This window comes from Oncorhynchus tshawytscha, linkage group LG19 (genome assembly GCF_018296145.1).
Source record: "Oncorhynchus tshawytscha isolate Ot180627B linkage group LG19, Otsh_v2.0, whole genome shotgun sequence".
Lineage (NCBI taxonomy): Eukaryota > Metazoa > Chordata > Actinopteri > Salmoniformes > Salmonidae > Oncorhynchus > Oncorhynchus tshawytscha.
The window spans coordinates 11,461,877-11,606,055 of NC_056447.1; the positions used below are offsets into that span (position 1 = coordinate 11,461,877).

At 42.6% G+C, this 144,179-nt stretch overlaps 1 protein-coding gene across 2 annotated transcripts; it reads left to right on the plus strand.

The window, feature by feature from the left end:
* Positions 1-26,602: 26,602 nt before the first annotated feature.
* Positions 26,603-93,442, plus strand: LOC112218371 (forkhead box protein O1-A). Of its 2 annotated transcripts, none has more exons than XM_042301361.1 (4): positions 26,603-27,478; positions 90,485-90,676; positions 90,961-92,432; positions 92,570-93,442. In XM_042301361.1, the coding sequence occupies exons 1-3, from the start codon at positions 26,882-26,884 to the stop codon at positions 92,395-92,397; spliced, it is 2,226 nt and encodes a 741-aa protein (XP_042157295.1). In that variant the 5' UTR covers positions 26,603-26,881; the 3' UTR covers positions 92,398-92,432; positions 92,570-93,442. The 2 variants fall into 2 exon arrangements, with proteins under 2 accessions (XP_042157295.1, XP_024234870.1); XM_024379102.2 differs by having other exon boundaries at positions 92,584-93,442.
* The last annotated feature ends 50,737 nt before the right edge of the window (positions 93,443-144,179 follow it).

Below are 144,179 nucleotides of genomic sequence, written 5' to 3' on the forward strand. Positions count from 1 at the left end.
AGCCAAAACATAAAAATATCCTAAACGTGAATCGATTCTCAATTGCGGTTCTACTATCATACCACATCAAAATAATTTCACAAATGCAAAATACACACTTAATTGCAGCCAACAATATTTTTGTGGCGTCTGTATTCTGTTTATACACTGGTGTTCAGAGACGCTTATAGCTAGCACAGGTCTTCCGTCTGTTTTATGTAAACAAGCGCTGTAACATGGAAATATGGCCTTGTGGGAGCCTAACCCTATAAATGTGTGTTCACCATGGAAGACAGACGCCAGAGACGTGTTGTCACTGAAAAATACTGTTGGCTGCAACTGTTTAAAACACTGTAGAGTAAGTGTGTAATTTGCATTTGTGAAATTATTTTGATGTGATATGACAGAGGGATTTATGTTAAGTTTGAGTTTTTTGACAATTTTTTCCCGCTGATAAAGATATGATCCTTATGCTTCCAAAACCGTACTGCAAGCATTGCGTGCTAATGTGGATTCATGGATTCATTGTTACAGCAGCTGACAGAGTCCTAGCCTAGCTTATTTTGTTGGTAGTGACTTATGTAGTCACATGTTACAAGGTTATATAATAGTATGCATTGTTACAGCAGCTGACAGAGTCCTAGCCTCGTTTATTTAGGTGGTAGTGACTTATGTAGTCACATGTTACAAGGTTACATAATAGGATGCATTGTTAGCATGGTGCTACACAGGAGACTGCAGAAGTGTAATTACAGAACATATTAGTAACATTTGGAACAACACATCTTGTAATTACATATACATAAATCATGAGTAATTACACATGGAATAACTCATGGAATGACAAGCTGAGTTGTAATTACATATCCTTGTTCCACTTATGTACTAACCTATATCGCTAAAACGTTTACAGCGTAATTACATTTAACTGCTATGTTATAAATACATATATTACTATTTAGTTACACATTAATGTACACTTAAGGTAAAGCGCTACCCATGAATGAAAAAGGTCCTCCATATTCACTAATCTGTTCAATTTAAAAAATATATATGTTTAAGGAAAGGATGGTCCCATAACCAAGGATAAATGTGACTGACCGGCAGTAATTTGAAATTGTGTTTTTTACAATGGATGAAAGTAGACTCAGAGCTATAAAATGGTATACCATGCACTGCAGTTGACCAACAACGAGAAAGTAATTCTGCTTTGAAAGTTGATCAACTTGTTACCCCTCTTTTGAGAAAATGTCCCTTTAATGTTTTGGTACACCTACTGGAGAGCTCTTCTTTGTCTACACCCATTCAGCATCGTTCATACCCTCTTAAGCCTGAGCCCCACCCATCTCACATGTGAGGCCATGTGCTAAACAGAGCGAGTAGTTTAGTAAATAACCAAAGATTTCAAGGCAAAGTGATGAAAGTTGTAGTAAGAGTACACTTTATCTAGAACTTGGCCTATATCCTAGTCTGACTTTGGTGCAGGTGTTCTTCACATTACCATCTCTGGTAAACACACTATATCAAATACAATCTATGATTATTTGTCACATGCACAGGGTACAGAAAGTGTAAACATTACAGTGAAATGGCAATATCAAAAATAGTAAGCGTCCAGATAAATATTGCATACATCTTATAATTATTAGATTATTCTTACACAGACACACTTGTCTAAATTGATGGGTCATGTAATCATCTGAAGTGGAGTATTTTGATTAGACATGTAGCTAGCTAGCTAACTAAACAATGAACCTAATGGTGCTTTCAAGACAGCTGGGAACTTGGAAAAATACGAGGTCAGAGATTTCAGTTCCCAGTTCCATGTTGTTTTGAACACGGTAATAATCCCAACCCATACTGATTGTCATAGCTAGCCACCATGCACAAATCTGCAGGTAGCTAAAGCTGACCAACTAGGTTCAATGTTAGCTAGGTTCAATGTTGCAAATGGCTTTCTGAGATACAAATAATCTTACTACACATATCATACATGTAACACTAGCTAGCTAACAGTAAGCTTTAATTTCCAATGAAAACGACTTTGACTAAATTAGAAACGTATAATATCGAAAATGTAGCTAGCCAGACTCTTACCCGTATCCATGGCTGAAAGCTTCTCCCTCTGTTATGGATGCCATGGTTGCCTTTAGTTTGACGATGTAATCCAGAGAGGTGTTTTATACAACAGCCTTTCTGTGTTCTCTATTCGACTCCCTCCACATATTTGAAATCAAACAGCAGAATTTTCTCCATCTCCTTAGCTATCATCCTCTGCTTCCACCGAGCATTACACTGATTTCAGAACTCTGTCAACTTCTTCCGCGACACCACTGTTGATCACCGTTTCTTCGCCATCACTGTGAACAGAAGTCTCTTCAATGTCTGGGTCAATGAAAATGTTTTTACCTAAATCAGGGATTTCCTCATCGTCGGACTCATTTTCAGCATGGCATGATCGTCCTCCAGAAAGTGGAGAGCAGTAGCAGCACCTTTGCAGTTCTACTACGTAATATCTTTTAAAAAAGCAGCATTAGAAAGGATTACCTACACATACTGATCAGCTCATAGTGTAGACAGAAGCAGCTACATGGCAGACTAATTCGAAGTAATTTCTCAGCATGTCCAGCCCACCCATTATCTCAGCCAATCATGGCTAGTGGGTTCCTGTCTTTTTCCATGGCTAAACCATTAAGGTTCGTAATTTAACTATTTTATTTGTTTTTACAGATGGCATACAAGTTTGTTATTAAGACACATGAAATTTCACATGTTCCAGAAGGCATTTCTGCCCCCAAAAAACCTCATTTAGATAAAAAATGTAATGTTGACGTTCAAATGCCTCTCCTAATAAGTAGTGATGTGTGACATACTCTTAATTTCCTGAAACAGGTCACAAATGGCTTCTACTTAGTTCAATCAAACCTTTTTACTTATCAAGCATCAGCCCATCTGCTGGTTTTTACACCAAAACACAGGTCACATGGAAGTATGCCAGTGAAACAAACTGATTGTGAGATAAATCCCATTGTTGAAAATCCAGTACACTTCAGTTGGTATGTCTGGTGCTCCTCCTACAAAGGAACACCAGACACTGTATCCACCTGTTTCCAGGTGGATATAGACAGGCCTTCATGGTAACCGTAGTATACCAGGTGGCAAAGCCGCCCACCATGCTTTGCCCTGTCTGGCAATTCCCATACGTAACCTGTTTCCGGCTCCAAAATCTTGGACGAGGGGTTGGGTTTTTGAAAGGCTTGCAATGTTATTGCTGCTTAACACTGTTTGGCAATGCAATGATAGAAGATATATAAAAAGACAAACTACATTACTGAGGGAAAATGACTGACTTATTACACCTGTGATACGTGATTGTCTCACCTAGCTATCTTAAGATGAATGCACTAATTGTAAGTCACTCTGGATAAGACTGTCTGCTATATTTTGATTTCCTATTATGAATGATAAGAAGCCATCTGTGCTCTTTTAAGGTCCTTACTACTAAATAGTGTCTGTTACAGGTGCATAGGAGTCCAAATAGGAATACTGGAAAAGATTGAGAGCAGCACTGTCGAAAAAAAGAAAAAAGGAATAAATCCGAAACTGAGGCTTGAATGCAAAATAAAGATGCTTATTAAAATAGCACCGTGCCAAAACAAATCAGGTGAAAACAAAACAAACGTTTTGGGCCTCAGGCCATCATCAGTGTAAATCGTTGGCACAAACACCTGGCTTCTATTTCAAGGATAATTGCATATGTCACATGATCCAGCAAGACAATGCATCAGAAAATCTATAAATCAGGGCTTAGTACAACAGAATGCATGAGATGATATACAACATGTACAAATGTGGACAGAGAAATAACAAATTATTGCTTTAACATAGGGTATACCATGTCAACATTTCATCAGAAAATATAACACGGGATTGTAATAGAGTAGGTAGCTAGAGAGACCACTAGATGGGGGTATGCAACACCAGTGAGAGGCACGATACCAGTTACCAGTTACAGAATACACTTCAATAACAATGCCTGATGGGTGGAGAGTTTTTAAATGAACTCCTCTCAACTGCGTTTATTTTCAGAAAACTTAACATGTGTAAATATGTGTATGAACATAACAAGATTCAACAACTGAGACATAAACTGAACAAGTTCCACAGACATGTGACTAACAGAAATGGAATAATGTGTCCCTGTACAAAGGGGGGTCAAAATCAAAAGTAACAGTCAGTATCTGGTGTGGCATCTTCTCCTGATGGACTGCACCAGATTTACCAGTTTTTGCTGTGAGATGTTACCCCACTCTTCCACCAAGGCACCTGCAAGTTCCCGGACATTTCTGGGGGGAATGGCCCTAGCCCTCACCTTCCGATCCAACAGGTCCCAGACGTGCTCAATGGGATTGAGATCCGGGCTCTTCACTGGCCATGGCAGAACACTGACATTCCTGTCCTGCACTGGACAATCACGCACAGAACAAGCAGTATGGCTGGTGGCATTGTTTTGCTGGAGGGTCATGTCAGGATGAGCCAACAGGAAGGGTACCACATGAGGGAGGAGGATGACTTCCCTGTATCGAACAGAGGTGAGATTGCCTGCAATGACAACGAACTCAGTCCGGTGATGCTGTGACACACCGCTCCAGACCATGACGGACCCTCCACCTCCAAATCGATCCCGCACCAGAGTACAGGCCTCGGTGTAACGCTCATTCCTTCGACGATAAACGTGAATCCGACCATCACCGCCGGTGAGACAAAACCGCAACTCGTCAGTTAAGAGCACTTTTTGCCAGTACTGTCTGGTCCAGCGACGGTGGGTATGTGCCCATAGGTGACATTGTTGCCAGTGATGTCTGGTGAGGACCTGCCTTACAATAGCTATGGTTGAAAAGCATTTTTTGAAAATCTGAGATGACAGTGTTGTTAACAAAAGACTAAGCTTGTGAGCCAATATATTTATTTCATTTCATTTGCGATTTTCATGAATAGTTAACGTTGCATTATGGTAATGAGCTTGAGGCTATAATTACGCGCCCGGATTGCTCGTTGCAACAGGTTAATGGTTTATGGTTAATTGAACAAGCATGGGAAACAGTGTTTAAACCCTTTACAATGAAGATCTGTGAAGTTATTTGGATTTTTAGTAATTATCTTTGAAAGACAGGGTCCTGAAAAAGGCACATTACTTTTTTTGCTGAGTCTGGAACATGCACCTTCATTCTGTCTGGAGAAGACGTCTCCTCCATGTCCTTCTGTGCTATACAGCAGAACATTCTATCTGCTGTATAGCACAGAAGGACATGGAGGAGACGGGGTGACCGGCCTCTGAGAAATGATGTGCAATAGGGAATGTGGGGTAATTTCTCCTTACAGCTCTCTTGTGTCCAATAATATGCGTTCATATCTGTCTACTGGTTTTACCCTCATATTGCTTATTGCAAGGACAGGAGATACGGTCTATGAAGCTAGAACAGCTGTATGTGAGGAACTGTTTGCTAAATATGCTCCATTTTTTATAGGAATCCCTACATGTCGCATAACTACGGCAGGGGTACAAGCCAGTCACCTTGTCCAGTCTTCTGCCATTTATTTTCGGGGGGACACGAGTGTCAACCAGAGTAATTAAGTCCCTGACATTCCTGACCTTGTAATGTGAAAAGAGAGGAGTGTCAGAGAAAATATTTTGGCAAGCAGGATCAGCCATTCCAATGCTGCTTTATCACTCCCTTGATATCATCACTCAAAGGAAAATATATCGTGGTACAGACACATTCATGTTTTTGGATTTTTTACTTTTATCCTTTCAGGTTGACCTCTCATCAATGGTACATTCTTTACGGAGAGCATCATCAAGCCATTCTTTAGGGTATGAGCTTGCCTCAAAATATTTTCATAGTCTCATTTCAAAAGTCTGTTTTATGTGCTTCAGTCTCAGAAATTGTGTGTACGGTAATCCCTTCTTCAGAAATGCGGGATACACACTAGAGGTATGTAGGATACTGTTCTTGTCTGTAGGCTTTGTATACAAAGTAGTGGACAAGGACAAGAGATCAAGGAAGGTTCTCGCCCAGACTAATCTCGGCTGTGAACTCGATATATTGAACCATATCATTAAGGTAAGCAAAAAAAATCATCGAACACATTGAGGGTGTCACGCCCTGGTCAAAGTATTTTGTGTTTATCTTTATGTATTTGGTCAGGCCAGGGTGTGGCATGGGTTTTTGTAATTGTGGTGTGTTTGTCTTGGGGTTTTGGTGGTGGTATTGGGATTGTAGCTTAGTGGGTTGTCTAAAGGTCTATGGCTGTCTGGAGTGGTTCTCAATCAGAGGCAGGTGCTTATCGTTGTCTCTGATTGGGAACCATATTTAGGCAGCCATATTCTTTGAGTTTGTCGTGGGTGATTGTCCTTAGTGTCTTACTTGTACTCTCTGTTAGTTTGCACTAGATAGGCTGTTTTCGGTTTTCATTACGTTTATTGTTTTGTAGTGTTTAGTGTTTAGTCGTGTTTAGTGTTTAGTCGTGTTTACGTTTTGTTTAATAAATATGGATCGCAATCGACACGCTGCAGTTTGGTCCGACTCTCCTTCATCACCACTAGAAAACCGTTACAGAATCACCCACCACCAACGGACCAAGCAGCGTGTTAACAGGCAGGAACCACAGGAGAGGCAACAGAGGCAGCAGCAGCAGGAGCAGCAGCAGCTGCAGTGGGAGAGGCTGCACCACCTGGAGAAATGGACATGGGAGGAAGAACTGGACGGTAAAGGACCCTGGGCTCAGCCTGGAGAATATCGCCGCCCCCAAGGAAGAACTGGAGGCGGCGAAAGCTGAGAGGCGCAGATATGAGGAGGCAGCACGGCGTAGCGGATGGAAGCCCCAAAAATTTCTTGGGGGCTCAGGAGAGTGTGGCAGAGTCAGGAGTCAGACCTGAGCCAACTCTCCCTGTTTATCGTGAGGAGCCAAGGAGGAGACCAGAACCAGAGACTGTGAAGGAGTTAATGGGGAAATTGGAGGAGAGAGAAATGAGGGAGTTGCTGTGTTGGTGCTTTTTGCATGGAATTCGCCCGACGGAACGTGTTGGGGATTTGATGGCACCTGGGTTAGCGCTCCATACTCGTCCTGAGGTGCGTGTTAGTCGGCTGGTGAAGTTGGTGCCAGCCTCACGCACCAGGCCTCCTGTGCACATCCCTAGCCTTGCACATCCTGGTGTGCCAACACTGCTCTCAAGATCTCCAGTACGCCTTCACGGTCTAGCCCATCCTGTGCCACCTCCACACTCCAGTCCTCCGGTAGCAGCTCCCCGCTCCAGGCTTCCTGTGCGTGTCCTCGATCCAGTACCACCAGTTCCAGCACCACGCACCAGGCCTTCAGTGTGCCTCGCCTGTTCAGCGCAGCCAGCGCTTTTCTCCTCTCCTGCGCTGCTGGAGTCTCCCGCCTGTTTAGCGCAGCCAGAGCCTTTCTCCTCTACAGCGCTGCCGGATCCTCCCGCCTGTTCAGCGCAGCCAGAGCCTTCCTCCTCTACAGCGCTGCCGGAGCCTCCCGCCTGTTTAGCGCAGCCAGAGCCTTTCTCCTCTCCTACGCTGCCGGAGTCTCCCGCCTGTTCAGCGCAGCCAGAGCTGCCAGCCTGCATGGAGAAGCCAGAGCTGCCAGCCTGCATGGAGCAGCCAGAGCTGTCAGTCCGCATAGAGCAGCCAGAGCTGTCAGTCCGCATAGAGCAGCCAGAGCTGTCAGTCCGCATGGAGCAGCCAGAGCTGTCAGTCTGCATGGAGCAGCCAGAGCCGTCATTCTGCATGGAGCAGCCAGAGCTGTCAGTCTGCATGGAGCAGCCAGAGCTGTCAGTCTGCATGGAGCAGCCAGAGCTGCCAGTCTGCAAGGAGCAGCCAGAGCTGTCAGTCTGCATGGAGCAGCCAGAGCTGTCAGTCTGCATGGAGCAGCCAGAGCTGTCAGTCTGCATGGAGCAGCCAGAGCTGCCAGTCTGCATGAAGCAGCCAGTCTGCATGGAGCAGCCAGAGCTGCCAGTCTGCATGAAGCAGCCAGTCTGCATGGAGCAGCCAGAGCTGCCAGTCTGCATGAAGCAGCCAGAGCTGTCAGTCTGCATGGAGCAAGAGCTGCCAGTCTGCATGGAGCTGCCAGTCTGCAAGGAGCAGCCAGAGCTGTCAGTCTACATGAAGCAGCCCAAGCTGCCAGTCTGCATGAAGCAGCCAGTCTACATGGAGCAGCCAGAGCTGCCAGTCTGCATGAAGCAGCCAGAGCTGTCAGTCTGCATGGAGCAGTCAGAGCTGTCAGTCTACATGAAGCAGCCCGAGCTGCCAGTCTGCATGAAGCAGTCAGTCTACATGGAGCAGCCAGAGCTGTCAGTCCGCATGGAGCAGCCAGAGCTGTCAGTCTACATGAAGCAGCCCGAGCTGCCAGTCTGCATGAAGCAGCCAGTCTACATGGAGCAGCCAGAGATGTCAGTCTGCATGAAGCAGCCAGAGCTGTCAGTCTGCATAGAGCAGCCAGTCTGCATGGAGCTGCCAGTCTGCATGGAGCAGCCAGTCTGCATGGAGCTGCCAGTCTGCAAGGAGCTGTCAGTCTGCACGGAGCTGTCAGTCTGCACGGAGCTGTCAGTCTGTAAGGAGCTGCCAGTCTGCAAGGAGCTGCCAGTCAGCACGGAGCCGCCAGAGCGGTCAGTCTGTAAGAAGCCGCCAGAGCTGTCAGCCTATATGGAGCAGCTAGTGCCGCCAGTCTGCCCAGCGCCGCCAGTGCCCCCAGTCTGCCCAGCGTCGCCAGTCTGCCCAGCGCCGACAGTCTGCCCAGCATCGCCAGTCTGCCCAGCGTCGCCAGTCTGCCCAGCGTCGTCTGCCAGTCTGCCCAGCACCGCCAGTCTGCCCAGCGCCGCCAGTCTGCCCAGCGCCGCCAGTCTGCCCAGCATCGCCAGTCTGCCCAGCGCCGCTAGTCTGCCCAGCGCCGCCAGTCTGCCCAGCGCCGCCAGTCTGCCCAGCGCCGCCAGATCTGCCAGTCAGCCAGACTCTTCCAGATCTGCCAGTCAGCCAGACTCTTCCAGATCTGCCAGTCAGCCAGACTCTTCCAGATCTGCCAGTCAACCAGACTCTTCTAGATCTGCCAGTCAACCAGACTCTTCCAGATCTGCCAGTCAACCAGACTCTTCCAGATCTGCCAGTCAACCAGACTCTTCCAGATCTGCCAGTCAACCAGACTCTTCCAGATCTGCCAGTCAACCAGACTCTTCCAGATCTGCCAGTCAACCAGACTCTTCCAGATCTGCCAGTCAGCCAGGATCTGCCAGTCAGCCAGGATCTGCCAGTCAGCCAGGATCTGCTGAAACCACCAGCCAGCCAGGAGCTGGTAGATCTATCTACCTGCCTGAGCTTCCTCTCACTCCTGAGCTTCCTCTCACTCCTGAGCTTCCTCTCACTCCTGAGCTTCCTCTCACTCCTGAGCTTCCTCTCACTCCTGAGCTTCCTCTCACTCCTGAGCTTCCTCTCACTCCTGAGCTTCCTCTCACTCCTGAGCTTCCTCTCACTCCTGAGCTTTCTCTCACTCCCGAGCTGCCTCGGTCCCGAGCTGTCCTTCAGTCCCGATCTGCTCCTCAGTCCAGTGGGGTTCTGGGTGGGGACTACTAGGCCATGGTCGGCGGCGAGGGTGGACTATCCAGGGACGAAGGGAGAGGGGACTAAGACATTAAAGGAGTGGGGTCCACGTCCCGCGCCGGAGCCGCCACCATGGACAGACGCCCACCCGGACCCTCCCTATTGTTTTGAGGTGCGTTCGGGAGTCCGCACCTTAGGGGGGTTCTGTCACGCCCTGGTCAAAGTATTTTGTGTTTATCTTTATGTATTTGGTCAGGCCAGGGTGTGGCATGGGGTTTTTGTAATTGTGGTGTGTTTGTCTTGGGGTTTTGGTGGTGGTATTGGGATTGTAGCTTAGTGGGTTGTCTAGCAAGGTCTATGGCTGTCTGGAGTGGTTCTCAATCAGAGGCAGGTGCTTATCGTTGTCTCTGATTGGGAACCATATTTAGGCAGCCATATTCTTTGAGTTTGTCGTGGGTGATTGTCCTTAGTGTCTTACTTGTACTCTCTGTTAGTTTGCACTAGATAGGCTGTTTTCGGTTTTCATTACGTTTATTGTTTTGTAGTGTTTAGTGTTTAGTCGTGTTTAGTGTTTAGTCGTGTTTACGTTTTGTTTAATAAATATGGATCGCAATCGACACGCTGCAGTTTGGTCCGACTCTCCTTCATCACCACTAGAAAACCGTTACAGAGGACCATTCGAAATGAGAAACACCTTATCAATATATCTTTTGAGAAAGGGTTAGGGTTATTGTGCCAATCTGTTTTTATTAAAGGCACAGTCATTTTAGTGTATGTAAACGTCTGACCCACTAGAATTGTGATACAGTGGAATAAGTGATATAATCTGTTGGGAAAAATTCTATGTGATGCTCAAAGTAGATATCCTAATCGCCTTGCCAAAACTATAGTTTGTTAACAAGAAATTTGTGGAGTGGTTGAAAAATAAGTTTTAATGATTCCAATTTAAGTGTATGTAAACTTTTGACTTCAACTGTAAATAGCGGGTGTTGACAGTGTGTCATGTGGGAGAATTATTGGTGCCACTCCAGGGTTTTTAAAAGGGCGTGTGCCGTCTCAGGCCAGTTTCTAAACCTATTGCGCCCACTTGGGATTTGACTTTGGTTTTGGATGTGCTGTGTGAGGCCCTATTTGAATCAATAGACACTGCAACAGACACTGTGGATCCTCTCTTACAACATTGCACTGCTCGTAGCTTTGGTCTTGACTAAATGTATGATTGAGTTCAGGGCTTTGTGATGGCCACTCCAATACCTTGACTTTGTTGTCCTTAAGCCATTTTGCCGCAACTTTGGAAGTATGCTTGGGGTTATTGTCCATTTGGAAGACCCATTTGCGACCAAGCTTTAAGTTCCTGACTCATGTCTTGAGATGTTGCTTCAATATACCCACATCGTTTTCCAACCTCATGATGCCATCTATTTTGTGAAGCACACCAGTCCCTCCTGCAGCAAAGCACCCCCACAACACGATGCTGCCATCCCTGTGCTTCACGGTTGGGATGGTGTTCTTCGGCTTGTAAGCCTCCCCTTTTTTCCTCCAAACATAACGATGGTCATTATGGCCAAACAGTTCTAATTTTGTTACATCAGACCAGAGGACATTTCTCCAAAAAGTACGATCTTTGTCCCCAAGTGCAGTTGCAAACTGTGGTCTGGCTTTTTTTATGTCGGTTTTGGAGCAGTGGCTTCTTCCTTGCTGAGCGGCCTTTCAGGTTATGTCGATATTGGACTCGTTTTACTGTGGATATAGATACTTTTGTACCTGTTTCCTCCAGAATCTTCACAAGGTCCTTTGCTGTTGTTCTGGGATTGATTTGCACACTTCGCACCAAATTACATTAATCTCTAGGAGACAGAACGCGTCTCCTTACTGAGCGGTATGACGGCTGTGTGGTCCCATGGTGTTTATACTTGGGTACTATTGTTTGTACAGATGAACATGGTATCTTCAGGCATTTGAAAATTGCTCCCAAGGATGAACCAGGCTTGTGGAGGTCTACAATTCATTTTCTGAGGTCTTGGTTGATTTCTTTTGATTTTCCCATGATGTCAAGCAAAGAGGCACTGAATTTGAAGGTAGGACTTGAAATACATCCACAGGTACACTCCAATTGACTCAAATTATGTCAATTAGCCTATCAGAAGCTTCTAAAGCCATGACATAATTTTCTGGATTTTTCCAAGCTGTTTAAAGGCACAGTAAACTTAGTGTATTTAAACTTCTGACCCACTGGAATTCTGATGCAGTGAATTATAAGTGAAATAATCTGTCTGTAAACAATTGTTGGAAAAATGACTTGTGTCTAGTACAAGGTAGATGTCCTAACCGACTTGCCAAAGCTATAGTTTGTTAACAAGAAGTTTGTGGAGTGGTTGAAAAATGAGCTTTAATGACTCCAACCTAAGCGTATGTAAACTTCAGACTTCAAATGTACGTTTGATTTATTCTAAATGCAGAATATTACATTTAAAATGAACTGATACATGGGACACAATTATCAATCATAATGCTTGACTAGCGGATGTACGTTGCTTACACTTAATTGTTTTCTTATAGGGAATCTAAAGACATTTATGGGCAGCAAGTTGTGCTTCACATTGACATAAGTAGTCTGCAATGGCTTCAGAGACAGGTGATGACATCCTTGGGCTTGGAACAGGAATATACTGGGCTACTAGTCTAATGGATGATTATTGTTGGAATTGTTAGAATGTACTATCTAATACTAGCCTGGTCCAGTGGTTCCCAACCTTTTTTGGCCATTGTAGCCCCCCCCCCCAGAGTGCCCTCAGAACACACCCCTCATGTGCATTTTACATGTAGGCATATGAAATTAGTCTTTCTAAGTACCCACTTCAAATATTGGTTCCTGATTGGGAACCACTGTCCTAGTCTATCTACATAAGCCACGTTAGGCAATGGCTTTGTCTATCTGTTCCTTTCATCCCAATTGTCATTTCACTGGTGTAAACAAGGGATAGGGGATTTTTCACCATAATGCACCAGTCACTTTATTTAAGATTAATTAATGTGAATGATCAAGAGCACACTTCAGGCTTAAGGACATAGGCTTCATCCTGATTCTCTACCCTTTTTCAGAAGTGTGCACATGCACACTCCTTGTTATGGATTTAAAAGTATAGAAATGCTGTAACCATTGGCTAGGGGAAGTTTAAATTCATGGGAGAAGGTGTACTACTTTGGAAGAATCCTGGAGAATTAAGATGCAGAAAGAAAAAAGAGACACAGCTTAGCACGCAAAATAAGAAATTACACCATGTCAAAAATCTTAATTATATCGACTGTGTCACGACTTCCGCCAAAGTCGGCCCTTCTACTTGTTCGGGTGGTGTTCGGCGGTTGACGTCACTGGCTTTCTAGTCACCACCGATCCATGTTTCAGTTTCGTTTTGTTTTGTATTTCACACACCTGGTTTCAATTCCCATATCATGTTCCTTATTTAACCCTCTGGCATACATTTCTGTTCTGTCCGTGATTGTTGGTGTCTTTAGTGGTTGTTGATTGTGCTAGTATGTATGTATGTTCCTATTTGGAATTTGTGCTTGACTTTTTGAGTAAACTCAGTTGTGTTGCTCAAAACCTGTGTCCTGCGCCTGACTCCGCTACATCTCTGCACCCAATTGCTGAGACTGATTGGTTCTGTATGAGGTGACCTGAAGAGATATCCTTCAAGTTCTCAATGGTGTTGATGCTTTGCCTCCAGTCATTGCTGACATCTGCCAGGGAGTTCTGAATGTCCTTTATATCCCCCAGGGCCTTATGGAGCTGAATGAGGCCTGTACGTATGAGGCCTTGTCTAACTGGGAGTGGATGGCAGCCTGGAGAGTGGGGACAGATAATTGTAAACAGTTCAGATAGGGCTTTACATTAACCAAAGGCCAGTACATATTCACAGAATCCAATGCTTCTACTAAAACTTCAGATCTGAATGGGTGACCAATAAATCATTGGATTTATGTCAGTTGCTAGGTCTTAGCAAGTGAATGCCTGCTTTTCTCATGATTATGCTAGCTAGCAATGGCTCCATACCAGTGGAGGCTGGTGGGAGGAGTTATAGGAGGACGGGCTCATTGTAATGCCTGGAATTGAATAAATGGAAGATAGCATCAGGCTACAACGTTAGAGTTATACTTGTAGAAAACTCTTATTAACAGTGACTTGGACAATAGCTTCCAAAAACGTATAATAAATAAGAAAAAAGCTTGCTACCTAGCCAGAAAAGTAAGACATTTTAACTTACCCACCGCCATGGCAAATGGACTTCTTTGTTGGACATGCTCAATCAGGACATGCACAAGCAGATTGGCTGTCATCTCAGCTGTTTACAGCTAGCATTAGACAACCAGCTAGGAATCGTAGCTAAGACTTCAATGTCTCTCTGGTTGATAACGTTAACTAGCTGGGTCAAATAAATTTATAGCCAGATATGAGTATTTCTGGCATAGTTATAAATGGCTAGCTTGCTAAATAACTGGCTAGGTAGCTAAAGTCATAACTTTTAGGACCTAGATGTGATCGCTGACAGGAAAAGAAATGATTGGTAATGTCAGCTAACAGGATAGCCACTTCACTCCGGGAGACCTGTAACTTACATGTCAATTGTATATCCAAGGTGTACAGGTCTCCCGGAATGAAGAGGATACTAGCAGGGGGAATGCAACGCTAACAAGCAAGCCTGTAGCTATGGTGTAGCTAACGGTGTCCCGTTTCCGAATGTCGCAAGTCTGTAAATAGCTATTCAGATAGCGAGAACTTGGCTAGTTTGGTTTTCTGTGACATAATTTTAGCTAACTAGATACTTAGATAATTTGCTAGCTAAAGGCAGTCTCCTCTAATATTACAATGGCACCGTTCTATAACTTAATAACTTCAGGGGGAATTCCGAGTGGCTCCTGAGTGGCTCCCAAGTGGCTCCCAAGTGGCGCAGCTGTCTAAGGCACTGCATCTCAGTACTAGAGGCATCACTAAAGACCCTGGTTCAATCCTGGGCTGTATCATGATCAGGTGACCCCACAATTGGCCCAGCATTGTCTGTGCTAGGGGAGAGTTTGCCTGGGGTAGGCAATCATTGTAAAATAATAATTTGTTCTGAACTGACTTGCCTAGTTAAATAAAGGTTCAATTTTTTTAATTTTAAATAACCAGTTGAGCTGACAGCCGTTTTGCACTGTTTCGCTGTGACTTTAGACATCAATCTAGCAAGAGGGCTATTTTATTAATGTAGCAGTGTTTCCCCCCCTAGAAAGCTTGGCTTTCACCTGGAATTGTTTATTTATGTCTGAGAAGAAAAAAAACACTTTTCAAGCTATATGATCTAGTACCCAATAAAAGTATAATAAAATATATACTGTACAAATATGATGGCATGATAAAAAAATGTGAATGAATAAGCCTTTTCATACTTTATAATATGTCCATATACTGTTATAATCTGTTTTAGGAAAATCTACCCAAAATATTTCACCTTCTATATTACTTTACCAAACATATCATGGCATTAGTGATAGTTAAAAGCTGTTAAATTTGTGAACTTGTGAACATTTGGGCCATTTAAACATTGTGCGTCCCTCCTATAGACAAGGGGAGAAAAGTTCAAAGCTAGATTTTGTCATTCTGAGCATTTGCAATGTGTCTGCCTCTGACATTAAACAAATGTTTGACTTCCACACAAAATGACTTCTTTACTTATTTTAGGTTTAAGAAAGTATGTAGGTCACATTCTTTATCGTAAAGCTATGATAGTTATGCATTTAGATCTGCCTGCTCGAGACAAATTCAGTGATTGCTTTGCCATGTCTGTGCCATGTAGTAGTCGAGCTGGATACATATTTTAAGTATAGGCCCTTTGACGTAATGTTGCAGTGAAGTGATATTCATCAATGTAATGATGTACCTGATCGCCAGAGGGAGGCAAATACAAGTTTATTCAACAGAGAACTGGATTGCTGTCTTCTGACTTATAAAACGGTGGGAAATCAATAAAATAAGTAATGTAAACATATACACTACCGTTCAAAAGTTTGGGGTCACTTAGAAATGTTGTTGTTTTTGGAAGAAAAGCACATTTTTTGTCCATTAAAATAACATCAAATTGATCAGAAATACAGTGTAGAGATTGTTAATGTTGTAAATGACTATTGTAGCAGGAAACGGCTGACTTTGTATGGAATATCTACATAGGCCCATTATCAGCAACCATCACTCCTGTGTTCCAATGGCACGTTGTGTTAGCTAATGGCACATTGTGTGAGCTAGGCTAATTGATCATTAGAAAACCCTTTTGCAATTATGTTAGCACAGCTAAAAACTGTTGTGCTGATTAAAGAAGCAATAAAACTGGCCTTCTTTAGACTAGTTGAGTATCTGGAGCATTAGCATTTGTGGGTTCGATTGCAGGCTCAAAATGGCCAGAAACAAAGAACATTCTTCTGAAACTTGTCAGTCTATTCTTGCTATTCTTCTGATTATCACCTGAAACAATATATGTATCCTGTCTTTTAGAAGTCAAATGGACATCTTACAATGTATTCACCCTCCTAAGGTATTGTAATATAATTATGTTGTAGCACCATTAACATGTAAGTGTGGTAACAATAAGGTTTGGGGTATGACTTTTCTTTAGGAAGCAAAGCAACTCCCTTTCATTGAATCATGTGCCAAGTATTCTCATTCTTCCACCCATCTTACACAATGGAACTACAAAGTGTGTTTTAAAACAAGACTATAAGTAGGAATTTGCTTTCTTTGTTTTTTTTTTTCAATCTCCTTTTCATGTCAAAATGTTACATGTGAAAAATAATTTCACAATAATTATGCCATTCGGTTTCGGTCACTAAAGGTAATCTGTGAATTGCCTACAAGGTGGCAGTATTTTCCCTTTTGAAGTGACTGCTCTGCTCTCTGTCACCCACTGCTCAGTCACTACCGCACATTATCCCATTTCTACTTGTGCTCAATTTTCCATGAAAGACAGAGGCCCAGTCCCAAATGGGACCCTACACCCTAAACCAGATCTGGGCAATTATTTTCCATGGAGGGCCACATTAGAATATATTTTTGCCACCGTGGGCCAGAATCATATTACAGGATTATACATCATGTGTATGACTGTGTTGACAGATATATCTATTGTAAATCACATCCAGATGTGCTACTTTTTAAATTTTTTTAACATGCACAGAAATAAACCACATCCATGTTATCCTTTTGGTAGGTATTTTCATTATTAAACATGCAATGAACTACACAGAGGGAAGAGTATTCTGTGCATTCAGCACCACGGACAGAACTCTTGTTAACGGGTATGCACAAAAACACAAGAAAGAGAGAGCTCAACATTGCATTTAAAATATTCAATCAGTGTGAGGAGTGAAGTCTCTGATGGGCATTGACTAGAGCAGTGAAGTCAGGTATAGTTTCTGACGACGCTATGGGCAGGATTGCTGAGAGGTGAGAGTGAGTAAGAAATTATCTGTGCCTTGACTTGTTATATTTCATCACTGAAAATGTCTGTTCGCTTACATAGGTTGACCCAAACAGTACAAACAACTTCTGAGCATGACTCCTAATCTTTGGAAAGTTTTGTTCATTGAGAGATGCTTAGAACCTCGTCAGTGACATTGTTTTGAATAGTTCTCCAATCACAGCATCCGATTGAAGATCGATAAGCTCAAGTTGTAGGTCAATTGGAGCGCTATCCACATTGAAGGTGAAAGGAGAGGAAACCAACAGCATGTCATTTTCCAACACTTTGAAATCCTCATAACTACGAGACAACTTACCATTCAAAGCACGCAGCAGCGATGTATACTTCTCCCGCTGGTCATCTGATAGGGAACAGACTAGTAGTGTCGGAAGGTGGTTGAGATTGTTGGCTTCTACTGGTCAGGAGGAGTCATTTTCCCTTGAAGGCTTTGACAAGGCTGTACATCTGATTAGCAAAAAGGCCCTTCCCTTGTAGTTTGGAATTCAGTTAATTCATGAGGGACATGATGTCCACGGTGAAGGCAAAATCAGCCAACCATTCTTTATCTTGCAGTTGAGGGAAATCCACATATTTTCCTCATTTGCAAAAACTCAAAAATCTCAAAATTCAGGTGTGTGCGTACTGGCAGTGAAGTCAGGTGCAGGAGAGCAGAGAGTTGTGAACAGGCGCACACTTTATTGAGGCAGGAGAAACCAACAGACGGACGCAACTACGTCAAAACCTCAAGCCAATATACCAAAGTACAAAATGAGCAAAACAGTCACAATAATTTATGTTTAACAATAAACATCTTCGTGAACAACACGGTATAAGCAAACCAGTCTGGCGCGTCAACAATAAACACGTATTACAAACAATTTCACACAAAGACATCAGGGGGAACAGAGGAATAAATACATGCAGTGTGATTGGGGAATGTAAACCAGGTGTGCAGTGAACAAGACAAAATAAATGGAACAATGGAAAAATGGAGAGGCGATGGCTAGAAAGCCGGTGACGTCGAATGATCCCGCTAACGGGATGGGTGCCTCAAGAAGTTAAGGTTGCAGTGACACACCCATAACCTGAGTGGAAACCAGATTGCATACCAGAGAGAATACTATAGACATCACGAAAGCCAGTCAGTTGATTATTGACAAGTTTTTCCAACACTTTTGATAAACAGGGCAAAATAGAAATAGGCCTATAACAGTTAGGATCAGCTTGATCTCCCCCTTTAAATAAAGGACGAACCGTGGCTGCCTTCCAAGCAATGGGAACCTCCCCATAAAGGAGAGACAGGTTAAAAAGGTTGGAGATAGGCTTGGCGATGATAGGGGCAGCAACCTTAAAGAAGAAAGGGTGTAAACCATCTGACCCAGATGTTTTTTGGAGTCAAGTTTGAGGAGCTCCTTTAGCACCTCGGACTCAGTGGCTGGCTGCAGGGAGAAACTTTGCAGCGGGGCAGGGGAAAAAGAGGGAGGAGCATCAGGGCTAGTCACATTAGAAGGGGTGGGAGACGAGGAAATGTTGGACAGGCAAGGAGACATGGCTGAGTCAAATAGGAATGCTGACTTAATAAAGTGGTGATTGAAGAGGTCAGCCATGTGCTTCTTGTCAGTAACAATCACATCATCAACTTTAAGGGAGATGGGCAGCTGTGAGGAGGAGGGTTTATTCTCCAGATCTTTAACCGTTTTCCAGAACTTCTTGGGTTAGACCGACAGAGAGAGAACTACTCCTTAAAAAGAAGGTCCAAGCGTCTTCAACAGAGGGGGTCAAGCTGATTCTATACCATTTTACAGAGGCCAGTTCATGAAGGAAGGCTTGCTCATTTAAGTTTTTTAGCAAGAGTCTATGACAAATCAGGACAGGTCGTTTCACTGAGCAGCCATTACGAACACAGACTGTAAAACAGTGATCACTAAGATCTTTACAGAAAACACCAGACTGATACCTATCAGGGTTATTTGTGAGGATAACTTTCAGTAGAGTAGCTTTTTCTGGGTGTTTGGAGTCATACCTTGTGGAATTGGTAATAATCTGAGAAAGATTTAGGGAGTCCCATGGCTTTAGGACTTGGTCAGGTGGTTTAAGCATGTCCCAGTTTATGTCATCTAGCATGACAAATTCAGACTTAGTGTAAGGGGCCAGGAGAGAGCTTAGGGCATGGTAATGCCTCCAATACAGTAATAGTTCCATCTTGTTGTCTAGGCTAGGTTGAAGTTTCACTATATTGTTTATACTAATCACCTCCTCTCAGATCTCTACAAGTGCATAGGGTGTAGACTCTAGGGGTCCACTTGGGATTGGACCAAATACTGCACTGAGTGTACAAACTATTAGGAACACATGCTCTTTCCATGACATAGCCAGGGGCACCAGTTTGAGTGTGTCAAGAAATGAAACGCCACTGGGTTTTTCACGCTCAACAGTTTCCAATGTGTATCAAGAATGGTCTACCACCCAAAGGACATCCAGCCAACTTGACACAACTGTTGGAAGCATTGGAGTCAACATGGGCCAGCATCCCCGTGGAACACTTTCGACACCTTTTAGAATCCATGCCCTGAGGGCAAAAATGGGTGTTCCTAATGTTTTGTACACTGGTGTATGTGTGCAAGTTTAAGGACCAGAGGCAGATACAGGTTCAGATGTCCGACACAGGTTGCCTGTTTTAGCCAATGGTGTAATTGCCTGTGTGAGGGCAGTAGAAGTCACAAGGACGGACAGGTACCACTTGTATGGCAGGCTGTGTCCAAAATGGCAACTTATTCCCCACATAGTGCACTACTTTTGACCAGAGCCATAATCGGCCCTGATCAAAAGTAGTGTGGAATAGGGTGCCATTTGGGACCTAGAGTCTAGACAGGATAATGTGGTCAGACAGTGTACTCAGGTAATTGCTCTTTGGCAGTGGTAATGTTAGGCCCTATGAAAGATTTTATGCTTACTGAATTCTCTGAGTCAGTCCCCTGTATTCAAGCCTGAGTGCCAGTCTGTTTGCGCTATCATGCCAACGCCTTGTCACTCATTGTCATGCCAAAACAATTGTTTTGAGCAATGGAGTTTGCAAGAGCACAAACAGATCTGGAAACAGGCTAAATGTATTCCCTTTTTTTCACTTTCCTGTACTTCCTCCTGCTGTCTTACTGAAGACACCGTGCCTCCAGACTACTACGCTCTAAAAAATGCTGGGTTAAAAACAACCTCATTTGTTTAAATATTGGACAGAACACAAGTTGGGTTAATTTGACCCAGCCAGTTGGGTTACAAACATCTCATTACCATGCCCTGCGCAGATCAGAAGACTGGAGGCGTGGCTTATTAGGGGCGTGGCTGCAGGTCGTTTTTTTGGGGAGGACCAACCGTGATAGTAAATGTCATTCCGGTGAATCTGTTCAGTTGTAATGTCAACACATGCTGAGTTAGAGCACTGACACTCTCATAGCTTTAATAAGACTTACACAAAAGTATGAGTTCCTAAGTCCTCATCCCAAGCCTCCCCTTGGATTACCTAGAAATTAGTTAATTTAACCATTGGTATGGTATTTATTCAATTTCATGCAGGTTTGACCCTGCAGATGGGTATTATTATAATGTAATCCATCTCTTAAGGTCTGAGAGCATGAGTTTTTTTGATGTGCTTGATGTCAGAATGCACTCACTGTTTCAAAATGTGATTGTTACGCAACAGAACAGTTATCCTGCACTGCCCTCAAAACAAGGCATGCTGCCTGCTAATGATCTATAGGCTGTTTCAACTTACCAATTTAAAGTTGTTTTCAAACAACAGTTTTATTTTCAAACAATAGTTTGAAATGAGGATTTCTGCCTCCTCATTAATGCACATAAAAGTACCCCATTTTACTGGGGCAGCCGATTTCCTTTTGAGGCATGCTATGCTAATGTAAGGCCAGGATTAGCTAGATGAGCCGGGCAAACTACTTTCTTCGAGCCCAAGCAGTCCCCCAGTGTTTCCCCAGGTCAAGTATGCAGACACACCCCCAGTTAGAAGCTGCATGAACTTTTCCCCCTGGCGCATGTTCCAGCTGGTGCCCACATTGCCTTCATTGCTGTTTACCTTATTCAAAGACTTTGGACATGTGTGCATTCCTATCAAAGTATGTGATCTTATGTCGTAATAGTTTCTGTATATTGTGTTATATAGTTTCTACTGTAGCAAACCATATTTCTGTATGGAGGATAATGTATATGTGTGTATTCCTTTATAACCGCAGACAAATCAGGTACTGATTTCATAACCTTTACAGTGTTTAATTGTGCTTATGTAGGTAACTGGCACCGGAGGGGATGGCTGCAGTTGTACGGCCTCCTAACCAACTGTGCTATTTTGTTAGTTTTTTTGCGTTGTTCATAACTCAATTTGTACATAATGTTGTTGCTACCGTCTCTTATGACCAAAAAGAGCTTCTGGACATCGGAACAGCGAATACTCACTTCGCGAAGAATATACTGCTTTGTCAAGACAAGGCCCAAATCCCTGTCATCAGCGAGAAGAACAGACAGAGAATAAGGGGGATGAGGGCGGGGTGCCTTGTAAGAATTTGCAGATGAGTAGGTAAACCACCACTACCTTCCATATTATTGGCCAAAGTGCAATAATTGGAAAACAAACTGGACAATCTACAATTAACCTCTCTAGGGTATGTGGGAGCGTCCCACCTGGCCAACATCCAGTGACATTGCAGAGCGCCAAATTCAAATACAGAAATACTCATTATACAAATTCAGAAAAGATACAACTATTTTACATAGGTTGAAAGATTAACTTCTTGTGAATCCAACCACAGTGTCAGATTTTAAAAATGCTTTATGGCGAAAGCATACCATACGATTATTTGAGAACATACCCCCTGCAGACAAGTCATTACAAACAGTAACCAGCCAAGTAGAAGAGTTACACAAGTCAGAAATAGAGAGAGACTTAATCACTTACCTTTGATGAACTTCATATGGTTGCACTCAGAAGACCTTCATTTATTCAATAAATGTTCCTTTTGTTCGATAAAGTCTCTCTTTATATCCGAAAACCTCTGTTTTGTTCGCGTGTTTTCTTGAGTAATCCACAGGCTCAAACGCAGTCACAACAGACAGATGAAAAATCCAAATTGTAACCATAAAGTTCATAAAAACATGTCAAATTATGTTTATATTTAATCCTCAGGTTATTTTTTGCCTAAATAATTGATAATATTTCAACCGGAAAATAACGTTGTCAATATAAAAGGTAAACAAGAAAGGCACTCTCTCGGTAGCGTGCATGAAAAAGCTCTGTGACACGGCAGGGTCCACTCATTCACACTGCTCTTACTCTCTAATTTTTCAGAATACAAGCCTGAAACAATTTCTGTTGACATCTAGTGGAAGGCGTAAGAACTGCAATTTGAGTCCTAAGTCAAAGGATACTGTAATGGCATTGAATAGAAAATTACACCAAAAAAAATTCCTACTTCCTGAATGAATTTTTCTCAGGTTTTCACTTGCGAAATCACTTCTGTTATACTCACAGACATTAGTTTAACAGTTTTTGAAACTTTAGAGTGTTTTCTATCCAAATCTACTAATTACATGCATATCCTATCTTCTGGGCCTGAGTAGAAGGCCGTTTAATTTGGACACACTTTTCATCCAAAATTCCAAATGCTGCCCCCTACCCTAGAGAAGTTAAGACTATCCTACCAACGGGGCATTAAAAACTTGAATATCTTAAGTTTTCACTGAGACTTGGCTGAATGACAACACAGATAATATAGAGCTGGCTGGCTTCTCAGTGTTTTGGCAGGACAGAGTAGCTACATCTGGTAAGACGAGGGGCAGGGGTGTGTGTCTATCTGTCAATAACTGCTGGTGCGCAAATGTCTATTATTAAAGAAGTAAGAAAGTTCTCATCTATATTATTCGTAGTTGTCTATTTACCACCACAAACCGATGCTGGCACTAAGACCGCAATCAATGAGCTGTATAAGGTCATAAGCAAACAAGAAAATGCTATTCCAGAAGCAGCGTTCCTAGTGGCCAGGGACATTAACAAAGGAAAACTTATTAAATCTGTTTTACCTAATATCTACCAGCATGTCACGTGCAACCAGAGGAAAACAACTCTAGACCACCTTTACTCCACACACAAAGACTTATACAAAGCTCTCCCTCGCCCTCCATTTGGCAAATCTGACCATAATTCTCTCCTCCTGATTCTTGTTTACAAGCAAAAACTAAAGTACAAGTGACTCGCTCAATACATAAGTGGTCAGATGACGCAGATGCTACGCTACAGGACTGTTTTGCTAGCACAGACTGGAATATGTTCCGGGGTTCATCCAGTGGCATTGAGGAGTATACCACCTCAGTCATCAGCTTCATCAATAAGTGCATCGACGACGTCGTCCCCACAGTGACCGTATGTACATTTCCCAACCAGATACCATGGTTGGGAAACAACATCCTCACTGGTCTAAAGGCTAAAACTGCCACTTTCAAGGAGCGGGACACTAATCCGGACGCTTATAAGAAATCCCACTATGCCTTCAGACGAACCATCAAACAGGCAAAGCGTCAGTAGAGGACTAAGATTGAATCCTACTACACCGGCTCTGATGCTTGTCGGATGCGGCAGGGCTTGAAAACTATTAAGGAATACAAAGGGTAACCCAGCTGAGAGCTTCCCAGTGACGCGAGCCTACCAGACGAGCTAAATGCCTTTCGTGCTCGCTTCGAGGCCAGCAACACTGAAAAATGTATGAGAGCATCAGCTGTTCTGGATGACTGTGTGATCACGCTCTCCCTAGCTGATGTGAGCAAAACCTTTAAACTGTCAATATTCACAAAGCCGGATTACCAGGAGGTGTACTCAAGGCATGCGCGGACCAAGTGTCTTTACTGACATTTTCAACATCTCCCTGGCCAAGTCTGTAATACCAACATTTTTCAAACAGACCACCATAGTCCCTGTGCCCAAGAAAGAGAAAAGTTTGAAAGGTTGATCACACCATCATGCCAGAAACCCTAGACCCACTCCAATTCACATACCACGTTCATCTGTACAAACAATAGCACGCAAGTTTAAACACCATGGGACCACGCAGCCGTCATACCGCTCAGGAAGGAGACGCGTTCTGTCTCCTAGAGATGAACATACTTTGGTGCGAAAAGTGCAAATCAATCCCAGAACAACAGCAAAGGACCTTGTGAAGATTCTGGAAGAAACAGGTACAAAAGTATCTATATCCACAGTAAAAACGAGTCCTATATCGACATAACCTGAAAGGCCGCTCAGGAAGGAAGAAGCCACTGCTACAAAACTGCCATAAAAAAAAGCCAGACTACGGTTTGCAACTGCACATGAGGACAAACATCGTACTTTTTGGAGAAATGTCCTCTGGTCTGATGAAACAAAAATAGAACTGTTTGGCCATAATGACCATTGTTATGTTTGTAGGAAAATGGGTGAGGCTTGCAAGCCGAAGAACACCATCCCAACCGTGAATTACGGGGGTGCCAGCATCATGTTGTGGGGGTGCTTTGCTGCAGGAGGGACTGGTGCACTTCACAAAATAGATGGCACCACGAGGGAGCAAAATTATGTGGATATATTGAAGAAACATCTCAAGACATCAATCAGGAAATTAAAGCTTGGTCGTAAATGGGTCTTCCAAATGGACAATGACCCCAAGCATACTTCCAAAGTTGTGGCAAAATGGCTCAAGGACAACAAAGTCAAGGTATATTAGTGGCCATCACAAAGCCCTGACCTCAACCCTATAGAAAATGTATGGGCAGAACTGAAAATGCGTGTGCGAGCAAGGAGGCCTACAAATCGGACTCAGTTACACCAGCTCTGTCAGGAGGAATGGGCCAAAATTTCCCCAAGTTATTGTGGGAAGCTTGTAGAAGGCTACTCAAAACATTTGAGCTAAATTTAGCAAGTTACTCGAATACTAATTGAGTGTATGCAAACTTCTGATCCACTGCGAATGTGATGAAAGAAATACAAGCTGAAATAAATCATTTTCTCTACTATTTTTCTGACATTTCACATTCTTATAATAAAGTGGTGATCCTAACTGACCTAAGACAGGGAATGTTTACTAGGATTACATGTCAGGAATTGTGAAAAACTGAGTTTATATGTATTTGGCTAAGGTGTATGTAATCTTCTGATTTCAACTGTATATTCTGTATATAGGCTTTTTTTTTTTAAATGTGTACATTTCTCTTTTTTTATGAATATATCGAACAACAACAGATTATACACATTTTGGCCAAGCTATCCGTGGAATAAGTTTAGAGGGTGTTAAATAATATTACATTGTATTATATTTTATATATACAGTTTATGTTCTTAACCCATTAATGCACTGTAATATAAAGCTAAAATCCTGAGTTGCCTCATGAGTGTAGTTCAACTGTAGTACCCCATTAGAACCCAAATTGTAAGCTTGTAAATGTAAACAAACACTGTATAGGCTCAAAACATTGTTAAAAAATATAATTTTGCTATCGTGGGATGGTCAGTCGTTGCATCCATCGTTCTGTTTATGAATTTGAGAGTGTTTATAATCCTCCAGGCCCATCCCTCAGCTTTTTACTAAAACAGAGGCTTGTAAAATTTCAGGAAATTAGCTTGAAAATGGCAACACTTTCTCTCTTATGCCAAGAGGTGGTCTTTTAAAATCATCCTTTCCTGGTCCTAAGAACTGGTTCGTCCGGCCATGCACTGCCGAAGACATAGTAAAACTCCTTGTATGCGATTCCTATCTCACTCAAGTTAGAGGATCCCTGATAAATTTGCTATCACAAAATGGGTCCCCGGCCTCAAAAACTTTGAGAACCCCTGCCATAAGTCATTGCAAAATATGTAGAATTTCCGGAAATTAGCTTTAAAACGGCAAAAACGCCTCTCCACCCCACAGCAAAATGTGTAGAATTGCAGAATATGTGCTGTAAAATTGCCAATATTTCTCTCCACCCAAACCAAATCTCACTTAGGGACCCCAAAAAGGATAGAGCCAGCCATGCTATGTGTTATAACTGTTTATTATATATACCATTCTATAAAATGTTTATTACATTTATAAGCTATATATATAATAAAGAAAATATAACAGTTAATAGTATATAGACGTTATTCATTATTTTATAAATCCAAGGCTTGTCCACCATTATATAAAGTATCTTAGGCCTATACTTAACAATGACACGCCAGACAACTTTCCCCTAAGAAGTAGCCAAAAAATGTTTTGACAGACATAACTCGAAAACACATTGCTCTGACCCGCTTGCACTTCCGTCAACATTTTCCATGTTTAAACGTTTTAACTCATTGCTCTGGCCCCCGTTTTCAGGGTGGGAAATATGGTTCACGTTAGAATAAGAACAGAAACATGTATTATGTTAAAACCAAGTCCTGTTTACCTTATACACATACCATTGGTGGCCGCGGACTGTCACTCAAGGTCTTAGTGGGTGTTACCAGTTGACTTCGTAGGATTTACGAACGTAATAGATCTGTGATTGACAGTAGACAACGACAGTCAGGCGCGATAGACACTACGAACAGAACACAGATACACTTTGCCTGTAACCGCGCAGTTTTAGATAAAGGACATCCAGAGTGAGTTCTATTTTTTATTCCATCATCGCAAACAGCCGGTTTTCAACTAGTGCCCTCTATCAGAGTTCATGAAGAAGTGACGACGCGTTTTACACTTTTACATTTGGTGCCTGGACTGGACGATTCATTGAGTGTCTTTATGTGACAGTTGAGCTATTTGTCCGTTTACTTTAGAGATGGCAGATTTACCGCTGCCGCAACAGTTGGTTGACATAGACCCAGATTTCGAGCCACTCTCGAGGCCCCGGTCATGCACCTGGCCTCTGCCTCGACCAGAGTTCATCGAACCCGCCTGCTCAAACACATCTTCACCGGCGCCTTCAGTCAAACAGGAGCCTGTCGAATACATCAGTAACCTCAGTTTTTTAGAAGAGTCAGAGGACTACCCGGAGGATCAGAAACCGCTCGTTTTGTGCAATGATTTTCAGTGCCAGGGGAACTGCATACACCCGCAGCAGGAGAAACAACATCCACAGCAGTTACAGCATCATCAGCAGCACCCGTGTCCTCAGCTGCCGCACCAGCAACAGGTTCCCCCGGTCTCATCCCCCAACGGGTCGAATTCGGTGGCCGCCGCCGCAGCCGTGCAGAGGAAAAGCAGCTCGTCGCGTCGGAACGCGTGGGGGAATATGTCCTACGCGGACCTCATCACCAAGGCGATAGAGAGCTCACTGGAGAAGCGACTCACCTTGTCTCAGATCTATGACTGGATGGTGAAGAGCGTGCCATATTTTAAGGATAAAGGAGACAGTAATAGCTCAGCAGGTTGGAAGGTAAGCAATACTTATCAGTTCTTACGTGATATCTATATAACATTATGTAGGCCTATTTTATAACCAATTCGTTTTGTAATAAACCCTGTTTAATTTTTCAAGTCAATACAATTACGAGGTTTAATGCCAAGAATGTCCAACTTCATTAATTCACTGTGTTCACAATGTCCTGCAGTGCAGCGTCATGGATAGATAGACGTATCTGGGGATCACGGAGCAGTGATAAAAGACAATAACCAAATTGTGTATAATTATGAAGGACGTCTGATATTCCCCCCACCTGTTGCATGTACATGGTGCCGTGGTCTCACCCAGTGAGTACGGTGCGGTCGGTGGCTGGTTTGGCATTGTCTATTTTATCAAAGCCAGATTTACTCAAATAAACCTCGATGAAGCCCAAGTTCACCATACAACATATAACTCCAACAACCAGAGTGACATAGGCTATTCACCGAATTTGACAAACAGTTTTCACCAAATGTATATACCAAATGTAAATATCAAGCTATACAAGAAATAGCCTCTGATGGCGGCATACTTCATATCATCCAACAAAAGGACACACTGCTCAACTCAGCTCAGCCATAGAATAATGGAGCCAATACAGTGCATTCAGAAAATATTCAGACCCCTTGACTTTTTCCACATTTTGTTACGTTACAGCCTCATTCTAAAATGGATTAAATCGTTTTTTTTCATCGATCTACACACAATACCCCATGATGACATCACAATACCCCATAATGACAAAGCAAAAACAGGTCTTTAGAAATTTCTGCAAATGTATAAACCCCCGAAATAACACATTTACATACAGTACCCATCAAAAGTTGGGACACACCTACTAATTTATTTATTTTTCTATTTTTTTAAACTATTTTCTACATTGTATAATAATAGTGAAGACACCAAAACTATGAAATAACATATGGAATCATGTAGTAAGCAAAAAAGTGTTAAACAAATCACAATATATTTTATATTTGAGATTCTTCAAAGTAGCCACCCTTTGCCTTAATGACAGCTTTGCACACTCTTGGCATTCTCTCAACAAGCTTCACCTGGAATGCTTTTCCAACAGTCTTGACGGAGTTCCCACATATGCTGAGCACTTGTTGGCTGCTTTTCCTCCACTCTGCGGTCCAACTAATCCCAAACCATATCAATTGGGTTGAGGTCGGGTGATAGTGGAAGCCAGGTCATCTGATGCAGCACTCCATCACTCTCCTTTTTGGTCAAATAGCACTTACACAGCCTGGAAGTGTGTTTTGGGTCATTGTCCTGTTGAAAAACAAATGATAGTCCCACTAAGCGCAAACCAGATGGGATGGCGTATCGCTGCTGAATGCTGTGGGAGCCATGCTGCCTTGAATTCTAAACAAATCACCTGTATTTGGGGAGCTTCTCCCACTCTTCTCTGTAGATTCTCTCAAGCTCTGCCAGGTTGGATAGGGAGTGTTGCTGCACAGCAATTTTCTGGTCTCTCCAGAGATGTTCGATCGGTTTCAAGTCCGGGCTCTGGCTGGGCCACTCAACGACATTTAGAGACTTGTCCCAAAGCCACTCCTGCGTTGTCTTGTCTGTGTGCTTAGGGTCGTTGTCCTTTTGGAAGGTGAACTTTCACCCCAATCTAAGGCTCTGAGCGCTCTTGTGCAGGTTAGCTACATTCTTTGCTCCGTTCATCTTTACCTCGATCCTGATTAGTCTCCCAGTCCCTTCCACTGAAAAACATCCCCACAGCATGATGCTGCCACCACCATGCTTCATCGTAGGGATGGTGCCAGGTTTCCTCCAGACGTGACGCTTGGCATTCAGGCCAAGGTGTTCAATCTTGGCTTCATCAGACCAGACGATCTTGTTTCTCAAGGTCTGAGAGTGCTTTAGGTACCTTCTGGCAAACTCTAAGCAAGTTGTCATGTGCCTTTTACCCAGGAGTTGCTATCGTCTGGCCACTCTACCATAAAGGCCTGATTGGTGGAGTGCTGCAGAGATGGTTGTCTTTCTGGAAGGTTATCCCATCTCCACAGAGGAACTCTAGAGCTCTATCAAAGTGACCATCGGGTTCTTGGTCACCTCCCCGACCAAGGCCCTTCTCCCCCGATTGTTCAGGTTGGCTGGGAGGCCAGCTCTAGGAAGAGTCTTGGTGGTTCCAAACCTTTTACATTTAAAAATGATAGAGGCCACTGTGTTCTCGGAGACCTTCAATGCTGCAGAAATGTTTTGGTACCCTTCCCCAGATCTGTGCCTCGACACAATCCTGTCTCAGACCTCTAAGGGACAATGGAAACAGTATCCCCCTGAGCTCAATTCGAATCTCATAGCAAAGGGTCTGAATATTTATGTAAATAATTTATTTCTGTTTTTTATTTGTAATACATTTGCAAACATTCTAAAAACCTGTTTTCACTATGTCACTAAGTTGTTTTTCTTTGTCATCATGGGGTATTGTGTGTAGATTGATGAGGGAAAATATGAATTAAATCAATTTTAAAATAAGGTTGTAACGTAACCAAATGTGGAGAAAGTCAGGTGTCCGAATAATTTCTGAATGCACTGTGTATGGCACATTTCTTCTCACTAGTTTGCAATACAAACACCATAGACAGGTTGGTTGTTTAGCAACGAAACCAACGTGTGCGCAACTATGTTTTTGAAAGGGTTGGCTTAAATTGTTGACAACCTGTAAACTATGTTTCATCGCCGATGTTTATTGAAAACATAAATGCATTTACACAATTTGCACTTGTGTCTCTCAAATACATTGTAACTGTTAGCTATATGGCAAATTTGAGCCGTATTAGCAATGACATGAAATCAGTCAAAACACCTCAAAAGACATGGAATCAAGAACACAATAAAACTAGCTTAAACAAGTCACTTACAATTCCTCACATGGCATTTCTTGTCATTTTTGCTAACTATCTGGCCATCCAGAATCAAACCAACACACTGACTTTAAAACATTTAAAACGTCAAAGTGTCATCAAAACAAAATTCTAGCTTGATAAATCAAATGCATGAAAGCGATGTTGTCTATTCTCATGTTCATTCACAATTGAGAATAGTCTATGCTCAGGCTTAGGCTATATACCTTTTTTTCAACACCTTAGGATAGAATATTTGGGAAATAAGATACTGTTAATAACTTTAACTTTAATCTAAGATTTTATGATAGGCCTAGTAGGAGGATAGATTATTGGCCATTTAGTTTTCAACCTTGCGTGAAGGGATTTTCCTGGCCCGCATGGGTCATTATTAAGCCTAAACTTGATTAAACTTGTCATTAAATGTTTCTATAGGCTATTGATATGGTTTGTTCTCTCTCGTTATTAGTCCCATTGCTACCTTACGTTTTTAGGCTATTAAAACAACCTTTTGAGATAGAACTTTCACATTCACAGTCACATTCACAGTTTGATTGGGAGAAAGCCATGCATAAAACAATAAACAATAAACAATAAAACACTGATATTGTAAGAAACGACATTCCTCTCATCTCTGACCGGCTGCCTACTCCAGGTTGCTGTGTCTGTCAAGCTGAGTGTGGTGCCTGCGATCTGATGATATTCTGTCCATTCCTCTGATAAAGGTCAGGACGATACAGCTAATTAGTGACCTTCATTTATCAATCAAGTACAAGGGAGGAACAAAAATCCACAGACACTCAGCAGAATGACTTTGACACATGTACAAGTGTGTAGTGTATTTTTTTAACGTATCCTACTCCCCCAAATACACCCTCAGATAGTGGGGTCAAAACCAGGGACCAGCCATTATTGGCAGCAACCCTGGAGCAATTATGGTTAAATGCCTTGCTCAAGGGCAGATCAACAGACTTTTCATCTAGTCAGTTTAGGGATTCAATCTAGCAATCTTTCAGTTATGGGACCAACACTCTAACCGTTAGGCTACCAGGGTACACCAGCATGGAGACCTAAAGCAGCACCTAAAACTTTACCATGCCGTCACATTAATCTGAGCGAAGTCATCTGACCTCCCTGTAACGCAAGTCCTGCTAACATGCCCCGTACACTCACACTAGGCTGTGAGGTCACAGTTTGTCATGTGATTTAATGATCAGTTTGACGTATTAAGTCTTGTGGGGCCTCAGTGTGTCTGGTGACTGCTACTAGGAATCACAGATTCAGAGGTGCGGATTAGACCAGCCTGACCAGGGATCAATAGCATTCTTCCTGCTTTATAACTCTCTGGTTTACCATGATGGTTAGCTAGATGGTCATCTTTAGCTTAGTTGGTAAAGCACGGCGCTTGCAACAGCAAGAGAGTGGGTTTGATTTCCAGACCACCCATATGTAAAAATATGATGCATGCATGTAAGTCACTTTGGATAAAATAATCTGCTTAATGGCACATATGATAATTACATTGTAATTCTGAATTGAGTTGCAAATTGCTCTTTTTTTTCAGTTCTTGAATTTGAATTGGCCACACCCCACAGGAAACGTAATTAGAATTTGAATTAAAACCTCGTAAATGTAATTAAATGTAATTGAAAATGTAATCTACGTAATCCCCAAAATGAAATATTTATCATGAGAGGGCCATAAACAATAACTAGTAATCCTGCATGCTCCAAGAAAGGTTCAAAACTCACCTTTCTGGTAAAAATTGTTATAAATTGCTGAGGTATAGTCACTTTTGAGGACAAAAGCTCAAGTACAAATATGATACAAATATAATTTATTTCCTATTTAACAAAACTGTATGAATAAGGCTTGAAATGACTCATATCTTTTTAGTATATTGAATTTATAAAACAACTAACTTTAAGATTTCACCTTCTTTATAACTGTAAAATACATATTTGTATATTTAGCGTTAGAGAAAATGTGCATATTTTTTAAAGTTCTCCCTTGATCAAAACGTCTGCCCCCATTGCTGTCAACGTCTCACAGATATCTAAGTAATCTTTTTTAAAATATATATATTTTTTACCCCCTTTTTCTCCCCAATGTCGATCTTGTCTCATCGCTGCAACTCCCCAACTGGCTCGGGTGGCGAAGGTCGAGTCATGCGTCCTCCGAAACATGACCCGCCAAACTGCCCTTCTTAACACCTGCCCGCCTAATTCGGAAGCCAGGCGCACCAATGTGTCAGAGGAAACACCATTCAACTGACGACCGAGGTCAGCGTGCAGGCACCCAGCCCACCACAAGGAGTTGCTAGAGCACGATGAGCCAAGTAAAGCCCCCCCGGCCAAACCCTTCCCCAATGCTGGGCCAATTGTGCGCTGCCCCATGGGACTCCCGATCACTTCCGGTTGTGATACAGCCCTGGACCGAACCCGGGTCTGTAGTGACGCCTCTAGCACTGCAAAGCAGTGCCTTACACCGTTGCGCCACTCGGCCTGATCTCATCTTTCATTTCATATTAATCTCTTCCGTCTATGACAAACAGAAAGTTTTTTTTTTGTTTAAAATCAATGAATTATTTTAGATTACTGACATGAAATCCATCTCTGAATGAGCTACAGCGACGAAACCACTCTAGCCTGCTGCGCTACGGTGTACGGATTCCAGGCATATATGTTGTTAGTGGCTGTGTCGTAGATTTCATCCAGGAGTTGATGGGACAGTCGGAAGAGCGAATGAAATGGTACGAGAATCAAGGCTACCCCTCAATGTGATCGATTGCGAACTATGGTGTCCAAATATACATTTTAAAGTGAAAATCTCTATCGAAACCGGTACCAGAACCCAAAACAGGGGACTTTACATATAAGAGAAGTTACATTTTTTATTCAATTCAATTCAATGAAATTCAAATTACTTATCGCCATAGTAGTCATTCTCCTAAAACAATTTGAAATAATTAAAGTGGTCATGTTGAGGGTTCAGTTGTCTATAATAGTTGATAATTCCTTACTTATTTTGAAATATATACGTTACATATATATACGTTATTCTAAAATGGATTCAATACCCGATTATGACAAAGCGAAAACAGGTTTTCAGAAATGTTCGCAAATTTATTACAAATGAAAAACAGAAATATCTTATTTACATAAGTAAACAGACCTCTTGCGATGAGACTCGAAATTGAGCTCAGGTGCATCCTGTTTCCATTGATCATCCTTGAGATGATTCTACAACTTGATTGGAATCCACCTGTCTATATAAGGTCTCACAGTTGACAGTGCATGTCAGAGCAAAAACCGAGCCATGAGGTTAAAGGAATTGTCCGTAGAGCGCTGAGACAGGATTGTGTTCAGGCACAGATCTGGAGAAGGGTACCAAAACATTTCTGCAGCGTTGAAGGTCCCCAAGAACACAGTGGCACCTAAAGGACTAGTGGACCATCACAAACAAGATTCTCTGGTCTGATTAAACTATCAGACCAGAGAATGCCAAGAGTCACATCTGGATGAAACTTGGCCCCATCCCTATGGTGAAGCATGGTGGTGGCAGCATCATGCTGTGGGGATGTTTTTCAGCAGCAGGGACTGGGAGACTAGTCAGGTTCGAGGGAAAGATGAATGGAGCAAAGAATAGAGAGATCCTAGATGAAACCCGCTCCATAGTGCTCAGGACCTCAGACTGAGGCGAAGGTTCACCTTCCAACAGGACAACGACCTATGCACACAGCTAAGACAATGCAGGAGTGGCTTCGAGACAAGTCTCTGAATGTCCTTGAGTTGCCCAGCCAGATCCCGGACCTGAACCCGATCGAACATCTCTGGAGAGACCTGAAAATAGCTGTGCAGCGACGCCCTCCATCAAATCTGACAGAGCTTGAGATGATTTGCAGAGAAGAATGGGAGAAACTACCCCAAAAACAGGTGTGCCAAGCTTTTAGCATCAGACCCAAGAAGACTCAAAGCTGTAATCATTGTCAAAGGTGTTTCAACAAATTACTGAGTAAAGGGTCTGAATACTTATGTAAATATGATTTTAAGTTTAGGATTTTTTATACATTTGCAAAAATTTCTGAACCTGTTTTTGCTTCATCGTTGTGGGGTGTTGTGTGTGGATTGATGACGGGGAAAAAACGATTTAATCAATTTTAGCACAAGGTTGTAATTTAACACTGTGAAAAAAGTCAAGCGGTCTGAATACTTTCCGAATGCACTGTATTTAAAAATATCAGAATTCATTGGATCAAACATCTCATGACAAAGAAAAATACTGTTTGATATATTTGAGTTGTAAACAAACTAATATTTGAAATGGTATGTGTATTCTTTGCATTAATAAGTGGCATATATCCCTTCGATTAAATATTTGCCAAATTTATGAGATTTTCATGTTTTATTTTGAATTGGTTTGAATTGCTTGGAATTAAATTCTACTTCCCTGAATTCAAATTCAATTCAAATTCTGCTTACTGTGGTGTGGGATCAATTCATTGTTTTAATTGAATTAAATGTAGAAATTCCGAATTGACCCCAACATTGATAATTATGTGTCACGTCCGTTGAATGGATGAGACCAAGGCTCAACGTGATGAGAATACATCTTCTTTAATGAAACGAAGAAACAACAAACTTACCAAAACAACAAAACGAACGTGAAGCTATATATAAACAAGTGCAGACACAGGCAACTAACCGTAGACATACAAAACCCCTAGACAGGAACAAAAACACATACATCACCTATGTCACACCCTTACCTAACCAAAATAATAAAGAAGACAAAGAATACTAAGGCCAGGGTGTGACATTATGTTACTAGAAATAATGGTAGTCTTCAGGGGAACCTCAACGTAACAACAGCAGCAGTACAGCTTCAGAGAAGTTGACTCGTTTCTCAAAGCTGAAGTGTATTCTCAGGGATGTGAAACACTCTGATCACAGCAGATGGAAATAGATTGAATAGAGCCAAGACAATTCGCTATTATATCTAGTTGATTCTGTCTACACATTTGTCACAGCTGATCCTTTCGTGTGAAGAACACGTTTCTCCATTATAGGCGAACCAACTTGCTTATCATAAGTGCTTCACAGAGCATTCATTAACTATTCAAATGTACTACTTGGGTGCTTCACAAATCATTCAAAAAACGAATGGTAATAAAATGTACAATAAAGCCTTTATAAATGGTTGTTTGCTTAAAGCCGAATCTGTGGACAGGAATGGAGGCCTACTCACAGGCACAGGTGTGTTTAGAACTGCCTCTCATTCACTCCACTACAGAGCTGAAGTTTTTGCGTATCAGTCTCGAGCCCGTTATGTTACTTTTATGGACGCCAGGCACCCCTCCCTTCTTCAGGCTAAAAATAGAGGATTACCTGGAATTACCTGCGATACTCCAGAGGTGTGTTTCAAGACGTAACAGTTATTGCCATTTGCCCTCGTTCTCCTTGTTAAAGGTCAGTGTCAACGTTCCATGCGGTCATGGGATGTTTCTTTGGATCCACTTTTAAGCTTTAGCGGTGGGTATGTGTGTCAGAGAGAGAGAGAAGAAGAAATCGAGAGAGACAGAGAGAGAGAGAGAAGAAATAGGAAGAGAGACAGAAAGAGAATGAATAGACAGAGAGAGAGAGAGAAGAAAGTGAGACTAGCTAAGTCTTCTTCTCTCTGTCTCATGGCAAAATGTGTAGAATTGAAGGATATTAGCTTAAATTCTGCAACAACAAAATATGTCTCTGCCCTGTGACAAAATGTGTAGAATTGCATGAAATTAGCTTGAAAATTGCGAGAGAAAAAAAATCAGCCTTGCCCAGAAGCCGCTTTTAAAATGTTCCTTCCAGGGCCTGAGAATTGGTTCGTCCGTCCGTGCACTGACGAAGTTATAGTAAAACTATGAGTGGGTCCCTGATGAATTTGCTATCACAAAAGGGGTCCGCGGCCCTACAAAGTTTGAGAATCCCTGCTCGGAGGTTCCCCTCTAGTATAGAAAGGCTATTGTATTATGGTCTTCTTTTCAGTCCAGCATTTCGTTATGATGGACTCAGCTCAGCCAAGACTGAAGAATAGTTTCTCTCCATCATAATAGACTTGCTAAAGAAATGTCCCAAAGTCATTTACACCACCTATACTGTATGCACATTTTATTTCAGAGTATTGCATTTACTGTCCTTCTAAAGCAGAATAAATGCTATATTTTCTCACATAATCCTTTTTGACCCAATTTAACTATGCCTATAGACACAGTGTCCATGATGCTATGGTTTGTTTGTGTGTCAATCCTGAATGTTTGGTTCCTTTTAAACTCTAACACAAAAACACCTCTGTTTATATTAGTAATGTATTACTCTGTGTACTTGTCCATATTCCTCAACAGCACTGTTTATGTAGCAAAATACCCTGCTGCTGGTGGCTGTGCAAATGTTTAACAGTCAGCATTGATGTGGCTGGTTGCTGGATGAACCTTGGTACCCCAGCAACTTTTAAATTCCAGAGGAGTGAGGGAAGAGAGTGGAGAGATTCCCCCCTGTCCAGTGATACAGCACGTGCTTCGGCCTCCCTCCTCTCTGTCACTCATTTTAGTGACTTCTTTCGAAACAAACAAGTTCTAGAACCTCTGTCGGAAAACTAGAGAGAGACCTGTAGCAGACTTATCTAAAAGTAAACAAAACAAAACACACTATCGGTCGATGCACGCGATGATGTTGTAGGACAAGAGAAGCACAACAAACAGTGAGTGAGTGTGTGTGTTCAGAGTTGTTCACGGAAAGATTTGGCATGCACTGCAGGTTATTGGCACCCAAATGCACTGCATGACTCCCGTGGACACAATGACACGATTCCCTGTTGTTGTCAATTGTACAACGCTCTGAGTTTGTTGTGGTGTCTTACAGACATCCAGGCAATCAGAGAAAGCTTCACTTAGCTCTATTTCTCCACTTAGTGTTGGGTCACACGTGAACAGCAGACAGTGACACTGCACTAGACTAGACAGTTGTAAAAGTACCATAAGCCTCAGTGGAGCTGGTCTGGCACTAGGCCAGTTCAATAAGAGCTATCATAACGCTGGCACAGGAAGTTGTCTCCTTTACTACAGCACTGTGAGCTGAGAGCAGGCTTGGGCTCAGACTAGAGGCCACATGTATCAAGCATTTCAGAGTAGGAGTGCTGATCTAGAATTAGGTTCCCCCTGTCCGTATCATCTTATCCATTGTGATCTTAAAGGCAAAAATAATCCTAAATCAGCACTCTTACGCGGAGATAGGCTACACATAGCCCCTGGACTAGTGTGATTGACTGCTGTAAGTGTGTGGTTGGAAGAGTAGAGAGAGAAAGAGCAATGAGAGAGCCCAATGGATATTGCAGAATAACAAGAAGAGTATGCTTTGGTGATTCGTCATAGAAGTGTTCTCCTCCTTGACGTTCGCCAAAGACATTCCTTAACGGCTTGTTTGTGCTTTTTAAATAAAATGCCCCACCAAGGTTATTATAGTACACTAAAACTGCATCTAAAACTAATCATGAATAAACTATTTAGTAAATTGAAATAAAATAATTAAGAAACCTGTTTGAAAAACTTAAAGTATACTGAAGCTATTATCTTTGAATTAAAAAAAACCGAACTAAAATGAAATAAAAACCATATTGAATTACATTTCTCCTTTACCCAAATCCAGATATAGCTGATGTTCTGAAAGAGCTGCAAAATCTGGACCCCTACAAATCAATCCAGACAATCTGGATCCTCTCTTTCTAAAATTATCTGCCGAAATTGTTGCAACCCCTATTACTAGCCTGTTCAAACTCTCTTTCGTATCGTCTGAGATTCCCAAAGATTGGAAAGCTGCCGCGGTCATCCCCCTCTTCAAAGGGGGTGACACTCTAGAAACAAACTGCTACAGACCTATATCTATCCTACCCTGTCTTTCTAAGGTCTTCGAAAGCCAAGTTAACAAACAGTTTACTGACCATTTCGAATCCCACCATACCTTCTCCGCTATGCAATCTGGTTTCAGAGCTGGTCATGGGTGCACCTTAGCCACGCTCAAGGTTCTAAATGACATCATAACCGCCATCGATAAGAGACATTACTGTGCAGCCGTATTCATTGACCTGGCCAAGGCTTTCGACTCTGTCAATCACAACATTCTTATTGGCAGACTCGACAGCCTTGGTTTTCAAATGATTGCCTCGCCTGGTTTACCAACTACTTCTCTGATAGAGTTCAGTGTGTCAAATTGGAGGGCCTGTTGTCCAGACCTCAGGCAGTCTCTATGGGAGTGCCACAGGGTTCAATTCTTGGGCCGACTCTCTTATCTGTATACATCAATGATGTCACTCTTGCTGCTGGTGATTCTCTGATCCACCTCTACGCAGACGACACCATTCTGTATACTTCTGGCCCCTCCTTGGACACTGTGTTAACTAACCTCCAGACGAGCTTCAATGCCATACAACTCTCCTTCCGTGGCATCCAACAGCTCTTAAACGCAAGTAAAACTAAATGCATGCTATTCAATCGATCACTGCCCGCACCTGCTCGCCCGTCCCGCATCACTACTCAGGACGGCTCTGACAACTACAAATACCTGGGTGTCTGGTTAGACTGTAAACTCTCCTTCCAGACTCACATTAAGCATCTCCAATCCAAAATTAAACCTAGAATCGGCTTCCTATATCGCAACAAAGCATCCTTCACTCATGCTGCCAAACATACCCTCGTAAAACTGACCATCCTACCGATCCTCGACATCGGTGATGTCATCTATAAAATAGCCTCCAACACTCTACTCAACAAACTGGATGCAGTCTATCACAGTGCCATCCGTTTTGTCACCAAAGCCCCATACACTACCCACCATTGCGACCTGTACGCTCTCGTTGGTTGGCCCTCGCTTCATACTCGTCGCCAAACCCACTGGCTACAAGTCTCTGCTAGGTAAAGCCCTGCCTTATCTCAGCTCACTGGTCACCATAGCAGCACCCACTCGTAGCACGAGCTCCAGCAGGTATATCTCACTGGTCACCCCCAAAGCCAATTCATCCTTTGGTTGTCTTTCCTTCCAATTCTCTGCTGCCCATGACTGGAACGAATTGCAAAAATCTCTGAAGCTGGAGACTCATATCTCCCTCACTAGCTTTAAGCACCAGCTGTCAGAGCAGCTCACTGATCACTGCACCTGTACATAGCCCATCTGTAAACAGCCCATCTACAGTGGGGCAAAAAAGTATTTAGTCAGCCACCAATTGTGCAAGTACTCCCACTTAAAAAGATGAGAGAGGCCTGTAATTTTCATCATAGGTACACTTCAACTATGACAGACAAAATCACATTGTAGGATTTTTAATGAATTTATTTGCAAATTATTGTGGAAAATAAGTATTTGGTCAACAACAAAAGTTTATCTCAATACTTTGTTATATACCCTTTGTTGGCAATGACAGAGGTCAAACGTTTTCTGTAAGTCTTCACAAGGTTTTCACACACTGTTGCTGGTATTTTGGCCCATTCCTCCATGCAGATCTCCTCTAGAGCAGTGATGTTTTGGGGCTGTTGCTGGGCAACACGGACTTTCAACTCCCTCCAAAGATTTTCTATGGGGTTGAGATCTGGAGACTGGCTAGGCCACTCCAGGACCTTGAAATGCTTCTTACGAAGCCACTCCTTCGTTGCCCGGGCAGTGTGTTTGGGATCATTGTCATGCTGAAAGACCCAGCCACGTTTCATCTTCAATGCCCTTGCTGATGGAAGGAGGTTTTTACTCAAAATCTCACGATACATGGCCCCATTCATTCTTTCCTTTACACGGCTCAGTCGTCCTGGTCCCTTTGCAGAAAAACAGCCCCAAAGCATGTTTCCAACCCCATGCTTCACAGTAGGTATGGTGTTCTTTGGATGCATCTCAGCAATCTTTGTCCTCCAAACACGACGAGTTGAATTTTTACCAAAAAGTTCTATTTTGGTTTCGTCTGACCATATGACATTCTCCCAATCTTCTTCTGCATCATCGAAATGCTCTCTAGCAAACTTCAGATGGGCCTGGACATGTACTGGCTTAAGCAGGGGGACACATCTGGCACTGCAGGATTTGAGTCCCTGGCAGCGTAGTATGTTACTGATGGTAGGCCTTGTTACTTTGGTCCCAGCTCTCTGCAGGTCATTCACTAGGTCCCCCCGTGTGGTTCTGGGATTTTTGCTCACCGTTCTTGTGATCATTTTGACCCCACGGGGTGAGATCTTGCGTGGAGCCCCAGATCGAGGGAGATTATCAGTGGTCTTGTATGTCTTCTATTTCCTAATAATTGCTCCCACAGTTGAGTTCTTCAAACCAAGCTGCTTACCTATTGCAGATTCAGTCTTCCCAGCCTGGTGCAGGTCTACAATTTTGTTTCTGGTGCCATTTGACATTTCTTTGGTCTTGGCCATAGTGGAGTTTGGAGTGTGACTGTTTGAGGTGTCTTTTATACTGATAACAAGTTCAAACTGGTGACATTAATACAGGTAACGAGTGGAGGACAGAGGAGCCTCTTAAAGAAGAAGTTACAGGTCTGTGAGAGCCAGAAATCTTGCTGGTTTGTAGGTGACCAAATACTTATTTTCCACCATAATTTGCAAATAAATTCATTACAAATCCTACAATGTGATTTTCTGGATTTTTTTTGCTCATTTTGTCTGTCATAGTTGAAGTGTACCTATGATGAAAATTACAGACCTCTCTCATCTTTTTAAGTGGGAGAACTTGCACAATTGGTGGCTGACTAAATACTTTTTTACCCTACTGTATCTACCTACTTCATCCCCATACTGTATTTATTTATTTGTTTTTTGTGCTTCTTTGCACCCTAGTATCTCTACTTGCACATTCATCTTCTGCCGATCTACCATTCCAGTGTTTAATTGCTATATTGTAATTACTTCGCCACCATGGCCTATTTATTTCCTTAACTTACCCAATTTGCACTCACTGTATATATATACTTTTTGTTTTATTTTGTTCTAGTGTATTATTGACTGCATGTTTGTTTATTCCATGTGTAACTCTGTGTTGTTGTATGTGTCAAATTGCTACGCTTTATCTTGGCCAGGTAGCAGTTGCAAATGAGAACTTGTTCTCAACTAGCCTACCTGGTTAAATAATGGTGAAATAAATAAATAAATAAAAATATTCAGTTCTAGTTTTTTGGGGAACAAAAATCTAATGGGTGTTTCAAGCACATTGAGATTTACTTCATAATTTAAGACTCAGCGAGATGACATTGCCACAAGCAGCACCTCAAGATATTGGGAGCGTGTTTGAGTGGTAAGGTTAAAGTCACCAATGGTACACGAAAGCCGAGGAATGAAGTCGGGGGAGGTGCATCTGCAACAGCTGAAAGTCAGATACTAATGTGGTTTTCTAACAGCAAGACTCAGATCAACATGGCAGTTTTGCAATTTTTTATATAAAGAATATATATATTATAATGTCGATTTTAACATGTATCTAACCCCCATATCACACATTACACACTGAAATCATAATATAATATTATGTGTGTACACATTGTAAAATCAGTTAGTGAGAGAGCTTCCAATATCAAATATTTTTTGTATTTATCCACTGTACACATAAATAATGGCAAATTGGTTCCTGTTTCAGTCATGTCTTTGCTCACATTTGTGTGGGTTAAAGAAAAACACCAATGATTGGTTGACAATAGAGCCTTCCACAATGCAGAAACATGCAGTCGACTGCAGTCAAAATTTCATGACCTTTGATCCCAGGATTTTTGTAAAGTTCCTGCAGTTGACATGTAGGCGCAAGTCTGACAATTTTATCCCCAGAATGCAACACACTTTGAAATGCTGACTTGACTAAAGTGATCTGCTCAAACATGCCCATTGAGATTAGTAGACAGAGTATCCGCACTACAAAGTGGTAGCCACAGGACCAAAATAGCAGAGTTTAGCCTCGCGTTTCAACACTCTTGGTTGTGGCGAAGATTTACTGTTTACTTCATGCATCTACATCATCTCGCTGAGTCTACTTTTAAACCTCACCTAACCTATGACCTGACCCATCACCCCAACAAAACAAAAGCTACACAACACATAAATGGCTCCTAGCCTCCCATGTATAGGCTACTTTATGTCCCTAATACTAAAACAGAAACAAATATAAATGTTTTTATAAAAGTTCAACTAAATAAAAACTAGTCAAGTGGATCTGAAAACTAACTGAAACTAAACTGAATTTCATATAAAAATCGTAAAACTAATAGAAAAAAAAACAAATAGAAAAACACAAAACTATAATAACCTTGGGCCCCAAATACTATATTTTGGGACTCTAAACCAATCCCTCTGTGCGAAAGGATTTTCAGTCAAAACACTTGGACTCTTACAATATCTATTTCATGTTTGTTTTTTTGTTGGCTATCTTGCCAGTGCTGTCTGAAGCGTGTTAATGTGTTAATATGGATGTGTGAGTTCAGATAGGGTGACTTATTATAAGAGATGTTCTGCAATAAAAAATGTACTGGAATTGGAATGCCCTGGGCCAAAGCCATGGTAGTTAGTCAGCTCAGTGGTGATGATACAGGAGAGGAGAGCCGGAGAGAACCGACTCGGGAGGTGAGGAGGATTATGGGAGCTACACTTCTAATTAGATCAGATACACAGACAGACAGATGGAATAACAAATAGAAGAGGAGATGCAGACGTAGTTAGAAATACAGAATGACAGGTAGCTGTGGGACTGACAGACAGTCAGGAAGACAGGCACAGACACAAACATGGACTCATAGGGATTAAGCCTAGCATTTTAATGTATCTCACACAACCTTCTGTGCTTGACTTGTTTTCAATTGACGTTCTGCAGTAAATGCCTAATAGTTGAGTGTTAAGGGAGTTCAAGTGCAGACAGAAATACTTCTGAGCTGTAGTACCTCCTCTTCTGTGAGATGAAACTAACAACCTTATGTCAGGAAATGCCAGCAGAGCTATGTGTGACTGACTGGCTGCCGGGGCTGAACAAAATCAGTTTCCCTCGTGTGAAAACCGTTCATGTACAAAACGGCTTCGTCACTGCATGAATTACTGCCCTGTCTATAAAGCAGCCGTTTTCCTCCTAAATATGTCTGATATTCTTCGACATAGCCTGGGGGTGCATCGCAGCAAGGGTAGGGTAGGGACGCTAGGCGCTGCTAGTAGCCACAGACCTTATTTTTAGGCCTGAAAACCATAACTCAATGAAATGTTCTTCTTACCTGCTAAAACAAACAACAGTTTAGACCAGCATTCATTTTAAGCTGGTCGGATGCTTGTCAAGCTGTTGTGACCAGCATGGTCTAACTGGTGCTGCTGGCCGACCAGCTTTTGTTGTGTTTTCGCTGGTGTTCAGTATTTGCTGTGTTTTCAACACTGGTAACCAGCATTAGCTAAAAACTACTAGCATCAAGTCACATTATACAGCCTTATGAAGACGTGATCCATTCCTGTTGAAATCCAATCAGAGTGAATTCCCACAAACTGCATTCAGAATGACTGCCAGGATTAGAACAATACACGAGACTACCTAAACCATCTAAACTGGAACAACCATTTCAGTAACAGGTGAAATATGTTAAACAAACACCTTAGATTAGTTTAGTTTAGTTTATATTTATATTTGTGTAGTATAAGATACATGAATTGATTAATTAATCCATCAATGTACAGTACATGCAAAACACAGATATTGAAACAAACAATTTAAAAAAAATCTAACTGCAAAAGAGCATGCTGGGAAATATGAATAGTACAGGTGTGGTTTTGCAGACCAGCAACATTCTGATTACTTGGGAGTCAGTCTCATTTGAGATTGGATCTCACAACTTCTCAGTTTCCTGCTTTGCCACTGGATCTGTGAGTATAATACAGATTGTTAAAAGACTAGAACCAATAGACATTCTGTCATTTTTCCCTATGGGGGAACCCTTTTTGGTGCCACATAGAACCCTTAGATTTGTCCCTATAAGGGAACCCTTTTGAGTTGCATTCAGAACTCTCTCATGAAGAACCCTCTGGTTCCAAGTAGAACCAATGACAAGTTCTACAGTTATACTTATAGGATACTTCAGTTATGCATACGGCACACACTGTTAAAAATTACCTGTAATTTGATAGTAAGTTACCGGCTACTGAGTAAAAATAATGTATTTTTACAGATGAATGAAGGCATTATTGTTCTAAAAGGACTTGTTTACCTTACTTTCACTGCTCTTACAAATGTAGGCGAGGGCACTGTGGTGGCTGGGTTAGCATATTTAGGGGCATGGTCTAAAATATATATATATATATATATATATATTTGAGCCAACCGTTAGTGGAAGTGTTGTATCAGTTTAAATGGTTTTATCATTATGTTGATGAAAGTCAAGCACCTTAATTGACCACACTCAGGTCTACAGTCTTGCTAAGAGCTTGTGATAAAAAAGCATTATACTGTTAACTTTTCTGGCGCAGGCGTTCCGCTAGCGACCCACCTCGACAACATCCAGTGAAATTGCAGAGCGTGAAATTCAAATTATAGAACTATTTAACATTCATGAAAATACAAGTGTCATACATCAAAATAAATCTTAACTTCTTGTTAATCCAGCCGCTGTGTCAGATTTCAAAAAGGCTTTACGGCGAAAGAACACCATGGGAATATCTGAGGACAGCGCCCCGCACACAAAAGCATGAAAAACATTTTTCAACCAAGCAGGTGCGCCACGAAAGACAGAAATAGCGATATAATAAAAGCCTTACCTTTGAAGATCTTCTTCTGTTGGCACTCCAAAAGGTCCCAGCTATATCACAAATTGTCCTTTTGTTCAATAAAGTCCTTATTTATATCCCCAAAAACTTAGTTTAGCTGGCGCCCTTCATTCAATAATCCAGCGGTTTCCCTCCTTCAAAATGCATACGAAATGAATCCCAAACGTTACCAATAAACTTCTCCAAACAAGTCTAACAATGTTTATAATCAAACCTCACGTACACTAATACGTAAATAAACTATCAAATTTAAGACGGAGAATCGTTATTGCCTTTACCGGAGATAAACAACAAAGAACACGCTCTCTTCCACGAGCATGAAAACACTACAGCCAAAATGGGAGCCACTTAGGAAATTCTAGCTAATTTTTCCAAAAACAAGCCTGAAACTCTTTCTAAAGACTGTTGACATCTAGTGGAAGCCCTAGAAACTGCAATCTGGGAGGATTTCATCTCATAATAAACATGACAGCCATTGAAAACAGTGGTAGGCTGAATCTTTTTTTGTTGATGGCTTTTCCTCTGGGTTTCGCCTGCCATATCAGTTCTGTTATACTCACAGACATTATTGTAATAGTTTTAGAAACGTTAGAGTGTTTTCTATCCAAATCTACCAATTATATGCATATCCCAGCTTCTGGGCCTGAGTAACAGGCAGTTTACTTTGGGCACGCTTTTCATTCGGACGTCAAAATACTGCCCCCTAGCCCAAAGAGGTTTTAAGAGATAACTTTTCATTTTCCAGTAACTTGTAGAAATTTATATTTGAACTGAAGGATGTTCAGCTTATGTTTTGATTCAGGGCTGGGTTTATTTTAATGTTACCACCCACCAGCGTAGTGCTGTTTATTAATCAGAAACAGCTGCAAAGTTATTCCTCTTTGAGACTGAGATGAGCCAAACAGCCTTGTGTTCACTTGGCCACAAATTAAAATTGGGGGTGCAAACTTGTTTTGACACCTTGCACTTTTTTTTACCTGAAAAATATCATAAGCCATTGGATAATTTGTCCCAATTTTTTTTAGCTAGTCTGTATGTAAAAATGATGTATGACCATTTTATAAATTGTAGCCACTGGGATTTTTGCCCATTCTGCAAGGCAAAACTGATCCAGCTCCTTCAAGTTGGATGGGTTCCGCCGGTGTACAGCAATCTTTAACCTGTTGCAACAAGCAATCCCGTATCCGGGATCGTAATTATAGCCTCAAGCTCATCACCATAACGCAACGTTAACTATTCATGAAAATCGCAAATGAAATGAAATAAATATATTGGCTCTCAAGCTTAGCCTTTTGTTAACAACACTGTCATCTCAGATTTTCAAAATATGCTTTTCAACCATAGCAAAACAAGCATTTGTGTAAGAATATTGATAGCTAGCATAGCATTAAGCCTAGCATTCAGCAGGCAACATTTTCACAAAAACAAGAAAAGCATTCAAATAAAATCATTTACCTTTGAAGAACTTTGGATGTTTTCAATGAGGAGACTCTCAGTTAGATAGCAAATGTTCAGTTTTTTCAAAAAGATTATTTGTGTAGGAGAAATCGCTCCGTTTTGTTCATCACGTTTGGCTGAGAAAAAACCCTGAAAATTCAGTCATCAAAACGGCAAACTTTTTTCCAAATTAACTCCATAATATCGACAGAAACATGGCAAACGTTGTTTAGAATCAATCCTCAAGGTGTTTTTCACATATCTATTCGATGATAAGTCATTCGTGGCAGTTTGGTTTCTTCTCTGAATCACATGGGAAAATACATGCAGCTGGAGATTACGCACCAATTTCGACGGAGGACACCAGGCGGACACCTGGTAAATGTAGTCTCTTATGGTCAATCTTCCAATGATATGCCTACAAATACGTCACAATGCTGCAGACACCTTGGGGAAACGACAGAAAGTGTAGGCTCGTTCCTGGCGCATTCACAGCCATATAAGGAGACATTGGAACACAGCGCCTCAAAAATCTGGCTCACTTCCTGTTTGAAGTTTCATCTTGGTTTCGCCTGTAGCATTAGTTCTGTGGCACTCACAGACAATATCTTTGCAGTTTTGGAAAAGTCAGAGTGTTTTCTTTCCAAAGCTGTCAATTATATGCATAGTCGAGCATCTTTTCGTGACAAAATATCTTGTTTAAAATGGGAACATTTTTTTATCCATAAATTAAAAGAGCGCCCCCTATATCCAAGAAGTTAAGTCATACCACAGATTTTCAATTTGATTGAAGTCTGGACTTTGACTAGGCCATTCCAAGATATTACATTTTTTTCCCCTTAAACGACTCGAGTGTTACTTTAGCAGTATGTTTAGGGTCATTGTCCTGCTGGTAGGTGAACCTCTGTCCCAGTCTCAAATCTCTGGAACACAGGAAACAGGTTTCCCTCAAGAATTTCCCTATATTTAGCACCATCCATCATTCCTTCATTTCTGACCAGTTTCCCAGGCCCTGCCGATGAAAAACATTCCCACAGCATGATGTTGCCACCACCATGCTTCACTATGGGGATGGTGCAATCGGGGTGATGTGAGGTGTTGGGTTTGCGTCAGACATAGCGTTTTCCTTGATGGCCAAAAAGCAAATTTTTTGTCTCATCTGACCGAAGTACCTTCTTCCATGTTTGGGGAGTCTCCCACATGCCTTTTGGCGAACACCAAATGTGTTTGATTATTTTTTTCTTTAAGCAATGGCTTTTTTTGTCCACTCTTCCGTAAAGCCCAGCTCTGTGGAGTGTACAGCTTAGTGGTCCTATGGACAGATATTCCAATCTCCGCTGCAGAGCTTTGCAGCTCCTTCAGGGTTATCTTTGGTCTCTTTGTTGCCTCTCTGATTAATGCCCTCCTTGCCTGGTCCGTGAGATTTGCTGGGCGGCACTCTCTTGGTCTCTTGTGGTGCCATATTCTTTCCTTTTTTTAATAATGGATTTAATGGTGCTCCGTGGGGTGTTCCAATTTTCAGATATATTTTTTTTCAGATTTTTTAATAACCCAACCCTGATCTGTACTTCTCCACAAATTTGTCCCTGACCTGTTTGGAGAGCTCCTTGGTTTTCATAGCGCAGCTTGCTTGGTGGTTCCCCTTGCTTAGTGGTGTTGCAGACTCCACTAAGCAGGGGTCTTTCAGAACAAGTGTAAATATACTGAGATTATGTGACAGATTATGTGACACTTAGATTGCACACAGGTAGACTTTATTTAACTAATTATGTGACTTCTGAAGGTAATTGGTTGCACCAGATCTTATTTAGGGGCTTCGTAGCAAAGGGGGTGAATACATATGCACTCACCACTTACATTTTTTTTTTAAAGAATGTTTTGAAACAAGTTATTTTTTCCATTTCCCTTCACCAATTTGGACTATTTTGTCCATTACATGAAATCCTGGACTATTTTGTGTATGTCCATTAAAGCTAGGCCTCAAAATAAAGCCTTATGAGCTATTTATTGTATGGTCATAAAGAGTTTAATTATAACTTTAACACTTGCCACAGGACTGAAAATTAACAAATTCAACAACCATGTCTCTGTCACTAAAAAGTACAGTCATGGGTGGTAACTCTACAATTCACTCAAAAGGAGGGGGGGGGGGGAATCAAACATACTCAAATTCCAGAGTTGTGTGCTCATATCCCTGCCTTGTCCGTGTCCTCTAGAGTTTCCTGAGCGGATGCCACTGCTTGGCCTTTTGGGTCTGCATCTAGTGCACTGCTTTTGACCAGAGCCCACAACATAGGGAATAAGGTGCTATTTGACCAGGAGACCAGGCCCAACCAGGCTATCTCTCTCTCTCTCTCTCTCTCTCTCTCTCTCTCTCTCTCTCTCTCATGGTTCATGTAGCATATACAGTGGGGCAAAAAATATTTAGTCAGCCACTAATTGTGCAAGTTCTCCCACTTAAAAAGATGAGAGAGGCATGTAATTTTCATCATAGGTACACTTCAACTATGACAGACAAAATGAGAAGAAAAAAATCCAGAAAATCACATTGTAGGATTTTTAATGAATGTATTTGCAAATTATGGTGGAAAATAAAAATCCTACAATGTGATTTTCTGGATTTTTTTCTTCTCATTTTGTCTGTCATAGTTGATGGGTCACTGTCCTGTTGAAAAACACATGATAGTACCCACTAAGCGCACACCAGATGGGATGGCGTATCGCTGCAGAATGTTGTGGTAGCCATGCTGGTTAAGTGTGCCTTGAATTCTAAATAAATCACAGGCATTGTCACCAGAAAAGCACCCCACACTATTACACCTCCTCCTCCATGCTTCACGGTGGGAACCACACATGCAGACATCATCCGTTCAACTACTCTGCGTCTCACAAAAACACGGCGATTGAAACCAAAAATCTAACATTTGGACTCATCAGACCAAAGGACAGATTTCCACGGGTCTAATGTCCATTGCTCGTGTTTCTTTGCCCAATCAAGTCTCTTCTTCTTATTGGTGTCCTTTAGTAGTGGTTTCTTTGCAGCAATTCGACCATAAAGGCCTGATTCACTCAGTCTCCTCTGAACAGCTGATGTTGAGATGTGTTTGTTACTTGAACTGCAATTTCTTAAAATAATGATGGACTGTCATTTCTCTTTGCTTATTTGAGCCGTTCTTGCCATATTAGGGACTTGGTCTTTTACCAAATATGGTTATCTTCTGTATACCACCCCTGCCTTTTCACAACACAAATTATTGGCTTAAACGCATTAAGAAGGAAAGAAATTCCATTGGTCCATTAATATTAGTATTGTCTAAAAGTAAAAATTTAAATGAAAGAAAGTTGATGAAATTGCATATTTATTTTAGTTTATCATACCACATTAATCAAAATGTCATCAATTTTAACCACTTATAAATGGACATACAGTCCTTCAGAAAGTTTTCACACCCCTTGACTTTTTCCACATGTTGTTGAGTTACAGCCTGAATTTAAAATAGATTAAATTGAGATGTTTTTGTCACTGGCCTACACACAATACCACATAATGTCAAGTGGAATTATGTTTTTCGAAATTGTTACAAATTAATTAAAAATGAAAAGCTGAAATGTCTTGAGACAATACGTTTTCAAACCCTTTGTTATGGCAAGCCTAAATAAGTTCAGGAGTAAAAATGTGCTTAACAAGTCACATAATAAGTTGCATGGAATCAGTCTGTGTGCAATACTAGTGTTTAGCAGGATTTTTGATTGACTACCTTGTTTCTGTATCCCACACATACAATTATCTGTAAGGTCCCTTAATCCAGCAGTGACTTTCAAGCACAAATTCAACCAGAAAGACCAGGAATGTTTTCCAAAGCCATTTAAAGAAGGGCATCTATTGGTAGATAGGTTAAAAAAAGACATTGAATATCCCTTTGAGCATGGTGAAGTTGTTAATTACACTTTGGATGGTGTATCAATACCAGTCACTACAAATCTTTTTTTTTGTGATATCCAATTGGTAGTTACAGTCTTGTCCTATCACTGCAACTATTGGTAGACTCGGGAGAGGCGAAGCTCAAGAGCCGTGCATCCTCAGAAACACGACCCTGCCAAGCCACACTGCTTCTTGACACACTGCTCGCTTTTCCCAGAGGCCAGCCGCACCAATGTGTCAGAGGAAACACTGTACAACTGGCAACCGTGTCAGGGTGCATGAGCCCGGCCCGCTACAGGAGTCGCTAGAGTACGATGGGACAAGGCCGCCAAACCCTCCCCTAACCCAGACGACGCTGGGCCAATTGTGCACCGCCTCATGGGTCTCCCAGTCGTTGCTGGCTGCAACACAGCCCGGGATCTAATCCTGATCTGTAGTGACACCTCAAGCACTGCGATGCAGTGCCTTAGACCGTTGCACCACTTGGGAGACCCGTTACTACAAAGATACAGGTGTCCTTTCAAACTCGTTTGCCGGAGAGGAAGCAAACCACACAGGGAATTCACCATGAGGCCAATGGTGACTTTATAACAGTGACAGAGTTGTGATAGGAGAAAACTGAGGATGGATCAATAATATTGTAGTTACTCCCCAATACTAACATAATTGACAGAGTGAAAAGAAGGAAGCCTGTACAGAATCAAAAATATTCCAAAACTTGCATTTTATTGTCAACGAGGCACTAAAGTAATACTGCAAAACATGTGGCAAAGCAGTTCATTTTTTTTGTCCTGAATACAAAGTGTTATGTATTCGATAGAGCTTCAAGAATTTTTAAAATAATAATGGGCAAATGTTGCGCATTCCAGGTGTGGAAAGCTCTTATAGACTTACCCATCACAGCTGTAATCACTGCCAAAGGGGTTTCTAACATGTTTTGACTCAGGGGGTTGAATACTTATCTAATCAAGATACTGTATATTCCTTTTTAAATTATTTTTAATTTTTTCCAAATGTTTGAATTTTTCTTCCACTTTGATTTTACAGAGTATTTTGTGTAGATCATTGACAAAAAAATACAATTAAATACATTTTAGGTACGCTTTGTAACACAGCAAAACGTGGAAAAAGTCAAGGAGTGTGAATACTTTTTGAAGGCACTGTGCATACATCATTTCAAAAACTCAATCACAGATAATTGAAATGCCCATTTTGTAGAGAATGTTACGAACTGGACAATATGTAATTTACTTTGAAGAGATGGTGATTGGGTCTAAATAGATGTTTGTCATTTGGTAGTCTGAATTAAATGTCCTTGTCTTTAACTGCCATTTCCTGAAAGTCAACACATTTTTCTCAGAGCCTCAGAAGCATCTGCCCTCACCAGATTTTGTATCGTTATCCTTAGATGTATTATCCAGAATTATACATCGGGAATTGTTGATATGTTTTATTTTTGGTAATTGTAGATACCATTTTCTCTGAAAAATGCAAAAAATATGGATTTTTTTTGTATTTTACAGATAGAAAAATTAAATGTTTTTATCCACATTCGGCTGTGTATAAATCCAGTCCTGGAGTGTCTTAACCATATTAAACCAAAATATTTAGGCTGACTTCATCCTGTGTCCAGAAAAATGGATTTGCATGATATGCATATATGTACATATTTAATTAGATATCACAGAATTAGCATATTTTTATACAATATTCAAGAAATTGTTAATACAAAAGTACTAGTTTTGTGTCTACACTCATTTTCTAGAGAGTGCTGTGACAAATTCTCCTGAAAGACAACCTCAAAGAGCATCCTCACTTGTTGCTTGCCAACCGTCATTTTCCTTTAATGTACAACTAAAAAACACAACAGGAGCTTTTCATGTCATGTAATGCCGGCCGACCCCTGCCCTAGCCGCCAAGCCCCCGGCCCCCAGCCGCCAAGCCCCCGGCCCCAGCCCCCAGCCCCCGGCCGCCAAGCCCCGGACGGTGGAACCTTTGGCGATTGGTTATTTTTACCCCTTCCTGTAAAAACAGCAGCAGCTCGGTTGGTGTGTTGGTTCGTCCCCCACAATGAACTATGATGCACATCCTGCTGACTGGCTGGAAAATAGCACCGGCCTGCTGTTCACATCTCCTCCCTTTGCCCTGAAAAACATAAGGGCCAGGCAGGGAGAGAGGGGAGGGAAGGAGGGAGGGAGAGGTATGGTTCCTGGCTCAGGCTAATTATGTGTATGTGCGTGCACGTGCATGCGTGCATGTGTGTGTGTGTTTTCTCTAGCTGCTCTCCATTCTCCACAACGGTCATTCCCTGTGCTCACTGTGTTGTCTATCACCTTATCAACAGTTTTCTCACTGCTCTAGTAGTGATCATATCTCTAAAAAGGTCATAGGTCAGAGCTTATCTACAGTACATATTTAGTATGTACAGTAATTACACTACCATAATTCTGAAACAATATAGGGTGTGGGAAATCATTCCCCAACACCACACCCAGTGATACTGACATAATGATGATAAAAGTGATAGTAGATAGTAGGGTTGGGTGGTATCCAGATGTTCATATCGTCATACCGTCCTTCTCTCATATAAAATATTTATAATAATATACATTATTACCCGCTTAGTATGCATGCGCCATATATTTATGTGGATGCACCATATATTTATGCGGTGGACACTTGATACGGTCACATGATATTGTTGTGGTATGTCACAAAATCATGTTACGACCACACATGTTCATTTTATATATCAATATTTTGCTAAGTCTCGCTAAGTCTCGCTTCTCTACAGAAGGTGTAAACGGTACAGCCAAATGGTTACTTGCATAGTAGCAATATCAGGAAAAGATAGTGTCAAAATGAGTAGAGGTAGTTATATGCATACAATCAGGGGTAAAGTGGCTGAGCAGCGGGATAAAAAATAGTAGCAGCAACGTATGATGTGTGTGTTAGGAGAGAGTCATTTGAATAGAGGCACTGCAGATAGTGCTGATGAACTGGTCCGTCCAAACCACGCATGAACAAGGGAATCTATATTCTCAGAGCCTGTTTCTGTTCTGTCCTTGACTTTGGTACAGGGCATGTGATGTCCATAGCCTCTTCGTCGCAAAACTCCCTGATCTTCTCAAAAAGATACATTTGTCGAGCTGTGTCAGCGTTGCGCAGCAGCTGAAACCTGGTCCCGACAGTCTGAACGCTCCTTGGCGACAACAACACCAGGCTCCAGAGCATCGAAGCTGTAAAACAGTGAATAATAACAACAAAAAATCTCGCAAAACATCAATTCACCTCCCAAGTTTAGATAAGAACAATAACCTCAAACAATGAAAATGATTTTCACCTGAAGTGCTGGTACTGCTTGATCTGTGGCAGCGGCCTGAAGTACGGAGTCAGGTGTTGTTGCCAGTCGTAGCTTTCACCAGCTCCATACCATCCTCCAGTCCAACCAGCTGTGGGATTGTTGACCCCTGTCACAGTGCTGTCCTTCACAACACCAGTAATCTCAGACAAAGTGTTCACTCTGGTCTTTCTGAAGTGCTGCTTGATTAGGCTGAAGCACCAGTCGGGGGCAAACTTGGTGTGGCCTGTGATCAGGAAGTGAAGGTTCAGACTGTGGTGTAGCTTGTGCATGTTCCACCAGGCACAATACCAGAGCACAGACTTGTTCTTGTTTTGGCCACTGCAATTATCACAATTCAGGTCCACACGTGTTTTCCCAACTCTGTAGTTGGTGAAGAAATGGTGCATGTAGTTGATGACTGCGCTGCTGCCTTTTCTTGCTTGGGCCAGCTCTCTTTTTGATGGGAGGCATTAGACCATTCTCCTATGACTGATGGAGGAGATTCAGGCGTGTTCTACTGATGCTGAAAGACAGATACAAATATTTTAGCATTATTATACAATAGATGTGAAATGGCATCACTACACACACTTCATACACGTAATGTTAGCTAGCTAACCAGCCGTATAACATCAGCTGGCTAGCTAACAGCAAGCTTTAACTAGCAATACAAACCGATTGTCATAGCTACCTAAAGTTAACTAAATAGGTTCAATGTTAGCTAGCTAACATTAGGCTATAACTAGCAATGCGAAATGGCAATTCTGAAAAACATCACTAACGTTACACACAATTCATACACGTAAATGAATGTTAGCTAGCAATCCAGCCATCTAACATCAGCTAATGTTAGCTAGCTAACAGAAAGCTTTAACTTGGGGTCTTTTGTTTAGACATGTCACATTAACATTAGCTAGCTAAAAATGAACTAGAATCACAATCCATAGAGTAACATTACTAGCAATACAAACCGATTGTCATAGCTAAAGTTAACCAAATAAGTTAGGTTCAATGTAAACGTTAGCTAGCAAGCCAGCCATCTAACCTCAGCTTACGTTAGTTAGCTAACAGCAACCTTTAACTTGTGTTTTTTTGTTTAGATATGTCACGTTAACGTTAGTTAGCTAACAGCAAGCTTTCACTTGGGGTCTTTTGTTTAGACATGTCACATTAACATTAGCTAACTAAAAAATGAACTATAATCCCAATCCATAGAGTAACGTTACTAGCAATACAAACCGATTGTCATAGCTTAAGTTAACCAAATAAGTTAGGTTCAATGTTAACTTAACTTGCAATGAAAACAACTTTCTGACAAAATGAAAACGTATAATATCTGAAACGATAGCTAGACGCTTACCCGTATACATGGATCAACGCTTCACGGCAGACTGCAACCCCTTTCATTGAATAAAACGTCATGTGTCATTTCTGTTTAGTTTGCACAGTTTGTTTGGCCCATTGTATTCCACCGATTTCAAAACTCAACTTCTTCCGTGACAACACCACTGTTGATAGCTGTTTCTTCCCCATCACCGTCATCAGAAGACTTTACAATGTCTTCGTCAATGAAAATGTTTTTACCTAAATCAGGGATTTCCTCATCATCTGATTAATTTTCAAAGTCAGAGATTGTCAGCATGGCCCGATTGTCCTCCAGAAAGTAGTCCATCACAACTTTTTCCCACTGATCTTTGTTGATAGCGCCTGCTAAATTCAGTGCAGCAATGTTATTGAGAGCAGTAGCAACATATTTGCTGTTCTCCATGGCTAACATTATATCTTTAGAAAAAACGGCATTAGAAAGGACTATCTACGCATTACGAGCAGCTCATTTTATAGACACAAGATGCTACACCGCAGACCAATCTGAAACTCATCTCGGCATGTCCAGTCGACTCATTATCTAAGCCAAAAATGGCCAGTGAGAAGGTTCCTGACTTTTTCTTCGGCTAAACCAACTAGGCTCTTATTTTAACAACTTTATTCGTATTTACAGATGGCATAAAAGTTTGTTAGTAAGGCAGCTGAAAGTTCAAATATCCGAGAAGGCATTTCTGCCAAAAAACACATTTTGATTAAAAAAACATTTAAAATGGCTCTCCTGTGAAGTCGTAACTTGCGACATATGCCTAGTTTCCCGAATCGGGTCACATATATTAAAAAATAAAATAATAATACTGTCGCTAAAACAAAGACGATTCTGATGAGTTGTCCTGCAGAGTTATTCGAGGAAGGAAAGAGAAGAAGGCTCACATCACTCTCTCACTTAATCTAATTACTGCTCTTTTTGTAGCTTTAGCAACTATGTGTGTGTTTTCTATACCTATTTGCTTATCTCCCTGTGGGCTTTACAGATGCTCCCCACCCATTGGCTGCAACCCTTCTAATTTAGTGTACCTTGCGCGCACAACCCATGTGGAATTCCGGGTCTCTGGCAGGGTTTGGAACTGCCGATCTGCAGTCAAGAATGGCGAGTTAATCTCAGCCTATGCTTCCCTTCAGTCACTTTACTTTTTGGCACTGACATAGATCACTCCAGCGAACACGGCTAATCCAGCTGCTCTCTTCATCTGACTATGTTTTCTCTCAAAGTCCGAGAGTTTCTGGTCATCGCAGGGGTGGCACATTTCTCCTGAATTGAGATTTTCTCTTTTCTCCCTCTCCCACCTGTCCATCTCTTCATTTGAATTCCATGCTGTCGCTGTCACTTGTCCACTCAAACTTGTTGTCATTTTGCTTATAAAAGTTTGACACTTTGATAAATTATTTTCCTGACGATGGCTCACTGCTCTTCCTACTTGGCGACTTCAACCGCCTTCGATCCATTTCTTTCCAACTCACACTTTCCCGTCCTTGCCTCTTTTGACCTCACCCTTTCCCAATCCCCTCGAAAGGCAGGCAATATGCTTGACCACATCTTTACTAAAGGTTGCGCGCCTACTAATCTCACTGCAACCCTGATCACTACTTTGTTTCCTTCTCTGTCTCCCTTTCCTACAACCCTAACTACTCAGGCCCTATCCAGTTGGTCATGCGCCATCACAATCTTCGCTCTATCTCTCCCACTACTCTCTCTACTGCAACTCTCTGTTGGCTGGGCTCAATGCTTGTGCCATCAAACCCCTGCATCTTATCCAGAACGCTGCAGCCCCCCTGGTTTTCAACCTTCCCAAGTTCTCTCATGTCACCCCGCGCCTCTGCACACTCCACTGGCTTCCAGTTGAAGCTCACATCCACTTCAAGACCATGGTGCTTATTTATGGAACAGCAAGAGGAACTGCTCCCTCCCTACCTTCTGGCTATGGTCATTGGACCTCCCACCCCTACAGGAGGGTAGCTCCCGCTCAGCCCAGTCCAAGCTCTTCTCTGTCCTGGAACCCCAATGGTGAAACCAGCCTCCTCTTGAAGCTAGGACAGCAGAGTCCTTGCCCATCTTCCAAAAACATCTGAAACCCTACCTTTTCAAACAGTATCTTAAATAATCCCCCTCCTCACCTCGACAAGAAAACCATCACTTGCACTTGTTCTCCCACCCCCTTCTAGCTCTGACTCTACTGACATTTCTATGTTTGTGATATGTGGTTGACCCACCTAGCTATCTGACTGTTAGTTGCTCTGGATAAGTGCGTCTGCTAAATGACTCAAATGTCAAATGAAGCTATTTAATGCCGAATGTGATGTATTTCTGTGAAGGAAAACTATAGTTGCACATCCCTGATCACTCTATTGAAGCAACAAATCAATACACAGTTTGACTCACCTGCTCCCGCTTTCTCCTGTTGTGCTATTTACAAACAAACACATGACTGGCTTAACTGTTCTGGGGAACTACGGTAAGCTTCATAATGTAAAATAATGTGACCGGTGAAATGAAGAACTCGATCTGCTTAATCTCCTAATGTAAATTGACTTCAGGTATTGACTCAAAAAGTAGCTACAAATATTAAAATGTATTGCAAAACTTCAAAGGAATTGTTTCAATGGTATTGACCTATTGAAAAACCACCCTGTGGCTATTTCCAAATACCCCGGTATACGGTATATGGTTGATTTTGCAAATACAGCAGCTTTTGGATGTTAAATGTTTTGGAAAGTGAAACCTCTTGAAACCTCTTTTTGTCTATCTGAATTATTTCTTCACTCTTGTCTGGAAACAAGATCTAATAGTGGCTGAGACCATACCATTTAAGAATATAAAGATTTTTATTGGTCTCCCCAAATACCCGAGGGGAAATGTCACTACCACCACGTCTCAAAATTTGCTATTTTAGTTGAAAAGGAAATTACAGAAATTCAATTGTAAGGCATTCTGCATTGGGGCAGGTGACTTTCTCCTGGTACACGCCAAACCCAGATTCGTCTGTCGGACTGCCAGATGGTGAAACGTGATTCATCACTCAAGGGAACGCGTTTCCACTGCTCTAGAGTCCAATGGCGGCTAGCTTTACACCACTCCAGCTTGGCATCGTGCATGGTAATATTATGCTTGTGTGCGGCTGCTCGGCCATGGAAACCCATTTCATGTAGCTCCCGACGAACATTCTTTTGGCTGACGTTGCTTCCAGAGGCAGATTGGAACTAGGTGGTGAGTGTTACAACGTTGGACACATGATTTGTACACGCTACGTTCTTCAGCACTTGGCGGTTCCGTTCTGTGAGCTTGTGTGGCCTACTACTTCTAGGTGAGGGAGAGATAGAAGGAGGAAGGGATGGAGGTAGATGGGATGGAGACAAGAGAGGAGAGAGGGAGAGATGATAAAAATAGAGAGGGAGAGAGAGGCTTGGTGAAGGGGAGAGAGGGAGTGGAGCGGGAACGAGAGAGAGGCTTGTGGAAGGAGAGGGAGGGTTGGGAAATGGGCTTTCACAGGGGGAGAGAGACTTAAGTAGGACGGGTGTCTGTCTGGAACTGTCAGCTGACTGCTGGGGCTGTGGTTTAGAGCTCAGGGGCTGAGGAGGGCTAAGGGTTTGAGTACAGTGCAGGGTCTGTGTGTGTGTGTGTGTGTGTGTGTGTGTGTGTGTGTGTGTGTGTGTGTGTGTGTGTGTGTGTGTGTGTGTGTGTGTGTGTGTGTGTGTGTGTGTGCGTGTGCGTGTGCGTGTGTGTGCCTGCCTGCCTGCATCTGTGTCTATGTGTCTATGTGTGTGAGGTTGAGGCCTGAGAGGGGCTGTGCAGAAGCAGTACAGTGCAGGGTCTATGGTGCAAGAAGCAGACTGTGTGAGGCTGTGGAATGTGTGGCACGCTTGGCCGCTGCATTGTCCTACAGTTCCAGCCAGCCAGCGACAGGATAATCACATCCCTTACACTACACCCCACCCCTCACTTCCCCCTCTATTCGGGGCACTGGGGGGCCTCTGGGCCACCACTAACAATACAACACACATCATATAACTGCAAGTATTTAAGAGGATTCATCGGGCTGGCTGTTGTAGGGCAGACAGACTGGAAGAACATGGGGTGGTTTCTATAGCAGTAGAGGATTCATTGGGCTTGCTGGGGCTGTTGTAGGGCAGACAGACTGGAAGAACATGGGGTGGTTTCTATAGTAGTAGAGGATTCATTGGGCTTGCTGGGGCTGTTGTAGGGCAGACAGACTGGAAGAACATGGGGTGGTTTCTATAGTAGTAGAGGATTCATTGGGCTTGCTGGGGCTGTTGTAGGGCAGACAGACTGGAAGAACATGGGGTGGTTTCTATAGTAGTAGGAAGGACGGATAAATTAGTTGGAAATTGTTTTTACTGTTGTTGTTTTTCTATATGTGTTGGTAGAAATATGTTGTAGTTAGACCTTGTTTTAGACCAGGTTAAAACACAAGATATAAAGTCACATTGAACTCAGTCAGTGTGCCTGCCTGCCTGGGTGCATTTGAGGTGAAACAAAGCAAGTGGAAATAAAAACGCAGGCCAGTTTCCTGCTTCCAACCTCTTCCTCTACCAAACTCCTCAGCCATTCTCCAATGCTCTCACAACAGATTCCCACAACTCTTCAAAGTTTAAGAGGGCATCAGCACATGTCATCCTAACCCATGTTAGATATTGGATGTCATATCGATATCTGCAGATGTTGTGATGACTAGCTGACCACGTCAAATCAAATCAAACGTTATGGGTCAATATTTGACCAATACAACAAGTGTAGACCTTACTGTGCAATGCTTACTTACAAGCCCTTAACCAACAGTGCAGTTCAAGAATAGTTAAGAAAATATTTACCAAATGAACTAAAGTCAAAAATAATGAAAAGTAATAACAAGGCTATATACAGGGGGTACCGGTACCAAGTCAATGTGCGAGGGTACAGGTTAGTCAAGGTAATTTGTACATGGAGGTAGGGGTGAAGTGGTGAAGCTCACATTGAGGGAGAGGTTGTTGTCCTGGCACCACACTGACCTCTTCCCTATAGGCTGTCTCATCGTTGTCGGTGATCATGCCGACCACTGTTGTGTCGTCTGCAAACTTAATGATAGTGTTGGTCACGCAGGCGTGGGTGAACAGGGAGAACAGGAGGAGACTAAGTACATAGCCCTGTGGGGCCCCAGTGTGGATCAGCGTGGCAGGTATGTTGTTGCCTACCACCAGGGGGGCGGACCGTCAGGAAGTCCAGCATCCAGTTGCAGAGGGAGGTGTTTAGTCCCAGGGTCCTTAGCTTAGTGATAAGCTTTGTGGGCACTATGGTGTTGAATGCTGAGTTGTAGTCAATGAACAGCATTCTCAATGAACAGGTGTTCCTTTTGTCCAGGTGGGAAAGGGCAGAGTGGAGTGCGATTGAGATTGCGTCATCTGTGGATCTGTTGGAGGGGTATGCGAATTGGAGTGGGTCTAAGATATCCGGGAGGATGCTGTTGATGTGAGCCATGACCAGCTTTTCAAAGCACTTCATGGCTACTGACGTGAGTGTTACGGGCGGTAGTAATTTAAGCAGGTTACCTTCTCTTCCTTGGGAACAGGGACTATGGTGGTCTGCTTGAAACATGTACGTAGGTATTACAGACTCGGTCAGGGAGAGGTTGAAAATGTCAGTGAAGACATTTGTCAGTTGTTCTGCGCATGCTTTGAGTATACGTCCTGGTAATCCGTCTGGCCCCATGGCTTTGTGAATGTTGACCTGTTTAAAGTTCTTGCTCACATCTGCTACCGAGAGCATTATCACACAGTCGTCCAGAACAGCTGGTGCTCTCGTGCATGCTTCAGTGTTGCTTGCCTCGAAGCGAGCATAAAAGGCATTTAGCTCCTCTGGTAGGCTCGCATCACTGGGCAACTCACGTCTGGGTTTCCCTTTGTAGTCCGTAAGTTTTCAAGCCCTGCCACATCTGACGAGCGTCAGAGCCGGTGTAGTAGGATTCAATCTTAATCCTGTATAGATGCTTTGCTTGTTTGATGGTTCGTCTGAGGGCATAGAGGGATATTTTATAAGCATCCGGATTAGTGTCCCGCTCCTTTAAATTGGCAGCTCTAGCCTTTAGCTCAATGCGGATGTTGCCTGTAATCCATGGCATCTGGTTGGGATATGTACATAGGGTCACTGTGGGGACAATATCGCCAATGCATTTATTGATGAATCCGATGACTGAGGTGATATACTCCTCAATGCCATTGGATGAATCCCGGAACATATTCCAGTCTGTGCTAGCAAAACAGTCCTGTCGCGTAGCATCCGCGTCATCTGACCATTTTCGTATTGAGCGAGTCACTAGGACTTCCTGCTTTAGTTTTCGCTTGTAAGCAGGATTCAGGAGGATATAATTATGGTCAAATTTGCCAAATGGAAGGTGAGGGAGAGCTTTGTATGCATCTCTGTGGGTGGAGTAAAGGTGGTCTAGAGGTTTTTTTCCTCTGGTTGCACATGTAACTTCCTGGTATAAATGTAGTAAAACGGATTTAAGTTTCCCTGCATTCAAGTCCCCGGCCACTAGGGGCACCGCTTCTGGATGAGCATTTTCTTGTTTGCTTATGGCGGAATACAGCTCATTTGCTTATGGCCTTATAGAGTTGGTTGAGTGTGATCTTAGTGCCAGCATCGGTTTGTGGTGGTAAATAGACGGCTACGAATAATACAGATGAGTACTCTCTTGGTAGATATTGTGGTCTACAGCTTATCATAAGGTACTCTACCTCAGGCTAGTAATCAGGCTAGACTTCTTTAATATTTGACGTCGCGCACCAGCTGTTTTTGACAAATAGACACACACCCCCACCCCTCGTCTTACCAGACGTTGCTTCTCTGTCCTGACGGTGCATGGAAAATCCCTCTAGCTCTATTTTATCGGTGTCGTTGATGAAACATGAGATATTACAGTTTTGTATGTCTAGTTGGTAGGATAATCATGTTTTATTTTATTTTCCAATGGTTGCACGTTAGCCAATAGAACGGATGGGAGTGAGAGTTTTCTCGCTCGCCTACGAATTCTCAGAAGGCATTCCGACCTCTGCCCTAGTTTATCTCCGTTTTATCTTCACGCAAATGATGGGGATTTGGGCCTGTTCCTGAGAAAGCAGTATATCCTTTTCGTCGGACTTGTTAAAGGAAAAATCATTGTCCTGTTCGAGGTGAGTAATCGCTGTTCTGATTTCCAGAAGTTCTTTTTGGTTGTAAGAGACGGTAGCAGCAACATCATGTACAACATAAGTAAAAAATTAAGTTGCAAAAAAACAAACAAATAGCACAGTTGGTTAGGAGCCTGTAAAACGTCAGCCATCCTCTCCAGCACCAAACATGCATGTTTCTTCAGCCGATGTGGCCAAACCATTTCCCTCACTCATAACATCTCTCTCCTGTGATTGGAGGTTTGGTTTTAAGAGGCTGTTTTGGAAGGATGTAGACCCAGGTATTCTCTAAGAACATGAAGTATGGCTGCCATCTTCAAAAGGCAGCAGAGGTCCCTTCTTCCTGACTCATTAGACGTTTCCCCCTGACTTCACTGGGACGCACACATGCACACACATTCATGCACAAACACATACAAACACATGAACACACACACACCCACACACTTAGCCCCAGTGTGTTCATGGTGCCCTTTAGGGGGCCACTGTCTCCTGTGTTTGGCAGTCAGAAAGGCCATATCAGCACCAGGCAGCACTTCCTGAGCGGATATGATGGAGAAGCGAGTGCAGTGCTCTGACTGAACTGCCCACTAACAAGCCCAATGGGGCACTGAGGTCTCTCGCTCTCTCTCTGTCCTCTCTCTCTCTTTCTCTCTCTCTGTTCTCTCTCTTTCTCTCTCTGTTCTCTGTTCTCTCTGTTCTCTCTCTCTGTTCTCTCTCTTTCTCTCTCTCTGTTCTCTCTCTCTCTCTCTCTCTGTTCTCTCTCTCTCTTTCTCTCTCTGTTCTCTCTTTCTCTCTCTCTGTTCTCTCTCTTTCTCTCTCTATTCTCTCTTTCTCTCTCTCTGTTCTCTCTCTTTCTCTCTCTCTCTCTCTGGCATAACACTGCTCTGGCTTCGTACAGAGTACTGCAGACTATCACAGCACACAAACACACACACTTAGTCATGTACTTATGTCCAACACACACACCCACCCACACCCACCCACACCCACACCCACACCCACATACACACACAATCTGATCTTCTGAAATCCATTATATAAATCACAGAGAGAGAAAACAAGGGAAATAAATGGTGAGAAATAGAAAATGAGCCAGAGAGAGGGAGGGAGAACGAGAGACAAAAAGAATGAGAGAGGCAGGGAAAAGAGTGTGACATGGTGTGAAGAAAAATAAAGCAATTAGAGTTCATTCCTGTTAAGACTATTTGGCCTTTTTACCATGTAAGTAGATGCAGAAATGTGAGACATTCATTTTCAGATTAGACCCAGTCAGAGATGACAGTTCATAATATCTCTGTCTAGAATTTATGCCTAAATTTCATACTGTGGAACTATTACAAGTCGGAATATATCTGTCATAGCTTCAGCCCGTGGAACTAAGACTGAGTCCTTATTATCGTGCAAATAGACCTACACTGGGAATATAAAACATTAAGGACACCTGCTCATTATTTGACGTAGACTGACCAGATGAATGCAGGTGAAAGCGATGAACCCTTATTGATGTTACATGTTAAATCCACTTCAATCAGTGTAGATGAAGGGAAGGATACAGGTTAAAGAAGGATTTTTAAGCCTTGAGACAAATGAGACATGGATTGTGTATGTTTGCCATTCAGAGGGTAAATGGGCAAGACTAAATATTTAAGTGCCTTTGAACAGGGTATGGTAGTAGGTGCCAGGTGCACCGGTTTGTGTCAAGAAATGCATAGCTGCTGTGTTTTTCATGCTCAACAGTTTCCTGTGTGTATTCAGAATAGCAAAGATGTCCCAAAGGACATCCAGCCAACTTGACACAACTGTGGGAGGCATTGGAGTCAACATGGGCCAGCATCCCTGTGGAACACTTCCGACAGCTTTTAGAGTCCATGCCCCGACATATTGACCCTGTTCTCACAAGACTGACCTGAAGATACCTCTGTATACCAGCGAAATCGGTGCCATGCAAGGTTGCCATGTTTGCAGTTTTCTAGACAAATTGGGCTACTTTAAAACCAATGTTGCAGGTGAAAATATTTTGGTTGAGAATTGCAGGTTTTGGGCTACTTCTACATTGCACCGCAGCCGCCGTGGCATTTCTCTCTCTCTCAAAACGAAGCTTTCACTGTGACCTGCTGCTGCATCAGGCAGTGAGCAGGCTGTTGCTGAGTGAGTGTGCGGTGGGGAGGGCTGGATGTGTGTGTCACATGACCGAGGAGAGTGAGTGAGGAGACTCACTTCCTGCAAACTTTTTACCGGTTGTAGGTAGGCTATTCAAATCAAATGAAATGTTATTTGTCACATGCGCCGAATACCACAGATGTAGACCTTACAGTGAAAAGCGTACTTACAAGCCCTTAACCAACAATGCAGTTCAAGAAAGAGTTAAGAAAATATTTACTAAATATTTACTAAATCAACTAAAGTAAAAAATATTAAAAAGTCACGGAATAAAATAACAATAACGAGGCGATATACAGGGGGTACCGGTACTGATTCAATGTGTGGGGGTACAGGTTAGTTGAGGTAATTTGTACATGTAGGTAGGGGTATGTGACTATGCATAGATTATAGACAGCGCGTAGCAGCAGTGAAAAAACAAATGGAGGTGGTGTCAATGTAAATAGTCCGGCCATTTTAATTAATTGTTCAGTAGTCTTATGGCTTGGGGGTAGAAGCTGTTAAGGAGCCTTTTGGTGACTTGGCGCTCCGGTACCGCTTTGCCGTGCGGTAGCAAAGAGAACAGTCTATGACTTGACACTTTTTGGTGCCTTCCTCTGACACCACTTGGTATAGAGCTTCTGGATGGCAGGAAACTTGTCCTCAGTGATGTAATGGGCCGTACGCACTAAACCCTCTGTAGCACCTGGTCACAGCGCTATCGCAAATGTATCATTCTCCACGTTTAATGTCCGTTTCATTGTGTACTTTTCTCTGAAATGAGATGTAGGCCTATCAGGGGCCATACATCAAATCAAATGTATTTATATAGCCCTTCGTACATCAGCTGATATCTCAAAGTGCTGTACAGAAACCCAGCCTAAAACCCCAAACAGCAAGCAATGCAGGTGTAGAAGCATGGTGGCTAGGAAAACTTCCCTAGGCCAGAACCTAGGAACCAGGCTATGAGGGGTGGCCAGTCCTCTTCTGGCTGTGCCGGGTGGAGATTATAACAGAACATGGCCAAGATGTTCAAATGTTCATAAATGACCAGCATGGTCAAATAATAATAATCACAGTGGATGTCGAGGGTGCAACAGGTCAGCACCTCAGGAGTAAATATCAGTTGGCTTTTCATAGCCGATCATTCAGAGTATCTCTACCGCTCCTGCTGTCTCTAGAGAGTTGAAAACAGCAGGTCTGGGACAGGTAGCACGTCCGGTGAACAGGTCAGGGTTCCATAGCCGCAGGCAGAACAGTTGAAACTGGAGCAGCAGCATGACCAGGTGGACTGGGGACAGCAAAGAGTCATCATGCCAGGTAGTCCTGAGGCTCAGGTCCTCCGAGAGAGAGAAAGAAAGAGAGAATTAGAGAGAGCACACTTAAATTCACACAGGACACCGGATAAGTCAGGAGAAGTACTCCAGATATAACAAACTGACCCTAGACCCCGACACATAAACTACTGCAGCATAAATACTGGAGGCTGAGACAAGAGGGGTCAGGAGACACTGTGGCCCCATCCGACAGTACCCCCGGATAGGGCCAAAGAGGAAGGATATAACCCCACCCACTTTGCCAAAGCACAGCACCCAGGTAGCCATAGGCTACCTGCATCTAGCTCAGCAAACCATGGCAAAATGTAATTACAATCATAAACCCAGATTTTAGCCTGACATTAGTTTTTTGAACTTTGTCCAATTTACACAGAGATTTCGAGATCCTCTCTCCAACTTTCATCACTCAAACTCGCCTGTCGGATTTTTCTATAGTTATGCACATGCGCAAACAGGATTTATTTACAATCATAGGTCAAACAAGTTCAGTCAACAGCCACTGATGGAAAATGATCTGGCGAGGTTAATAAAGGAAAGTTATATTTTCTCTTCAGACATATTCAAATTCCTTAACGTCACGTCAAGCTTGCATTTTTTAAAATTTTGATGGAAAACCAAATTTAGCTTCTGACGTTGTTACGAATTACATTCCTTCTTAATCCAATCGATAACATTTTGGAAAAAGGGTTTATTGGATAAATGTGCAACTCCTCTCTTGCTGCACAAAAAAAAACATGTTAGGAGAGTTTTCAGGCCTTGTGGGCGAGCTTTGTATAGTCATTGGTCTGGAAATGTTTTGCTAGACATGGCAACCCTGGTGCCATGAATAGGCTAGGATAGTCTACAGTGCATTCGGGAAGTATTCAGACCCCTTGACTTTTTCTACATTTTGTTACGTTACAGCCTTATTATAAAATTGATTAAAAAAAAGTTTTCTCATCAATCTACACACAATATCCCATAATGATAAAGCGAAAACAGGTTTTTAGAAGTTTTTGCAAATGTATTAAAAATAAAAAACTGAAATACCTTATTTACACAAGTATTATACGGGCGGCAGGTAGCCTAGTGGTTAGAGCGGATAGAATCCCGAGCTGACAAGGTAAAAATCTGTCGTTCTCCCCCTGAGCAAGGCAGTTAACACACTGTTCCCCGGCACCGAAGACATGGATGTCAATCAAGGCAGCCCCTTGCACCTCTCTGATTCAGAGGGGTTGGGTTAAATGCGGAAAGACACATTTCAGTTGAATACATTCAGTTGGACAACTGACTAGGTTATCCCCCTTTCCCTATTCAGACTGGAGTTGAGATTGGAGTCAACTTGTGGTAAATTAAATTGATTGGACATGATTTGGAAAGTCACACACCTGTCTATATAAGGTCCCACAGTTGACAGTGGATGTCAGAGGTTGGAGTTTTCCAAAAGGCACCTAAAGGTTCTCTGGTCTGATGAAACCAAGATTGAACTCTTTGGCACGAATGCCAAACTCCATATGGTGAATTATGTCGGTGGCAGCATCGTGCTGTGGGATGTTTTTCAGGGACTGGGGCTGTTAGAATAGTCGAGGGAAAGATGAAAGGAGCAAAGTACAGCAAGATCCTTGATGAAAACAACGCAGGAGTGGCTTCGGGACAAGTCTCTGAATGTACACAGTACATTTTACTGGTCCCAGAAATCAAACCCACTATCCTGGCTTTGAAGTGCCATGCTCTACCAACTGAGCGACAAAGACCTGGAATCAGATATAATGAGTTATTTTCGGAAGAACTGGTACCTCAGCTACTGTTAATACAGCATGTAGATATGAGCAGCAACATGAAGTGTTAGACTGTCTATGCTAGTAAAATGTGACTCTCTCGGTCCATTAAGCCTGATGAAGCTTTGTTGTTTTCAACCTGACTATGCGCTCACTCACAAGCAAATTAGCAGGCCTGGCATAAGAAGGTCACTCATCACGTTGCTTAGTGTTCACAGAGGACAGGATGCAACCCAAATGGCACCATATTCCCTGTGTTGTTCACTAGTTTTTACCAGAGCCTTATGGGTCCTGGTCAAAGTAGTGCATTATATAGGGAATAGGGTGTCATTTGGGACATAGACGTCATGTTGCTTAGTGTTCACAGAGGAGAAGGCTGCACTATACTAGGACCATTAGAAGTCCTTCCCAAATGGCACCATATTACCTTTGTAGTGCACTACTTTTGACCAGAGCCCATAGGTGCCATTCAGCTCTCTCTCTCTCTCTCCCTCTCTCTCTCTCTCTCTCTCCCCACCCTCTCTCTCCCTCCTCTCTCTCTCTCTCCCCATCTCTCCCCCACCCACCCTCCTCTCTCTCTCTCTCTCTCTCTCCACCCTCTCTCTCTCCCCACCCTCTCTCTCTCTCTCCCCCCCCCCACCCTCTCTCTCCCCACCCTCTCCTCTCTCTCTCTCTCTCCCCCCACCCTCTCTCTCTCCCCCCCTCTCTCTCTCCCCACCCTCTCTCACCCTCTCTCCCCACCCTCTCTCTCCCTCTCTCTCCCCCTCTCTCTCTCTCTCCCCACCCTCTCTCCCCCCACCCTCTCTCACTCTCCCCACCCTCTCTCTCTCTCTCCCCCCCACCCTCTCTCTCTCCCCTCCCCACCCCTCCCCCCCCTCTCTCTCTGTCTCCAGATTGTGCAAGAAGAGTGATGTTCATCTGCACCCACTGTGCACATGCATCACTACTGGCCTCTTTACAGGCCCGTAACACCAGCCAAGACTGCTCTCTCTCTCTGTTTCTCTTTGACTCTGCTTTCTGCTCAACTCTCATTTTGTAATTGTCAGTTTGCTCCTGGGCTAGCGAATGTGTGGAGTGAGAGAAAAAAAGAGGTCGGTGGTGGAGAGTGTCAAGGGGGAGAGAGACAGAGAAAGATAAAAAGCTTGAAAGGGAGAAAAGAGAAGAAAGAGATAGAGAGTTATGTACAGGAAGAGCACATAAGGATGTGGGTAGCCCATTCAGCCTGTCATTGTGAACGTATCTGTAAGCTCTGAATATGTCCTCTTGCTCTCTCTTCTTTCTCTCTCTCTTGTCTCTCTCTCCATTTATTATCTTATCTCCGTAAGACTCCAGTTCTCTTAAACAAATCTCAGCAATGTGAACATGCTTGTCGTTCTAACCATGACCATCGGACCCACTTGAAAACTGACACTGACAATTGTGTATCTTAAAAAGCAGGTACTTGATAATAATATTGATAATTGATAATCACCACCAAGACCGATGCCTTAAATCAAGACATCTATCTCCTGGATACATCATAGAATATATCATCTCTTTAGAGGTCACCGTTTACTCATAGACTTATTTATAGACTCACAGAACAATGGGTAGAATAGGGAAGAGGAGAGTGTCCAATGGTCACATGGTGAGTGGTGAGATGTAAAGATGCCTAGCACTGGTTAGCAGATGCTTAACTGTCTCAGATAAACAGATGGATGGATGGATGGTCGGGCAGACATGCAGACAGTCAGACAGACAGATGGACAGACGGACAGACAGACAGACAAAACAGACAGGAAGCAGATGGGACCAGGGCATCAAACCATCAGATGTGATGACATTGAGAGGTGAGAGGGGGATGCCTTTAAATCCCATTGGCTGACTGCCCTCTGCTAACTTTAAACCCCACACCATGAACATGCACACCACTGGCATCTCTGACTTATTGTGGGCAACACTGAAAATAGACCAGAGAGCAGCGAGGAGACATTCTCCTACAGCACAGCTGTATGTGTCCTTTCTTGTACATTGACATTATGTCGCCTGTGAAAATGAACCTACAGTACAACAAACTGTTTTTTTGCTTAGAGCACCTTTGAATTGTAAATAGCACTCAACGTTTGTCATCAGTAGAACTGAAGGTGCCAGCAGCAGGCCTGCCTCTTAACGTGCCTGTAGATTCAGTAGATAGCTATATAATATATATATATATATATATATATATATATGCCGTTTAGCAGACTTACAGTCACACATGCATACATTTTACATATGAGTGTCCCCAGCAGGAATCTAACCCATAACCCTTCGCGCTGCAAGCGCCGTGCTCGACCAACCGTGCTACACAGGACCAGAGACACAGATACATAGAGCAGATGATATCCACTCATAGCCAGAGAAAACAGAGGGTTCTGTCTGTAGGGAAACACAGATCTAAGGGATGAAGTTCACACTGCTATCATTTATCTAATCTCCCATACCTACCTCTCAGCCTGACACTTTGGCTCTACTTTGGTTTTGAAGACGGGGTGCCTCAAATGACTCACTGGGTATTTTTTTGGGCAGGGTTGACATTTTAGGGTATTGTTTCTGAAGAAGAGTGGGAGGAGGGGACACCCCCAGCCCAGAGTCATTGATGTTGTTGAGGTCTCTTCTGCTGTGTCCTGCAGAGTGAGACCTGTTTCAGTTTAGGGATTTAAAAAATGTCTATTTCACCTTTATTTATCCAGGTCAATTCAATTAAGAGCAAATTTTTATTTACAATGTCGACCTGTCAGCGAGCGAGCGCACCACGTATAACACACAAGTAGGTGAAAAAATATCATACAAACAATACACATAATGAATAGTCAGCAATACATTTAGTAATAGGCGGGATTTAAGAGGCAGGGGGAAAACACATGCTGTTATCAGACTAGCCCCCCAGAGGAATGACCATCTCTCCTTTGATCCCGCCATGGTTGCCACTGCATTCACCGTGGACCCTTTAATGCTACGGCATCCATACATAGTCATGCACGTACACACACACCTGCACAAAGTAACACACACACTGTCATGTTACTGTCCTTGTAGGAACCAACATTTTTTTTCTCAAACCCTAAAAACTATTTTTTACCAGGCGGTGATACAGCCCGACAGGATGCTCTCGATTGTGCATCTGTGCATCTGTAAAAGTGTGACAAGCCAAATTTATTCAACCTCCTGAGGTTGAGATGTTGTTTCCTACCCTCACCACCTGGGGGCGTCCCTTCAGAAAGTCCAGGACCCAGTTGCACAGGGCGGGGTCGAGATCCAGGGTCTTGAGCTTAATGACGAGTTTGGAGGGTACTATGGTGTTAAATGCTGAGCTGTAATCGATGAACAGCAATCTTACATAGGTATTCCTCTTGCGTTGTTTGTGGACCTATTGGGGCGGTAAGCAAATTGGAGTGGTCTAGGGTGTCACGTAGGGTGGAGGTGATATGATCCTTTACTAGTCTCTCAAAGCACTTCATGATGACGGAAGTGAGTGCTACGGGGCAATTGTCGTTTATCTCAGTTACATTAGCTTTCTTGGGAACAGGAACAATGGTGGTCCTCTTGAAGCATGTGGGAACAGCAGATTGGGATAGAGATTTATTGAATATGTCCGTAAACACTCCAGCCAGGTGGTCTGTGCATGCTCTGAGGATGCGGCTAGGGATGCCGTCTGGACTGGCAGCCTTGTGAGGGTTAAGACGTTTAAATGTTTTACTCACGTTGCCTGCGGTGAAGGAGAGCCCGCAGGTTTTTCTGAGCTGTTGAATTGTGACTACTTTGTCTCTATACTGACACTTAGCTTGTTTGATTGCTATGCAGAAGGAATAGCTACACTGTTTGTATTCGGTCATGTTTCCGGTCGCCTTGCCATGATTAAAAGCAGTGGTTCGGGCTTTCAGTTTTCCTGAAAGTATTAGTAATTGACTGACCAGGTGTCTCCAGATCTCCCAACAATGTTATTTTTAGGGTCAATTTTAGATTAATGTTATGCTTTTTCAGCCATTCCTGAACCTGAGACCATAAACATGCTACCTGAAAGCAATACCAAAACAAATGGTCTATTGATTATGTATCCTCACAACAAAATCTGCAGAGCTGCAATGATTGTATTCCCCAGATATTCAACATTTTGTTGGTGGCAAAGAATACTGCGCAGTAATTTTTGCTGAAAAACACATCTTGAATTTTGCATCGTTTTATGTTTCAACTCATACACCCTGTACCACAGGTCTTTTATTCAACAGCACATTTGAGTTCAACTGTAATATTTGTTCTATCTTTTCAGGGGGATGAAATTCAAGTTGTAACCAGCTCTGCAATGCTTGTTTGAAAAAGAGAGATACTTTGAAAAAGGTTTCATTTTCAATTAATCGTAAATGAGACTGTAATGGCTTTCTTCTGTGGACGAAGGATCGGACCAAAGCGCAGCGTGTTTAGTGTTCAACATGTTTAATAAAGACAATAAACGTGAACACTACAAAAATACCAAAACATTAATGTGAAAAACCGAAACAGTCCTATCTGGTGCATAGACACAAAGACAGAAGACAGGAAACAACCACCCACAAAACCCAACACAAAACAGGCTACCTAAATATGGTTCCCAATCAGAGACAATGACTAACACCTGCCTCTGATTGAGAACCATATCAGGCCAAACATAGAAATGGGAAAACTAGACACTCAACATAGAATGCCGTACAGCCTTGTAGGGCTTAACAGCAACAATACAAGGACAAGATCCCACAACATAGGTGGGAGAAAAGGCTACCTAAGTATGATTCCCAATCAGAGACAACGATAGGCAGCTGTCTCTGATTGGGAACCACACTCGGCCAAACACAAAGAAATACAACACATAGAATGCCCACCCAAATCACACCCTGACCAAACCAAATAGAGACACAAAGCAGATGGTCAGGGCGTGACAGTACCCCCAAAGATGCGGACTCCGGCCGCAAAACCTGAACCTATAGGGGAGGGTCCGGGTGGTAATCTATATTTGGTGGCGGCTCCAGTGCGGGATGTAGACCGGGCTCCACCTCTGGCTCCCCCCACTTTGGTGGCGCCTTGGAACCCTCTCAGCAGGCCCCGGACTGGGGACCCTTGCGGCAGGCCCCGGCCTGGGGACCCTCGCCGCAGGCCCCGGACTGGGGGCCGTCGCCGGAGGCCCCGGACTGGGACCGTCGCCGGAGGCTCCGGACTGGAGTCCGTCGCTGCAAGCTCTGGACCGCGGATCAACACTGGAGGCTCCGTGCCATGGATCATCACTGGAGGCTTCGTGCCATGGATCATCACTGGAGGCTTTGTGCCATGGATCAACACTGGAGGCTTCGTGCCATGGATCATCACTGGAGGCTTCTTGCCATGGATCATCACTGGAGGCTGGGTCCGTGGAGTTGGCACAGGATATACTGGGCCGTGGAGACGCACTGGAGGTCTGGAGCACAGAGCTGTCACAAACCGTCCTGGCTGGATGCTCACCCTAGCCCGGCAACTGCAGGGCGTTGGCACAGGACGCACTGGGCTGTGAAAGCGCACCTGAGACACTGTGCGTCGAGCTGGTGCAGGATATACTGGGCCGAGGAGGCGCACCGGAGGTCTGGAGCATAGAGCTGGCACCCACCTTCCTGGCTGGATGCTCACCCTAGCCAGAAAACTGTTGGGCGCTGGCATAGGACGTACTGGGATGTACTGGGCTGTGGATTTACTGGGACGTACTGGGCTGTGGAGATGCACCGGAGACACAGTGCGCCGAGCCATCACAGGATATCCTGGAACGAAGAGACGCACTGGAGGCCAGATGCGCTGAGCCGGCACTATCCGTCCTGGCTGAATGCCCACTCTAGCTCGACAAATGCGAGGAGCTGGAATGTAGCGCACCGGGCTATGCATGCGCACCGGAGACACACTGCGCAGATCCGCATAACGTGGTGCCTGACTAGTCACACTCTCCCCACGGAAAGCACGGGGAGTTGGCTCAGCTCTATAACCTGACTCCGCCAATCTCCCCGTTTTTTTTGGGGGGGGGCTGCCTCTCGTGCATGCTTCGTCGGGCAAACTCCTCGTATCTTCGCCGTTCCGCATTTGCTGCTTCCATTTCCTCCTTAGGACGGCGATATTCTCCAGCCTGCGCCCAGGGTCCCTTGCCTTCCAGTATCTCCTCCCATGTCCACTCCTCCAGAAAACGCTGCTTGGTCTTTTTCTGGTGGGATCTTCTGTAACGATCGTCGTTGGTGGAATTAGACCAAGATGCAGTGTGGGTTAGGTTAATCATATTCTGCAAATCACACCCTGACCAAACCAAATAGAGACATAAAAAGGCTCTTTCAGGGTGTGACAATCTACTTCAAATATTTAGCTCTCTCTTTTAAAATATAATTAGGAGAATCATAGATGACTCTGTCTTTAGTAAAGAGATTCTGCAAATTATTTTTGGTTGCGTTCCTGTGTTGGAGATTCAGGAAGAATTTGGGGCATTTTTCTCCATATTCCATCCAGTTTGCTTTATTTTTGTAATAGATTACATTAGATCATTCTTGAATAAGTTCCTCAAGTTCTTTTTGTTTTTCCTCTAACTTATTTTGTATCTCTGTAGTATCGTTTTTATTGCCATCTATCTACTATTAGTTCATGTATTTCCTTGTTAGTCTTGTCTCTTTAGGCTGGAACTGCTTTTTTATTATTGATGCGTACTGAATTGAATGACCTCTGAAGGTACAGTACATTTAAAGGTATCCCAAACAATAAGGGGACTTTGATTACATTTCCAATATCTCCGTCCACGTGGGAATTCTGTAAGAGTTATGTGAAAGCCAATTAGATGTCAGGATGAGTAAGACTATAATGTGTGATGTCTAAATAAATAATAACCCAGCCATTTTGCGTTGTTGATTGTCGATGTGTGTAACATGAAGTGAGGATAGCCTCAATATTCAGGATGATAATTGTAATCGTTATCGTATCACCATCATAGTTGCATCATATTTACATTAAACATAACTCTCATAGAAAAAAACATCCTAGTATTATCATATTTCCTAGTATTTTCTAGAGACGGCTTCACTACAGTACAAATGTATCCCGTACAATATGTTATTATTTCCCAACGTCCTTGTTCTGATATCTTCCCATTGCTTGTTGAAAACATAGATGTAGGCAAAGACATACAAAAAAGTAGACAACCAAAAAAACATATTAAATTATAGAAAAGTTCTCAACAATAGAGAGAGAGGAGAGAAGATAGAGAGAGTTAGAGATCAAGTGTGTGTGTATCAACTTCATAGTGTTCAGATATTTTTACAATCCCCATGATTTTTTCTGGAGCCTGATGTCCCCATAGAATTTAGTATAGCCATGGTGTTATGGAGCTGTTGCAGAAGAGCTGTCCATCTATAAAGAGTTTGTTCACAATGATAAAGGCACGCTTGCCCTTCTCCCTCTGTTGCCTTTACGCCGGTCGTTTATCTCCCTTGGAAATTGGTCATTGAGCCTGAATTTGGCCCCTTTAAGCTCCCTTCCCCTGCTTTTGATCATCAAATCAAATTTATTCATATAGCCCTTCGTACATCAGCTGATATCTCAAAGTGCTGTACAGAAACCCAGCCTAAAACCCCAAACAGCAAGCAATGCAGGTGTAGAAGCACAGTGGCTAGGAAAAACTCCCTAGAAAGGCCAAAACCTAGGAAGAAACCTAGAGAGGAACCAGGCTATGAGGGGTGGCCAGTCCTCTTCTGGCTGTGCCGGGTGGAGATTATAACAGAACATGGCCAAGATGTTCAAATGTTCATAAATGACTAGCATGGTCAAATAATAATAGTCACAGTAGTTGTCGAGGGTGCAGCAAGTCAGCACCTCAGGAGTAAATGTCAGTTGGCTTTTCATAGCCGATCATTAAGAGTATCTCTACCACTCCTGCTGTCTCTAGAGAGTTGAAAACAGCTGGTCTGGGACAGGTAGCACGTCCGGTGAACAGGTCAGGATTTCATAGCCGCAGGCAGAACAGTTGAAACTGGAGCAGCAGCACGGCCAGGTGGACTGGGGACAGCAAGGAGTCATCATGCCAGGTAGTCCTGAGGCATGGTCCTAGGGCTCAGGTCCTCCGAGAGAAAGAAAGAGAGAATTAGAAATGCTTCGAGAGGGCCACCATTGTTCCTGTTCCCAAGAAAGCTAAGGTAACTGAGCTAAACGACTACCGCCCCGTAGCACTCACTTCCGTCATCATGAAGTGCTTTGAGAGACTAGTCAAGGACCATATCACCTCCACCCTACCTGACACACTAGACCCACTCCAATTTGCTTACCGCCCAAATAGGTCCACAGACGATGCAATCTCAACCACACTGCACACTGCCCTAACCCATCTGGACAAGAGGAATACCTATGTGAGAATGCTGTTCATCGACTACAGCTCGGCATTTAACACCATAGTGCCCTCCAAGCTCGTCATCAAGCTCGAGACCCTGGGTCTCGACCCTGCCCTGTGCAACTGGGTACTGGACTTCCTGACTTTCTATCTCAAGGCCATCAGACTGTTAAAACAGCCACCACTAACATTGACTCAACTCCAGCCACTTTAATAATGGGAATTGATGGGAAATGATAAAATATATCACCAGTGACTTTAAACAATGCTACCTAATATAATGTTTACATACCCTACATTATTCATCTCATATGTATACGTATATACTGTACTCTATATCATCTACTGCATCTTTATGTAATACATGTATCACTAGCCACTTTAACTATGCCACTTTGTTTACATACTCATCTCATATGTATATACTGTACTCAATACCATCTACTGTATCTTGCCTATGCCGCTCTGTACCATCACTCATTCATATATCCTTATGTACATATTCTTTATCCCCTTACACTCGTCTCTATAAGGTAGTAGTTTTGGAATTGTTAGCTAGATTACTTGTTGGTTATTACTGCATTGTCGGAACTAGAAGCACAAGCATTTCGCTACACTCGCATTAACATCTGCTAACCATGTGTATGTGACAAATAAAATTTGATTTGATTTGAGATATAACAAACTGACCCTAGCCCCCTGACACATAAACTACTGCAGCATAAATACTGGAGGCTGAGACAGAAGGGGTCAGGAGACACTGTGGCCCCATCCGATGATACCCCCAGACAGGGCCAAACAGGAAGGATATAACCCCACCCACTTTGCCAAAGCACAGCCCCCACACCACTAGAGGGATATCTTCAACCACCAACTTGCCATCCTGAGACAAGGCCGAGTATAGCCCACAAAGATCTCCGCCACGGCACAACCAAAGGGGGGGCGCCAACCCAGACAGGAAGATCACATCAGTGACTCAACCCATTCAAGTGATGCACCCCTCCTAGGGATGGCAAGAGCACCAGTAAGAGCACCAGTAAGCCAGTGACTCAGCCCCTGTAATAGGGTTAGAGGCAGAGAATCCCAGTGGAAAGAGGGGAACCGGCCAGGCAGAGACAGCAAGGGCGGTTCATTGCTCCAGAGCCTTTCCGTTCACCTTCACACTCCTGGGCCAGACTACACTCAATCATATGACCCACTGAAGAGATGAGTCTTCAGTAAAGACTTAAAGTTTGAGACTGAGTCTGCGTCTCTCACATGGGTAGGCAGACCATTCCATAAAAATTTAGCTAAATAGGAGAAAGCCCTGCCTCCAGCTGTTTGCTTAGAAATTCTAGGGACAATTAGGAGGCCTGCGTCTTGTGACCGTAGCGTACGTGTAGGTATGTCCGGCAGGACCAAATCAGAGAGATAGGTAGGAGCAAGCCCATGTAATGCTTTGTAGGTTAGCAGTAAAACCTTGAAATCAGCCCTTGCCTTAACAGGAAGCCAGTGTAGGGAGGCTAGCACTGGAGTAATATGATACAATTTTCTGGTTCTAGTCAGGATTCTAGCAGCCGTATTTAGCACTAACTGAAGTTTATTTAGAGCTTTTTCCGGAAAGTAGAGCATTGCAGTAGTCTAACCTAGAAGTAGAAAATAATGGAGAAAAAAAATTCTGTATCATTTTTGGACAGAAAGTTTCTTATTTTTGCAATGTAACGCCGAGGTCCTTCGCAATTTTATTTGAGACGACTGTACAACCATTAAGATTAATGGTTGATCAGCTCCCTAATGATCAGCTCCTTTTGTTGGTAGTGTGCACATTTTGTGATAATCGGTCAGGGACCCTTGGTCTTGTCACTCCGAGCTCCAAGTCTGTGCACTTGGTGGAAAGCCACCTTGTTTATGGTCTATAGAGGAAGTTTCAAGGTGGATTCAGGTAGAGTGCTTGCTGCGTATTCTGGTTGGACTATTATGATCCCTGGACCTGGGAACCTAGTTCCCAAATGGCTGCCTGCTGCTCCAAAGTCCGAGAGCTATACTGTCCCTTTTTATAATTACTTCAATATAATATACATTCATACCATTCTCATTCTCCAAGTGGAAATGTTGTTTGGATAGCTCAGAAACTGCACAACACTTGTGATAAATGGTTTGGTTTGGTTTATTTAATTGCATTTACTAGTTTACTGTCAATTTCTTTGTTGTTTTTGTTTGGAGAGCACGTGTCCAGTTTGTCTGTCATGTTTAATGTCGTGTGAACGTGCACGCTTTAGTGTGCGTAGATATACCTGGCCTGGTGCCAAGAATAGGTGTGGCCAAATGTACACTACATGACCAAAAGTATGTGGACACATGCTCTTCAAAAATCTCATTCCAAAATCATGGGCAATAATATGGAGTTGGTCCCCCTTTGCTGCTATAACAGCCTCCACTCTTCTGGGAAAGGCTTTCCACTACATGTTACAATATTCCATTAAGCCACAAGAGCAATAGTGAGGTCGGGCACTGATGTTGGGCGATTAGGCCTGGCTTTGTGCACGGGATGTTCCACTAGAAAAATAGATGTTGGAATTTTGCTGTGGGGACTTGCTTCCATTAAGCCACAAGAACAATAGTGAGGTCGTGCACTGATGTTGAGAAATCAGGCCTGGCTCGCAGTCGGCGTTCCAATTCATCCCAAAGGTGTTTGATTGGGTTCAGGTCAGTGCTCTGTGCAGGCCAGTCAAGATCTTGACAAACCATTTATGTATGGACCTCACTGTGTGCACAGGGGAATTTTCATGCTGAAACAGGAAAGGTCCTTCCACAAACTGTTGCAACAAAGTTGGAAGCACCGAATCGTCTAGAATGTCATTGTATGCTCTAGCGTTAAGATTTCCTTTCAATGGAACTAAGGGTCCTAGTCTGACCCATGAAAAACAGCCCAAGACCAATATTCCTCCTCCACCAAACTTTACAGTTGGAACTATGCATCGGGGCAGGTAGCTTTCTCCTGGCATCCGTCAAACACAGATTTGACACAGATCAGACTGTCAGATGGCGAAGCGTGATTCATCACTCCAGAATACCCATTTCATGAAGCTCCCAACGAACAGTTCTTTGCTTACGTTACTTCCAGAGGGAGTTTGGATCTCGGTAGTGAACCACCGACAGATGATTTTTACGTGCTACTTTCTTTAGCCCTCGGCGGTACGGTTCTGTTTGCTTGTGTGGCCTACCACTTTGCATCTGAGCCGTTGTTGCTCCTAGACATTTCCACTTCACAATAACAGCACTTACAGTTGACCAGGGCAGCTCTAGCAGGGCAGAAATTGGACGAACTGACTTGTTGGAAAGGTGGCATCCTATGACAGTGCCATTCTACTGCCAATGTTTGTGTATGGAGATTGTATGGCTATGTGCTTGATTTTATACACCTGTCAGCAACGGGTGTGGCTGAAATAGCCAAATCCACTCATTTGAAGGGGTGTCCACATACCTTTGTATATAGGTGTATTTAAGTGCCCATTTGAGGAAGTTCCAGCTAGTTAATAACGTTTTGGGTAAGGAGAGGCAGTATCTGAGCCTGGTAGACCCCACCAGGAGAGGCTTTTTCTTTTGAATGCCGACATTTTGATTTCAAAACTTTGTAAATATTACCGTCACCTTTGAAACACCAGCGCAGTGTAAATAAATCCAAACACTCATTTGCACCTCTACTGTACTTGCATGCCTCCTGCTGAATCTTGTACTTGAATGCCCTTATTTTACGCTGACACAGCGCAGCGGAGATGGGCTACAGATTTCCCGCCAACCAATGGTCTCAGTGGTCTCGGAGTCTCTGAATTTCAACTTTATGTTTATTGTGGTATAGTGTGATATGAGCAGAATTCAATATAATTCCAATGCAAGAACCCCCCAAAATGTAGCTCGCTGATTTCATCTGCCCCCTGGCGCCGGGTCTGACCTGGTGACCGAACAGGCTACCAGCTGGGGGGATAGCTCCAGGGGCCATTGGGGGTGGGCTGGGCATTCATGGCCGGTTTGGCGGAGACCCAGGGGGGGGGTCTGTCTGTCGACATAAGCCCCGCACACCACAGGGTCGTCAGCCTGCCAGAGGTGGTCAAATCTCCCATCCCTGAAGTTGAACTTTAACCGTTAATAACTGGCACACAAGAGCATGTCTAGACGTGCATTTTCCCATAATCAAATCCATTTTGGGATAAAGTGTAATATAGGATAAGGTGAGGACATCAGGGGTGGAGGAGGTGGGGTGAAGGCGTTCCGGGGGGGGGACAGGTCCGGTACGAACGTTGGTAACTGTAGGGTGAGACCCAGAGAGGGGCACTCCATCCAGCCAGCTTCCTGCCCTGACCCACGGAACTTACTATGCCCCCCAGAAGGAAAGTGTCACTCACCCAGTCACCTACCTCTAGGCCTCAGAAGCCCTCCACTCACTAGAGGCCCAGTAAGCCAGAAAAAGGGGGGACAGAAAAGCCAACCTCCACAGATGCTGCCTGCTCTGCTCTCCTGAAGGACAGTGTCACACACACCTATTTACATAGGCCTTCTCCCTGGGGTCTACCTGACTACCAGGCAGGCTCCCACGGACCTGGTGACCTCTTCTACTGTCAAAGCACCCCTGTTTGGTTCTGACTCCTACCTCACCCTCCTTGGCTCTCTTTGGGCTTCACCCATCATCACGTCCCGGCCAGGGCTCAGAACCTCGCCTGCAAGGCGAACCTGGGCCCCACACTCAAGCAGCCCTCTCCCGGCCACGAAGAACTCTATTGCTCTGCTGTCAGGAACCACCAGCCCCTGGTGACCCAAACGCGCACTGTGCACCTGGTAACCTATAACAGGCTCTGCACACATTGTAACATGCTCTTTTTTCTGTTCATAGAGTCCCAACTCTACGCTCAACAGCCTAAGTCCAACCATGTACTTTGTGACACCCCGCACCGTTTCCGGTGTTGGTGTTTTGCGGGTACTATTTAATGAAGCTGCCAGTTGAGGACTTGTGAGCCGCCGAAAATTGCTTTTCTTTCAAAAACAACATTTCTAAGTGACCCCAAACTTTTGAACGGTAGTGTATATTGACTCTATGCACAATCACAGGACTCTACACACTCACACTGACACAAACACACACTTAATTTTGTCACACACATAAAACGCACAGACATTCATACTGACTCTACGCACACACACACACTCACATATAATCATCATATACGCTGCTGCTACTCTGTTTACCATATATCCCTTTTTACAGAGTGGTGCGACAAACAAAAAACATCCAGTCAGCAGCAGTCCTGTGGGAGAAAACAAGCCCAGTTCCTGTTGCGTCATGCTGATGACAGAGTCAGGATTTGACGTAAACAGCATGAGTCCATGGCCCCTTCCTGTGTGGTGTCAACGGTACAGGCTGGTGGTGTAATGGTGATGGGAATGTTTTGCTGGCACACGTTAGGTTCCTTGACACCAATTGAGAAACGTTTGAACGCCAAACCATGTAGAATAAATGCCCCAGAGAATTCAGACTGTTCTGTAGGCAAAGGGGTGTCAAACCTGGTACGAGATGGGTGTACCTATAAAACTGGCCTCTGAGTGTATATTTGATCATTTTAAATTTTATTTATGCACTTAGAGAATATTCTTGTATAAGGAAAAGCACATTTTACGAATGTAATAAATTATTATTATTATCATTATTATTATTATTATTATGTATCTCTACCCCTACCACTCCAGTATCCCTGCACATTGTAAATATGGTATTGGCACTGACCCTGTATATACACTATAAACTCAGCAAAAAAAGAAACGTCCTCTCACTGTCAACTGCGTTTATTTTCAGCAAACTTGTGTAAATATTTGTATGAACATAACAAGAGACATAACAACTGAGACATAAACTGAACAAGTTCCACAGACATGTGACTAACAGAAGTGTCCCTGAACAAAGGGGGGGTCAAAATCCAGACGTGCTCAATGGGATTGAGATCCGGGCTCTTCGCTGGCCATGGCAAAATACTGACATTCCTGTCTTGCAGGAAATCATGCACAGAACAAGCAGCATGGCTGGTGGTATTGTCATGCTGGAGGGTCATGTCAGGATGAGCCTGCAGGAAGGGTACCACATGAGGGAGGAGGATGTCTTCCCTGTAACGCACAGCATTGAGATTGCCTGCAATGACAACAAGCTCAGTCCGATGATGCTGTGACACACCGCCCCAGACCATGTACCGATCGTGTGCAGGTGTTGTTACAGATGATCTGCCACTGCGAGGACGATCAGCTGTCCGTCCTGTCTCCCTGTAGCGCTGCCTTAAGCGTGTCACAGTACGAACATTGCAATTTATTGCCCTGGCCACATCTGCAGTCCTCGTGCCTCCTTGCAGCATGCCTAAGGCATGCTCACGCAGATGAGCAGTGACCATCGGCATCTTTCTTTTGGTGTTTTTCAGAGTCAGTAGAAAGGCCTCTTTTGTGTGCTAAGTTTTCATAACTGTGACCTTAATTGCCTACCGTCTGTAAGCTGTTAGTGTCTTAACGACCGTTCCACAGGTGCATGTTCATTAATTGTTTATGGTTCATTGAACAAGCATGGGAAACAGTGTTTAAACCCTTTACAATGAAGATCTGTAAAGTTATTTGGATTTTTACGAATGATCTTTGAAAGACAGGGTCCTGAAAAAGGGACGTTTATTTTTTTTGCTGAGTTTATATACAAAAGTATCTGGACACCACTTCAAATGAGTGGATTCAGCTATTTCATCCACACCCTTTGCTGATAGGTGTATATAATCGAGCGCACGCCCATGCAATCTCCATAGACAAAGATTGGCAGTAGAATGGCTTTACTGAAGGGCTAAGTGACTTTCAACGTGGCACCTTTCAAATAAGTCAGTGTGTTAAATCTCTGCCCTGCTAGAGCTGCCCCAGTCAACTGTAAATGGAAACGTTTAGGAACAACAGCAGCTCCACACATGCTCATAGAACGGCACTGCCGAGGGCTGAAGCACGTAGTGTGCAATAGTCGTCTGTCACCGGTTGCAACACTGACTATGGAGTTCCAATCTGCCTCTGGAACCAACGTCGGCACAAGAACTGTTCGTCGGGAGCTTCATGAAATGTGTTTCAATGGCCGAGCAGCCGCACACTAAGAGTGGTGTAAAGCTCGCCGCCATTGGACTGTGGAAACGCGTTCTCTGGAGTGATGAATCACGCTTCACCATCTGGTAGTCCAATGGACAAAGCTGGGTTTGGCGGATGCCAGGAGAACACTACCTTCCCCAATGCATAGTACCAACTGTAAAGTTTGGTGTAGGAGGGATAATGGTCTGGGGCTGTTTGTCTTGGTTCAGGCAAGGCCCCTTTGTTCCAGTGAAGGGAAATCTTAAGGCTACAGCATACAATGACATTCCAGACAATTCTGTGCTTCCAACTTTGTGGCAACAGTTTGCGGAAGGCCCTTTCCTGCATGACAATGCCCCCGTGCACAAAGCCAGGCCTAATCGCCCAACATCAGTGCCCGACCTCACTATTTCTCTTGTGGCTTAATGGAATATTGTAACATGTAGTGGAAAGCCTTTCCCAGAAGAGTTGAGGCTGTTATAGCAGCAAAGGGGGACCAACTCCATATCAATGCCCATGATTTTGGAATGAGATGTTCGGTGAGCAGGTGTCCACATACTTTTGGTCATGGAGTGTAGCTTACTTCCTTTCTCGTGTTGTTCTTATTTCTATTTCCCGTCTGTTTTTGTTCTACTTTATTTTATAGTACTACTGTTATTGATTACTGCATTGTTTGGAAAGAGCACACAAGAAAGGCATTTCACTGTGCTTGTGCACGTGACAATACAACTTTGGAACTTAAAATTTGAGTATATGCTGTTGTTGCCCTTTACATCCTTCTGCTGACCTTACAGTTTGCTTGAACAAAATAAGAAAACGGTGGTCATTGAGTGTGTGTATTCGTTCTCTTTAAGCTCTTCCCAGCAAGCATGGGACGTCCTGATGACATTTGGTGATGTTCCCATTTGGTCCCTTAAGGGTTTTGACGTGATGTTATCCCAATGACGTTCAGAGATTTTATTTTATTTATTAGGATTGTTCTAAGAACATTGAGTGATAGTCCCAAGGGAATGTTCTCTGGGGGACCTTCCCTGTCATCTTCCCTGTAAGTTCTCAGCGTGTCACTGAGGACCATGTCAGGACCTTTTTAGGACGTTCTCACAACTTTAATTTTACTAGTCCTTAGGATGGTCCGAAGGCAACATTCTCTGCGGGACCTTTATATAGAGTTCCCGGTTTGTCCCAGGGGAGTTTTTAGGATTTTCTTGGGACGTTGTGCTATGATCCCCTTAAGGTCACATGAACTGTCTTGGTAGGTTTTGTCTAGATCCCGGTTTGTCCCGAGGACATTTTTAGGACATTCTTGGGACGTTTGTGTCATGGTCCCCTGAAGGTTTTTTGGACATTCTGTCATTGTCCCCTGGAGGTTTTTGTCACGTAATGGTCCCAGGTGTCCCAAACCACATTCATTACTTATAATACATCTCTGCACTTAGCAAAATAATGTAATCTGCACTGCTATTTTAGTTATCAGGTAATCTGACTATTCTCTCACTGATTTAATTTACTCATTTCAGCAATTTGAGTTTGGGGTTTCAGTAGAGTTGTTGGTGGGGCTAATTATTCCGTTTTAATGTTACTCCTGAATCACTATGATAAATGTAATAGTTTTTCTTCAGTGTATTTTTACCAGAGCTGACATTTACTTAGATGTGAAACGTGTAGGAAAAGGCCATCAGTCAATGATGCAGACATGGTGGTGTAGCAGGAGGATTGGAATGCTGTGAATCAAGAGGTTGTGAGTTCAAATCCCAGCTGACGACATGTTGAATAATAAGTACTGTATGAATAAACTTAACATCATGTGTGTCAAATATGTAAGTTGAAAACATTGTGTTGAATGCTGTGGTTGTGACTGGATCAGTTTGGTTCACCAATCAGGGTCTTGATGGGCTTGGCAAAAGTAACAAGGGTGATGTAAAATGAAACTAGGGTGTGTGTGCCCTGGGTAAATAAAGAACACATTTGGGGTGGGTGTTTCTTTGTGACAATCAGGTGACAAAGACCTCCAGGGGACCATGACACAGTGTCTCAAAAATGTCCCTGGGACTAACTGGGAACTAGGCAAAACCTCCATGCAACCATGACAAAAAGTCCAGATGACTTTAGGTGGCAATTTTGTGACATCCCGGGGATGTCCTAATGCCTCGTTATTGTTTTCACGATTACTCCAGTACTTACTGTATTCAACTCAACTCAACACACACACACACAGAAGGGAAGTGAGTCATGTGGAGACAGCGTTGCTTTAAACCTCTCTGAGTAAAGCCAGGCTAATCAGATCTTACCTCACAAAACCCACTGGCCAAGTCGGGCTTGGAAGAGAGAAAAAAAAGTTTTTTTGTCACATACACCAGATAGGACTAACTATTCACTTGTCATTGTCACTTCACCAAAAAACTATAACGTTGTTTTCATACAGTATATATTCTCTTGTGACTGAAAAACATTGCAGTTAATGTTGAGATGTGTTCTTTACTTGAACTCTGTGAAGCATTTATTCGGGCTGCAATTTCTGAGGCTGGTAACTAATGAACTTATCCTCTGCAGCAGAGGTAACTGGGTCTTTCATTGCTGTGGCGGTCCTCATGAGAGCCAGTTTCATCATAGCGCGTGATGGTTTTTGCGACTGCACTTGAAGAGACTTTACAAGTTCTTGAAATTTTCCAGATTGACTGACCTTCATGTCTTAAAGTTATGATGGACTGTCGTTTCTCATTGCTTACATGAGCATTGCCATAATATGGACTTGGTCTTTTACCAAATAGGGCTATCTTCTGTATACCCTTGTCACAACACGACTGATTGGCTCAAACGCATTAAGAAGGAAAGAAATTCCACAAATTAACTTTTAAGAAGGCACACCTGTTAATTGAAATGCATTCCAGGTGACTACCTTGTGAAGCTGGTTTAGAGAATGCCAAGTGTGTGCAAAGCTATCATCAAGATGAAGGGTGGCTATTTGAAGAATCTCAAATATAAAATAGATGTTATTTAACACTTTCTTGGTTACTACATGATTCCATATGTGTTATTTCATAGTTGTGATGTCTTCACTATTATTCTACAATGTAGAAAATAGTACAAATAAAGAAAAACCCTTGAATGAGTAAGTGTTCTAAAACTTTTGACCGGTAGTGTATGTGGTTGTGAAATTGTAACTCAACTTACTGTCATCTAGGTATATTGTTTGTCAGTTATGTTCTTCATTATTGTGTTTTTGACGGAGAAACGATTTGTGTGGGGAACTATTTCCATTGTCGTTTACTGAGCTCTTCAAACTGTTTCTCTGGGTGTCTTTTGTAATGCTGCCCGGCCCGCCTGTAAAAAGAAAACCTTTTTTTGATATTTTCCCCTCCCTTTGTTCTTTCTCTCTCTATTTTCTCTCTGTTTGATGGTGTAGGCAGTTAGGGTGTGTGTGTGTGCGCATGTGCATACTTCTGAGGGGGAGTTGATAGATGAGTGGGAGAGGGTTGTACAGGTGAAACAGGGTGGAGTTCTACAGGAAATGTGTTACTCAGAGCTATTGTGAAAAGGATTACAACCATTGGTTGTGTGTGTATGCATATTCGTGTGTATATGTGCTGCTGTCAGTGAAATGTAAAAAAAAAAAAAAACACTATTATGCTCTCTGTTTTGTTTCTTTTTAAATCACACCGCAAGGCTAGCACCTCTCCTCCCTCTCTGGCTCAGAGTGCAAACCTCAAAGATCTACACATATTTTTTAGATTATATTCAAGGTTCTAGACCTTTTCAACAGTCAAAACAATAACATGTTCTATATGCAAGCGCAACCAAGACCTTCCCCAGTAAACATCCAATCCTGCAGATCACCATAATTGTTAACTACCTAGTTAGTTGGCTAGCTAGCACAAAATTATAAGTTAGTATTTATTGATCCAACCCAAAAATGTATCAAATGAATTATATACACACATTGACTTGTTGCTACCAGATCCACGAAACAAAATCATCAGAAAATGTTTATTTCCCGTTTATTATCCGTTTAATCTGATGGTGTTACATTTGGCTAGCACAGCAAATAACCAGAGCTAGCATTGTGAAGGTAGACAAAGATCAGCTTACCTTGTTAGCCAGCTAGATAGATTCATGTATCTCACGACAGCCAACAATATAACTAAACTAAATGTAGCTAGCATACGAGTCCAATGTTTGACGGCCACATTGTTTAGCTACATCAAAGTTAGCTAGCAGCAGTAATTACCCCACTATCGACCTCTCTCTCTCCCCCTCACTAATCTCTCTCTCCTAGCTCTTCATCTGCTTCCTCCAAAACGCAACTATATTTTAAGCAGGTGTACTGCCCACTTAGTTTCAATTAAGGAACATACTGTAGTTTTAATGAACCGCTAGCTTGTGCTAGACGTGTATTATAAACCTCACGTTACGAGACCAAGTTAGTTGTTTGTTTACATGTAGTAAAGCTTATAATACAAATGCCGCACCTTGTGGTGATAATGTTGAACTGCATATTAATTACTCCAGGATGATACATTACATGAAGCAAACAAATTGCAACTTTATTTCAACCATCATGTATTTTGAGAGTGACCACTGTGAAAGGTAACTTTTACATGGGCTGCAAAGCAGCTATGTAGTAATGTGTGAGTTCCATCTTTGTATGGCTGACCGGCCAGGACACAAACCCTAACCAAATGACACTTGTAGCTAGCATGCTAATCACTGGAGACGGAGGACAATGAGTGTAGCGGAATGAAACAAATCGGTGCAAAGTTGCAGGAGGAGATCCTCCCGTAGCCGAGATGCTTACAGTATTAAAATATAGATACCGTCATGATAGACAGAAGGACACACTACTTCAAGTCTCAAGGGGGATGACATCACATTGGCTACTAGAACTCACATGCAGCTCACCTCTACTACAGTCACAACCCTTTCACCTCCTCCTATGCCAGCGACAGTATAACTCAGCCACCGACTGTGTGATCAGAGTCAATGTAGCAGAATTAGAAAATCCACAAAATTAATTCTGTGGGTGCTAGATTGACTTCACACAGTCTGCTCTGCTGGCTGCTGAGTTTGATGCGGAGGAGGACGAGGTCAGTGAGTGTAGAAGAGAGGTGAGTGTGTATCACATGTGAGCTAGTTGACAGGTGAGTGCTAGGCTCTTTCTCAATTCATCATTACTCGATTCCTCTCCTAGTCTCCTTCTAAAAACCATTGGAGAAGTAGGTCAGAGGGGAGGGACTTTGTACCTTCTCCTCCAATACAGTTGCAATACAATACAGTTGAGGAGATAGGATGCAAATAATCAAGAAAAGACAAAGTGAGAATGCCCTAGTAGCCATGGTGTGGTGACGTCACCCGTCCTGAGACCTAAGGTACTGTCATCCTAGCCCAACCAAGATCAAGGTTTTGGTATGATAATAGACGCTGCTTTGTGGGTATGCAGTGCTGTTGTGGACCGGGGTTGCATCCTAGGTCAGCCATACAGGGATTGTTACAACCACAGCAATGATCAAGGACGTCAACTGCAGCTGCAAATCTGTGCAATATCATCAGACAAAATGAGAGTGAGTGACAACCAAATAAAACAGAAACAGTGACTGTTCAATGACCAAAAAAATCCACTATACTTAATTAAACACTTTACACTTTATTTCATATCATACATATCATGTAAATCGTTCGTGGGTTTAGACATTAATCTTACTCCAAAACAAGAGAATATTGAAATGTTCAAATAATAGTGTCTAATACAAATAATAAGCAGAATATCAGGGATGGTCTGGAACAGAAACCTGAACACCCGGTAGCTAGATCGCCATGCATGTTCTAGGTCTATGCATGGTTTCTTTTAAGAGTATTTTGGTATTCCTTACAACCAATTATAACATTAAACCAGTAGTATACAGTATATATCCCATTGGCGATATACCCTTCAGGCTCTCCAGGACTTGGGGCTTTCGTTGGGTCCTTTAGCCGCAGTCAGGGTTTACCACCTTTCACAGGTCTGTGTATCTGAGGTTAGGAAATATAGAAATTAGACCAGTCATCATAGTTCTCTCTTTGGGACTGGAAATCAGTTCATTAGCAAGTTAGCTTAGCTACCCGACATGACCAAGAATAGATGGTTAACTTGATAAACAACTTACCCGTGTGCTACACATCATCCTGGCGCTGCCACCTCCTGCTGCTGCTAACATTACTATCCATGCACAAAGTGATGCTTCTTTTGGAAATCTATCTACACACTTCAATTTTCCAAAGACGTAAGTTGAGAAAAAAGAAGAAACCCGCACACTGCTCTTGATAGTATCACTGCTCTTTAATAAGCTTTACATATCGGCCTCAACCTCTCTTTCATATCGTCTGAGATCCCTAAAGATTGGAAAGCTGCTTCCTATTTCACAACAAAGCATCCTTCAATCATGTTGCCAAACATACCCTCGTAAAACTGACGATCCTACCGATCCTTGACTTCGGCAATGTCATTTACAAAATAGCCTCCAACACTCTACTCAGCAAATTGGATGTAGTCTATCACAGTGCAATCCGTTTTGTCATCAAAGCCCCATATACTACCCACCATTGCGACCTGTATGCTCTCGTTGGCTGGCCCTCGCTTTATTTCGTTGCCAACCCCACTGGCTCCAGGTCATCTATAAGTCTTTGCTAGGTAAAGCCCTTATCTCAGCTCACTGGTCACCATAGCAGCACCCACCCATAGCACTCGCTTCAGCAGGTATATTTCACTGGTCATCCCCAAAGCAAACTCCTCCTTTGGACGCCTTTCCTTCCAGTTCTCTGCTGCCAATGACTGGAACCAATTCCAAAAATTACTGAAGCTGGAGTCTTATATCTCTCTCACTAACTTTAAGCATCAGCTGTCAGAGCTGCTTACCGATCATTGCACCTGTATACAGCCCATCTACAAATAGCCCACCCAACTACCTCATCCCCATATTGTTATTTTTCTCTTCTCCTTTGCACCCCAGTATCTCTACTTGCACATTCATCTTCTATGTAGCTCATATTGAGTGGCTGGGACTGTGGCAGCCCTTGTGTGGTCTCTTGATGTGTGTGTGTGCACGTGTGTGTGTGCGTGTGTACGTATGTGTGTCATGTGGTGTAACGAGGCAACACTTGATCTACAAGTAGTTGGAATTGTCTCCTCAAATACACACTGACATGTCACACCATGTAGTGTTTCGTAGGGACATTAGGTCAGGTTAGATATGGATTATTTAATGGAAGAATACTGGGGAGGAAGACAAAGTTACACCATCATCGGAAATCAGAGGACAGACTTTATTTGAGTATAGATTGTATCCTGAAATGTTGAAGACAACTAAAGCCTGAATGGTGTTATTAGCAATGTCTATTATGATGTTAAATCCAAACTCTCTCCTCCCCTCCAGAATTCCATCCGCCACAACCTGTCCCTCCACAGTCGTTTTGTTCGTGTGCAGAACGAGGGGACAGGGAAGAGCTCGTGGTGGATGCTGAACCCCGAGGGAGGGAAGAGCGGGAAGTCCCCCCGACGTAGAGCTGCCTCCATGGACAACAACAGCAAGTTCACCAAGAGCAGAGGACGGGCTGCCAAGAAGAAGGTAGGAAGGAGCAGAACAGTACATACACTGTCTATCATCAGCTGTATTTCAGCACCTCTACAGTGTTTGTTTGTCAATATGGGAAAGTGAATAGATTGGGGCTCATCACTTAGACCATTATAGGTTAATATGAGGTGCCACAAAGTGCTGAAACTATAACAATCTCTAATTTTACCTACTGTGCAGAGTTGTTCTGCACGTCTGTCAGCTTTGTGTCAGTGGCCTGTCCACCTGTGTACCTTTGTCTACCTGAGCTCACCTCTGTCCCTCTCCTGTCTCCCCAGGTGGCTCTCCAGGACGGGGTAGTTGGGGGTGCAGACAGCCCGGGAGGCTCCCAGTACTCCAAGTGGCTCGGCAGCCCCAACTCCCACAGCCACAGCAATGATGACTTCGAGGCCTGGACTACCTTCCGGACGCGTGCCTCCTCCGACGCCTCCACCCTCTCTGGCCGTCGCTCTCCCTTTCTGGAACAGGACATCGACCTATCAGAGGCCGACATCCATATGGGCTACCCTGGAGGGATGGGGCCTAAGATTACCTCCATGGCCACCCTGCCCAGCCTATCAGAAGTGGGCCTGGCCGGCTCCATGGGGGGTCATCATCATGGTCACCACGGAACAGAGAATGTCATGGAGAGTCTCCTTGACAATCTCAACCTGCTGTCCCCCAAGAATCAAGGCCAGCTGGTGGTATGTGGCGGGCCTGGGTCTGGGCCCGACTCCTCACGGTCCTCCCCCTCCTCCATGCTTCAGAACAGCCCCTATAGCTCCCCCTCCATGAACCCCCAACCCCAACAGCAGGACTACAGGAAGTGCCTCTATGGCCAGGCTGGGCCAGGCATGAACAGCCCACATCTCTCCCCCATCCCCATGCAGACGCTGCCAGAGAGCAAGCCTCCAGGGTCCTTTGCACACTTCCGGAGCCATTACAACTGCCCTGCTGGGCTCCTTAAGGAGCTGCTGACCTCTGAAGTAGCTGACCCCCGTGGTGGGGGTGGTGGGGAGGCCATGCCCACCATGGAGACAGTAGTGTCCCAGTCAGGGAGAGGGCGAGGAGGAGGAGGGCGGATGCTGCCCAACTACAGCAGCCAGGGGCAGGTGGGACAGGTGGGGGGGCACGGAGGGGTGAAGATGATGAGTCCCCCTCCTCAGCAACACACACGACACCCTCAGTCCCACACTCAAAATCCACACCCTCACCCACATATGCAGCCTTTCCACAGCCAGGGCCAGTGCCCTCCCCCATCTGGGCCCTCCATGAACGGCTGTGGCCTGATTCCCCTGACCAGCCTCAACCACGCTGGGGGCCCTGCCCGTCTAGCCAGCCTCAGGACACACATCCACCAGCTACAGCAGCGGCCCCACAGTGGTGGTGGTCACCCAGTCTCAGGCCATCACAACCACAGTCACCACCACAACGGAGCTCCTCCACCCAGCTACAGCAGCAGTGCTAATGGTTATGGGAGACCAGGTCCAGGTCCCAGCTCTGCTCATCCCCAGTCCCACCACCACCATCATCATCATCATCATCAGGAGAGGCTGCCTAGTGATCTAGACGACATGTCCATCGAGAGGTTTGAGTGTGACATGGAGTCTGTTCTTCATGACACGCTGATGGACGGAGACTCGTTGGACTTCAACTTTGACCCCATGGTGACCACTCAGGGGTTTAGTCAGGGGGTTGGGGTGAAGACCACCACACACAGCTGGGTGTCTGGCTAAGACACACACACACCTCTCCGACTCAGAGCAGACAGGTTAGTGTATAGAGATGCAATATAATACAACAGTGTAAATATAATATCATATATTTACTATTAAATTGTGTCTCAATGGTAAATGTTTTTTCAAATCCTTTAATAGATTCATTATGCAGTTATTGATGGTTTTACAGTTTTGATTTTTCAGATTTTTCAACATTCTCCACTGGCCTTCATTAAGAGAATGGAAGAGTCTAAAGAAACCATTGCCCCTCTCCAGAGGACTATCATCAGCCCGTCCCAATTCTGTCACTATCCATTGCAGATATGTAAGGTGGAAGAAATCAGGTGGAAGCTCCATCACTAAACTGTGTTCACATATCTAGACCCTTTAGATTTGCAAAGATCAAGGGGTACGGAGGGACTGCGCTGGCTGAGACTGTGAGGGAAAGGCTGGTCTGAAGTTGGCCTTGTAAATATAGCAGCACAATACCATTCACTTCAACAGTACTTGGAAGAAGCTGGAGACTCTTAAAGCAATGTTTTATTGTGAAAAATGTTTTGTGTTTAGTATGTTATTTTAGTTTTTTGGATCTCACATTATGTTTTTGCGAGTGTGTATTTATCTTTTTTTAGTTTGGCTTTAGCTCTTCAAAAACAACTGGAATGGAGTCGGTTCTGTTTCACATTCAAGTGGGGTCTGTCCCACCCTTCAAGGTGCTTCTCTATAAATGTTGTCAAAAAAAGTTTGACATATTATGTCTGAGTAAGACATTATCGATGTAAATATGCTACTATACTTCAAACATACAGTGCATTCGGGAAAATATTCAGACCGCTCAACTTTTTCAACATTATGTTACTTTACAGCCTCTTTCTAAAATTGATTCAATTGTTTTTTCCCCCCGCATCAATCTACACACATTACTCAATAATTACAAAGCAAAACCTTTTTTTAATAAAAAAAAAAAAAAAATTTGTAATTGTTTAAAATTTTAAGAAACTGAAATGTCACATTTACATAAGTTTTCCGACCCTTTACTCAGTACTTTGTTGAAGCACCATTAGCAGCGATTACAGCCTTGAGTCTTCTTGGGTATGACACTACTGTCACGTGTGCTCCCTCTCTGGCCTCTAGGTCACCAGGCTGCTCATTATGGCGCACACCTGTCACCATCGTTACGCGCACCTGCGCATTATCAGACTCACCTGGACTCCATCACTTCCCTGATTACCTTCCCTATATACAGTGCCTTGCGAAAGTATTCGGCCCCCTTGAACTTTGCGACCTTTTGCCACATTTCAGGCTTCAAACATAAAGATATAAAACTGTATTTTTTTGTGAAGAATCAACAACAAGTGGGACACAATCATGAAGTGGAACGACATTTATTGGATATTTCAAACTTTTTTAACAAATCAAAAACTGAAAAATTGGGCGTGCAAAATTATTCAGCCCCCTTAAGTTAATACTTTGTAGCGCCACCTTTTGCTGCGATTACAGCTGTAAGTCGCTTGGGGTATGTCTCTATCAGTTTTGCACATCGAGAGACTGAAATTTTTCCCATTCCTCCTTGCAAAACAGCTCGAGCTCAGTGAGGTTGGATGGAGAGCATTTGTGAACAGCAGTTTTCAGTTCTTTCCACAGATTCTCGATTGGATTCAGGTCTGGACTTTGACTTGGCCATTCTAACACCTGGATATGTTTATTTTTGAACCATTCCATTGTAGATTTTGCTTTATGTTTTGGATCATTGTCTTGTTGGAAGACAAATATCCGTCCCAGTCTCAGGTCTCCATCAGGACTCCATCAGGTTTTCTTCCAGAATGGTCCTGTATTTGGCTCCATCCATCTTCCCATCAATTTTAACCATTTTCCCTGTCCCTGCTGAAGAAAAGCAGGCCCAAACCATGATGCTGCCACCACCATGTTTGACAGTGGGGATGGTGTGTTCAGGGTGATGAGCTGTGTTGCTTTTACGCCAAACATAACGTTTTGCATTGTTGCCAAAAAGTTCCATTTTGGTTTCATCTGACCAGAGCACCTTCTTCCACATGTTTGATGTGTCTCCCAGGTGGCTTGTGGCAAACTTTAAACGACACTTTTTATGGATATCTTTAAGAAATTGCTTTCTTCTTGCCACTCTTCCATAAAGGCCAGATTTGTGCAATATACGACTGATTGTTGTCCTATGGACAGAGTCTCCCACCTCAGCTGTAGATCTCTGCAGTTCATCCAGAGTGATCATGGGCCTCTTGGCTGCATCTCTGATCAGTCTTCTCCTTGTATGAGCTGAAAGTTTAGAGGGACGGCCAGGTCTTGGTAGATTTGCAGTGGTCTGATACTCCTTCCATTTCAATATTATCACTTGCACAGTGCTCCTTGGGATGTTTAAAGCTTGGGAAATCTTTTTGTATCCAAATCCGGCTTTAAACTTCTTCACAACAGTATCTCGGACCTGCCTGGTGTGTTCCTTGTTCTTCATGATGCTCTCTGCGCATTTAACGGACCTCTGAGACTATCACAGTGCAGGTGCATTTATACGGAGACTTGATTACACACAGGTGGATTGTATTTATCATCATTAGTCATTTAGGTCAACATTGGATCATTCAGAGATCCTCACTGAACTTCTGGAGAGAGTTTGCTGCACTGAAAGTAAAGGGGCTGAAATAATTTTGCACGCCCAATTTTTCAGTTTTTGATTTGTTAAAAAAGTTTGAAATATCCAATAATTGTCGTTCCACTTCATGATTGTGTCCCACTTGTTGTTGATTCTTCACAAAAAAATACAGTTTTATATCTTTATGTTTGAAGCCTGAAATGTGGCAAAAGGTCGCAAAGTTCAAGGGGGCGAATACTTTCGCAAGGCACTGTATGTCACTCCCTTTGGTTCCTTCCCCAGGTGTTATTGTTTCTGTTCCAGTTTCATGTCTGCGTAGTTCGTGTTTCGTGTTTTGTATTACGTTTTCATTTATTTATTAAATGATTCACTCCCTGAACTTGCTTTTCCGACTCCCAGCACACACATTACAACTACAAGCTTGGCACACCTGTAGTTGAGGAGTTTCTCCCATTCTTCTCTGCAGATTCTCTCAAGCTCTGTCAGGTGGGATGGGGAGCATCTCCAGAGATGTTTGATTAGGTTCAAGTCCGGACTCTGGTTGGGCCACTCAAGGACATTTAGAGACTTGGCACACCTGTAGTTGGGGAGTTTCTCCCATTCTTCTCTGCAGATCCTCTCAAGCTCTGTCAGGTTGGATGGGGAGCATCGCTGCACAGCTATTTTCAGGTCTCTCCAGTGATGTTCAATCACATTTAAGTCCGGGTTCTGGCTGGGCCATTTAAGGACATTCAGAGACTTGTCCCGAAGCCACTACTGCATTGTCTTGGCTGTGCTTTGGGTCGTTGTCCTGTTGGAAGGTCAACCTTTTCCCCAGTCTGAGGTCCTGAGCGCTCTGGAGCAGGTTTTCATCAATTATCTCTCTGTACATTGCTCAGTTCATCTATGCCTCGATCCTGACTAGTCTCCAAGTCCCTGCCACTGAAAAACATCCTCACAGCATGATGCTGCCACCACCATGCTTCACCGTAAGGATGGTCCCACGTTCCTCCAGACGTGACTCTTGGCATTCAGGCCAAAGAGTTCAATCTTGGTTTCATCAGACCAGAAGATCTTGGTTCTCATGGTCTGAGAGTTCTTTAGGTGTCTCTTGGCAAACTGCAAATGGCTGTCCTTGTGCCTTTTACTGAGGAGTGGCTTCCGTCTGGCTACTGTTCCATAAAGGCCTGATCGGTGGAGTGCTGTAGAGATGGTTTACCTTCTGGAAGGTTATCCCATCTCCACAGAGGAACTCTCCAGCTCAAGGCCCTTCTCCCCTGATTGCTCAGTTTGGCCCGGGCGGCCAGCTCTAGGAAGAGTCTTAGTGGTTCCAAACTTCTTCCGAGTTTCATAGCAAAGGGTCTGAATACTAATGTAAATAAGGTATTTATGTTGTTTATTTTTAATACATTTGCTAAAAATATATATTTAAAAAACTTTTCGCTTTGTCATTATGGGGTATTTTGATGTCATCATGGGGTATTGTGTGTAGATTGATGACAAAAGAAATGTATTTAATGAATTTTAGAATAAGGCTGTAACGTAACAACATTTGGAAAAAGTCAAGGGGTCTGAATACTTTCCAAATGCACAGTATATGCTATATGCTGTGTGTATATTTGTGATACAGAATATTCTTACATTTTTTCATATTTCCCTAAAACCAGAAATGTCTTAGTTTCTCTCAGTCTATGCATTAAAAGGCCTTTCAAACTGCCGATATTCTATGTTGAACCTTGTACCCAGGAACCAGTCCAGCATAGGAATAGCCATAATCACAGTGATTTATATATCAGTGATAGTACATATCAGACTAGTTCAGTGATAATAGATTCAGTGTATTTCAGTGACAGGACAAATCCGAGAGGTGTAGCAAGGGGTTACTTATCCAACATTTTAGGCTATTCTCACCTGAGCCTTTCATCGGTCTTCCATTCTCTCCCTCTTCAAGTCACTCCTCAGTTACTATTCCTAATTCCATCTACCTTTCTCTCATCATCTAATGTATTTGACAATCAAACTTGCCTTTCTCAAATCAGCTCACTTCCCAATACACCACTTGTTCTCTCTCCCTCTTCCAAAATATCTCCCTCCCACTCTCCTGAATTTGATTTTACTCACCTCTCTTTATGCCTTAATATTCTCTCCCACTTTATCTCTACTCCTTCCTTCTCTCTCTCGCCCTCTCTCTGTCTCTCCCTCCCTGCCTGTGGGTGTGAGGGCGCTGTATGCTTTAGTGGTCATTTGAAAGGCTGATAATGGAACCTAGTTTAACTCACAGAACACAGGATTTGAGCTATTTTCTTCCATATGAGCCCTGCATCTTTGCTTCCCTGTTTTTATCACAGACCACAACGTGTTACCCAACTAACCTGATGTTTTGGAGTCAGTGTACTTATTCTACAGGTAACTGCCAAAATAACAACACACAAGTATATGGGGGATACAAAGTCAATTGAAAGCAGGTGCTTCCATACAGTTGTGTTTCCTCAGTTAATTAAGCAGTTAACATCCTATCATGATGAGGAACATTATTTTGACTACCATGTCTATGCCACCATAGGATGACAATGCCCCATCCACAGGGCACGAGTGGTCACTGAATGGTTTGATGAGCATGAAAACAATGTAAACCATCTGCCATGGCCGTCTCAGTCACCAGATCTCAACTGAATTGAACACTTATGGGAAATACTGGAGCGGCACCAGAGACAGCGTTTTCCAGCACCATCAACAAAACACCAACTGATGGAATTTCTCATGGGAGAATGGTGTCGTATCCCTCCAATAGAGTTCCAGACACTTGTAGAATCTATGCCGAGGCTCATTGAAGGTGTTCTGGCTTGTGGTGGCCCAACAACCTATTGAGAAACTTTATGTTGGTGTTTCCTTTATTCAAGTTGTATTAGTCGTATGTTCCTTCTCGACAATGCAACAACAATAAAAAAACATTACAAAATAACAATATGTACATAAAGTGAATTGCTCAGTAGAATAAATTAACATTTTAGCATAAGTATAAGACATTTATAGTCCAATATTTACACGTTTTGGAGAATGGGGGATTGGGGGGCAAGTGTTTAAATTGTGCTGTATTTATCAATAATAATTAGAGGCTGGTAGCAGCAGTTGTAATATGTGTAGCATGAATGTGTTTGTGTGTGTGTTTGTTTGTTGGTGTGTGCGCGTGTGTGCGCGTGCGTGCGCGCATGTCTGTCTGTGTGGGTGAGTGAGTGCATGTGTGCTGAGGTGCGGAGAGTCATTGCAGGTGGTCAGTCCAGTTCAAGTGTTCAGCAATCTGATGGCTTGTAGACTAGAAACTGTCTCTGAGCCTGTTGGAGTCAGACCTCATGATGCAATACTGTCTGCCCAATGGTAAGGAAGTGAACAGCTCGTGGCTGGGGTGTGTGGGGTCCTTGACAATGCTGCAGGCCTTCCCCAGGCAAGTAGATGTCCTGGATGGGTGGGAGCATGGTCCAGGTGATTTATTTTGGCAGTTACCTGTATATAGTCTCACATTTTGCTGAAAATAGTTGTTACTATTCTGTTCCTATTCATTAAGAACATTATTTTCCCGAGATGTTGTGCGGTCCTCCCATTAAGACTCGTCGGGAAAGCATGTTGTTTATTAGGCTACATATGAAATAAGTTATAATGAACTTCACAGGGTGGTGAAAGTGCAAGGTGATGAGTTTGATGTTAGTTTCCAATAAATATTGGGGTCTTATTCTGGAGACATGATCAATGATTCTTGGCCGCCGTTTGGTAATCTCTTTCTTTTTTCCATAATAATCTCATCCTGTAGGCTATACCCGCACTGTATCTGCAAGCTGTTGGCTATATAGCACAATTTGTTTTGTGAGAACACCATCAGTAGATTTAAAATTGAGATGGAAATGAATTGAACTTGTATTTTTTATTCTGTACAAAGTCCTCATGCACAGCCTTTTATCCACAATAAGTAAATGATGGAAACGTCTCTGTTAATGCACATATAGTTTTTTTATGCAGATTTTTAGAATATTTGCATGAAAATCAGTCGCCAATTGGATGGAAACCTAGCTAGTGACAGTCACCCAATTAGCTTCTTTTTTTTTTAAAGTCTAGTCTCCAGCTATCTAAACTTGTAGTAATCATGGTTGAATTCCTGACTGGGGAACCCCCATTGATTTTGTTAGTCACTCTCCCTCAGAGATCATATTAAAAACTACAAACATTTCTCTCCCCCCATGGCAAAATGTGTAGAACTTCAACAAAATGTAGCTTAGGGCCCCCAAACGGCAAGGGCCAGCTCTGACTGCATGTGTAGGAACGGATGTGGGTACGCAGACGCAGCCACTGCGGCCTCTCATTATAAGTTTTTCTTGACCCCACCCCCATCAAAATTGCCCATCCCTGATTTAGAATCTGAGTTTGGGAAAGTGAAGGCTTAGATGTTATTTGTTAGTGGACATAGCATTGTCATGTATAGTAATTCCCAGAGTAACCTGTTAGAGTCTAACTCTGAATTCCAAATGGTACCCTATAGGTGCCTTTTGGGACATGAATCAGCAGTCTCAAATTCCAGGCCCGGGAGCGATATCAGGCCTGCAAGATGAGTTATTGCACACCCACACACTCATACCTCAACTTTTTACCTCTCAACATCTTGAAGGGATTTTTTTTTTTTTTTTTTTGCATTTCCTTTTTCTGTCACAGTGCGTAGGGATTGTGTATGGAAAATATGATACGTAACTGTTTTCTTCATTTACAGTATGGATAAGTTGTTGATGCTAGAATAGACTGTTCACAAACCTTACCAGCCATGTGTGTACTGAGTTATATATTTATTCTTTCAATTTCTGTTTCCATTTTTTTTTGCTTATTTCAAAATAATAGCCATTACTAACTTTCAGCATATATATGTGACCTCACTGTAAATAATAATACATTAATATGTTGAATGTTTAAAATGAATTAAAAATTTAAGATAGGGTATGCAGTATCTACAGAGATCTTATCGTAAGTGACTCCGTCCCAAATAGTACCCTAGTTCCTATATACAGTGCATTTGGAAAGTATTCAAAGCCTTCCCCTTTTTCCACATTTTGTTACGTTACAGCCTTATTCTAAAGTGTATAAAATCCTTTTTTTACTCATCAATCTACACACAATACCCAATAATGACAAAGCGAAAACAGGTTTTTAGACATTTTTGCACATTTATTAGAAATACAACAGAAATACCTTATTTACATAAGTATTTAGACCCTTTGCTATGAGACTCGAAATTGAGCTCAGGTGCATCCTGTTTCCATTGATCATCCTTGAGGTGTTTCTACAACTTGATTGGAGTCCACCTGGGGTAAATTCAATTGATTGGACATGATTTGGAAAGGCACATACCTGTCTATATAAGATCCCACAGTTGACAGTGCATATCAGAGCAAAAGCCAAGCCATGAGGTCAAAGGAATTGTCCTTATAGCTCCGAGACAGGATTGTGATCTTGGGAAGGGTACCAAAAAATGTCTGCAGCATTGAAGAAGAACACAGTGGCCTCCATCATTCTGAAATTGAAGAAGTTTGAACCACCAAGACTCTTCCTAGAGCTGGCCCCCCGGCCAAACTGAGCAATCAGGGGTAGAAGGGCCTTGGTCAGGGAGGTGACCAAGACCCAGTTGTCACTCTGACAGAGCTCCAGAGTTCCTCTGTGGAGATGGGAGAACCTTCCAGAAGGACATCCATCTCTGCAGCCCTCCACCACAATCAGGATTTTATGGTAGAGTGGCCAGCCGCTCCTCAGTAAAAGGTACATGACAGCTCGCTTGGAGTTTGCCGAAAGGCACTTGAAGGACTCTGACCATGAGAAACAAGATCTGGTCTGGTTTGATGAAACCAAGATTGAACTCTTTGGCATGAATGCCAAGCGTCACGTCTGGAGGAAACCTGGCACAATCCCTATGGTGAAGCATGGTTGTGGCAGCATCATGCTGTGGGGATGTTTTTCAGCGGCAGGGACTGGGAGACTAGTCAGGATCGAGGGAAAGATGAACGGTGCAAAGTACACAGAAATTCTCGATGAAAACCTGTTCCAGAGAACAAAGGTAAAGGTTCTGAATACTTATGTAAATGTGATATTTCATGTTCTTTTTTTTGTTTTAATTTCTTTTGTTTTATTACTGTTTTTGCTTTTTCATTTTTGGATATTGTGTGTAGATTGATGAGAAGGGGAAAACGAGTTAATCCATTTTAAAATAAGGTTGTAACATAACAAAATGTTGGAAAAGTCAAAGGGTCTGAGTACTTTCCAAATGCACTGTAGTGCACTTTTTGGGCCTAAATTCCATAGGGATTAGGGTGCAATTTGGGATGCAAACACTTTTGTAAATGCCAGCTTTAAGGTAATCATCCATGAGACAATTGTATTGTATAAAATATAAACTTTCTGTTACTATTTTGATTTTGATTTAAGTGCTGTTTTTTGATTTCATAACATACATTGTTACGTAGCTGCTGTTTGTATATATAAACAAAACTATAACTAAAAGTAGAAATGTTAAAATAGACTTTATCAACAACATACACGGCAGGTAGCCTAGTGGTTAGACCCTTGGGCCAGTAACCGATCGAATCCCAGAGCTGACAAGGTAAACAATCTGTGGTCTACCCCAGAGCAAGGAAGTTAAACCACTGTTCCTAGGCTGTCATTGTAAATACGAGTTTGACTTGCCTCGTTAAATAAAAAGATAAGTTGAATGAATACAAGTAGGACCAATTTTCATTTAAAATGTTGCACTTCTAAAGTTTTGTAGTTGCTCAAGTGTTTCATAGATTTTGTTTTGATTAAAAAGATTTGACAGAAAAATGCTTATCCTCAAACGTAGAAAAGTGTTTGAACCGGTTACATTTCTTAACTTATGTACAGAAAGCAAAATGTATTTTGATATACAGTATGTGGGAAATACCACAAAAGTATAATAGAAATTATTCAATGCGATTTGTTTATGCATTACAGATGATCTATATTCAGAATATATATTGTAAGGTATCTGTTGCTGTTTGTTATATATACAATTTACTGTTTTGTTAGTTATGATTTGGAGCGAGGTAGAATTATTAACTGTTGATATGATTTGTATCATATTTTGACAATGGAAGTCAATGGTTATTGTTCAATGTTAATTCTGACCTTAAAATCACTGTTGATTAGTTGGTGTTGACTCTGACTTGAAGTTGTTTCTGGTAAGTGTTCATTACATGTTAATGTTATTGGTAAATGTTTATTCTGCCATGAAAATGCTGTCTGGAATTATTTAGCCTTGGTGTTAAAAAAAAATACATCCAACCACCCCCCTAGAAATCCCACACGGAAATCGAATTAGCATAAAACAAAAATCCCCATCAAAATCTTTCTGTCTAAGGTGAGATGTGTTTTCTTGCATAGGCTGCATATCAATCCACTGTATCCCTCTATGTCGACCTTCCACCGCAGATGCGGAGCTTGTCAGACCAGGAGACATCTAGAAAATCGGTATTCTCACGAAAATGTCTAGCGTCCGAGTGCTTTGGCCTCACAAGACTCGCCCGGTACAAACAATGTATGGGAGTCTATACAGTTCGGAAGGTATTCAGACCCCTCGACTTTTGCCACATTTTGTTACGTTACAGCGTTTTTTAAAAATGTATTAAATTGTTTTTTCCTCATCAATCTACACACAATACCTTATAACGACGAAGCAAAAAAATTTTTTTTTAGAAATTTCTGCTAATTTATTGTAAAGAAAAACCTGAAATATTTTCAGGTCTCTCCAGAAAAGTTGGATCGGATTCACAGCCCTGGCTGGGCCAGTCAAGGACATTCAGAGACTTGTCCCGAAGCCACTCCTACGTTATCTTGGCTGTGTACTAAGGGTCATTGTCCTGTTGGAAGGTTAGCATTCACCCCAGTCTGAAGTCCTGAGCGCTCTGGAGCAGGTTTTCATCAAGGATCTCTCTGTACTTTACTCCTTTCATCTTTCCCCTCAATCTTTACTAGTCTCCCAGTCCCTGCCACTGAAAAACATCCCCACAGCATGATGCTGCCACCACCATTCTTCATAGTAGGGATGGTGCCAGGTTTCTTCCAGATGTGCCGCTTGGCATTCAGGCCAAAGAGTTCAATCTTGGTTTCATCAGACCAGATAATCTTGATTCTCATGGTCTGAGAGTCCTTTAGGTGCCTCTTGGCAAACTCCAAGTGCGCTGTCATGTGCCTTTTACTGAGGAGTGGCTTACGTCTGGCCACTCTACCATAAAAGCCTGATTGGTGGAGTGCTGCAGAGATGGTTGTCCTTCTGGAAGGTTCTCCCATCTCCACAGAGGAACTCTCCAGTTCTGTTAGATGACCATCCCTGACCAAGGCCCCCCGATTGCTCAGTTTGGCTGGGAGGCCAGCTCTTGGAAGTGTCTTTGTGGTTCCAAACTTCTTCGATATAAGAATGATAGAGGCCACTGTGTTCTTGGGGACCTTCCATGCTGCAGAAATGTTTTGGTACCCTTCCCCAGATCTCTGCCTCGACACAATCCTGTCTCGGAGCTCTACAGGCAATTCCTTCAATGTCATGGCTTGGTTTTTGTTCTGACATGCACTGTCAACTGTGGGAACTTGTATAGACAGGTGTGTGCCTTTCCAAATCAAATAGCTAAATGATCATTGATATGACCATCTTAAAATAATTCCATGTGTTAGCTTAGTAGAAATCCATCCCCAGGCGATTAGACATTAGTAGTCATATCTTTAAATGACAACCCAGACCAGCTATCTACACCACAGTGGAACCCGGAACCTCTCCTCGAGGAGCAAGTGCCTGACACTATTCTATCTGCGCCATATTTACAACAACAAAATGCAACAACTTCAATTTTTGCAAATGTTGGTTGAAGCCATATATGTATATAAATGATCTTACTGAAAATCTTTGTTGTGGTCTCTTCATTGTATAGTTAGTTGGTGACCATCTCTCTTTGTAACCCTTATATCAATGGCCTGACACTAAAAGGCTGCTTTTAACTACTTACTGTACTTTCCACCTTGCTACACCCAACCCCTATAATCTACAGTACATTTTTACTGTTGTCTTCTCCAGTTATTTGCACAATGTTTAGACATACTGTAGCAATAACGGTGCTAGGTTCATTTAGATTGTACAGGCTCTTGTGATTTGTTGTAAATCCATGCTGAATGTGTTTTCAGAACTACACCCCCTTACCAAAAAAAAAAACAGGCTTCTGGACAACAGTTGTGGCAAAACTTTGGCCAATTTCCTGCAAATTTGAGACCAGCTCATATTTTCACATGCAAATTAATTTTGTGACATACTGATGAGGTAAATTTGCGGCAACTTGTGCACTTCTGGGGAACTTGTGGCAAACATTCTGTTGCTGCAAACTCAGTATGAATATGCAAATTCTATCAGGTTTTTGGTTACTGTGTGTTAAACAACATTGAAATATATCTACATAAACCAAATCACATAACTTTAAGTGAACGTACTTCAGAGTAAAAAACATACTAAATGTAAATATACTTAACAACATATATTCAATGTCAGATAACAGATAAAAATCAATTCTAAAATACAACTTGAAATCATCAGCATGGTAAATTAAGAAAATTGCCAACTGTATATTTCCCAAATTAATTGTTTAATAAAAACAACATTTGCACTATGGGGAGGATGACCTTAGGATGTTTAAAGGGACAACTACATAATTATTTACATGAGCCAAGTGATAGCTGAGCAATATATTAACCAATGGAAGTTTAAAAGATAATAAATGTAATAAAAACAAAAACGTTTTGAGTTCGGAGACGGCGGCCCTGTGGAAGTCCTTCGTTCAAAGCGTATTGAATGCAGACACTGAAACAACCAGAAAACAAAATTAGGATACAGAAAACTATTTATATTTTGTCATCTTAAAAGATTTTTAATTTTTCCAAAATTAATTATTGTTACTCTAAAAAATGCTGGGCTAAAAATAACCCAATTTGGGTCATTTCAACAACCCAGTGCTGGGTCAATATTTAGGCAAAAAATATTGACGGCCGACACGTCCCTAGTGTCCTATGTGCCAAAGAAAGGGAAAATATGGTACTCATGAGTATGCTGCATAGGGATGGGAGAATCTGTGGCCAGGAACATCAAAAACCAGAAATCATAATGGATTACAATGCCACAAAAGGAGAGGTGGACAATTTAGAGACTGGCTACAACTGCAAAAGAAGAGCCCTATGCTGGCCACTTGTGATATTCTTCAACATCTTGGACATCTCGGTGTATAGCCCGTTTGTCATCTGGATGTCTTTGAATCCAGATTGGAACTGAGGGAAGCTCCAGAGGAGACGGCTCTTTCTCGAGGAGCTGGTAAGACCTCAAATCCAGAGGAGGCAACATATCCCAAAGACCCCAGCTTCTGCAGCCATCGTGCGGAGCATTCAGGAGGAGGATGCTGATGTGTAGGCCGGCCTTCATTTGTTTTCAATTGGACTCATTTATCATTTCCATAAAATACTGTATGTAAAATTTGTCCTTCCAATTTGTTCAGTTCAAAGCAATAAACATCAATAGTGATTAAATAAATTTGTTCAAGAAAAACATGATTTATTCGATGTCTTGAAAATCACATTTTATAAAAAAAACGAATAACGCTTTTAATAGTAAATGTGAACTAGCTAAGGTAAATGGCAAATATGAACCATGTATGCTGTCTATATTGCTTGTAAATGATATAAGTCAACATAAAATAAAAGTTTATTTGTCACGTGTGCCGAGTACAACAGGTAGGCCTGATCACCGACAACAATGAGACGGCCTATAGGGAGGAGGTCAGAGAACTGGCAGTGTGGTGCCAGGACAACAACCTCTCCCTCAATATGAGCAAGACTAAGGAGCTGGTCATTGACTACAGGAAAAGGCGGGCGAAACAGGCCTCCATGAACATCGACGGGGCTGTAGTGGAGCGGGTCGAGAGTTTCAAGTTCCTTGGTGTCCCCAGATCCTTAAAAGGTTCTACAGCTGCACCATCAAGAGCATCCCTACCGGTCGCGCAACTGCCTGGTATGGCAACTGCTCGGCATCTGACCATAAGGCGCTACAGGGGGTAGTGCGAACAGCCCAGTACAGGACCTATATAATAGGCGATGTCAGAGGAAAGCCCATAAAATTGTCAGACTCCAATCACCCAAGTTATAGACGGTTTTCTCTGCTACCGCACGGCAAGCGGTTCCGGAGGGCCAAGTCTAGGACCAAGAGGCTCCTCAACAGCTTCTACCCCCAAGCCATAAGACTGCTGAACAATTAATAAAATCGCCCCCCCTCCTTTTTGTACAGTGCTGCTACTCGCTGTTTATTGTCTATGCATAGTCACTTCCTACCTTCCCGACCTACATATACAAAATACCTCAACTAACCTGTACCCGCGCACACTGACTCGGTACCGGGGCCCCCTGTATATAATCTCATTATTGTTATTTTATTTTAGTCTACTTGGGAAATATTTTCTTAACTCTTCTTGAACTGCACTGTTGGTTAAGGGCTTGTAAGTAAGCATTTCACTGTAAAGTCTACACTTGCTGTATTTGGCGCATGTGACAAATAAAGTTTGATTTGATTTGATTTGTGGGGCCCCCGTGTTGATGATCAGCGTGGCAGATGTATTGTTACCTACCCTTACGACCTGGGAGCGCCCCGTCAGGAAGTCCAGGATCCAGTTGCAGAGGGAGGTGTTTAGTCCCAGGGTCCTTAGCTTAGTGATGAGCTTTGAGGGCACTATGGTGTTGAACACTGAGCTTTAGTCAATGAAGAGCATTCTCACGTAGGTGTTCCTTTTGTCCAGGTGGCAAAGGGAAGTGTGGAGTGCAATAGAGATTGCATAATCTGTGGATCTGTTGGGGCGGTATGGAAATTGGAGTGGGTCTAGAGTTTCTGGGATAATGGTGTTGATGTGGGCCGTGACCAGCCTTTCAAAGCACTTCATGGCTACAGACGTAAGTGCTTCGGGTCAGTAGTCATTTAGGCACATTACCTTAGTGTTCTTGGGCACAGGGACGATGGTGGTCTCTTTGAAGCCTGTTGGTATTACAGACTCAGACAGGGAGAGGTTGAAAATGTCAGTGAAGACACTTGCCAGTTGGTCAGCACAAGTCTGGGTAATTCGTCTGGCCTGCGGGATTTGTTATAAGGGTTAGAGTCCCAGCTCTACCCTTTAGCTCAGTGCAGATGTTGCTTGTAATCTGTGGCTTCTAGTTGGGGTATGTACTTACAGTCACTGTGGGGACGACGTCATCGATGCACTTATTGATGAAGCAGGTGACTGATGTGGTATACTCCTCAATGCCTTCGGAAGAAACCCGGAACATATTCCAGTCTATGCTAGCAAAACAGTCCTGTAGCTTAGCATCGGCGTCATCTGACCACTTCTTTATTGATCTAGTCACTGATGCTTCCTGCTTTAGTTTTTGCTTGAAAGCAGGAATTAGGAGGATAGAATTATGGTCAGATGTGCCAAATGGAGGGTGAGGGAGAGCTTTGTACGTGTTTCTGTGTGTGGAGTAAAGGTGGTCTAGAGTTTTTTTGAAAGAACCAATCAAACCCCGTTGCACAATTTATTAGCGAATATTACATTAACAAATCTCCTCTTTTCCAGACCAGTGTGGTCACATCTCTCCCTGTGCTGTGAGTCACGTCAGCCAGGCTAGTTAATCACAGCAAACAGAATCAAATTCAGTCTAATGTTTTTGTAAAAAAGGTAAGACACAATGCCTGGAGTATACAGCAGACGCGGATACTCTCAGACTATTTTGACTGTCTTGGCCCCATTCTGTCTGGTCCACTGAGCCCTCTGGATTGCGGCCAGATGTTGTTCAGCCACTTTGTCATCTGGGCTGCTCTCTCACATTTGACTCTGTTGTGAGCACAAAGTACTCAATGAATTATAAATTCCCTTTAACAATCCATTTTCAAAATACAAAACAGATCTTTCAACATGTACCTGGCAAGACCCGGCTACTGATCAAGCTTGGTCGGTCCACATTCCTATCTTTTCACGTGTGTGTCTCAAGAACCTCCCCTCATGTATTTACGGAACACTCACTGCGTGTAAGGCTTTTATGTTCTTCTTTATTTCAGGCTATAGTTGTGCAAAAGAAAGTGTGTTTTTGCACCTTGCTGGCTCTGGGATTCGAACAAGCGACATATTAGTTACTGGCCCAATGCCCTTAACCTCCTGGCTTAACCAGGAGTGGGGAGTTTTTAACCTCTTGGGGATCAAGTGGCCAATAGCCTCGGGAAATGCAGAGCGCCAAATTCAAATAAAACGCGTTAAAACTCAAACTTTCATAAAATCACACATGCAGGGTACTCAATTAAAGCTACACTCGTTGTGAATCCAGCCGACATGTCAGATTTTAAAAATGCTTTTCGGCGAAAGCATGAGAAGCTATTATCTGATAGCATGCACCCACCTGATCCAGCTGAACCAGTTGTAAACAAAAGAACTAGCGTAGCAGGCGCTACACAAAACGCTGAAATAAAATATAAAACATGCATTACCTTTGACAAGCTTCTTTGTTGGTACTCCAATATGTCCCATAAACATCACAATTGGTCCTTTTTTTCGATTAATTCCGTCCATGTATTCCCAAAATGTCCATTTATAAAGCAGGTTTGATCCGGAAAAAAACAGCTTTCCAAAACACAACGTCCCTACAAAACATTTCAAAAGTTGCCTATAAACTTTGCCAAAATATTTCAAACTACTTTTGTAATACAACTTTAGGTATTTTTAAACGTTAATAATTGATCAAATTGTAGACGGGGCAATCTGTATTCATTAGAGCAAGTAAACAAAACATGCACCATTTTCCCTCTTGCGTAACTATCAACAGTGTAACGTTGTTCCAGGATGTGCCTCTTCTTCGTTTCACCAATGATTAACTTCAACCTAATTCCAAAGACTGGTGACATCCTGTGGAAGTCGTAGGAACTGTAAAATGGTCGCTATCTAATTTCCCTTGGCAAAGACAACTGAGGGAACGGTCAGAGGAAAAATATATATATAATTCTGAACAGTTTTTCCTTGGGGTTTTGCCTGCTACATAAGTTCTGTTATAGTCACAGACATGATTGAACCAGTTTTAGAAACTTCAGAGTGGTTTCTATCCACACCTACTAATCATATGCATATAATATATTCCTGGCATGAGTAGCAGGAAGTTGAAATTGTGCACGCTATTTATCCAAAAGTGGAAATGCTGCCCCCTATCTCTAAGAAGTTTTAAGGGATAGTTTCACCCACATTTCTAAATTAAATACTTTGAGGGAAGGGTTGATAAGCCAGGTCAAATGGTTGAACAAAGGGCAAGGGAGTGAGGAAACGCAAAATTTATAGGTGTGGCAGTAGCTTCGAGGTTAAAAGGGCAGGCCGATATTCGAACGCCTGAGCTACCTGCGGGGAAATCTGCAGGGAGTGATCTGTCAGCCAGGGGGTTACCATCTATAATATCTCTATACTACCTACTGATGTTGAGGAAGTGCCCATGAGCTGCTCCAAGCCTGTGATATGTGTAGTGTGTCAGGTTGGTATTAAAGAGGCAAGGTTCCACTCATTCAGTGTATGTTTACAAAGCTGTCCATTCATTGGTCTTGACCTCTGCAATGAAGAAATGTTAGCTAAACTAACTTGACTACATCCAATTTAAGATAAACTCTTTTAGATAAACTCTAACATTAGCTATCTAACAGAATTTGCATCCATGCTCCTCAACTTCACAAGTCCGCCTAAAGCTGCCACTGTCAGCAACCATTGACAACCAGTACAGTAACGCTAGCTAGCTAACTCAATCAATCACCATGCAAGCATGAGATAAGCCTGCTAAATAGCTTTGTTAAATTAAACCAGATGGAGAATAAGTAAAATCTAGCTATGGTAACTTAGCTAGTTAGCCAGCTAACTTAGCCAGCTAATATAACTAACAAGTGAAACAGTGTCCGAGACAGTCCAGAAGAAGTGTCAGACTAAGCTAGCTAAGGTAGGTAAATTTAGCTAGCTACTGTTACAGACACTGACATAGGTAGCTAGCTAGCCAAACGTTGACAAAAAACCTACATTTAGTTACAACACTTCAGTAACCTTGCGTTGAGAGCATGGTCACGAGGCTAATGTTACCACAGCTAGAGATATTAGAACAGAAAATGGCTAGCTAGTTCATTCGCTAACATTAGCTACCTAATTATGATAGGACAACATATTTAACCCGAATGACCATCAAATTCATAATTCGTTACGTTTGTTACTTAGCGTTTTCAGTTAGCCAAAATACCCGTAGTCTGTCGAAACGGTCAGTCACTCAGTCACACTAACTATAACTAGAATACTTGCAAGTATTCTGGTGGAATTCACGTGCTGGTGGTGGGACAATTATCCCACTGGCTGGGTCAAATATCCATAACCCAATCTTAATAACCCAGCACCAACAACCCAACCTTGCTGTACAGTATTTACAGTAAACAACCAAACTACTTTTGCCTAACTGATTGCTTCTAGAAAAAGAGAAGGAATAACATGATCAAGATGAACTAGCTACTATTTTAAAGCAATGAAAGCTCTAATTGTTACAAAACATGAATGTATGAGAATAATACCTGCATTTACTTACCCTATCAATCTTGAAGACGATACACTAATTTATCACTCAAAAAATGTGTTATGAGTTCACCACAAACATATTTTCTGGGTTTTGATGCATCCTCCTCCCAATACATCCTCTTCCAACACCATGGGTAAGGGAAGGTTATCCATCTTCAAAAGTTTTGTTTTGCGTTGATGTCAAATAAACTCATAGTTTTGCTAGATAGCTACCTACCTTAGCTGTTAGGCTAGCTAACATGATACTGAACCGTGACACTAGCATATTGACATGCATATTGGTTTTAAAAGACAACAACGTATTCACCTAAAAATAGGCAAATCATGAGTTATCTAGCTAGCTACCTATCACATGAATTGTGCAAAAATATGATATCTAATGTTAGCTAGCTATGCGCTAGCCAGTCAGTCAGTGGCACTGACAGATTAAAACTGGTATCAACAAAATATGTTTCACTCTCTCCCATAAAACATGACATTGCTAACATGACATTTAGTTAATAAAATGTTCAAGTTTATTAGGAAGTTTAATTAATAAGTTAGACACTCACAGGACAACATTGGTAGGTAGCTAGCAAAATAGCTTGGTGTCCATTTAACCAACAAATGCTTCTAATCCCCCTGATTGGTCATCAACTGTTACTGGTCTTGGAAGTTGTTGCCATAAACAAATTGCACTAGTGGCCATAAATATTGGGTGTGTTCATAAATTCAACTGTAACTGTGCTGCTGAAAACAATTTAATTACGTTTTTTTGCCGATGTTTACTGACACCGGCCATATTTATTGGGTGTTGAGCGTTTGTAAATTCATCAGTTATTCTGACTCTGGCACACTCAGACGAGTGTGCTCTGAAAGTGGAGTAGACAGCCAGAGTGAATTTACGGTTTGCAGAAGATTTAACACTAGTGGCAAACGTTTATAAACTTTTGGCAACATTTTGTGCTACACTATTTATTTTGCAGAAAATTTGCCACAAACTTACGGAAAGTTTGCAGCAATAAATACATTTTTTGTAAGGGACCGCAGCAGACCAGGGTTCAAATACTATTTTAAATCTTTCAAATACTTTGAGCTTTTGCTTTAGCCTGCCTGGAATGCAGACTAAAGATCAGTGTGTTTTACACTTTTGGGACACTTCAACTCTATTGGTTCCATTTTGCCTGGCAAGCTCAATCAGAACACAGCTGAAGTATTTTACATGATTTCAAATAATATTTTTCACCAAGGTCTCCGCTGCAGTGACCTTCTCATGACTCTCTTCAATCTTGGGTTCATCGTCAGCAGGGATGGCCAAAAATGAAACAATACACAAATAAATACCATAAAGATCATTTAGCAAAATAAACCACTAAATACATTTTAAAATACAGAAATACATTTGCAATTACACGGCCCAAACAGCAACAATATTCTCAGTAACGGTTACAGAACCCGTTACTGACTTGCTATGATGTGTGTCGCTTATAACTACCTTAGTTGAATGCACTGACTTTAATTCTCTCTGGATAAGAGTGTCTGCTAAATGACCAAAATGTTAATGTAAACATGAAAAGTGAACATACCTACATGAACTGCAAAGCACACTGGGTATTATTATTGGCCTTGTTTCGAGCTAATGTCTAGACAGGATACAGCTTAATCTAATTATCCTAACCTGCTATGTTAATTCTCCTAACCTGCTGCGCTGCTATGTTAATTCTCCTAACCTGCTATGTTAATTCTCCTAACCTGCTGCGTAAATTCTCCCAAAACTGCTACGAAAAGTACATTATTACAAAAGTTGGAACAGAAATACTGCCCATCTCTGATTGCATGAGCAGGATGTGAAGAGAAGATGTGTCATACTTCAGACAAATTCAAAGCCAAAGTAACACACCAAGTCTGACTGGTATAGATACAATACCGGTTTAATGTTTTTAGCTGAAGGTCCCAAGTGTATATGAAACTCTGTTGATAAGCCGATATCAATCTCTGGCCATCTTCAACCTTTATTAGGCATTTAGTTAACATTACAGGACATGCCTGTCTGGGGGTCCTCCTCGTGCCATTCACTCAGTAGGAAGAGCCTGCAGGTATAATGCTATATAACTTGTTATAAATATGTATACATATATATGTCTCAGACAGTCAAACAGACGGGTATCAGAACAGAACTGGCTCTAGAGGAATGTTGCCTGCTGGTGCAGGATAGACATGCATCATTAACAAGCACACGTAGTCCAGAGAGCCAGAGCCAGCTCCAAGGAAGCTTGAGGACTTGAGGACACATAGCACAGGGGAGATGGGTTCACTAGCTGGGGCAGTGCATCTGTAGGACAACCCCACAACCCTTCTTTCTTTCTTTCTTTCTTTCTTTTTTTCTCTTTAATCAAGTTCCTTTTGGGGGAATGGGTTATGGCTGTTATGGGGAAAGTGTTTCAGATTACACATTCCAGACCTACACTCTTAGTGGTGACTCGAGGAACCCTGGAGATCTTCAAGGAACCCAATGCTAGTCAATGGTTCATATTTGCACCTTCAGTTAGTATCGGGGTTATTTGGTTTAACATAGCAACAGGTTCCTGGAGGAACCCTGGGGTGGAGGAGTGGCTTGGTAAGGGGCATAGCTTTACAATATATATATTTTTGGGCCACCCATTAGATTAAATGTTATTCCTGTTCATCTGTTCTGTTTAATTGTCATTACATGGCCGTGTTGAACACTGACAATTTTGTAAGTTCAATGAAGGGGTGGCAGGTAGCCTAGTGGTTAGAGCATTGGACTATTAACTGAAAGGTTGCGAGATCGAATCCCCGAACATCTGTTGTTCTGCCCCTGAACAAGGCAGATAACCCAATGTTCCTAGGCGGTCTATTAAAATAAGAATTTGTTCTTAACAGAATTGCCTACTTAAATAGAAGAAAAATAAATAAAACAGATCTGAAAGTTGGAACGGTTAACACTGTATTTAATCATCAATGATAAATGTTTTATTTTTTGCAGTGTACAAACTTCTTATTTCTATGGTTATGACCTGCTGCGGTCATTCCCTTGTGAAAAGGCAGTGTCAAGATCATGTTGTTCAAAGTGACTAGAGAGGACTCTGTAATGAGAGAGAGAAATATTGATACAGCCTACAAGATTCAATCGAGCTACGCTTGCTTCAGTTCAGTTGCATTAATGAGAGGAAATAAAGGCACCCCACCGGGCACAGACGTCAATTCAACCTGTATTCCACCTTGGTTCAATATAATTTCATTAAAATGACGTGGAAACATTCAACCAGTGTGTACCCAGTGGGACTTGCACATACTGTATTCTGATCCTCATGACTTACTTACATGTTTACAACATTTTACTTGACACCCAGTGTCATAACATGACACCATGTGTCAAAACAGCTGACAACCAATGTTGATGGTGCTGGAGAGAATGGCTGCCGTTTTTCAGTCTCCTAACCAATTGTGATATTGTGTGTGTGTGTTTTTTGCCTTATTTGTAACTTATTTTGTACATAATGTCTCTGCCACCATCTGTAATGACTGAAAAGACCTCGAAATCAGAACAGCGATTCTTAAGGTTTTGCTTGCCTGAGGTAGAGTATCTCATGACAAGCTGTAGACCACAGTATTTACCAAGAGAGTTCCATCTATATCCTTCGTAGCTGTCTATTTACCACCACAAACCTATGCTGGCACTAAGATCACACTCAATGAGCTGTAAACAGGAAACCGCTCATCCATTTGGCCAATCAGAGTTCCTCTGCCCAGTGGCTGTGTTATTTTGCCCATCTTAATCTCTTATTTTTATTGGCCAGTCTGAGATATGGCTTTTTCTTTGAAACTCTGCCTAGAATGCCAGCATCCCTGAGTCACCTCCTCACTGTTGATGTCGAGACTGGTGCTTTGAAGCTACTATTTAATGAAGCTGCCAGTTGAGGACTTGTGAGGCATCGGTTTCTCAAACTAGACACTCTAATGTACTTGTCTTCTTGCTGAGTTGTGCACCGGGGCCTCCCACTCCTCTTTCTATTCTGGTTAGGGACAGTTTGTGCTGTTCTGTGAAGAGTAGTACACAGCGGTGTGCGAGATCTTCAGTTTCTTGGAAATTTCTCGCATGGAATAGCCTTCATTTCTCAGAAAACGAATAGACTGACGAGTTACAGAAGAAAGGTCTTTGTTTCTGGCTATTTTGAGCCTGTAATCAAACCCACAAATGCTGATGCTCCAGATACTCATCTAGTCTAAAGAAGGCCAGTTGTATTGCTTCTTTAAATCAGGACAACTGTTTTCAGCTGCGCTAACATAATTGCAAAAAGGGTTTTCTAATGATGATTTAGCCTTTTAAAATGATAAACTTGGATTAGCTAACACAACGTGCCATTGGACCACGGGAGTGATGGTTGCTGATAGTGGACCTCTGTACTCCTATGTGGATATTCCATATAGAATCTGTCGATTCCAGCTACAACAGTCATTTACAACATTAACAATGCCTACACTGTATTTCGGATCAAGTTTATGTTATTTGAATGGACGAAAAAATAGCTTTTCTTTCAAAAACAAGGATATTTTTAAGTGACCCCAAACTTTTGAACGGTAGTGTCCATATTACCTCAATTACCTTGACTAACCGGTGCCCCCGCACATTGACTCTGTACCGGTACCCCCTGTATATAGCCTCGCTATTGTTATTTTATTGTTGCTCCTTAATAATTTGTTGCTTTTTTTTCACTATAAGGTCTACCTACACCTGTTGTATTCAACATTTCACTGTGAGGTCTACCTATACCTGTTGTATTCAACATTTCACTGTGAGGTCTACCTACACCTGTTGTATTCAGCATTTCACTGTGAGGTCTACCAACACCTGTTGTATTCAACATTTCACTGTGAGGTCTACCTACACCTGTTGTATTCAACATTTCACTGTGAGGTCTACCTATACCTGTTGTATTCAACATTTCACTGTGAGGTCTACTACACCTGTTGTATTCAGCATTTCACTGTGAGGTCTACCTACACCTGTTGTATTCAGCATTTCACTGTGAGGTCTACCAACACCTGTTGTATTCAACATTTCACTGTGAGGTCTACCTACACCTGTTGTATTCAACATTTCACTGTGAGGTCTACCTACACCTGTTGTATTCAGCATTTCACTGTGAGGTCTACTACACCTGTTGTATTCAACATTTCACTGTGAGGTCTACTACACCTGTTGTATTCAACATTTCACTGTGAGGTCTACCAATACCTGTTGTATTCAACATTTCACTGTGAGGTCTACCAACACCTGTTGTATTCAGCATTTCACTGTGAGGTCTACTACACCTGTTGTATTCAACATTTCACTGTGAGGTCTACTACACCTGTTGTATTCAACATTTCACTGTGAGGTCTACAAATTTCACTGTTGTATTCAGCATTTCACTGTGAGGTCTTTCACTGTGAGGTCTACACCTGTTGTATTCAGCATTTCACTTTCACTGTGAGGTCTACCTACACCTGTTGTATTCAGCATTTCACTGTGAGGTCTACTACACCTGTTGTATTCAGCATTTCACTGTAAGGTCTACCAACACCTGTTGTATTCAGCATTTCACTGTGAGGTCTACTACACCTGTTGTATTCAACATTTCACTGTGAGGTCTACCAACACCTGTTGTATTCAGCATTTCACTGTGAGGTCTACTACACCTGTTGTATTCAGCATTTCACTGTGAGGTCTACTACACCTGTTGTATTCAGCATTTCACTGTGAGGTCTACTACACCTGTTGTATTCAGCATTTCACTGTGAGGTCTACCAACACCTGTTGTATTCAGCATTTCACTGTGAGGTCTACTACACCTGTTGTATTCAGCATTTCACTGTGAGGTCTACCAACACCTGAGGTCTACTACACACCTGTTGTATTCAGCATTTCACTGTGAGGTCTACTACACCTGTTGTATTCAGCATTTCACTGTAAGGTATACTACACCTGTTGTATTCAGCATTTCACTGTAAGGTCTACTACACCTGTTGTATTCGGCATTTCACTGTAAGGTCTACTTCACTTGTTGTATTCAGCATTTCACTGTGAGGTCTACTACACCTGTTGTATTCAGCATTTCACTGTAAGGTCTACTACACCTGTTGTATTCAGCATTTCACTGTAAGGTCTACTACACCTGTTGTATTCAGCATTTCACTGTAAGGTCTACTACACCTGTTGTATTCAGCATTTATCTGTGAGGTCTACTACACCTATTGTATTCAGCATTTCACTGTGAGGTCTACTACACCTGTTGTATTCAGCATTTCACTGTGAGGTCTACTACACCTGTGGTATTCAGCATTTCACCCTAAGGTCTACTACACCTGTTGTATTCAGCATTTCACTGTAAGGTCTACTACACCTGTTGTAGTCAGGATTTCACTGTAAGGTCTACTACACCTGTTGTATTCAAAATTTCACTGTGAGGTCTACCAACACCTGTTGTATTCAGCATTTCACTGTAAGGTCAACGACACCTGTTGTATTTAGCATTACACTGTAAGGTCTACTACACCTGTTGTATTCGGCCCATGTGACAGATAACATTTGATTTGATTTGATAACCTGTTATAATATGGTCATAACACGGTCATGACTCATATATTTAGACCTGTTATGATGTATATTGCATTATTTTATGGTTGGTTATGACACCTACATAAAAGTGTCAAAACCCACATTTATATATATTTAAAACAATTCTGTCAAGTTTGTCTATTAAATCTTCTGTTTTTGTTTTAATTCATTCTTCATTGTTTTTTTTCCATCACATTTTAAATAACTGGTAGAAAATACACTTTATGACACTGTCAAGAAGCATTATGACCATCCTGTGTCCCTTTATTTGGACTGATAAAATACACTTTATGACACTGTCAAGAAGCATTATGACCATCCTGTGTCCCTTTATTTGGACTGATAAAATACACTTTATGACACTGTCAAGAAGCATTATGACCATCCTGTGTCCCTTTATTTGGACTGATAAAATACACCTTTTCACACTGTGACACTGTATATATAACATGCTGTTTGTGTGGGTTTTGACACTCTTGTGTAGGTGTCATTACCAGCCATAAAATAACTTGATACATATCACAACAGGTCTAAATGTATGTGTCACGACAGAGTTATGACCATATTATAACAGGTTATGAATGAAACATTCTCAGCTGTTTTGACATATTATGAAATGGTTAAGACCATGTCATGACGTGTTATGAAGCTGGGTGTCAAGTAAAGTGGTACCCAATTTTGTTTTGCTCATTTCAGTTATATTGTTTGTCCCTCCTCTCTTATTAAGAGATGGATTCCATAAACAGGCTACTTTAGGAAACTTTCTGAATGGACATAGAGAGAATTAGCTAACTTCCACACACACAACCACCCACACACACACAACCACCCCACCATGGCCTTTTTTTTGCCTTTACCTCCCTTATCTCACCTCGTTTGCTCACATCGTATATAGACTTGTTTCTACTGTATTATTGACTGTATGTTTGTTTTACTCCATGTGTAACTCTGTGTCGTTGTATCTGTCGAACTGCTTTGCTTTATCTTGGCCAGGTCGCAATTGTAAATGAGAACTTGTTCTCAACTCGCCTACCTGGTTAAATAAAGGTGAACAAATAATAATAATTTAAAAAAGGACCCGTCAATCAAAGCCACCAGCGCATCTCAGACACACAGAAATCACTTTTCCTAAAATCCTGTTCAAAACCTAACTTCAAATCTGTAGTCCATCAGAAAGTAGGCCTTGGCTACATTAAACATAATGGGTGATATTAGAGAACTATACTTTTTTTATTGCACATTTAATTCAACTGCCGCAGTTGGCGATGTTCAACTTCAATTCATTGGCTCATATGTTCTTGTCCCTGGCTTGCATAGCACAAGTGATGGTCGCCTAAATTCACTATAGTAGGCTAGCATACAAATGGTGGATGAATAGTCCAGCCTATGAATCAATTCCTAATTTACACGTGTCTTCACTGTTCCCTGCTTGCGTAATTCATGCATCTTCCATCCTCTCTCTATTCCTCTTATAACTCTTGAACCAACCTAGCTGAATTTCATTTAACCAGGCAAGTCTGTTAAGAACAAATTCTTTTTTTACAATGACGGCCGACACCACACCTGGATGACGCTGGGCCAATTGTTCACTGCCCTATGTTACTCCCAATCATGGCATGTTGTGATACAGCCTGGATTCGAGCACTGAGATGCAATGCCTTGGACCGCTGCCCCACTCGGGAGCACCTACAGTGTGTCTGTCCCAGAAGTAGCAATATGGTCACTAACTTTGAGCAATTCAAAAATATATATATATTCCAGGAAAGAAGCACCTTGCTCTTGGCCACAGCCTTCACAATGAACTGACAGGGAAGTTTGAATGGCGAGAGCTTCGCTGGCTGGATGTGATCACATTGACTGGTGGTAAAAATGCAATAAATGGGAATCCTCTTTCCCCGTGCACAATACATACAATTTAATGCATTACGTCAGAATGCCCAATTTTAGAATGTTTCCAATCAAATGTATAAATGAATCAGTCTATTTGCATAAACATGGTGATTGACTGATACTCCTGTACTCCCTGTTCACCCACGACTGTGTGGCCACGCACGCCTCCAACTCAATCATCAAGTTTGCGGACGACACAACAGTGGTAGGCTTGATTACCAAAAACGACGAGACGGCCTACAGGGAGGAGGTGAGGGCCCTCGGAGTGTGGTGTCAGGAAAATAACCTCACACTCAACGTCAACAAAACTAAGGAGATGATTGTGGACTTCAGGAAACAGCAGAGGGAACACCCCCCTATCCACATCGATGGAACAGTAGTGGAGAGGGTAGTAAGTTTTAAGTTCCTCGGAGTACACATCACAGACAAACTGAATTGGTCCACCCACACAGACAGCATCGTGAAGAAGGCGCAGCAGCGCCTCTTCAACCTCAGGAGGCTGAAGAAATTCGGCTTGTCACCAAAAGCACTCACAAACCTCTACAGATGCACAATCGAGAGCATCCTGTCGGGCTGTATCACCGCCTGGTACGGCAACTGCTCCGCCCACAACCATAAGGCTCTCCAGAGGGTAGTGAGGTCTGCACAACGCAACAACGGGGGCAAACTACCTGCCCTCCAGGACACCTACACCATCCGATGTCACAGGAACGCCAAAAAGATCATCAAGGACAACAACCACCCGAGCCACTGCCTGTTCACCCCGCTATCATCCAGAAGGCGAGGTCAGTACAGGTGCATCAAAGCTGGGACCGAGAGACTGAAAAACAGCTTCTATCTCAAGGCCATCAGACTGTTAAACAGCCACCACTAACATTGAGTGGCTGCTGCCAACACACTGACTCAACTCCAGCCACTTTAATAATGGGAATTGATGGGAAATGATGTAAAATATATCACTAGCCACTTTAAACAATGCTACCTAATATAATGTTTACATACCCTACATCATTCATCTCATATGTATACGTATATACTGTACTCTATATCATCTACTGCATCTTTATGTAATACATGTATCACTAGCCACTTTAACTATGCCACTTTGTTCACATACTAATCTCATATGTATATACTGTACTCAATACCATCTATTGTATCTTGCCTATGCTGCTCTGTACCATCACTCATGCATATATCTTTATGTACATATTCTTTATCCCCTTACACTTGTGTCTATAAGGTAGTAGTTTTGGAATTGTTAGCTAGATTACTTGTTGGTTATTACTGCATTGTCGGAACTAGAAGCACAAGCATTTCGCTACACTCGCATTAACATCTGCTAACCATGTGTATGTGACAAATAAAATTTGATTTGATGATTTGATTTGATAGCTGTGAGGGTTCTCAAATTAGGATCAAGTCCTTAGATGTTCATATTTGAAGATTGACAAAAGGCCAGCCTCTTTGGCAAATGACAGGAGTTGCAAGGAGTAGAATGTAATAGCATTGTTTGTTGAATTGACAGAATTATCACAATGGGCAACCAACAGTAATGCTCTAAAAGAATGCTGTATCTGAGTTCATCAGTAACTGCACTTAGTTGCTTTACAGTGTTACATCAACACTTTCCTTGGAGTTCCAGTATGACCTCAGCGAAGCCTTTGAAGTTTTGCCCGTGCGGTGTGGTCACATTTGATGGAAATTCCTCCAAAGTTTGGAAATTCAATATGGAGCCTTTCATGTTTCACAGTGTGAGCCACTCCAGAATTCCATCATGGTGTGCAGCAAGCTGGGAATAGTCTCTTATTCACTCTGATCACCCCTTCTCACCTCTGATTCAGAGGGGTTGGAATAAATGCAGAAGACACATTTAGGTTGAAAGCATTAGGTTGCGCAACTGACTAGGAATCCCCTTTCCCCTGTGTGTTTGTCAGAGAATTACTGACTGAGTCAGGTGAGTTCAACTAACCATGCTCATCGTGTCTCGTGTCCTGGCTGTTTCCCTCTCTAGTCACAAGCGATCTGGTCCACCCAGCAGCCATCCCCATATGACTCTGCCCTCCCTTCAGCCTACTGATGCCCAACATCAGTATCAACGGGTCGTTTAGTTTTCTAAAAGAGCGTGGTCACTGTGTTTACTTCATATGAGGAAGAGCGAGAGGTATCTTTAGAATTTTCTCGTGGCACGAATGGCTGTTTTCTTTCTCTGTTTCTGACATAATGCCAGAGAGGTTTCATAATCTGTGCCACCCATCAATGACTGGGCACAATTGGACATGCCCAGAGTAAGTTTCAAGCACATGACCTGTTTTTGATGAGGAAGTGAGAGTGTGTGTCCCTCTCTTGCCAATGCCACCAACTTGCCCAATACACTTTTTAGCTGTTTGGGCAGAAAGGATGTCCATTGTGGTGAATGCATGAGATGCCACCATTGTTACCTGCATCGTACAAATGTTATCTGTGCCACACAAATGCAGACATGAAGTATTTTGATTAATTTCCTCTATTCCATGGATAAATTCGGTTTTGTTGGAGTTCATGAATTACAAGCTGTTGGGTTATGAATTGGCCAAGGAACCTCTACCTGTCTGTCTGTCTGTCTGTCTGTCTGTCTGTCTGTCTGTCTGTCTGTCTGTCTGTCTGTCTGTCTGTCTGTCTGTCTGTCTGTCTGTCTGTCTGTCTGTCTGTCTGTCTTTGTGCAGCAGTACTCTGCTTGTAATGTGTCAGACCATATTGAGACAATTAACATTATTCTATTGTCTTTATAGGTTTCTTATGGTTTATATAACAGCTATTCTGAGCTTTCATTCTGTATTTAGTGTTTTGTGCAGTTCAGCATACGTACAAGGCTACGTGGCTTCCATTGGAAGACCAGCAGTGGCCATGTGAATTTGAAAAGGGTTTAAATACTTATACATTGTAAAACTTTGTCTCTCGCTCTCTCTGGACTTTGATATTTACTTCTGTTTGATTGAGATTCCTAGTTTTTTTTTGTTGTATCGTAAAAAGGCTGAACAAGACAGACAGAGCAGAGCAGGAACAGTTGGTTTAGCTGCATGTTGGTTCGTTGCACGCAGTGTCATTTTTTTCTATTGTCTTATTATATGTTGACTGGGATGAAGAATGACATTTTAAAACTGCATCATTTCAAATGACTGGGGAAGTTAGACAGAGGCCATAAGACGATCATCTCATCTACAGTACAGAGTGCGTTGGAAAACCCTGGTCCAGAGCCAAATCATTTCTAAGCCTATATCAAAGATTGCAGAATGAAACTGATATTCCACCATTGTCTAACAACCTTTTTGTTTAGATGTGCCTGAGTGTAAGTCAACCTTACAGATAGATGGCTGGTTATTAGCGACCTATGATGTCATGGAAAGATGTGCCGCTCGCCTATGGTGGAAAATAGTGCCAAAGTCTGTCATTCAATGAGGATTTAGAGTGTGGGGTATCCCTGGTGATACAGGATGGTGGTGCAGGTGGTGTGGGTTAACGGCAGCAAGGTGATGGATGCAAAGACATACGTTTACTCTCCTCTCTGCTCCTCTCCCCTTTCACCGTTAACGGAAAGCTTAAGGTCTCTATTAAGATACTGTATGTAAGTTGTAAAAATTGACAGTGTTCTGTCTTAATTACTCATTTGACGGGAAGCAGCGAAAGGACAGTATAAAATGTGCTTTTATGTCTTTACAATCTGTGCCATGTCAAGAGACACGCTGTATCACAGACTATTCATGTGACTAAAATGAACAAGATAGAACATAAGATAACACAAGATTTCTATAAGACAACAGGGAAACCATTCCTTCTAAGTTTGGAAAAACTCAAAGAGCTTCAAGGTATAATGCCTTAGAATTACATATAGAAATGAATAGGATCTCTGTTCCATTTACATTAAAAAAAATATAATGGACTTAAGAGGTGAGCAAATAACAAGCAACATTGATCTATCATCCATCTCCAACAATTAAAGAAAAAGAGGGTCAAATGACAGATAATTTCAGTGTGCTCTTTAAAGGGGGAGTAAAAATGAGAAAGCCTTTGTATATTAAAGCTACACTACTCACCCCCACTTACCACTCTATCACCCCCCCCCTTTCTCGCTACTCTCTCTTTCTCTCCATGAAAACATTCCCTCCCCCTCTATTTCTCTCTCCCTCACTATCTCGCTCACTCTCTCTTTTACCGCCCTCGATCCCTCTAACTTCCCCACTCTCTCTACCCGCTTCCTTCCTTCCCTCACTCTCTCTCTAATTGTCAGATTACCAGATGCTGCCAGTTTCACACTCAATGAATCCCAGTAAGATTGGTCAATCAAGTGGACTGAGAGCCATTTAGCAGCGGGGGGCAGATGACAATAAAATGCCTTAATTGGTTTCTGGATCCAGACCTCTGATTGGTCCAAGAACAAGTAAGCGAGTGATGGGGGGAGAGGGGTTGGGTGGTGGTGGGTCATAAACTCTTAGAAAAAAAGGGACCAAGTAGAACCATATAGAGTTGTTTGGTTTATCCCCATAGGGGAACCCTTTTTGGTGCAAAGTGAACCATATAGAGTTCTTTGGTTTGTCCCCATAGGGGAACACTTTTTGGTGCTAAGTAGAACCATATAGAGTTATTTGGTTTGTCCCCATAGGGGAACCCTTTTTGGTAATGGGTAGAACCATATAGAGTTCTTTGGTTTGTCCCCATAGGGGAACCGTTTTTGGTGCTAGTTACACAGTAAACTTTGCAGGGTTAAATCAAAACTTAAAGAGTTAGTATTAATACTATCTCAGAGTACATACTGTATGGTCCCACTCTACATAGTGTAATAAGTACTCTGATTATAGTGTTACATTAACACTCAAAATGTAACACACCATAGTGTAAACAATTTCCACTGCATTACACTTGCCAGTGTTACTCAAATGTATGGGGTAATTAACACTCAGTGTTATTTGTATTCAACACTAGTATTGATCTAGAGTTAACTCCTATTAGTGTTAAACAAAAACACTGTTACAGTAAGTCATTTTGGGTGTTGTTTTAACACTGTATGTTGTAAAGCCTAATTTGCATATTTCCAATGGTTCCTTTTCTTCTCGAGTGATATGTAGAGTTACCACCCATGACTATTTGTTAGTGACAGAGACATGGTGTGACGTCCCTCCCACTCAGTCTGCTGGGTTCTCCTGTTTGGTAGTCTGTTTGTTGCAGGAGGCCAGTGGGCAGACTGTTTTCACCATACAACAACCTCTCCACACACTGCATACACTACTGATCCTATGGATGTCCACAACTCATGTTACATTTTTGTATTTATTATTATTTGTTTAATAAAATGTACAGTTGAAGTTGGAAGTTTACATACACCTTAGACAAACTTCAACTGTACATGTTGGATAACAGATATTGCTGAACACTCTTGTTCCAGCTGGGCTTCACCTTGTCTGTTAGTCAAGAAGCCTGATTCGTCTTTTAGTCCATGCACAGACTATCGCAAAGTTAGCAACATTACAAAGCCTGCTTCTTTTCCTCTTCCTGGTATGGAGGATTGTATTGATCAAGTGGGTTCTGCAAAATTTGGGAGCAAGTTCAATCTTCTAAAAGGGCACCGGTAGGTCCCCTTGTCTCCTAGAGCATGGGAGATTTGTGCTCTGATCACAACTTCTGGACTGTATTTCTATACAGTTGTGCCTATTTGCGTAATGCACCTGCAACATTTCAGCGCCTTATGCACCGTGTTGTCTCTGGTCTGAATGGACGTGCGGTGTACTTGGATGACGTGGTCATTTATAGTGACACCGGTCCAACGTACACAAGCACTTTTTCATAGGTTGGCTTGGGCGCGTTTGACAGTTAATCTGGCCAAACGTGAGTTTGGTAAGACAACGGTCACGTACAGTGGCTTGCGAAAGTATTCATCCCCCTTGACATTTATCGTATTTTGTTGCCTTACAACCTGGAATTAAAATATATATATATTTTTTTTTGGGGGGGGGGTTGTATCATTTGATTTACACAACATGCCTACCACTTTGAAGATGCAAAATATTCAAAGTGGGATTCTAGACCATTCTACAAGGAAAAACCACTCCAGCTCCTTCAAGATGGATGGGTTCAGCTGGTGTACAGCAATCTTTAAGTCATACCGCAGATTCTCAATTGGATTGAGGTCTGGGTTTTGACTAGGCCATTCCAAGACATTTAAATGTTTCCCCTTAAACCAAGTGTTGCTTTAGCAGTGTGCTTGGGGTCATTGTCCTGCTGGAAGGTGAACCGCCATCCTGGTCTCAAATCTCTGGAAGACTGAATCAGGTTTCCCTCAAGAATTTCCCTGTATTTAGCGACATCCATCATTCCTTCAATTTTGACCAGTTTCCCAGTCCCTGCCGATGAAGAACACCCCCACAGCATGATGCTGCCACCTCCATACAGTGCCTTGTGAAAGTATTCGGCCCCCTTGAACTTTGCGACCTTTTGCCACATTTCAGGCTTCAAACATAAAGATATAAAAATGTATTTTTTTGTGAAGAATCAACAACAAGTGGGACACAATCATGAAGTGGAACGACATTTATTGGATATTTCAAACTTTTTTAACAAATCAAAAACTGAAAAATTGGGCGTGCAAAGAACTGCAGAGAAGAGCAGAGAGCAGAGAACAGAGCAGAGAACTGGAAGGAGGCGGCCAAAGAAAGAATTGGTTTTGGGGGTAACCAGAGAGATAGACCTGCTGGAGCGAGTGCTACAGGTGGGTGATGCTATGGTGACCAGCGAGCTGAGATAAGGGGGGACTTTACCCAGCAGGGTCTTGTAGATGACATGGAGCCAGTGGGTTTGGCGACGAGTATGAAGCGAGGGCCAGCCAACGAGAGAGTACAGGTCGCAATGGTGGGTAGTATATGGGGCTTTGGTGACAAATGATGGCACTGTGATAGACTGCATAAAATTTCTTGAGTATGGTATTGGAGGCTATTTTGTAAATTACATCGCCGAAGTCAAGGATTGGTAGGATGGTCAGTTTTATAAGGGTATGTGTACATTAACTAATATGTACCTAAATAGTAATACATGTATTTATAACATAGTTACATGTAGTTACTATGTAAATACTTTGTAATGACACTGTAAAAAAAGGTTTAGCGATATAGGTTGTTACACAAGTGGAACAAGGTAACAATGTAACCACAAATCACCTTGTCAGAGTTATTCCATGTGTAATTACTCATGATTTATGTATATGTAATTAAAATATTACAATGTGTTCTGTAATTACACTTCTGCAGCCTCCTGTGTAGCACCATGCTAACAATGCATCATATTATGTAACCTTGTTACATTTAAATACACTGCTCCAAAAAATAAAGGGAACACTTAAACAACACAATGTCACTCCAAGTCAATCACATTTCTGTGAAATCAAACTGTCCACTTAGGAAGCAACACTGATTGACAATAAATTTCACATGCTGTTGTGCAAATGGAATAGACAACAGGTGGAAATTATAGACAATTAGCAAGACACCCCCAATAAAGGAGTGGTGGTGACCACAGACCACAGACCTCTTCTCAGTTCCTATGCTTCCTGGCTGATGTTTTGGTCACTTTTGAATGCTGGCGGTGCTTTCACTCTAGTGGTAGCATGAGACAAAGTCTACAACCCACACAAGTGGCTCAGGTAGTGCAGCTCATCCAGGATGGGACATCAATGCGAGCTGTGGCAAGAAGGTTTGCTGTGTCTGTCAGCGTAGTGTCCAGAGCATGGAGACGCTACCAGGAGACAGGCCAGTACATCAGGAGAGTTGTAGGAGGCTGTAGGAGGGCAACAACCCAGCAGCAGGACCGCTACTTCCGCCTTTGTGCAAAGGAGGAGCAGGAGGAGCACTGCCAGAGCCCTGCAAAATGACCTCCAGCAGGCCACAAATGTGCATGTGTCTGCTCGAACGGTCAGAAACAGACTCCATGAGGGTAGTATGAAGGCCCGACATCCACAGGTGGGGGTTGTGCTTACAGCCCAACACCGTGCAGGACATTTGGCATTTGCCAGAGAACACCAAGATTGGCAAATTCCTCCATGTGCTCGACAGAGGTAGCCTGACTGCCATTGGGTACTGAGATGAGATCCTCAGACCCCTTGTGAGACCATATGCTGGTGCGGTTGGCCCTGGGTTCCTCCTAATGCAAGACAATGCTAGACCTCATGTCGCTGGAGTTGTCAGCAGTTCCTGCAAGAGGAAGGCATTGATGCTATGGACTGGCCTGCCCGTTCCCCAGACCTGAATCCAATTGAGCACATCTGGGATATCATGTCTCGCTCCATCCACCAACGCCACGTTGCACCACAGACTGTCCAGGAGTTGGCGGATGCTTTAGTCCAGGTCTGGGAGGAGATCCCTCAGGAGTCCATCCGCCACCTCATCAGGAGCATGCTCAGGCGTTGTAGGGAGGTCATACAGGCACGTGGAGGCCACACACACTACTGAGCCTCATTTTGACTTGTTTTAAGGACATTACATCAAAGTTGGATCAGCCTGTAGTGTGGTTTTCCACTTTAATTTTGAGTGTCACTCCAAATCCAAATCCATAAATATTATTATTATTATTATTATTATTATTATTATTATTGTTTGGCTTAAATGATGTACTGAATTAAATGTAATAGCAGGGTATATACAATGGATATGCATTATATGCCTTTGTAAATATGATGTATTTCTCTGGCTTCAAAGGTGTAATGTAAGTGAAATGTTGTACAAAATAATATAATGTATAATGTTAATGTAGGTACTCATGAGCAAACCACTTCAAGTGAAGTGAAACACAGTAGGGTGAACCTTTTTTATGACAATCATTTGGTAAATACACTTCAATGTAAAATAACTGCTGTTACTGCACCTGTAAATGCAATTACAATGTACTTTCAATGCAATTACATATCTCATAGAATATATCAAAATGTCAGTTATTACAATGTTTTTGTAGAGAAAAGTATCATAACTACAGTACTAACTTCCTAGCTACTTCCAGACAAAAATGAAGGAACAGCTCACTGAACATTACTTGCCCTAGCAGAGCTGGTTAGGCAGATTGTCCGTTAGTAAATTCAGAGCGTTTTGCTCTCGGACCGTTCAGAGCACACACTGGATACTCTGGCCGATGAGTAGGGTTGATCTGAATGTTCTGACCTCACAACCACAGTCAAGTACCCAAGCTAACTGGCTAATATTGGCTATCTTGCTAGCTACTTCCAGACACATAATGAGAGAACACCCCACTCTGACCATTTTACTACCCCTAGCAGAGCTGGTTAGGCTGTTTTCATGTTATTCAGAGCATTGGTGACCGTAACAGTGCTGCTGGCAACAATTTAATTCTCCTTTTTTGCCGACGTTTACTGACACTAGCCATATTCAACTGGTGTTGAGCGTTCGCAAATTCATCAGTTATATCAGTTATTATTATTATGGCCAGACTGAATTTACGAATGCACACAAAATGGTTACTTGCATAGTGGAGTCTTTTGTTAAAACATGTAGCTAGCTAGCTAAACAATGAACCATGATCACAACTCATGACATTATTACCCTGCATGAATATGCAGGTAGCTAACCAACCATGTTCAATGTTAGCTAGCTAGCTAAACATTGAACCATAATCACAACTCATGACGTTAATACCCTGCATGAATCTGCAGGTAGCTAACCAATCAGGTTCAATGTTAGCTAGCCAAGCAGATGGCTCTGAGATACGAATAATCAGATCATACATGTAACGTTAGCTAGTGAGCCACCCAGCTAACATTAGCTAGCTAATAGTACACTTTAGCTTGAAATGAAACCAGCTTCTTACCCGTATACATCATAGATGGATGCGTCTCCTGTCACAGATGCCATGGTTGCCCTTAGTTTGAAGATGTAATCCAGAGACAGGTTTTTTCTCCATCTCCTTAGCTATCATGGGGCGGCAGGGTAGCCTAGTGGTCAGAGCGTTGGACTAGTAACCGAAAGGTTGCAAGTTCAAATCCCCGAGCTGACAAGGTACAAATCTGTCGTTCTGCCCCTGAACAGGCAGTTAACCCACTGTTCCTAGGCTGTCATTGAAAATAAGAATTTGTTCTTAACTGACTTGCCTAGTAAAATAAAGGTTAAAAAAATATATATATATATCATACTTGAAATCCACTGAATTCAGTCTTCCAGAAAGTGGAGAGCAACACCTATGCAGTTTTACTATGTGATACATAAAAAGCTGCGTTATACAGGATTACCAACAGATACTGACCAGCTCAAATAGACAGAAGCATGCTATATGGCAGACAAATCCAATCTCATCTCTCGGTATGTCCAGCCCACTCATTAACTCAGCCAATCATGGCTAGCGGGAAGGTTGCTACCTTTTTCTGTGGCTAAACCAAGTAGAATCGTAATTTAACAATTTTATTTGTGTGGCATGCACGTTTGTTATTAAGGCATATGAAAGTTAACATGTTCGAGAAGGCATTTCTGCCAAAAACTTTTGCAAAAAAAAAGTTTATGTTCAAACGACTCATGTGAAGTAGAGTACCACGACATATGCCTCGCTTCCTGACACTGGTCATAAATATTATTTTCAAGCTATTTAAAGCTGGTGTACAAAACCAAAAGTAAAAGACTGCAAAAACTTAAGAACAGAAAGCATAAAATAGAACACATAGAACAGATCTACTGCTTCTTAGACTTGCTTTCAATGAGAATGACCGATCAATAATGCACATTTCTATGTGTATTTGGTCGGCTAAGCCAAAAAGTGACATATTGCAACTTTCATGTTTTATGTGCATCCAGTCAGTCACTCTGGTTAAAACTTCTTAGGGCTGAGATCCCGCTAACGGGATCAATATGACAACAGCCAGTAAAAGTGCAGGGTGCCAAATTCAAAACAACAGAAATCCCATAATTAGAATTCCTCAAACATAGAAGTATTTCACACCAATTTAAAGATACTCTTCTTGTTAATCCCAGCACAGTGTCCGATTTCAAATAGGCTTTATGGCGAAAGCACCACAAATGATTATGTTAGGTCAGAGCCAAGTCACAGAAAAACACAGCCATTTTTCAAGCCAAAGAGAGGAGTCACAAAAATCAGAAGTAGAGATAAAAATAATCACTAACCTTTGATGATCTTCATCAGATGACCCTCATAGGACTTCATGTTACACAATACATGTATGTTTTGTTCTATAAAGTTCATATTTATATCAAAAATTCTCACTATACATTGGCGCGTTATGTTCAGTAGTTCCAAAAACATCCAGTGATTTTGCAGAGAGCCACATCAATTTACAAAAATATTCATAATAAATGTTGATGAAAATACAAGTGTTATGCATGGAACTTTAGATACACTTTTCTTTAATGCAACCTCTGTGTCAGATTTTAAAAAAGCTTTACGGAAAAAGCAAACCATGCAATAATCTGAGTACTGCGCTCAGAGACCAAACAAGAGAAAAACATATCTGCCATATTGTGCAGTCAACAGAAGTCAGAAATAACATTTTTTTATTTTTTTTATTTATTTCACCTTTATTTAACCAGGTAGGCTAGTTGAGAGCAAGTTCTCATTTGCAACTGCGACCTGGCCAAGATAAAGCATAGCAGTGTGAACAGACAACACAGAGTTACACATGGAGTAAACAATTAACAAGTTAATAACACAGTAGAAAAAAAGAGAGTCTATATACATTGTGTGCAAAAGGCATGAGGAGGTAGGAGAATAATTACAATTTTGCAGATTAACACTGGAGTGATAAATGATCAGATGGTCATGTACAGGTAGAGATATTGGTGTGCAGAAGAGCAGAAAAGTAAATAAATAAAAACAGTATGGGGATGAGGTAGGTAAAAATGGGTGGGCTATTTACCGATAGACTATGTACAGCTGCAGCGATCGGTTAGCTGCTCAGATAGCAGATGTTTGAAGTTGGTGAGGGAGATAAAAGTCTCCAACTTTAGCGATTTTTGCAATTCGTTCCAGTCATAGGCAGCAGAGAACTGGAACGAAAGGCGGCCAAATGAGGTGTTGGCTTTAGGGATGATCAGTGAGATACACCTGCTGGAGCGCGTGCTACGGGTGGGTGTTGCCATTCTGACCAGTGAACTGAGATAAGGCGGAGCTTTACCTAGCATGGACTTGTAGATGACCTGGAGCAAGTGGGTCTGGCGACGAATATGTAGCGAGGGCCAGCCGACTAGAGCATACAGGTCGCAGTGGTGGGTGGTATAAGGTGCTTTAGTGACAAAACGGATGGCACTGTGATAAACTGCATCCAGTTTGCTGAGTAGAGTGTTGGAAGCAATTTTGTAGATGACATCGCCGAAGTCGAGGATCGGTAGGATAGTCAGTTTTACTAGGGTAAGTTTGGCGGCGTGAGTGAAGAAGGCTTTGTTGCGGAATAGAAAGCCGAAAGCTCGTTTGGAGGTGTCCAAGGACGGGCCGGAAGTATATAGAATGGTGTCGTCTGCGTAGAGGTGGATCAGGGAATCGCCCGCAGCAAGAGCAACATCATTGATATACACAGAGAAAAGAGTTGGCCCGAGAATTGAACCCTGTGGCACCCCCATAGAGACTGCCAGAGGACCGGACAGCATGCCCTCCGATTTGACACACTGAACTCTGTCTGCAAAGTAGTTGGTGAACCAGGCAAGGCGGAGCCATCTCCATCTGACGGAGCCATCTCCATACCCCTGGAAGGCTACCACAAGCAGCTTGTTGGTCTCTGTTTTGACAGAGAAAGAGGTGTGGAGAGTCTCATGCCAGTCCTTAGACAGATAGAGTTACTCTTACCCCTGTTGACAAGGCCACCAGTGGCTAAACAGTGGTCGCCCACCACTTTTGTTGCTGTGGCGATGAACCGACTATCTGTGCCGACGATGGCGAAGTCATCCATGTATGCCGCCACTTTAAGCCTCTCCCCCTGAGCCCCTGGCATCTGGTAGCCAGGGATTCCTGATGTTGACCTGACCTGCTCTATGTAGATGACGTACTGCAGAAGGGCTAAGGTGCAGCCTTAGAGTAAGCTGGATCTGATGGGAATGGATCTGTGAGGGTGTTGTTTAACAGAACTCTGCTTGTGATGTTCTGGTAGCATTGTTCTGTCCTGGGGATGAGGTGGGGAAAGGTCATCTTGGTTAGCACCCTCTGCAGGAAGTCATGGCTGGCTAACCCTGTCAAAAGCTTTCTCCTGGTGTAGACTGAGAAGGCCCAAAGAGGAACTCCGCTTCTGGGAGTGCAGCATGAGATCTATCACCAGGAGCAGGTTGTCATTGATGGACCTACCAGGGATGCTGCAAGTCTGGTCTGGGGCATTTAGTGAGGGGAAGTAGGCCTGGAACTGTTTATTGAGGGCATTGGTCACAATGTTGTATTTGACAGAGAGGAGCTTAATGGGGTGCCAGTGCCGGAGATCCATAAGGTACATTTTCTTGGGGAGAGAGAGACCGTACTCTGTCGCATGGACCCACCCAGTCTCTTTTCCCTGTATACTGCTCTGAAGACCTGAAGTCTGATAGAACTCTCCTGGTATCCCGTCCGGTCCTGGTGCTTTGTGTTTGTTCATGGAGTGCATGGCCCGGGTGAGCTTCTCTGCACTTAGGTTGGGGTTTTCGCTTTCGCCACCCTCAGTGACTCTGTCTAGCCCATATAGGGAGGTGACCATGAGAGCTTGATGTAATGTAGCCTACAGTAGAAGTCATGGGTCACCCCCAGGATGTCCTCATTTTTTTCACATAGAGTTCCCTTTGTTGTTGTATAGGGACAGAATGTTTTATTTTCTTTGACTGCGCCCTGCGAAAGAAGCAGGTGCTCCTCCTCCTCCAGACTCAGAAGTTTTGACATGTGTTGGATCTTCTGTTCTTCCAAATAGAGGGTGGAAATGTGTTCTTTTGTTTTGGCCTGCTCTCCGGCCACCTCCCACCCCTTCAGCTGGAGGATGCTAAGACGTTGTAGGGCCGGGTTGTGGTGTTCAAAACTGGCCCTCTTTCCCATAACTTTCCTCTGTCCTATTCCCCCTGTGGTCTGAGAAGTGCACCACCTGGCTTGTCAGGGAGCACATTTTCAGACCTGGCGTGAACAAGAACATGTCAACCTTGGAGTAGGAAGCACCGGAGGAACTCACCCACATTTGTCAGTGAGGGAGGTGCCACCAGCGTCTGTTAGGGAGAAGTAGTCAATGATTGATTGTAGTTTGAGTGTGCTACGGTCTCGTGAAGCGATTGTCTTGTCTACTTTTCAGCCTGTTCTTTTGTCCACTTTTAGGGCTACTGTGACTTTTACAACCTCATTCACGGCCTTCTCCCAAACCATCATCTCGTACTGTAAACCATGACTGCCTATGCCCCCTTCAGCCTACCACTATCCATAAATCCACCTCTCAGTCTCACAATACTAACTTTGCTCTCCTCAATACACGATCTATGAACAACAAAGCCCTTTGCTCCATGAACTTATATCTGACAACAAGCTAAACTTCCTCCTCCTAACTGAAACTTTGCAACAACCTGCGGCCTCGCTGTACTGTACAACTCTAAAATAACTGAACTTTTGTCTCCTCATTTGAATACATTGCTTACAAATCTTCTTGCTCCATGACCACTATACTTGTGTATACACTATACTTTCTCTCCTAAGGCTAATGAATTGTTCCTGTCTGAACTAACTGAACTACTCACCATCGCTGTCTCACCTACCTCTCTCCAACATCATCAACAGCTCTACTAAGAACTCCCGAACTCTGTTCTCCACTCTCAGCAAACTATTTCACCTCTGTGACGACACTTTCTCTATTTCCTCCACTAAACTCTGCAACTCCTTCCTTTAGTTTTTCAAGGACAAGATCACCAAAATAAACTCATCACTGACTGATCAATCACACTCATTTGCCCCTCCCCCGGGTCAAACTCCCAACCGTCATACCTGCTACACGGTTTTTTGAATTTGCCTCCATTTTGCCACAGTTTCTGCACTGTTTGGGCATGCTGTAGTACTGAACATAGATGTAGTAGTAGTGATGGTTCTGGGGAGGTGTTGGACGCCGCCCATTCTGGTTGGGTCCGGTCTTAACATTAAACGGGGCCAAATCTTTTCACTTTCTGAATTTTGATCAAAACTGTTCTAGTAACTGGGGGAACTAGAAACTGGCTTCAAATTAATTCTGTGGCCCTTCACCGGGCAGTCCAGGTCAGATGGCACGAAGCCCATACCTCTCCGGAGAACTGCCCTGCTGAAATCCAGGCGGGTCATGGTTTCTGCTCCCCGGCGATTAGCGGCTCCATCCTTGGCAGCCTCCGATTAGCAGCAGCCTCACCGCGTTTTAGCAGCTCATCATTCGTGGGTTCATCCCAGTCATCTCGTTCAGGTGGGTTGTGTTGTTTTTTGGGGGTCTGCTTCGGTCCTATAGGGGGAGGATGGACAAACCTCACAGCAGGCTGACACACCTGGAAGCCCGTGACCCGTAGGTCAATGGAGGCACTCCCCTGTGGTCTGCTCGCTTCATGTTTATGTTGGTGTCTTTGATCATTCCTCTGTTCCTCTGGGTTTGGTGGCAATGCTCATTCATCACAGTCCACTGATATTGAAATCTACTTTAATGTCTTTTTCATTGGCAAGATAAGCAAACTTAGGGATGACATGCCAGCAACACACGCTGACACTACCTATTTCTTAAAGGAACTGTCAGAGGAAAATGTGACTGACCACTTTGATTTGGTCTTATGTAGCAACATTTGAAATGGTGTTTTTTACATTGAAAAAAAGTAGAGATTCAGAGGTACAACATAGTAAATCATAAACTGCAGTTGAGGAACAACGGAAAATAAACACTTACACTTACCTCTTCTTTGTCTACACCCATTCAGCATGGTTCACACCCTCATAAGCCTGAGCCACACCTGGAGCTGTTGCGGTGACCGTATTACTGCCACACTAGCGGTCATGAGTCATGAATGCAGTCAAATTCCAAGTGACCGTTTAGTCAAGGTAATTAGGCTTCTCCAAGCTCTGATGCTGCTGATGGTCATTAGTAGCCTACCAATCTTGCTAACTGCCTGGTACTCAGCACTCTATTGAGCCTTTAATCACACTGACATCAATGCAAATGTAAACGAAAATCTAATCAAACACTTCATGAGAGCCCATGAGTTTATGTTGCGCAACATTTCTAATGCCCGAGAAAACAGAGTGATGGCAAATATTAAAAAGAGGAAGATCCCATCTACTTTCTATAGGCTAGGTCTACTATATTTATTCCTCAACGTTCCTAATATTAAGTACATTGCTTATCTTTCTAACAGGAGTTTTATTTTTTTATTTTACTAGGCAAGTCAGTTAAGAACAAATTCTTATTTTCAATGACAGCCTAGGAACAATGGGTTAACTGCCTGTTCAGGGGCAGAACGACAGATTTTGTACCTTGTTAGCTCGGGGATTTGAACTTGCAACCTTTCGGTTACTAGTCCAATGCTCTAACCACTAGGCTACCTTGCCGCCCCACAGTATAGCCTACCTGGCTGGCATGAAAATGAATCACGCGTCAGCCTCATTGCATAAAGTTTTTTATTCTAACGGTTGTATTCATTTGGGATTTATCGCATCCCACAACTGTCCCAGGCTATGTTTGGAATATTTATTTCTCACCAGAATAAAATAGGTCAACTTTTGAACTATGGGGGATAGTAGATTGACATAGGCTAGTGCTTTTGCTGTTCGTTAGGCCTACTCATCTTGTTGGCTGACAAAAAGTAAATGTGGACAGTTCTTCCAACATCTTCAATACGCACCTCGGAATTGGATAAGGACGCTTGCAGTTGTGTCCCGAAGTGTCTGTCTTCACCTGTAGCCTGTGAGAAATGGTGAGCCATGTGAGTGAGAGGTGCTTCAGAGCAGGCAGCTCTCAGGGAGAAGGGAACAACTGCCGCTGGTTGCAAAAGGCATGGATTGTTTTAGGGGGCATTACGGCCACACAAAGGGGATGCCACCAGGAAATTCGAGGCCTTATCAGGTGCTTGACACATTTTGAATGAGAGTCTGATAAAGTGTGTACAGCCTGCATAAAAAAAGTGACTATTTCAAACTTTTCTTTTGTGTTATTGACTGTACGTTTGTTTGTGTAACTCTGTGTTTTTGTCGCACTGCTTTGCTTTGCTTTATTTTGACCAGGTCGCAATTGTAAATGAGAGCTTGTTCTCAACTGACCTACCTGGTTAAATAAAGGTGAAATAAAATAACATTTTTTTTCAAATCATCATTAGTCGCACAATGTATTAAACATCTAAACATAAAGCCCAAAATTTTAGAACTAAAGTTACATTAACTATTTGTTAACCATTTAACAAAGCATAACCGCATGTGTGTGCACTCCCTCAAATCATTTAGAGAAAATATCCTTTCTGTTTTATTCAGTTTTGTTCAGCTTTATTCGAGTGTAGCCCACAGCCAGATCAGGACCTAGCACAAGGACAACTCAGAGTATTCTGCTCTTCTAAAATAGACATTTTCTTCATGTCTATCACAACTTCTGCTGAAGTCAGCCCCTCTCCTTGTTCGAGAGATATCACCCATCTTCTAGCCATCACTGATCCATTTTTAATTTTCCATTGGTTTAGTCTTGTCTTCCATTTACACCTGGTTCCAATCCCATCAATTACATGTGTATTTAACCCTCGGTTTCCCCTCATGTCCTTGTCGGTGATTGTTCGTTGTATGTATTGGTGTTTTGTATGTTGTGTGCGACGGGTTTTGTACCCACTTTATTTTGTATATGTTGGTTTTCGGAGTTTGTGAGCAATTATTAAAATACTCAGTTTATACCAAGTTCATTCTCCTGCGCCTGTCTTCCCTGCCACCCACCGCATTACAATATGTTTCTTTAGACCTGTCAAAAATAAATAGATTTATTGTGAAGGTGTAGGCTATATTACATGGATTTCTTACTTTTTAAATTGATTTTGTTGAACTTTTATTTAATAACTAGGCAAGTCAGATGCAGTGCCTTAACCGCTGTGCCGCTTGGGAGCCCGGAGTAGCTGTTCCAAAGGTCTGCATCAGTGTCAGGTAGGTGTGGAAGCCAGGAGATGAAAAATGTGTTTGTTAATGAACTGTCAGTTACCATTAGACCGACAGTTATTTGCTTGACAATCAGACTGACAAATTTTCATGAAGTCCACAGCCCTAGCCCCACCCATCTCTTTAAGGATTCACATGAGGCCATGTAGTAAACAGAGTGAGAAGTGTAGTAAACAACCAAAGATTAAAGACTAAAAGTGGTTAAAGTAGTAGCCTGCAATGAAAATAACCCCAGGTAAAACTACATTTGATCCTAATCTGACTTTGTTGTAGGTCTCATTGTTCTTCACATTACCGTCTTTGGTACACACACTTGGTACACACACTCAAATCTGAGTTTGTCACATGCACAGGAGACAGAAGGTGTAAACAGTTGAGTAGAATGGCTACTTGCATATTTGCATAGTAGCAATATCAAAAACAGTGTCCAAATAAAAATATCCGATGACGCTTACCCAAACACACTTATAACTTGATGGGTCATGTGAAAGAAACGCTATAACTCCCAGCCACATCTAACTAAGTGAATGGGTCTTGTAACGGCTCTCGTCGAAAGGAGTGGACCAAGGCGCAGCGTGGTAGGCATACATTGTAATTTTATTGATGACACCAAAAAAAAAAAGACATAAAATGAAAGCACACAGTTCTATCAGGCAGAAACACTAAACAGAAAACAAGATCCCACAAAACCCAAAAGGAAAAGAACATATGTGATCCCCAATCAGAGATAACAATAGACAGCTGCCTCTGTTTTTTGCCGTGTGTGGTTCCCAAAGAAATAGAAAACAGACTCTCCAACCCGAGTCACAACCTGACCTAACCAAACAGAGAATAAAAACAGGTCTCTACAGAAGGTGTAAACTGTACAGTGAAATAGTTACTTACATAATAGCAATATCAGAAATAGAAAGTGTTAATATAAATAAAGCCAGTAGATAAATAACAAAATAATATACAGTATGTACAAGAACAATATCAGTGATAGACATGGTAGTTAAACTCAGTACAAAAAGAAAACGTCCTCTCACTGTCAACTGCGTTTATTTTCAGCAAACTTAAACATGTGTAAATATTTGTATTAACATAACAAGATTAAAAAACTGAGACATGTGGCTAACAGAAATGTAATGATGTGTCCCTGAACAAGGGGGGGTTCAAATTCAAAAGACAGTCAGTATCTGGTGTGGCCACCAGCTGCATTAAGTACTGCACTGCATCTCCTCCTCATGGACTGCACCAGATTTGACAGTTCTTGCTGTGAGATGTTACCCCACTCTTCCACCAAGGCACCTGCAAGTTCCCGGACATTTCTTGGGGGAATGTCCCTAGCCCTCACCCTCCGATCCAACAGGTCCCAGACGTGCTCAATGGGATTGAGATCTGGGCTCTTCGCTGGCCATTGCAAAGCACTGACATTCCTGTCTTGCAGGAAATCATGCACAGAACGAGCAGTATGGCTGGTGGCATTGTCATGCTGGAGGGTCATGTCAGGATGAGCCTGCAGGAAGGGTACCACATGAGGGAGGAGGATGTCTTCCCTGTAACGCACAGTGTTGAGATTGCCTGCAATGACAACCTCGGTCCGATGATGCTGTGACACACCGCCCCAGACCATGACGGACCCTCCACCTCCAAAATCGATCCCACTCCAGAGTACAGGCCTCGGTGTAACACTCATTCCTTCGATGATAAACGTATTCCGACCAGTACCGCTGGTGAGACAAAACTGCGACTCGTTAGTGAAGAGCACTTTTTGCCAGTCCTGTCTGGTCCAGGGACAAGATTTTTGTGAATTATCTTTGAAAGACAGGGTTCTGAAAAGGGACGTTTCTTTTTTTGCTGAGTTTATGTGCATACAATAATGGTTCAAGTGGCTGAACAGCAGGATAAAAAAAATAAAAAATTATAGCAACTTATGGTGTGGGTGTTAGGAGAGAGTCATGTGAATGTGCATAGAGGCACTGCAGATAGTCTGGATGACTGGGAACTCACCCACAGTGATGAACTGGTTCGTTCACACCATGAACAGGGGAATAAATATTCAGAGAGCCTGTTTCGATCCTGCCCTTAACTTTGGTGCAGGGCATGTGATGTCCATGGCCTCTGTCGCAAAACTCCCTTCTCAAAAAGATACATTTGTCTATATGTGTCCAGTCCAGCTGGTGCTTGAACAGGTAGACCTTTTATGGGAAGAAGGACGTCAGCCTGGCACAGCAGCTGAAACCTGGTCCTGACTGAGTCCGAACGCTTCTTGGTGTCAACACCAGGTTACAGAGCGTCGAAGCTGTAAAACAGTCAAATATATTTAAAAAATTGAGAAGACACTTTGCACAACATCAATTAACATCCCAAGTACTGCTTGATCTGTGGTAGCGGCCTGAAATAGGTAGTCAGGTGTTGTTGCCAGCCATAGCTTTCCACTAGCACTGTACAATCCTCCAGTCCAACCAGCTGTGGGATGTTGACCCCTGTTACTGTGTTAGGTGCCTCCTAAGAAGGTAGGTGCAGGACACAGTCGTTTATTATAAAGTCCCAACCCAACAACAGGTGGGGAAAACACACCAACGAAGTCGCCACACAGGGAAGAAAATCAGGGGGGGGAAATAAAAATACAAATTCACGAAACACACAGAGACATTTCTACTCCTAATACAGTATCAATGGTACAACGACTGTGAGAAACAAAAAACCCTGTGGTGCAAACACGCACCCCTAACAGAGCAAACACAGCAAATAATCCTACACAAAGACTAGCAGGCAGCGGAGGTAAATAAACCCACCGAAATCAACTAATAGGACACAGGTGTAAACAGAAACAGACAAACTAAAAATGGATCGGTGGCAGCTAGTAGGCCGGCGACGACCGTCGCCGAACAGGGAGAGGAGCCACCGTTGGTGGAAGTCGTGACACAGTGCTGTCTTTCGCCACACCAGCATTCATTAAGTCTATGTCTGGTGACAGTAATGTTAATGAATTACCGTCATGTGTATTGAAGGACTTTGTTGCTGTATATGATAAAACTGAAATGCTGAATTGTTTCAATGAGCACTTTGTATAATTTTGTAGGCTGTTTGATTCAGTGTCCTCTGTCTCCATACAGCCCTGTGTGGATGAACCAGTGAGAGCTGGTCAAACTTTTAGCTTTTTGACATTCTCAGTGCAGGTGGTACATAAAGCCCTAAAAATCCTTAGATCAGAGAAGGCCTGCAGGTCCTGATCTTTTGGATCCCTGCTTTTTAAATCTGGCAGCTGATTTCATGACTGACCCACTTACATATCTGTTCAATCTAACTCTGGAATGTAATGAAATTCCAAAGATCTGGAAATCAGCATTTGTCCTACCACTTTCAAAAAAGGGGGAGATGCAACTCTTTTAAATAATTATAGGCCAATCTCAAAGCTGTCACCCCTGGTTAAAATACTTAAAACCCTTGTGAGTGAACAGCTAAGAGTTTATTTACTAATTATTTTATCAATGTACCAATCGGGCTTCAGGAAGAAGCATAACACAATTACAGCAGCCATGAAGGTTTTAAATGACATCACTGAAATCCTTGACAAAACAAAATAGCACTGTGTCTCACTTTTTATTGATCTAAGGCTTTTGATACATTTGATCATGCTATACTAAGGCAGAGATTGTTGAGGGTAGGTCTTTCAGAGTAGGCAGTTGCATGGTTTGCCAACATGGTTTGTCTGATAGTGTACTCAATTTGATGGGCTCATGTCTGTTAAATTGTCTGTCTGTCATGGTGTGCCACAAGGCCCTGTACTTGGTCCTCTTATTCACTATTTATCTAAATAATTTAGACAAAAATGTCCAAAATGCACAACTTCATTTTTATGCTGATGATACTGTTATGCCTCATCTCTTACAAAAGCTTTCCAGAACTTGCAAAATGCTTTTTATTATGTTCAACATAGCTGGTGTCATTTGAAGCTTATCCTCAATACTGACAACTAAACTAATGGTGTTTTCTAAAGCAAGAAATGGACCTCTGAACTTTACCTGTTATTACCTGTCAGGGCATTAAGGTTGAGACTAACCTCATATAAATATCTTGGCATTTTAATTGATGACGGCCTCTTTTAAATTGCATACTCAACTTACAAAAACAATTGAAGCTGAAATTGGGATTTTATTTTAGGAATAAGGCCTGTTTTTCTTTTGAAGCCAGAAGGAGACTAGTATCAGCTACATTTTTGCCTTTGCTAGACTATGGGGATATTTTATATATGAATGCTTCTGCTCAGTGTTTGAGATTAATTGACACCCTTTACCATGGCACTGAGATTTATTTTAAACTGCAAAACTTATGCACCACTGCCATTTATATACAAGGGTTGGCTGGCCTTCTCTAGTCACTCGTAGGCTCAGTCACTGGTATACTTTTATTTACAAAACCATTTTGGGTTCCCTACCATTTTATTTGGGCTTTTTTATTGTTCAGAAATGTGGTGGGTACTCTTCGTTTGCTGGATTTTATCCTGCTAACGGTTCCAAATGTCCGAACTGAATTTGGTAAAAGGGCTTTTATGTACTCTGCGCCATCGTCTTGGAACGCCTTACAAAATACTTTTAAACTGGAAGACCTTGTTTTTTTTGTTGGTATTTTTAAATCACTGATAAATGAGCTTGATACTGATTCCCTGACATGTCAATGTTTTTGATTTGCTGTTTTTGATTTTGTTATACTCTTGTGAATTCTGTAGTTTTTACTAGATTACTTGTAGTTTTTTATGTTGTCTGTAATTTTTGTATCTTGGCCAGGACACTCTTGAATTTTTTTTGGGAGATTTAATCTATGAGCACTTCTTGGTTAAATAAAAGGTTTAAAAAAAATAAAAGCTTTCATTAAATTTTTTATTCTCTCCACAGATTCCTGACAGAAGACAGCTTGACTACCTTTGAAAAATAATGTGAGATCAATATAAAAAAGTTGTGCCAATCATGTCTGAGGTAAATTCAATAATCAAAAGATGTGTTGTTTATGCTTTACATAGCAAGTGTCATTGATTCCTTGCAGATACGCCACACAGCTGCTTTTGTCACATGAGATGGCAGCAGCTTTCCACCAAAGTGTTTCTATCCTGGTAATACTATTGCATTATCCTCTGCATAGCTGTTGATGAAGTCCTCATGCATCAAGTGTAACCTAAAGTGCATTCGGAAGGTAGTCAGACCCCTTCCTTTTTCCACAATTTGTCTAAAATTGATTTCATTTTTCTACTCATCAATCCACACACACAATACTCCATAATGACAAAACATGTATTACAAATTAATAACAGAAATACCGTATTGTAGTAAATATTCAGACCCTTTGCTATGAGACTTAAAATTGTGCTCAGGTGTCTTGTTTCCATTGATCATCCTTAAGATGTTTCTACAACTTGATTGGAGTCCACCTGTAGTAAATGCAATTGATTGGACATGCTTTTGAAAAGGCACACACCTATCTATATAAGGTCCCACAGTTGACAGTGCATGTCAGAGCAAAAACCAAGCCATGAGGTCAAAGGAATTACTCGTAGAGCTCAGAGACAGGATTGTGTCAAGGCAGATATCTGGGGAAAGGTACAAAACAATTTCTGCAGCATTGAAGGTCTCCAAGAAACCTGGCATCATCCCTAAGGTGAAGCATGGTGTGGGGATGTTTTTAAGCGGCAGGTACTGGTAGACTAGTCAGGATCCAGTGAAAGATAAATGGAGCAAAGTACAGAGAGATCCTTGATGAAAACCTACACCAGAGCACTTAGGACCTCAGACTGGGGTAAAGAGTTACCTTCCAACAGGACAACGACCCTAAGCACACAGCCAAGGCAACTTAGGACTGGCTTCAGGACAAGTCTCTGAATGTCCTTGAGTGGCCCAGCAAGAGTCCGGACTTGAACCCAATCGAACATCTCTGGAAAGACCTGAAAATTGCTGTGCAGCGACACTCCCCATCCAACCTGACAAAACTTGAGGATCTGCAGAAAAGAATGAGACATTTCCCAAAGTCAGACGTTCCAAGCTTGTAGCCTCATACCCAAGAAGACTCAAGGCTGTAATTGCTGCCAAAAGGTGCTTCAACAAAGTACTGAGTAAAGGGTCTGAGTACCTATTTAAGTGTCATATTTCAGTTTATTTTTAATACTATCAGAACTCAGGATAAGACCAAGATGCAGACAGCTAGAGTCACAGATGTTATATTGAACCAAACAGAGGACAGGCAAACGACAGGTCAAAGTCAGGAAGAGGTCCGTAACCCAGGGCATAGAACAATAAGTGAGGCAGGTACAGAACGGCAGGCAGGCTCAGAGTCAAGGCAGGCAGAATGGTCAGAACCGGGGACACAGCACTTGAGAAAACAGGGAGATGTGAAACATGCTGTTAAAGCATTCCGGGGGTGGTAAGCGAAGCTAGGTAAGCGAGGCCAATCAATAAGGTAAGCGAGGCCAATCAATACGCTCAGAGAATGGGGCATCGAAGACCTTTCTCACTTCTCCCACGAACCCCTCCAGAACCCTCCTCCTCCACAAGGCAATCTCTTGTTCATTCCGATGGTGGCCTGAACTGCAGCGTGATTAGGTAAGCTATCTTGGAGCAATCCAAGGGGGAAGGAGGAGGGCTGAACCTCGAAGATGAGGACACTTAGCTAGGAACGGCTGACTGTTTTCTCTATTAAAGCATTCCGCAGGAGGTAAGAGAGGCTCCAGCAAAGGTGGAGTGACCGATGAGACGGCGCTGAGTAGCTGTGGGGTTACTACCGTGGTTGGCGGCCTCCCAGACAACCCTTGGAATTGCTCCATCAAACTGTCCAACGCCCGGTCATGGCATTCAGCCAACGTTTGAACCCCTCCACAAGGCCACGAAGCAATTCCTCGTGCATACTGAGGGTGGCTCTTTGGGTGGAGATGGCGTTGTGCAGCTGGCCCAGGTCTGCTGGGTCAGTCATGGCCAGTTCATACTCTCAG

Bases quoted from the DNA above. Each gene is read 5' to 3' on its own strand.
- LOC112218371 (XM_042301361.1), top strand. From the start codon at position 26,882: ATGGCAGATTTACCGCTGCCGCAACAGTTGGTTGACATAGACCCAGAT. The intron at 27,479-90,484 runs GTAAGCAATACT...CCTCCCCTCCAG, and splicing joins ATAGCTCAGCAGGTTGGAAG to AATTCCATCCGCCACAACCT. The intron at 90,677-90,960 runs GTAGGAAGGAGC...CTGTCTCCCCAG, and splicing joins GACGGGCTGCCAAGAAGAAG to GTGGCTCTCCAGGACGGGGT.